The sequence below is a fragment of the Bombina bombina genome, chromosome 7 (genome assembly GCF_027579735.1).
Source record: "Bombina bombina isolate aBomBom1 chromosome 7, aBomBom1.pri, whole genome shotgun sequence".
NCBI classification, from domain to species: Eukaryota; Metazoa; Chordata; class Amphibia; order Anura; family Bombinatoridae; genus Bombina; species Bombina bombina.
The window spans coordinates 630,751,364-630,895,542 of NC_069505.1; the positions used below are offsets into that span (position 1 = coordinate 630,751,364).

Genomic DNA, 144,179 nt, shown 5'->3' on the forward strand with positions numbered 1-144,179 from the left:
TTGTTATTTTAGGAGGTTTTAGCTACTCTGGGCGACTCCGATTCTACTGACGTTATCTATCCTTGTACGTCCAGTAAGTTTTAAGGAATGGAATCATTCCCATATTTAAAAACATGTTCACCATAGCCGACTCAGCTAGGGAGTCTGGGAAAATATTCCCTAGGGTGGAAGAAGTTGTTTCCAGCTTAGCTGAGAGAACTACTATATCCTTAGAGGGTAGTTTGGTTTTCAAAGGTCCTATGGACAAAAGATAAGAAGGGATGTACACCATGGTTTACAATAGCATCCAGCTGTGTACTTTGCTACCGTCACTAGCGTGACGGCTTAATGGTCTGAGGCTTCTAAGTCGGAAACTTCCCTGGATAAAATCCAGGATAGGTTAAAAGCAAAGGGAATAATCTCTTTTGAAATTTAAAAAATTTCAAAAAACAAAAAAGAGAAGTTTTTCTCCCAGAGGCAGGTTCTGTTTTCAAGATTATCTGCAGATCAGACAAGAGGGGGGGTGTTTTTAAACTGTGTAGGAGACTTCTCAGACCTTGGTGTGTGGTTACCAAATTAAGAGGGAACCTTCAGCCCACTTTTTTTTTTGGATCTCAAGAGTCTAAACAAATTTCTTAGTGTACCGTCCTTCTAGATGGAAACTATTCATTCCATTCTTCCCTTGATCCGAGAGGGTCAATTTATGACAACAGTAGATTTAAAGGACACGTACCTGCATGTTCCCATTCACAGGGATCATCACAAGTTCTAAAGGTTTGCCTTTCTAGACAAACATTTTCAGTTTGTGGCTCTTCCTTTTGGTCTTGCCACGGCTCCCAGAAGCTTCACAAAGGTTCTGGGGTATCTGCTTGCTGTGCTTCGTTCAAGAGGCATTGCGGTGGCATTGTATCTGGACGACATTCTAGTTCAGGTGCCATCCTTTCAGCTAGCAAATTCTCACACGAAATTGGTAGTGACTTTCCTTAGGTCACACGGGTGGAAGGTGAATCTAGGAAAGAGCTCTTTAGTTCCTCATACAAGAGTGACCTTTCTAGGGACCATCATAGATTCTGTCTATAAAGATTTTTTTGACAGAAGTCAGGAAATTAAAGATTATCGTTACTTGCCTAGCTCTGTAATCTTCTTCTCGCCCTTCAGTGGCTCAGTGCTTGGAGTTAATAGGTCTGATGGTAGCGGCGATGGACATCGTCCCGTTTGCTCGCTTCATCTAAGAGCTCTGCAGTTGGAAAGGCTCAAACAATGGAACGGAAATTATTTGGACTTGTCCCCTTGATTTCTATTGGCACAGGAGACAAAGGAGTCTCTTCTTGGTAGTTGTCTCTAGATCTTCTCTACCAGGGAAGGTGTTTTCACAGACCTTCCTGGGAGATTGTGACAACAGATACCAGCCTTCTGGGGTGGGGAGCAGTTTGGGGCTCCCTGAGGGCTCAGGGGATATGGTCTCGGACAGAGTCTTTGTTACCCATAAACATTCTGGAACTAAGAGCGATCTACAATGCTCTTCTGGTCTGGCCTCAGCTGGCTTCGGTTCAGTTTATCCGGTTCCAGTCAGACAACATAACGTCAGTTGCCTACATCAATCTTCAAGGAGGAACAAGAAGTTCTTTGGCGCTGGCAGAGGTTTCCAAAATAATTCAGTGGGCGGAGACCCATTCTTGTTGGCTGTCGGCAATTCATATCCCAGGAGTGGACAACTGGGAGGCGGATTTTCTGAGCAGACAGACCTTTCATCTGGGGGAGTGGGAACTTCATCTGGATGTGTTCTACAGTCTGATCCTCAAATGGGGTCAGCCGGAGTTGGATCTCATGGCATCCAGGCAGAATGCCAAACTTCTGAGGTACGGATCGAGATCCAGAGATCCTCAGGTGGCTCTGATAGATGCTCTGGCGGTCCCTTGGTCTTTCAATCTAGCATATCTGTTTCCTCCTTTTGCCCGGATCAAACAGGAAAGGGCTTCAGGGATTCTCATAGCTCCAGCCTGGCCTCGCAGGTTCTGGTATGTAGACCTGGTAGAGATGTCAACTCTACCTCCTTTGAGGCTTCCGTTCCGAAAGGACCTTCTGTTTCAGGGACCCTTCCATCATCCAAATCTAGATTCTCTGAAGCTGACTGCGTGGAGATTGAACGACTAGCCAAGCGAGGTTTTTCTGACTCAGTCGTAGACACTTTGATTCAGGCTCGTGAGCCTGTCACTAGAAAGATTTATTATAGGATTTGACGGAAATTCCTTTATCGGTGCGAATCCAAGGGCTACTCCTGGAGTAGGGTTAGGATTCCTAGAATTTTATCTTTTCTCCAGGAAGGATTGGAGAAAGGCTTATTAACAAGTTCCTTAAAGGGTCAAATGTCAGCATTGTCTATCCTGTTACACAAGCGGCTAGCTGATGTCCCTGATGTTCAGTCTTTTTGTCTGGCCTTAAGCAGAATTAGGCCTGTGTTTAGACCAGTTACTCCTCCATGGAGTATTAATTTAGTTCTCAAGGTTCTTCAAGGGGTTCCGTTTGAACTTATGCATTCCTTACATATCAAGTTGTTATCTTGGAAGGTTTTATTTCTGGTAGCGATTTCTTCTGCTCGCAGAGTGTCTGAGCTTTCAGCGTTACAATGTGAGCCCCCTTACCTTATTTTTCATGCGGGTAAGGTTGTTTTACGTACAAAATTTGGAATTCTCCCCAAGTTTGTTTCTGATCGAAACATTAATCAGGAGATTGTTGTTGTACCTTCCTTGTGTTCTAATCCTTCTTCTAAGAAGGAGAGGCACTCATGCAATTTGGATGTAGTTCGTGCTTTAAAGTTTTATTTACAGGCGACTAAGGACTTTCACCAGTCTTCCTCTTTGCTTGTGGGATTTTCAGGCAAACATAGGGGACAGAAAGCTACGGCTGTTTCTCTTTCTTTTTGGCTGAAGAGTATTGTACGTTTGGCATACGAGTCTGCTAGACAGCAGCCTCCTGAAAGGATTGCGGCTCATTCCACTAGGGCTGTTGCTTCCTCATGGGCATTCAAAAATGAAGCTTTGCAAAGACTGCAACTTGGTCTTCTCTTCACACTTCTACAGGGTTTTACAAATTTGATACCTTTGCCTCGGATGAGGCTGTTTTTGGGAGAAAGGTTCTTCATGCAGTGGTGCCTTCCGTTTAGGTTCCCTGTCTTGTCCCTCCCGTATCCTCTGTGTAGCTTGGGTATTGGATCCCATAAGTAATGAAGATGATCCGTGGACTCATCGTGTCTTTAAGAAGAAAAGAAAATGTATGCTTACCTGATAAATGTATTTCTTCTTAGACACGATGAGTCTACGGCCCGCCCTGTCCTTTTAAGACAGGATGTTATTTATTGTAAACTTCAGTCACCTCTGCACCTTGGCTTTTCCTTTTTCTTCCTAACTTCGGTCGAATGACTGGAGTGGGAGGGAAGGGAGGAGCTATTTAACAGCTCTGCTGTGGTGCTCTTTGCCTCATCCTGCTGACCAGGAAGTGAATATCCCATAAGTAATGAAAATGATCTGTGGACTCATCGTGTCTAAGAAGAAATAAATTTATCAGGTAAGCATAAATTTTCTTTTTTATGTCTGGTTAGCGCACTTGAGTATGCAATCAGGTTTGGTTTCATTGACTTCTTTGGGAGAATACATTGTAATCTTGACCTATGTGTGCTGCTGCTTGCTTGTATCAGTAGAACTATCTACATTTTTTAATAAATATATATTTATACTCCAATCCATGTTACAAAAAAGTGACACTGACACAGTGAGGCGTTACAAACTGAAAAGGAAACACATAGGTACATTGTCAAGTACATAAACCTAAGCACAGAATTGCAAAAAACAACACAAACGACCATATTCATTGACATTGTACTTAAACTCTGTTTATCTCATCTGTCTGGTCCAATCTAAACCTTAATCATGAATTGGATATTTTCAAATGGAGAGAACCAATAAACCTGAAGAAGACAAAAACAAACAAAACGGGAGGGGTCTAGATTGATGAAAGTCTCCAATATGGGGGATAGTAACTTAGCTGGAGGAAGAAGGGGGAGGCACGAAATGGATACAAAATCTGTGACCAAGTCAATAAAGGGAGTGACATGATGACATTTTCTTATTACACCAAAAAAAGCTTTTAGTTTGTTATCCAAATGTATCATGGGTCTTGTTGGTAAAATAGCATATTCTTAATAAATGCTGCTATAGTTGGTGCACTTTTATCTGTCCAGGCTCTCAAGACTATTTGCCTAGCAGTTAGAATAACGGTATTAATCAATTGTTTATTTTGAAGGTGTTCCTGAGTAGTTATTAAATTTTATGTATTTTCTCTTAGTGGGAAGAAATCTATTTAACCAATAGGCGATTTGTGCCCAAAATGTTTAAATCTTGGGACAATAGTAAAAGGCATGTAGTAAATCTGCTCTGGGAAAATGAGATCTAGAGCAAGCAAGATTGCCCTGTATATGCCAGCTGGCCACTTTGCTGGGGGTTATATATGATCTATTAATTAGTCTAGTGTGTGATTCCCTGTATGAAATAGCCGGGGGTAAACATGGCTGCCTGACCAAAACTTCTTTTGAAAAAAAAACATCAAGATTTAACTTCTGAAAGTCCTCACGCCATTTATGAAAAAGATGAAATATTTATCTATGGCGTCATGTGATAGAGTTTATACAGCATCATTATCGAGTGATTCCCTGAGCGAGTAGCGCCATCTACTAATGTGACTTTAGCCACTGCTCATCTGCTCCTCCACTGAAAATGTTTTCCATTGGAACTAGTGGTTGAACGATTTTTCGTTAACAAAAAATTTCAAATGACCCCATGAACGAGAATCTAACATTTTTTTTCCCTAATGAATTGTTTGTCCTATGCATTTTTTTTCTCCTTGCACAAATCTATTTTTTTACGGCTCTGGTGTAATATTTAATTTATATATTTAGTTCCAGTAGATGCAGGAATTAGCACAAATATGAAATGACACAGACGTATGTAAAACCCAAAACACATCTAATTTATTACAGATATTTATTATCATAAAAAAGCACATTCCATTTTTAAATAAAAAAAAAAATGTAGTAAAAATTTACATAGAAATATTAAACGGTTTGATTCGATCATAATGTTACAGAATAGATCTACCGTTTACTAATTTTTGAGAAGCATAGTACAATTTTATAGAACTAAATGTATTTCATGCTTTATAAAACTAAAAGGAATCATTAGAATTTTATAGATAAGAGCTAGAAACTAGAAATGTGCAGCCAAGACAAATTTTTGTTCCAAATATTCAGGGAAATTTGTTTCCCCGAATATTCGGTGGCTGCACAATTTAGTATTTGTTTTGTTTAAAACGAAAACTGAATTTTTGTTAAACATTTTATAGTTGTTTTTGTTAATGTAAATGTTTCAAAGCTACAGTTGAAAAGTTTAATACTTACATTAAAGGGACAGTCAAGTCCAAAATAAACTTTCATGATTCAGATAGGGCATGTAATCTTAAACAACTTTCCAATTTACTTTTATCACCAATTGTGGTAAAAGACATCGCTGCTGTGAAGCGCTTTTGGAAAAAAAGACCTAATCAGAAGATCATGGAGATCAGAACAGGTAAGTGAAACCGACAGCTAAAATCCTTTGATTTTTAAAAGCTGTTGCAACATTTTTTAAGTTTACAGTCCCTTTAATGTGCGCTGGAAAGCATGGGGAGCGGGCTAAGGTATCACCTGTAGCTTTAACGTAAGTCTCACCTGTAGCTACAAGCATGGGGAGCGTGCTAAGGTAAGTATCACCTGTAGCTACAAGCATAGGGAGTGTGCTAAGGTAAGTATCACCTGTAGCTACAAGCTTTGGGAGCGTGCTAAGGTAAGTATCACCAGTAGCTACAAGCATGGGGAGTGTGCTAAGGTAAGTATCACCTGTAGCTACAAGCATGGGGAGCGTGCTAAGGTAAGTATCACCTGTAGCTACAAGCATGGGGAGCGTGCTAAGGTAAGTATCACCTGTAGCTACAAGCATGGGGAGCGTGCTAAGGTAAGTATCACCTGTAGCTACAAGCATGGGGAGCGTGCTAAGGTAAGTATCACCTGTAGTTACAAGCATGGGGAGCGTGCTAAGGTAAGTATCACCTGTAGCCACAAGCATGGGGAGCGCACTAAGGTATCACCTGTAGCTACAAGCATGGGGAGCGTGCTAAGGTAAGTACCACCTGTAGCTACAAGCATGGGGAGCGCGCTAAGGTAAGTATCACCTGTAGCTACAAGCATGGGGAGCGTGCTAAGGTAAGTATCACCTGCAGCTACAAGCATGGGGAGCGCGCTAAGGTAAGTATCACCTGTAGCTACAAGCATGGGGAGCGTGCTAAGGTAAGTATCACCTGTAACTACAAGCATGGGGAGCACGCTAAGGGAACTAATAACCCCTTAAATAAAGTAAACAAATTAATTCGGTATTTTTTAGTTTTCTTTAATTTTCGTTGGTACATTTATTCGGATATTAATTTGGTTTTAACAAAAACAAATACACATCTCTACTAGAAACCTATTATCTCCAGACTGATCAAATACTGGTCTGAAGTACACGAAGAAATGTAAGAAATTTAAAGTGATATTATAATGCCAAAATCACAAGTTCTAATTGATAATTTAATATTTGCATTACTGACCCTAGATTACTATGTAAATAACCCTCTCTGCCTCTCTAGATTGGTTCACGGCCGTGTTATGCTTGAGAGTTGTGATGCTTATGGCTTCTGAGCAGCACTTTACCTATGTGATTAACCCTCACTTCATCTCCTGATTGGCTCATGGCCATGTTCTGCTTGAGAGCTGTGATGTTTATAGCTTCTGAGCAAGACTTAACCTGTGTGATTAACCCTCACTTCCTCTCCTGATTGGCTCATGGCCATGTTCTGGTTGAGAGCTAGCTGTGATGTTTATAGCGTCTGAGCAAGACTTAACCTGTGTGATTAACCCTCACTTCCTCTACTGATTGGTAATGGCCATGTTCTGCTTGAGAACTGTGATGCTTGCAGCTTCTGAGCTGGACTTCATCTATGTGATAAACCCTCACTTCCTCTCCTGATTGGCTCATGGCCATGTTCTGCTTGAGAGCTGTGATGCTTGCAGCTTCTGAACTGGAATTCATCTTTGTGATAAACCCTCACTTCCTCTACTGATTGGTAATGGCCATGTTCTGCTTGAGAGCTGTGATGCTTGCAGCTTCTAAGCTGGACTTCATCTATTTGATAAACCCTCACTTCCTCTACTGATTGGTAATGGCCATGTTCTGCTTGAGAGCTGTGATGCTTGCAGCTTCTGAGATGGACTTCATCTATGTGATAAACCCTCACTTCCTCTACTGATTGGTAATGGCCATGTTCTGCTTGAGAGCTGTGATGCTTGCAGCTTCTGAGCTGGACTTCATCTATTGATAAACCCTCACTTCCTCTCCTGATTGGTAATAGCCATGTTTTGCTTGAGAGCTGTGATGCTTGCAGCTTCTGAGCTGGATTTCATCTATGTGATAAACCAGTCACACTGATTTAATAAATAGTAAGCCTGGATCAGTAATGCACTAGTGATTTAAAGCTTGTATTTTTTATATAATATTCCCCCTTTGAAAACTAGGAAAATATAACAATAATTTAGTTGTAGAAACTATTATCAAAGAAATCAAATGTCAAGGGGAACATGTTTTACTATTCCAATGTTCAAATGTCTTGGGTATGTATTGTCATAAAGAAATTGCATCTGATTGGAGGTTATATGTTATTTGTATATTATCTTCTTAGATTAATATAGTACGGTTTGTCTAATAAGTTAAAATCTTACATTAACCTACTTGTTCATATATTTTATACGCCACTAGACATCTAAATTGGATTCTGGCCATGAGGGTGTATGATGGTATCACACTTAGTCATGAGAAATAAGTTTGAAGAGCATTGTTCTACCTAACTCTACTGCGTAAGAAGCTAAGTATAGTTCATACTCTCACCCTTTGTACACATTGATATGATGATGCCAAGTCAAACATTGATCTTTACACTAGGTTTAAATGTTTGCACACCATGAACAAAATATAGTTTTATATATAGTTGGGGCATGTTTAGGTTTATATTAGTGGTTCCTGACCTGGTTTCATATCCTTCTTTACTTCCCCTTAGAAACCTGTTTAGGGATCTGAAAACCAGTTAAACCTAAACCTTGTATCTTTCAAACAATATGTTGTGACATACTATCTAATCTAAAACCTGTAGCTGAAAATTTTTACCAAGTTAAACAGAGAGATTATTATTTAAATTCTATGAGCTCAGTAGTGATATCTACATCAAGTGTTATTTGACATCATTAAATCATTAAGAATCTGGAAACATATAGAACCTGTGGCTTTTCAGAATTTAGGAAATAGGGAGTTGCTTGATCTGATGTCTCATAACCTGCATGATGGGACAGCGCTCTGGTTTTTAGATTTGATCAATTTAGATTTTATTCAATAATTTTGAAGAGCCGAATGCAATTTTCTTTTACAAGGTACCATGAGGATGTAGAAGACATTCTTCAATAGTTTCTAACCCAGAGAGACTTCTTGACTTCAGGTCACACATATTATACAAGGTCAATACTGAACATATGTTAAAGTCACGTCTCCAGCCACTTCGATCATGTCAATCTGATTAGCAGGTAGACGATGGACATAAGTAAATATTTTTGCCCCATTTACAAAGACAGAAAAGAAGCCCCCCTCGTTTTTGATCTCCATCTGGATGGGGGAAAAAACAAAGCATAATTATTTTTAAGGAGTTGAAGAGACAAATAAAGGAAATCTTTAATAAATAAATATGTCAAACAAAATATTTAATATACATACACATAAAATATATTAATTGGCTTATGGATAATAATTGAGGATGTATAGGTTTTTAGAGATGTCTGGTTTTGTGATTGTGATTTAAATGTGTCTTGGGATTTACTGATAAAATGTTTGGTCCACTGACACACGATAGAACATTGTCCAGAAAATTATAAATACCAGAGCTTTGACATAACGAGAAAGTGAAAATGTAGTTTGACCCAGACATTATGACAGGTTTCTATCTGTAAACAAGTAAAAAAAAAAAGGGTATAAAATAGAATTTTTTTTTAATGCTCAACCACCTCTATAAACTTTTACTATTTATAGATAAAATCTGCAAAGGCCTTAAGCCACTAAGGATGCCACCACTTTCCTGGCTGATATCTGGAAACATTGGCATCAGTTAGGGACAACCTCTGAGAGCAGAAAATAGGCACAACAAAAAAGAAAAAAAAGTTAAGTTTGAAGAGGAGTTAGTGCACCTGAAAAACTCTCATTCTCTTTTTTACCTTGTTGATGCTCATATATATCATACCTTCCTCTATCCCAGTTTAATATAAGTTTATGCCTTTTTCCAAAATATTTACTAGTGCTAACTAAAGTTTTTATTTAGGTTTCGTTCATAGCCAGTTTTGTCTGGAAAGCTACTCTGAAGAGTTAGGGATGGTTTGTAATGAGGGTGAGAATTGATGGCAGTGTCAGTAATAACTAATAAATGTGAATTGTGCAAATTTCATAGGCTGGAATAGTTTTTTTTTTGCAGTACACTAGTTTAGAAAACAAGAAGAGGATATCATATGATAAATGTGTTGATGTTATCAGTGTAGCTATAGCATATTTACTGATATGACTGTTTGGCGTTAAATATATTGACAAGACAACCAAAGCATTACATTACATTGGCAGTTAAATTTCAGACAATGTAAGCATAATATGACTTTCCCGTGATTGGCTTGCTATTTTCATGTTACTAGGCATAATTGGAAATAGATAATGGTATATTCTGCTCTATGCATCTTTGGAGAAAATGTAAAGATGGTTTCTATTGGAAGATGTTCATATGGATTATAAACATTATTAAATTATTTGGAGACTTAATTAGAAGACAAAATTACATTTTTTTCTTCTAAAAATTCTTTAGCTACCTAACAAACAATATCACAATTAATAATCTCTAGTCAGTAAATTGTAAGTCTTCGACTAGAAATTTGTCTGTCTGGATATAGATATAAACATAGCTACCAATTCAAATTATCTTTACCTGAAAAGATTGTCCTTGGGAAAATGGCATGTATGGCACATGTCTTTCTTCTGGTCCCCAAGTACCCCTGTCCTGGGTATTTCTTACTAATGCCCCCTCATTGAATCTTGGATTAATTTGAAGCATGATGCTCCGAGTTCTGCTGTTCAGAAGGTTAACATGGAATCTGAAGATGTGAAAATAATAATTATTAATTTTGTCCACTCCATCTTAGGTGAAAAAGTGACACAAATAGTGGGTTGGTTATCTGCCCTTTCTTCTACAGGGTGGCACAATGGAAAATAGAGACTGACATGGAGGCTGTGGTACCCACAAGAAAGACAGATGTCCCTGGGAACATGTCATCTTCCCAAATAGTAAAACAGACAAAAATAACTTGGGAGTCTGTCCCTCAGGATCACACAGAGACATAAACAAAGGAATATTAGATATGTACAGGTAACTCTTCCCTCAGGGTGATGCAGACATAGGGAGTTGGAAGTATGCCCTAATAGAATAACACAGTGGCATGGACACTGGGAGTCTATACCTTGCCCCAAAGTGTGACACAGTGCTAGACACATAGGAGTATGTCTCTCTCTCACATGGTGACACAGGGACATAGGAGTACGGCTCTATCTCACCGGGTGACACACAGAAGTACGGCTCTGTCTCACAGGGTGACACACAGAAGTACGGCTCTATCTCACCGGGTGACACACAGAAGTACGGCTCTATCTCCCAGGGTGACACACAGAAGTACGGCTCTATCTCCCAGGGTGACACACAGAAGTACGGCTCTATCTCACCGGGTGACACACAGAAGTATGGCTCTGTCTCACATGGTGACACACAGAAGTACGGCTCTATCACAGGGTGACACACAGAAGTACGGCTTTATCACACAGGGTGACACACAGAAGTACAGCTCTATCTCAAAGGCTGACACACAGAAGTACGGCTCTATCTCACCGGGTGACACACAGAAGTATGGCTCTGTCTCACATGGTGACACACAGAAGTACGGCTCTATCACAGGGTGACACACAGAAGTACGGCTCTATCACAGGGTGACACACAGAAGTACAGCTCTATCACAGGGTGACACACAGAAGTATGGCTCTATCTCACAGGGTGATACACAGAAGTACGGCTCTATCTCACAGGGTGACACACAGAAGTACGGCTCTATCTCACAGGGTGACACACAGAAGTACGGCTCTATCTCACAGAATGACACACAGAAGTACAGCTCTATCTCACAGGGTGACACACAGAAGTACGGCTCTAACTCACAGGGTGACACACAGAAGTATGGCTCTATCACAGGGTGACACACAGAAGTACGGCTCTATCTCACAGTCTCACAGGATGACACACAGAAGTACGGCTCTATCTCACAGTCTCAGAGGGTGACACACAGAAGTACGACTCTATCACAGGGTGACACACAGAAGTATGGCTCTATCTCACAGTCTCACAGGGTGACACACAGAAGTACGGCTCTATCACAGGGTGACACACAGAAGTACGGCTCTATCACAGGGTGACACACAGAAGTACGGCTCTATCACAGGGTGACACACAGAAGTACGGCTCTATCTCACAGGGTGACACACAGAAGTACGGCTCTATCTCACAGGGTGACACACAGAAGTACGGCTCTATCTCACAGGGTGACACACAGAAGTACGGCTCTATCACAGGGTGACACACAGAAGTACGGCTCTATCTCACAGGGTGACACACAGAAGTACGGCTCTATCTCACAGGGTGACACACAGAAGTACGGCTCTATCACAGGGTGACACAGAAGTACGGCTCTATCACAGGGTGACACAGAAGTACAGCTCTATCTCACAGGGTGACACACAGAAGTACGGCTCTATCTCACAGGGTGACACACAGAAGTACGGCTCTATCACAGGGTGACACAGAAGTACGGCTCTATCTCACAGGGTGACACACAGAAGTACAGCTCTATCTCACAGGGTGACACACAGAAGTACGGCTCTATCTCACAGGGTGACACACAGAAGTACGGCTCTATCTCACAGGGTGACACACAGAAGTACGGCTCTATCTCACAGGGTGACAAACAGAAGTACGGCTCTATCTCACAGGGTGACACACAGAAGTATGGCTCTATCACACGGTGACACACAGAAGTATGGCTCTATCCCAGGGTGACACACAGAAGTACGGCTCTATCTTACAGGGTGACACACAGAAGTATGGCTCTATCTTACAGGGTGACAAACAGAAGTACAGCTCTATCACAGGGTGACACACAGAAGTACGGCTCTATCTTACAGGGTGACACACAGAAGTACAGCTCTATCACAGGGTGACACACAGAAGTACGGCTCTATCTCACAGGGTGACACACAGAAGTACGGCTCTATCACAGGGTGACACAGAAGTACGGCTCTATCTCACAGGGTGACACAGAAGTACGGCTCTATCTCACAGGGTGACACACAGAAGTACGGCTCTATCTCACAGGGTGACACACAGAAGTACGGCTCTATCTCACAGGGTGACACACAGAAGTACGGCTCTATCTCACAGGGTGACACACAGAAGTACAGCTCTATCTCACAGGGTGACACACAGAAGTACGGCTCTATCTCACAGGGTGACACACAGAAGTACGGCTCTATCTCACAGGGTGACACACAGAAGTACGGCTCTATCACAGGGTGACACACAGAAGTACGGCTCTATCACAGGGTGACACACAGAAGTACGGCTCTATCTCACAGGGTGACACACAGAAGTACGGCTCTATCTCACAGGGTGACACACAGAAGTACGGCTCTATCTCACGGGGTGACACACAGAAGTACGGCTCTATCACAGGGTGACACACAGAAGTACGGCTCTATCACAGGGTGACACACAGAAGTACGGCTCTATCACAGGGTGAAAGAGTGACACACAATAATACATTGTCACAGAGATTCTTCCTCACCAGTAACTAATGCACAAACCATTTGGTTGAGCCCATACGCACCTGACAGCTCCATAAGCCACATTCCCAGTAATTATAATACTTCGGTTCCTAATGGGATTTCCTGGCATAACAGCTTGAAACGGCATCACCTGGTAAATTATATATAAATATTTGTTTTATCCAATATCAGTGCAAGTTTTAGATTTACCAGTTTTGTTTTGTTTTCCATTACCAAAACCAAATTTATACTCTGTATATTGTTTTTTTTGTATGTATCTGAGACAACTTTATCATAATAGAAATACAGTATAATAATGACAGGGATAATAAATATTATTAAAACAGCTAATAAATCTTTATTGACAAATATCTGCAAATATTCACTCTCACTCCAAAAGACTCCTCTCTACACATTAGAGATGAGCTCATATAGACTAAGCTGCACATAAGAGATGAGCTCATATAGACTAAGCTGCACATAAGAGATGAGCTCATATAGACTAAGCTGCACATAAGAGATGAGCTCATATAGACTAAGCTGCACATAAGAGATGAGCTCATATAGACTAAGCTGCACATAAGAGATGAGCTCATATAGACTAAGCTGCACATAAGATGTGATCTCATATAGACTAAGCTGCACATAAGAGATGAGCTCATATAGACTAAGCTGCACATAAGAGGTGAGCACATAGACTAAGCTGCACATATGAGGTGAGCTCATATAGACTAAGCTGCACATAAGAGATTAGCTCATATAGACTAACCTGCATATTAGAGATGAGCTCATACAGACTAAGCTGCACATAAGAGGTGAGCTCATATAGACTAAGCTGCACATATGAGGTGAGCTCATATAGACTAAGCTGCACATAAGAGATTAGCTCATATAGACTAACCTGCATATTAGAGATGAGCTCATATAGACTAACCTGCATATTAGAGATGAGCTCATATAGACTAAGCTGCACATAAGAGATTAGCTCATACAGACTAAGCTGCACATAAGAGGCGAGCTCATACAGACTAAGCTGCACATAAGAGGCGAGCTCATACAGACTAAGCTGCACATAAGATGTGAGCTCATACAGACTAGGCTGCACATAAGAGGTGAGCTCATACAGACTAAGCTGCACATAAGAGGTGAGCTCATATAGACTAAGCTGCACATAAGAGGTGAGCTCATATAGACTAAGCTGCATATAACAGATGAGCTCATACAGCCTAAGCTGCACATAAGAGATGAGCTCATACAGACTAAGCTGCACATAAGAGGTGAGCTCATATAGACTAAGCTGTACTTAAGAGATGAGTTCATATAGACTAAGCTGCACATAAGAGGTGAGCTCATATAGACTAAGCTGTAAATAAGAGGTGAGCTCATATAGACTAAGCTGTACATAAGAGATGAGCTCATACAGACTAAGCTGTACATAAGATGTGATCTCATATAGACTAAGCTGCACATAAGAGATGAGCTCATACAGACTAAGCTGCACATAAGAAATTAGCTCATATAGACTAAGCTGCACATTAGAGATTAGCTCATACAGCCTAAGATGCACATAAGAAATGAGCTCATACAGACTAAGCTGCATATTAGAGATGAGCTCATACAGACTAATCTGCATATTAGAGGTGAGCTCATATAGACTAAGCTGCACATAAGAGATGAGCTCATATAGACTAAGCTGCACATAAGAGATGAGCTCATATAGACTAAGCAGCATATTAGAGATGAGTTCATACAGACTAAGCTGCATATTAGAGATGAGCTCATATAGACTAAGCTGCGTATTAGAGATGAGCTCATATAGACTAAGCTGCACATAAGAAATGAGCTCATACAGACTAAGCTGCACATTAGAGATGAGCTCATACAGACTAAGCTGCACATAAGAGATGAGCTCATACAGACTAAGCTGCACGTTAGAGATGAGCTCATATAGACTAAGCTGCATATTAGAGATGAGCTCATACAGACTAAGCTGCATATTAGAGATGAGCTCATATAGACTAAGCTGTACATAAGAGATGAGCTCATACAGACTAAGCTGTACATAAGAGATGAGCTCATACAGACTAAGCTGTACATAAGAGATGAGCACATATAGACTAAGCTGCATATTAGAGATGAGCTCATATAGACTAAGCTGCATATTAGAGATGAGCTCATACAGACTAATCTGCATATTAGAGATGAGCTCATACAGACTAAGCTGCATATTAGAGATGAGCTCATACAGACTAAGCTGCATATTAGAGATGAGCTCATACAGACTAAGCTGCATATTAGAGATGAGCTCATACAGACTAAGCTGCATATTAGAGATGAGTTCATATAGACTAAGCAGCATATTAGAGATGAGCTCATATAGACTAAGCAGCATATTAGAGATGAGCTCATATAGACTAAGCAGCATATTAGAGATGAGCTCATATAGACTAAGCTGCACATAAGAGGTGAGCTCATATACACTAAGCTGCATATTAGAGATGAGCTCATATAGACTAAGCTGCATATTAGAGATGAGCTCATACTGACTAAGCTGCATATTAGAGATGAGCTCATATAGACTAAGCTGCATATTAGAGATGAGCTCATATAGACTAAGCTGCATATTAGAGATGAGCTCATATAGACTAAGCTGCATATTAGAGATGAGCTCATACAGACTAAGCTGCACATTAGAGATGAGCTCATACAGTCTAAGCTGCATATTAGAGATGAGCTCATACAGACTAAGCAGCATATTAGAGATGAGCTCATACAGACTAATCTGCATATTAGAGATGAGCTCATACAGACTAATCTGCATATTAGAGATGAGCTCATACAGACTAATCTGCATATTAGAGATGAGCTCATACAGACTAAGCTGCACATTAGAGATGAGCTCATACAGACTAAGCTGCACATTAGAGATGAGCTCATACAGACTAAGCTGCATATTAGAGATGAGCTCATATAGACTAAGCAGCATATTAGAGATGAGCTCATACAGACTAATCTGCATATTAGAGATGAGCTCATACAGACTAATCTGCATATTAGAGATGAGCTCATATAGACTAAGCAGCATATTAGAGATGAGCTCATATACACTAAGCAGCATATTAGAGATGAGCTCATACAGACTAAGCAGCATATTAGAGATGAGCTCATACAGACTAAGCTGCAAATAAGAGGTGAGCTCATACAGACTAAACAGCATATTAGAGATGAGCTCATACAGACTAATCTGCATATTAGAGATGAGCTCATACAGACTAAGCTGCATATTAGAGATGAGCTCATATAGACTAAGCTGCATATTAGAGATGAGCTCATATAGACTAAGCTGCATATTAGAGATGAGCTCATACAGACTAAGCTGCACATAAGAGATGAGCTCATATAGACTAATCTGCATATTAGAGATGAGCTCATACAGACTAAGCTGCATATTAGAGATGAGCTCATATAGACTAAGCTGCATATTAGAGATGAGCTCATATAGACTAATCTGCATATTAGAGATGAGCTCATATAGACTAATCTGCATATTAGAGATGAGCTCATATAGACTAAGCTGCATATTAGAGATGAGCTCATATAGACTAATCTGCATATTAGAGATGAGCTCATATAGACTAATCTGCATATTAGAGATGAGCTCATATAGACTAAGCTGCATATTAGAGATGAGCTCATATAGACTAAGCTGCATATTAGAGATGAGCTCATACAGACTAAGCTGCATATTAGAGATGAGCTCATATAGACTAAGCTGCATATTAGAGATGAGCTCATGCAGACTAAGCTGCATATTAGAGATGAGCTCATATAGACTAAGCTGCATATTAGAGATGAGCTCATATAGACTAAGCTGCATATTAGAGATGAGCTCATACAGACTAAACTGCATATTAGAGATGAGCTCATATAGACTAAGCTGCACATAAGAGATGAGCTCATATAGACTAATCTGCACATTAGAGATGAGCTCATACAGACTAATCTGCATACTAGAGATGAGCTCATATAGACTAAGCTTCACATAAGAGATGAGCTCATATAGACTAATCTGCACATTAGAGATGAGCTCATACAGACTAAGCTGCATATTAGAGATGAGCTCATACAGACTAAGCTGCATATTAGAGATGAGCTCATATAGACTAAGCTGCACATAAGAGATTATCTCATACAGACTAAGCTGCATATTAGAGATGAGCTCATACAGACTAAGCTGCATATTAGAGATGAGCTCATACAGACTAAGCTGCATATTAGAGATGAGCTCATACAGACTAAGCTGCACATTAGAGATGAGCTCATACAGACTAAGCTGCATATTAGAGATGAGCTCATACAGACTAAGCTGCATATTAGAGATGAGCTCATATAGACTAAGCTGCATATTAGAGATGAGCTCATACAGACTAAGCTGCACATAAGAGATGAGCTCATACAGACTAAGCTGCACATAAGAGATGAGCTCATACAGACTAAGCTGCACATAAGAGATGAGCTCATACAGACTAAGCTGCACATTAGAGATGAGCTCATACAGACTAAGCTGCATATTAGAGATGAGCTCATATAGACTAAGCTGCATATTAGAGATGAGCTCATACAGACTAAGCTGCACATAAGAGATGAGCTCATACAGACTAAGCTGCATATTAGAGATGAGTTCATACAGACTAAGCTGCACATTAGAGATGAGCTCATACAGACTAAGCTGCATTTTAGAGATGAGCTCATACAGACTAAGCTGCATATTAGAGATGAGTTCATACAGACTAAGCTGCATATTAGAGATGAGCTCATATAGACTAAGCTGCACATAAGAAATGAGCTCATACAGACTAAGCTGCACATTAGAGATGAGCTCATACAGACTAAGCTGCATATTAGAGATGAGCTCATACAGACTAAGCTGCATATTAGAGATGAGCTCATATAGACTAAGCTGCACATAAGAGATTATCTCATACAGACTAAGCTGCATATTAGAGATGAGCTCATACAGACTAAGCTGCATATTAGAGATGAGCTCATACAGACTAAGCTGCATATTAGAGATGAGCTCATACAGACTAAGCTGCACATTAGAGATGAGCTCATACAGACTAAGCTGCATATTAGAGATGAGCTCATACAGACTAAGCTGCATATTAGAGATGAGCTCATATAGACTAAGCTGCATATTAGAGATGAGCTCATACAGACTAAGCTGCACATAAGAGATGAGCTCATACAGACTAAGCTGCACATAAGAGATGAGCTCATACAGACTAAGCTGCACATAAGAGATGAGCTCATACAGACTAAGCTGCACATTAGAGATGAGCTCATACAGACTAAGCTGCATATTAGAGATGAGCTCATATAGACTAAGCTGCATATTAGAGATGAGCTCATACAGACTAAGCTGCACATAAGAGATGAGCTCATACAGACTAAGCTGCATATTAGAGATGAGCTCATACAGACTAAGCTGCACATTAGAGATGAGCTCATACAGACTAAGCTGCATTTTAGAGATGAGCTCATACAGACTAAGCTGCATATTAGAGATGAGCTCATACAGACTAAGCTGCATATTAGAGATGAGCTCATATAGACTAAGCTGCACATAAGAAATGAGCTCATACAGACTAAGCTGCACATTAGAGATGAGCTCATACAGACTAAGCTGCATATTAGAGATGAGCTCATACAGACTAAGCTGCATATTAGAGACAAGCTCATATAAACTAAGCTGCACATTAGAGATGAGCTCATATAGACTAATCTGCATATTAGAGATAAGAAAACATATAGACTAAGCTGCATATTAGAGATGAGCTCATATAAACTAAGCTGCACATAAGAGGTGAGCTCATACAGACTAAGCTGCACATAAAATGTGAGCTCATACAGACTAAGCTGCACATAAAAAATGAGCTCATACAGACTAAGCTGCATATTAGAGATGAGCACATATATACTAAGCTGCACATTAGAGATGAGCTCATATAGACTAAGCTGCATATTAGAGATGAGCTCATATAGACTAAGCTGCATATTAGAGATGAGCACATATAGACTAAGCTGCACATAAGAGGTAAGCTCATACAGACTAAGCTGCACATAAGAGGTGAGCTCATATAGACTAAGCTGCACATTAGAGATGAACTCATATAGACTAAGCTGCACATAAGAGATGAGCTCATATAGACTAAGCTGCACATAAGAGGCAAGCTCATACAGACTAAGCTGCACATAAGATGTGAGCTCATACAGACTAATCTGCATATTAGAGATGAGCTCATATAGACTAAGCTACACATAAGAGGTGAGCTCATATAAACTAAGCTGCACATAAGAGATGAGCTCATACAGACTAAGCTGCACATAAGAGGCGAGCTCATACAGACTAAGCTGCACATTAGAGATGAGCTCATATAGACTAATCTGCATATTAGAGATGAGCTCATATAGACTAAGCAGCATATTAGAGATGAGCACATATAGACTAAGCTGCATATTAGAGATGAGCTCATATAAACTAAGCTGCACATAAGAGGTGAGCTCATACAGACTAAGCTGCACATAAGAAATTAGCTCATACAGACTAAGCTGCATATTAGAGATGAGCACATATATACTAAGCTGCACATTAGAGATGAGCTCATATGGACTAAGCTGCATATGAGAGATGAGCTCATATAGACTAAGCTGCATATTAGAGATGAGCACATATAGACTAAGCTGCACATAAGAGGTAAGCTCATACAGACTAAGCTGCACATAAGAGGTGAGCTCATATAGATTAAGCTGCACATTAGAGATGAGCTCATATAGACTAAGCTGCACATAAGAGATGAGCTCATATAGACTAAGCTGCACATAAGAGGCGAGCTCATACAGACTAAGCTGCACATAAGATGTGAGCTCATACAGACTAATCGGCATATTAGAGATGAGCTCATATAGACTAAGCTACACATAAGAGGTGAGCTCATATAGACTAAGCTGCACATAAGAGATGAGCTCATACAGACTAAGCTGCACATAAGAGGCGAGCTCATACAGACTAAGCTGCACATTAGAGATGAGCTCAAATAGACTAAGCTGCACATAAGAGATGAGCCCATAAAGACTAAGCTGCACATAAGAGGTGAGCACATATAGACTAAGCTGCACATAAGAGATGAGCTCATAGAGACTAAGCTGCACATAAGAGGTGAGCTCATATAGACTAAACTGCACATAAGAGATGAGCTCATATAGACTAAGCTACACATAAGAGGTGAGCTCATATAGACTAAGCTGCACATAAGAGATGAGCTCATATAGACTAAGCTGCACATAAGAGGTGAGCTCATATAGACTAAACTGCACATAAGAGATGAGCTCATATAGACTAAGCTACACATAAGAGGTGAGCTCATATAGACTAAGCTGCACATAAGAGGCAAGCTCATACAGACTAAGCTGCACATAAGATGTGAGCTCATATAGACTAAGCTGCACATTAGAGATTAGCTCAAATATACTAAGATGCACATAAGAGATGAGCCCATAAAGACTAAGCTGCACATAAGAGGTGAGCTCATACAGACTAAGCTGCACATAAAATGTGAGCTCATATAGACTAAGCTGCACATAAGAAATGAGTACATAAAGACTTATCTGCACATAAGAGGTGAGCACATACAGACGAAGCTGCACATAAGAAGTAAGCACATACAGACTAAGCTGCACATAAGAGATGAGCACATACAGACTAAGCTGCATATAAGAGATGAGCACATAAAGACTAAGCTGCACATAAGAGGTGAGCACATAAAGACTAAGCTGCACTTTGGAGATGAGCTCATACAGATTAAGCTGCACGTTAGAGGTGAGCACATAAAGACGAAGCTGCACATTAGAGATGAGCACATTAAGGCTAAGCTGCACATAAGAGGTGAGCACATACAGACTAAGCTGCACATACAGTCTAAGCTGCACATACAGACTAAGCTGCACAGTACACAAGTAATAACAGGTTTGGGGGGTGGCAGATTTAAGCACTAGTTAAGGAGATATTGTAGATATTTGTTAGTGACAGTGTATTGCTGTAAACTTTCTAGTAATGCCCACTGCCCCCTTAAGAGGAGAGCTTGAAAGTAACAGTGAGAAAGAGAATGGAGAAGTGAAAGAGGAGAATGCAGAAGAGAGTTTATAAAATATGAAGTGGATAAAAAACGGTTTAATGTAATCCAATAAAATTAAATCAACAGTGAAACAATTGATAAATAATAATATTTAGCTCCTGCTGATGATTACTCATTAGTATTAAACAGGACTGAATTGATTTATGGGTTTTTTGGACCGTTCATCTGTTTTTATTGGTTTATAATAATGTTTTGATGTCAATAGATATTGCAGCTTTATGGATTCTGAAGGCTTTAGACAGACACTGTGAGAGAGGTCTTCCCTTCTGATAATGCGAGAGCTACGCCCCTGGTTCTGCCTTTGGTTACTTGTAAAGGAAACATTGTTGCTGGCATCCTGACATTGGAGGATCATATTGATCTGAAACAAGTGTGAAGCTTATGGAGTCCAACAGTACAGAGGTTGAAAGACTATGAGGCATTGAAAACTTTGACTGTCTTAAAAGGCCAAAACAGGCAAAAAATGACATGCTCGGATCCATTAAAGCATGTAAGTTTATGACTATTAACCCCTGTTGTGGAGGTTAAACACACAGTAGAAGTGCTGTTTGAGCTTTGTGATGCACTGCTGGTCCCAACTGGATCTCAACGTTCATCCAATCAGCATTGCTTGTCTCACGACTCAGATGTTCAACTAGCACTGCTGATTGGATGAGTGATTGGTTTTGCTTTTGTGGGTAAAATTTGCAACTATTATGTCCCTTTAACATTTGGTTTTGTTAGTCTGATTCAGAATATTGCTTATACATGATAGGGGCTATTGATACAGAAAGATGGAGGACAGAGAATAATGAGAAGGAAGAGAGTGGGTCATGAGAGAATGGAGAAGGGACAGGGGACATACATAGAAGGTAGGCAGGAGTAACATATTGAGAGACGTGTGAGCGCAGGGAATGTGCTAGTAAAAACAATGGAAGTTTATACATACTGGATTGTGTATAGATACTGGTCCACTATTTGTCTGTAAGACAAAAATTATACATGTGAAGAATTAGTCAATATCTTTCAATATTCCTCCAAAACAATATTTTTGAATCACACCAACATTTAATAATGGTAGAAGTTTGTGTTAATAATACAAATACTTAATGTGTACTGATATTAAAAGTAATATTTATTTATTTTCACCAGAGGATTATTAGGGCACAGAGCAGTTTTATTGATGACATCTAAAGCTTTTGTCACCTTCTCAATATTCACATTTATTTTGTCCCCATCCGTATCTTCCTTGTTTCCCTTGACTCTCAACCTCTTCCTCACCATTTCTACCAGTTTAGCTTTCTTCTGCTTTCCCAATAATATATCTTAATTTTACCTTTCTCTATGTGCAACAATGGTCTAGATTCAATCAAACTCCCTCATGAAATTTATATAAAAAAAACTTTCAGCAACATCGCAACTCAACAATCGAAGAATGTATTGACATTTGGACCCTTGTCACAGATTCTAATGGGAGATCAGCTAATGGCTCTGTCTATATTGTAACTGTTGTCTTCTTGATGCGCAGAACAAGTTCCAATCTCAAGGTTAACAGCATCTGAAATGCACCTTCAGAACATTACTAGTACAGTATATTGTCTGGAGATAAATCGCCCACCAAACAGGAAACCATTCCTGCCAGTAACATATATGGCTAAATTACAAGTGTAGCGTTATTTAACACTAATGCTCATGCATTAACTGTACTAGAAGTAAGATTTTGCGTGCGTCATGTAGCGCGCGCATTAAAAGTAAAAAGATTTTGCATGCGCACTTACGTTTAAAAACAGAAGTTGGAATATCACGACTGCGTTAACGGGTTTCCCCTACAGAAGTCAATGGAGAGCAAAACTGGAAAACACCCTAATTGCAAGCTAACCCGATTGCATTTTCTCAAGTGCCATAACCTGACTAGATATATCTAAAGTTTTTTTTTGTAAAAATATCTACATACATATGAGTGTGTATATATATTTATATATATATATATATATATATATATATATATATATATATATATACATATACATACATACATACATATTACATATATATACACACACACACACAACAAAAAGAAGCAGTTACTCACCGGTATTTAAATAAAGGATATTTTTTAATCCCACAAGGTGTGATGTTTCGGAGTATATTACCCCCTTCCTCAGACATTACCTTTATAGGGGGTAATACTCCGAAACATCACACCTTGTGGAATTAAAAGATATCCTTTATTTAAATACCGGTGAGTGACTGCTTCTTTTTGTTGTGACCAATTTGTTGCTACCACCTAAAGTGTGCAACCATAGGGGGCGCTAAAGACAAAACAAAATCTGAGTGTATCAACCGAGGCCTTATGCCTCAACAAGTAAGCCAAAACTGATAGGTACCCTACTTAAAAAATGGGAGCAAAATAAATATTTGAAAAATAACTATAAGTGCAAATTCTTAATAATAATTTGGACTATTATAAGAAGAAGTGTAAAAATATATGATCCAATTAACAATGTCTCAGTCTAAATTCAGTTGGTATAGCAATATAATATATTGGCTGATAATATATAATAACCGTACAGTAGTTAGATATTAATTATACATCATACTATATTGATAAATTTAGCTGAGTCCCAATGTGGAAATCTAATCAAAGAGAGTCCAGTGTAAATGAGGTCCAGTAAGATACTTCTGGTAAAAGTTCATCTGAATAAATCCTCCAATGTGGTAGGCAGCTCCTCTCGTGAAACCAGAAAATGAAACTAATCTGTGAAATAAATCACAAAAAGAGGGCGCCTCCTAGTGCAATTCTGTGCGAAAGGTTGTAAACACAGGTCAAGAAGATAATGTAATACTCACAAAATGAGCAGCACCCATGTGCTAAATGATGCAGGCTGGGGAATTAACAGTGACCCAGCTACACTGATCCTGCAGCAGGATGTTGGGTCCAGGTACTCCAGAGAATAAGCAAAGTTCAGGCTTCCAAAGAGTAGTTAATATGATTTATTTAAAAGTGAGGATATATGCAATATATCCAAACCATAGAAATAACAACAACAAATGTTTAACAGTTGCAACGCGTTTCACAGCCAGACTGGCTGTTTCATCAGGCATCTGTCTTAACAATGGAAGCTCTGGCTTTTTATAACAAAATAAAACAACTCACCCCACCTACAACCCTTGCAACTGTTTTTAAACATTTGTTGTTGTTATTTCTATGGTTTGGATATATTGCATATATCCTCACTTTTAAATAAATCATATTTTACTACTCTTTGGAAGCCTGAGCTTTGCTTATTCTCTGGAGTACCTGGACCCAGTATCCTGCTGCAGGATCAATGTAGCTGGGTCACTGTTAATTCCCCAGCCTGCATCATTTAGCACATGGGTGCTGCTCATTTTGTGGGTATTACATTATATACCTGACCTGTGTTTACAACCTTTCGCACAGAGTTGCACTAGGAGGCGCCCTCTTTTTGTGATTTTTTTCACAGATTACAGTTTCTTTTTGTTGTGTATGCTTTGCCTGCTGCAGCACCCCAGTCAAAGATTCGTGAGTGCCATACTCGGCCTGGAATTATACATATACATATATATATATATACATATACATATACATACACACACTCCGTATATACAGATATATATAGGAATATCTATTTAGAAATACTTGGAACATATTCTGCTATGTGCAGAACATTAAAATGTGAAATATTTACAGTAAACACATAAACATTTTATTATATATGAATATAGCATAAATATGTTTACATGTTTTCATTTACTTGACTGCAAAGGGCTCCAATGCACTATAATCTATATATATATAAACATATGTATTTATGTATTAATATGTGAATATATGTCTGTAAATACATGCATATAAATATACACACGCATACAGTACATATTTAGACTAATATGTATTTATGTATTAATATGTGAATATATGTCTGTAAATACACGCATATAAATATACACACACATACAGTACATATTTAGACTAATATGTATTTATGTATTAATATGTGAATATATGTCTGTAAATACACGCATATAAATATACACACACATACAGTACATATTTAGACTAATATGTATTTATGTATTAATATGTAAATATATGTCTGTAAATACACGCATATAAATATACACACACATACAGTACATATTTAGACTAATATGTATTTATGTATTAATCTGTGAATATATGTCTGTAAATACACGCATATAAATACACACACACATACAGTACATATTTAGACTAATATGTATTTATGTATTAATATGTGAATATATGTCTGTAAATACACGCATATAAATATACACACACATACAGTACATATTTAGACTAATATGTATGTATCTCTATGTTAAAGCCCTTTGCATGGCCTTTTTTTCTTCTAACACCTAGGACCTCATATCATTGAGCCCTTATAACTATTTTATGCAATTTTTAAGAAAATATTTTTTATTAGATAGTATTATTATGAGTTTATCTGTACTTTTGATGTATTTTGTGACACCTTTTTGTCTCTTGTAACAGTTAACCAGAGTTCTGAAGACACACTAGCCTGACTAGCATTAAATTAAATTGCGCTCCAAGCGATCGAGTTAACTTTCAACCTGTAATAGGTGGGCTACTTCCGACACTCACAAAGAGCTGCAATGTACCCCTTTTTTGATCACGCGCAACAGTTAGCACGCCATTCATAATCTATCTCATCTTGTGTTAAAGCCCATGTGAAGTATCTCATCTTGTGCTCAAGTCCTTGTAAAATATCCCATCTTGTGCTTGAGTCCTTGTGAAGTATGTCATCTTGTGCTTGAGTCCTTGTGAAGTATCTCATCTTGTGCTTGAGTCCTTGTGAAGTATCTCATCTTGTGCTTGAGTCCTTGTGAAGTATCCCATCTTGTGCTTGAGTCCTTGTGAAGTATCCCATCTTGTGCTTGAGTCCTTGTGAAGTATCTCATCTTGTGCTTGAGTTCTTGTGAAGTATGTCATCTTGTGCTTGAGTCCTTGTGAAGTATGTCATCTTGTGCTTGAGTCCTTGTGAAGTATGTCATCTTGTGCTTGAGTCCTTGTGAAGTATGTCATCTTGTGCTTGAGTCCTTGTGAAGTATGTCATCTTGTGCTTGAGTCCTTGTGAAGTATGTCATCTTGTGCTTGAGTCCTTGTGAAGTATCTCATCTTGTGCTTGAGTCCTTGTGAAGTATCTCATCTTGTGCTTGAGTCCTTGTGAAGTATCTCATCTTGTGCTTGAGTCCTTGTGAAGTATCTGATCTTGTGCTTGAGTCCTTGTGAAGTATCTCATCTTGTGCTTGAGTCCTTGTGAAGTATCTCATCTTGTGCTTGAGTCCTTGTGAAGTATCTCATCTTGTGCTTGAGTCCTTGTGAAGTATCTCATCTTGTGCTTGAGTCCTTGTGAAGTATCTCATCTTGTGCTTGAGTCCTTGTGAAGTATCTCATCTTGTGCTTGAGTCCTTGTGAAGTATCTCATCTTGTGCTTGAGTCCTTGTGAAGTATCTTATCTTGTGCTTAAGTCCTTGTGAAGTATCTCATCTTGTGGTTGAGTCCTTGTGAAGTATCTCATCTTGTGGTCGAGTTCTTGTGAAGTATCTCATCTTGTGGCCGAGTCCTTGTGAAGTATGTCATCTTGTGCTTTAGTCCTTGTGAAGTATGTCATCTTGTGGATGAGTCCTTGTGAAGTATCTCATCTTGTGGATGAGCCCTTGTGAAGTATATCATCTTGTGGTCAAGTCTTGTGAAGTATCTCAACTTGTGGTTAAGTTCTTGTGAAGTATCTCATTTGTGCTTGAGTCCTTGCAAAGTATCTCATCTTGTGATTAAGTCCTTGCAAAGTATCTCATCTTATGGTCAAGCTCTTGTGAAGTATATCATCTTGTGTTCGAGCCCTTGTACAGTTTCTCTTATCTTGTGTTCGAACCCTTGTATATTATCTCATCTTGTGGTTGAGCCCTTGTGAAGTATATTATCTTGTGGTCAAGCCCTTGTAAAGTATCTTATCTTGTGTTAGAGTACTTGGTAAGTATCTCATTTTGTGGTTAAGCCCTTGTAAAGTATTTAATCTCATGGTTAAGTCCTTGTAAAGTATTTCATCTCATGGTTGAGTCCTTGTAAAGTATCTCATCTTGTATTAGAGTCCTTTGGAAATATCTCATCTTGCATTAGAGCCCTTGTAAAGTATTTTATCTCATGGTTGAGCCCTTTTGAAGTATCTCATCTTGTGTAGTATCTTATCTCATCATATAGAGAATGAAATTTTAAACAACTTTCTATTGAATTCTTTTACCTAATTTGCTTCCTTCCCTTGGTATCCTTTGCTGAAATGCATATCCAGGCAGGCTCAGGAGCAGTAGTGCACTACTGGGAGCTAGTTGCTGATTGACAGCTGCACACACATGCTGCTTGTCATTGGCTCTCTTTGTGTGTTCAGCTAGCTCCTATTAGTGCATTACTGTTCTTTCAACAAAGGATACTAAGAAAATGAAGCAAATTTGATAATAGAAGTAAATCAGAAACTTGTTTAAAATTGAATTTTCTGTCTGAATAATGAAAGAAAATTTTTGTTTTAAGTTGTTATGGTTACACTTGAGTGTCATTGATACTTTTACTCTCTAGAGCCCTCGCCTACTCTAGTAGGACTTTCTACTCTCAGTCTGGGATATATAAACATTTCCAGAACGTTTTTCTTCTTTAGCCCTCAGGGAATAATACAATCAATGAGACGTCTGCTTTCTTTGGTATTATTTTCTCCTTTCTCCAGCTACCATCACACGTTAATCACACTGCCATGCAAAGCTCTTTGGGAATTGATTTGATTTCCCATATTGATTATACAAACAAAATCACAAATGTTCATCTTAATACCTTTTTTCCAGAGGCTTGATGAACCTAAAACAAAGAGGTGGTGATAAGATTAGAGACTAGGAGCTAACCCACATCTCCAGCTCTCTGATCACCAATACATAAACATACAGCTTTGTTACTTCCTCTCTACATAAACAGTCATGTAAAACACTTCATTAGCTTTTTAATGCTGTTTATTAACATCTGTAAATGTTACACTCACCCTTGGGGCTGCACACACCTGCTGCACAACTGTACTTTTAACCTAAAAAAAAAGGTGGTAACGGGTTAGTAGAATACTAGATAGCTTCAGGAAGTGATATCATCAATGCATCTATCTACCAGCCCGCCCATCCCTCTATCTATATATCTTCCTGCCCACCCGCCCGTCTATCTATATATACAGTGGGTATTGAAAAGAATCACCCCCGCTTGAAAATAATCACATTTTGTTGCTTTGCAGCCTGAAATAAAGTCAGACACAGTTTTTGTTTATCCAGTTGTAATTACTCAGTGCAACTTATAACATCCAAGTGAGACATAACACCAACATGTTAGGCAAAAATAAAGACAATTCAAAAACAGAATCACTGAGTTGGAAAAAGGATCACCCCATTGTGTCAGTATTTTGTTGAACCATCTTTTGCTTTAATTACAGCCTTTAGTCTGTTGGGAAATGTCTCTACTAACTGTGCACATCCAGACTGTGCAATATTTGCCCACTCTTCTTTGTAGAACTGCTCCAGGTCCGTGACTTTTGATGGTGACCATTTGTGGACTTCAATCTTCAAGTCCTGCCACAGATATTGAATGGGGTTTAAGTCTGGGCTCTGACTAGGCCATGCAAGGACATTCACCTTTTTTTCCTTCAACCACTGTGTGGTCATTTTTGCTGTGTGCTTTGGGTCATTGTCATGTTCGAAGGTAAACCTTCACATTGACAACTTCCTGGCAGAGGGCCGCAGATTTTCCTCAAGAATTTGATGGTATTTTGCCCCATCCATTATTCCTTCTATCATGACAAGTGCTCCAGTGCGTGCTGCAGAGAAATACCCCATTCCACCTCCATGCTTTACTGTAGGTATAGTGTTATTTGGATGGTGAGCTGTAATGGATTTCCTCCAGACATATCATTTGGTGTTGAGGCCAAATAATTAAATTTTAGTCTCATCTCACCATAACACCTTTTTCCATGTGGCCTCAGAATTTTCTAGGTGTGTTATGGCAAAGCTCAGTCATGACTGCATGTGATCTTTCTTGAGGAGTGTCATTTTTCTTGCAACCCCAACCCTCCCATGCAAGCCACATTTGTGGAAAATCTGTGATATTGTTGTCACATGCACACAATGACTACTCTTTGTCATAAATTCCTGCAACTGCTTCAGAGTTGCTGTGCGCCTCTTGGTAGCCTCTCTGACCAGTTTCCTCCTTGCTCTTTCATCCAGTTTGGAGCAACGTCCTGATCCAGAGAGGGTCTGGGTTGTACCAAATACCTTCCACTTCTTAATAATATACTTCACTGTGCTTTTAGGCATTGATAAAACCTTTGATATTTTCTTGTATCCATCTCTTGACTTTGGCCTGTCCACAACATTATCTTGCAGATCTTTTGACAGTGCCTTGCCACCCATAGTTGATTGTTTGCTTCAGTTGCACTAACAGGGACTGAGATGCTCCAGGAAAACTCTTTTCATGCTGAGATAATCAATATGCCCACAGCTGATCATAGTTGAAGGTAAAATGGCTTTGTGTGTGCCGATGAGAAGGTGATTAGCTACACCTAATTGAGTTTACAAGTAATTTTAGGAGGGGGTAATACTTTTTGCAACTCAGTGATTCTGTTTTTGAATTGTCTTTATTTTTGCCTAACATGTTGGTGTTATATCTTTCACTTGGATGTTAAAAGTTGCACTAAGTAATAACAACTGGATAAATAAAAACTGTGTCTGTCTCTTTCAGGCTGCAAAGCAACAAAATGTGATTATTTTCAAGGGGGTGATTCTTTTCAATACTCACTGTATGCCTGCCCACCCCCTATTTATCTACCTATTTATCTACCTACCTGTCCATCCCTCTATCTATACATCTACCTGCCCATCCATCCCTCTATCTATATATCTGCCTGCCCACCCGCCCCTCTATCTATCTATCTATCTATCTATCTATCTATCTATCTATCCATCTATCTCCCTGTCCCTCTATATATCTGCCTGCCCACCCACCCTTCTATCTCCTATCTATCTAATGTGTGTACTAGTATGATTTTGTCTCTGACTGATAGTACCCTGGGATTTTGCATTTATTATATAATATTTTACCAGCTCACCATTGGTGCTGCATAGGAATATGCAGGAGGTGAAGATACATTGTGTACCTAAAATAGAACAAAGCTTTATGGTTATAATACAGCATTGTGTTATAAATATGAATACATTAAAATAATAGCTATGATACAGTTCACATGTGAGATGCTATGAGTTAGTGCCATCTGCAGTAGTCAGAACGTTAGTAAATTTTAGAGTTTATTATGAAGATCACATCATTAGTATATTGCCTCAAATACCATACATGGGATTAGTAACATACTTCACAGGTAGCAAAGCACGTGTGTTTGTTTGAGAAAGAAGATATTTATAGAAAGGTTTCTACCACCAGTCATGGGGCATACTCACATAATTCGGGGTGATGCTATAGGCTGGAGGAGGCGGTAATGTCTGACCCTGTAATTTTGTTTGTAAAGGAGATTTAGATGAGTTATGAGGTCATCTATTGTATATATATATGACTCTTTACGTAGCTAGAGAAGAGAATGACATCTAGATTTATTATAAGTCTACAACTATCATATCCAACCTTTTCACATGAGTCACAATGCTGAACGTTTTTTGTAGGCTAGAAGGCTGTGATCCAATTATAGTAAAACTTCTAATCAAAACAGAAATATATACTGTGCTTAAAGGGACAGTATACTGTAAAATAGTTTTGCCCTTAATGTGTTTACAATTGCTTTTTTTACCAACTGCAGAGTAAAAAATGTATGAAAATTAGCTTTTTAAGGCTTATTTGTATATATTAAAGCTCTGATTTTGTGTTTTGAAGCCACAGCCTAATAAAATGGGTTGAGCTTGTAGGTATAATCAGATCTCATTACTGTATCACATTGTGCACATATACCTGCTTCTTTATCTTATATCTGTCCATAAAACAATCACCAGTACTTTGAGAGAACAATGGAAAATCAACATTGTATTACCTTATCTCTGCTTTATCACACTGGGAGTGTAATTTCTTCTGCTGGCTGTGTTTACAAAGCTTATCTATAGCTGGTACGCGCGGCCACAAACTTTCAGAATAGGTGGGGATACCACATGCTAAATTAACAATTTCAAATGCCAATATAAGGGTAAAGGAGCTACTTGTAAACAATTTAATACACTCCAGCAGGTAAAGTGGATCATTGGGAACAAATTAAAGGGGAGAACATTTTTGAGTAAACTGTCCCTTTAAGTAAAGATTGTTTATGTAGAAGTACATTTATGACAATATTTGGCCCTGCACAGGTGTCATTCCATGCCTGGGAACATGCAAGGAGGGACATACATAATGGATCTTGAAGGGAAATATTGTCAAAATGGCTGAAGCCTTCTTCCTTGATTCAAACACATGCATTATTTGGTTTTGAAATGTGGTGGATCAGATACAATGAATTCGAAGTACTGATTGTGGACCTTTAGGTTAGACATCCTTGGTCTACATTTAAATTCAAACAACTTTGTGGACGTCTACAATTATAATCCAATCAGTTCTTAACAGTCTGACAAATATCCCACCGAGACTTAAAATGATGCAACCACTTTTTCTTTTCTTTACAGAAATTACAAATAAAAGACTAGATACTGAAGACATTAAGGGCATGATGATCAAAAACTCCCTGGTACGGAGAGCAATAGAGCTAAATCTTTGGAGGCTTTTTTTGGACATTATATTACAATGTAGGTGTCAATCCTTCACCTCTAGAACCTACATAGCTAGATAAACAACAATGATGCTAACATTTGCCTTTCAAAAATGATTTGAGGAGCCTCACAGTTAGACTTGTGCATGTCTGAAAATGTTATTTCGTATCGATTCGGTATTTTTTAATTTTGTTTTGTTGCATTCGGATTGATTTGTTATATAGCAGTCATTCGTTTCAGATGCATTTGGAAGTTCGGAATTTTATTGTTTTCAGATTAATTCGCTATGTTACATTGATTCAGATGGTTTCAACCAACACAAAGGGAATTATATAACTGTTCTATCTCACTATATTCAATTGTAATATATCTCTATTCGTTTTTAAATATGAAATGGCAAAGGAATTGTGATTAGTCCAGAGAGTCAGACTATCGCGCCATGGCCATTCCAATAAAATGAATGAATCCGAACTAATTCGGATATTTTGTTACACATTTATTCAGATTAGTTTCGTTTCGTTACTAGGGTGATTCGGTGAATCGAATACATTTGAATCTCTGACCACCGAAATTTTGTCCAAATTTTGATTCGGAAAGAAACAAATTGCACATGTCTACTCACAGTACTGACAAGACATCTAAGATAATCTTGTCATAGAAGAGAGAATTAGATCATCAAACCATTAGTTTTGTTTCCAGTGAGTTTTCCTTCTTCTAGACTGCTGTTTGCTTACAGCATTTTTTTGGAGAACACATCACTAGAACTTCAACTAAAGAACTCATGCCCAGCCCACATCCCCAGTATTCATATGTAATTGTGTACATACCAATGATTCTGAGAACGTGATAACAGAGAGCCACATCCCCAGTATTCATATGTAATTGTGTACATACCAATGATTCTGAGAACGTGATACAAGAGAGAGCCACATCCCCAGTAACTTGGAGGTTCTGAATATTCTGATAAGGGATACGGTGCCTGTATTCCAGTATATATTGGCCATTGACAGTTACCTAGGATAGGTGGAGAGATGGAAATGAGAAGGTATTGTAGAGGAATAAAAAAAATAGTAATATACAGAATACATGATTTATATATGTACAGTATATAGTTATCAAGTACCGTATACAGAATACATGATTTATATATGTACAGTATATAACAGTAATCATGTGCTGTATACAGAATATATTTATATATGTACAGTATATAACAGTAATCATGTGCTATATACAGAATACATGATTTATATATGTACAGTATATAGTTATCAAGTGTCGTATACAGAATACATGATTTATATATGTACAGTATATAGTTATCAAGTGTCGTATACAGAATACATGATTTATATATGTACAGTATATAACAGTAATCATGTGCTGTATATAGAATATATTTATATATGTACAGTATATAACAGTAATCATGTGCTATATACAGAACACATGATTTATATATGTACAGTATATAACAGTAATCATGTGCTGTATACAGAATACATGATTTATATATGTACAGAATATAACAGTAATCATGTGCTGTATACAGAACACATGATTTATATATGTACAGTATATAACAGTAATCATGTGCTGTATACAAAACACATGATTTATATATGTACAGTATATAACAGTAATCATGTGCTGTATACAAAACACATGATTTATATATGTACAGTATATAACAGTTATCAAGTGCTGTATACAGAATACATGATTTATATATGTACAGTATATAACAGTAATCATATGCTGTATACAGAATACATGATTTATATATGTACAGTATATAACAGTAATCATATGCTGTATACAGAATACATGATTTATATATGTACAGTATATAACAGTAATCATATGCTGTATACAGAATACATGATTTATATATGTACAGTATATAACAGTAATCAAGTGATGTATACAGAACACATCATTTATATATGTACAGTATATAACAGTAATCATATGCTGTATACAGAACACATGATTTATATATGTACAGTATATAATAGTTATCATATGCTGTATACAGAACACATGATATATATATGTACAGTATATAACAGTAATCATATGCTGTATACAGAACACATGATATATATATGTACAGTATATAACAGTAATCATATGCTGTATACAGAACACATGATATATATATGTACAGTATATAATAGTTATCAAGTGCTGTATACAGAATACATGATTTATATATGTACAGTATATAACAGTAATCATATGCCGTATACAGAATACATGATTTATATATGTACAGTATATAACAGTTATCAAGTGCTGTATACAGAATACATGATTCATATATGTACAGTCAGTATATAATAGTTATCAAGTGCTGTATACAGAATACATGATTTATATATGTACAGTATATAACAGTTATCAAGTGCTGTATACAGAACACATGATTTATATATGTACAGTATATAACAGTTATCAAGTGCTGTATACAGAACACATGATTTATATATGTACAGTATATAACAGTAATCATAAGCTGTATACAGAATACATGATTTATATATGTACAGTATATAACAGTAATCAAATGCTGTATACAGAACACATGATTTATATATGTACAGTATATAACAGAAATCATGTGCGGTATACAGAATATATTTATATATGTACAGTATATAACAGTAATCATATGCTGTATACAGAACACATGATTTATATATGTACAGTATATACCAGTAATCATGTGCTGTATACAGAACACATGATTTATACATGTACAGCCAGTATATAATAGTTATCATGTGCTGTATACAGAATATATTATTTATATATGTACAGTATATAACAGTAATCATGTGCTGTATACAGAATATATTATTTTTATATGTACAGTATATAACAGTAATAATGTGCTGTATACAGAACACATGATTTATATATGCACAGTATATAACAGTAATCATGTGCTGTATACAGAACACATGATTTATATATGTACAGTCAGTATATAATAGTTATCATGTGCTGTATACAGAATATATTATTTATATATGTACAGAATATAATAGTTATCATGTGCTGTATACAGAATATATTATTTATATATGTACAGTATATAATAGTTATGTGCTGTATACAGAATATATTATTTATATATGTACAGTATATAACAGTAATCATATGCTGTATTCAGAACACATGATTTATATATGTACAGTATATAATAGTTATCATGTACCGTATACAGAACACATGATTTATATATGTACAGTATATAACAGTAATCATATGCTGTATACAGAACACATGATTTATATATGTACAGTCAGTATATAACAGTAATCAAGTGCTGTATACAGAACACATGATATATATATGTACAGTATATAATAGTAATCAAGTGCTGTATACAGAATACATGATTTATATATGTACAGTATATAACAGTAATCATATGCTGTATACAGCACACATGATTTATATATGTACAGTCAGTATATAATAGTAATCAAGTGCTGTATACAGAATACATGATTTATATATGTACAGTATATAACAGTAATCATATGCTGTATACAGAACACATGATTTATATATGTACAGTATATAACAGTAATCATATGCTGTATACAGAACACATGATTTATATATGTACAGTATATAACAGTAATCATATGCTGTATACAGAACACATGATTTATAGATGTACAGTTTATAACAGTAATCATATGCTGTATACAGAACACATGATTTATATATGTACAGTATATAACAGTAATCATATGCTGTATACAGAATACATGATTTATATATGTACAATATATAACAGTAATCAAGTGCTGTATACAGAACACATGATTTATATATGTACAGTATATAACAGTAATCATATGCTGTATACAGAATACATGATTTATATATGTACATTATATAATAGTAATCAAGTGCTGTATACAGAACACATGATTTATATATGTACAGTATATAACAGTAATCATATGCTGTATACAGAATACATGATTTATATATGTACAGTATATAACAGTAATCATGTGCTGTATACAGAATACATGATTTATATATGTACAGTATATAACAGTAATCATATGCTGTATACAGAACACATGATTTATATATGTACAGTATATAACAGTAATCATATGCTGTATACAGAACACATGATTTATATATGTACAGTATATAACAGTAATCATATGCGGTATACAGAACACATGATATATATATGTACAGTATATAACAGTAATCATATGCTGTATACAGAATACATGATTTATATATGTACAGTATATAACAGTAATCATATGCTGTATACAGAACACATGATTTATATATGTACAGTATATAACAGTAATCATATGCCGTATACAGAACACATGATATATATATGTACAGTATATAACAGTAATCATATGCTGTATACAGAACACATGATTTATATAGGTACAGTATATAACAGTAATCATGTGCTGTATACAGAACACATGATTTATATATGTACAGTAAATAACAGTATATAAAGTGCTGTATACAGAACACATGATATATATAGGTACAGTATATAACAGTAATCAAGTGCCGTATACAGAATACATGATTTATATATGTACAGTATATAACAGTAATCATATGCTATACACAGAACACATGATATATATAGGTACAGTATATAACAGTAATCATAAGCTGTATACAGAACACATGATTTATATATATACAGTATATAACAGTAATCATAAGCCGTATACAGAACACATGATTTATATATGTACAGTATATAACAGTAATCATAAGCCGTATACAGAACACATGATTTATATATGTACAGTATATAATAGTTATCAAGTGCTGTATACAGAACACATGATTTATATATGTACAGTATATAACAGTAATCATATGCTGTATACAGAACACATGATTTATATATGTACAGTATATAATAGTTATCATGTACCGTATACAGAATACATGATTTATATATGTACAGTATTTAACAGTAATCATATGCTGTATACAGAACACATGATATATATAGGTACAGTATATAACAGTAATCATAAGCTGTATACAGAACACATGATTTATATATGTACAGTATATAACAGTAATCATAAGCCGTATACAGAACACATGATTTATATATGTACAGTATATAACAGTAATCATAAGCCGTATACAGAACACATGATTTATATATGTACAGTATATAACAGTAATCATAAGCCGTATACAGAACACATGATTTATATATGTACAATATATAACAGTAATCATATGCTGTATACAGAACACATGATTTATATATGTACAGTATATAATAGTTATCATGTACCGTATACAGAACACATGATTTATATATGTACAGTATATAACAGTAATCATATGCTGTATACAGAACACATGATTTATATATGTACATTATATAACAGTAATCATATGCTGTATACAGAACACATGATTTATATATGTACAGTATATAACAGTAATCATATGCTGTATACAGAATACATGATTTATATATGTACAGTATATAACAGTAATCATATGCTGTATACAGAATACATGATTTATATATGCACAGTATATAATAGTTATCAAGTGCTGTATACAGAACACATGATTTATATATGTACAGTATATAACAGTAATCATATGCTGTATACAGAATACATGATTTATATATGTACAGTATATAACAGTAATCATATGCTGTATACAGAATACATGATTTATATATGTACAGTATATAACAGTAATCATATGCTGTATACAGAACACTTGATTTATATATGTACAGTATATAATAGTTATCATATGCTGTATACAGAACATATGATTTATATATGTACAGTATATAACAGTAATCATATGCTGTATACAGAATACATGATTTATATATGTACAGTATATAACAGTAATCATGTGCTGTATACAGAATACATGATTTATATATGTACAGTATATAACAGTAATCATGCTGTATACAGAACACATGATATATATAGGTACAGTATATAACAGTAATCATATGCTGTATACAGAACACAGTATTTATATATGTACAGTATATAACAGTAATCATATGCTGTATACAGAGCACATGATATATATAGGTACAGTATATAACAGTTATCATATGCTGTATACAGAACACATGATATATATAGGTACAGTATATAACAGTAATCATATGCTGTATACAGAACACATGATATATATATGTACAGTATATAACAGTAATCATATGCCGTATACAGAACACATGATTTATATATGTACAGTATATAACAGTAATCATATGCCGTATACAGAACACATGATTTATATATGTACAGTATATAACAGTAATCATATGCCGTATACAGAACACATGATTTATATATGTACAGTCAGTATATAACAGTAATCATATGCTGTATACAGAACACATGATTTATATATGTACAGTATATAACAGTAATCATATGCTGTATACAGAATACATGATTTATATATGTACAGTATATAACAGTAATCATATGCTGTATACAGAATACATGATATATATATGTACAGTATATAACAGTAATCATGTGCTGTATACAGAACATATTTATATAGGTACAGTATATAACAGTAATCATGTGCCGTATACAGAACATATTTATATAGGTACAGTATATAACAGTAATCATAAGCTGTATACAGAACACATGATATATATAGGTACAGTATATAATAGTTATCATGTACCTTATTCAGAACACATGATATATATATGTACAGTCAGTATATAACAGTAATCATGTGCTGTATACAGTATATATTTATATATGTACAGTATATAACAGTAATCATGTGCTATATACAGTATATATTTATATATGTACAGTATATAACAGTAATCATGTGCTATATACAGTATATATTTATATATGTACAGTATATAACAGTAATCTATCAGATCTAATAGAAAATAAAGTTTACTGTGAGACACAAAGTGTTAAATGGATTCAGGAGGTGTTCGCCAATCCTCATTCTGTTTAACACAATGGCACAAATCACAATAAACTTGCGGATGTTTTTATAAATAAATTAATGTGTTCTTATTTCAGACTCCTGTTTTTAGTTAAAGGGGCAGCGTACTGTGTATTTTTTCCCCTTAAAGGGACACTGAACCCAATTTTTTTCTTTCGTGATTCAGATAGCGCAGCCATTTTAAGCAACTTTCTAATTTACTTCTTTTATCACATTTCTTCATTCTCTTGCTATTTTTACTTAAAAAGCAGGTATGTGATGCATAGGAGCCGGCCCATTTTTGTTTGAGAACCTGGGTTATGCTTGCTTATTGGTGGGTAAATGTTAGCCTCCAATAAGCAAGCACTATCAATGGTGCTGAACCTAAAATGGGCTGGCTGATAAGATTTACATTCCTGCTTTTAAAATAAAGATAGCAAGAAAACAAAGAAAAAATGATAATTAGAGTAAATTAGAAAGTTGCTTAAAATTTCATGCTCTATCTGAACCATGAAAGAAAAAAATGTGGGTTTAGTGTCCCTTTAAGTAAAGAGATATAAAACCAAACATTTGTCTTCCATGATTCAAACAGAAAATACAGTTTTAAACAAATATTCAGTTTTCTTTGTTCCATTTGTATTCTTTGTTGAGAAGCAGGGAAGATAAGCTCAGGAGTGTGCACGAGTCTGCAGCACTATATAGCAGCAGTTAGAGTGTGAGAAAAACAAAGAGGTTCTCTACCTGGAAGGCATGACCAAGCACAGTGATATTTATGTCAAAGAAAGAGTTTCTCTGGAAAGGCATGAGACTCGTCCTTTCTTCTGCACCCCAGGATTTGTACTGCTGAGTATTGCACACGATGACATTACCCTCATTAGGCCGGGGGTTAAAGTGGAAAGCGATGTCATTGTTGTAGCAGATAAAATTTACTGCAAACCTGCAAGAATAAAGAGGATCACTGGCTAACGTTCCAATGGGAAACTGCTCCAAGTCCATCTACTATTAGACATAAGTGTGTCACCCTGACGTGTCACTCTCTCTATGACAGACTCTCTGCAGGGAAACAGCAGGGATAATCTATAAGATACATACGCCTAGATTTAGAGTTTTGCGGCCAAAGGGGTGCGTTAGCTACGCATGCTTTTTTCTGGCCGCACCTTTTAAATACCGCTGGTATTTAGAGTTCACAGAAGGGCTGCGTTAGGCTCCAAAAAAGGAGCGTATAGCATATTTACCGCAACTGCAACTCTCGATACCAGCGGTGCTTACGGACGCGGCCAGCTTAAAAAAGCAAAAAAGCAGCGTTCAGCTCCTAACGCAGCCCCATTGTTTCCTATGGGGAAACTCTTCCTAAGTCTGCACCTAACACCCTAACATGAACCCCGAGTCTAAACACCCCTAACCTTACACTTATTAACCCCTATTCTGCCGCCCCCGCTATCGCTGACCCCTGCATTTTATTATTAACCCCTAATCTGCCGCTCCGGACACCGCCGCAACCTACATTATACCTATGTACCCCTAATCTGCTGCCCCTAACACCGCCGACCCCTATATTATATTTATTAACCCCTAATCTGCCCCCCACAACGTCGCCGCCAGCTACCTACAATAATTAACCCCTAATCTTCCGACCGCATCTCACCGCTACTATAATAAAGTTATTAACCCCTAATCCGCCTCACTCCCGCCTCAATAACTCTATAATAAATAGTATTAACCCCTAATCTGCCCTCCCTAACATCGCCGTCACCTAACTTCAATTATTAACCCCTATTCTGCCGACCAGAGCTCGCCGCTACTATAATAAATGTATTAACCCCTAAAGCTAAGTCTAACCCTAATACTAACACCCCCCTAGGTTAAATATAATTTACATCTAACGAAATAAATTAACTCTTATTAAATACATTATTCCTATTTAAAGCTAAATACTTACATGTAAAATAAATCCTAATATAGCTACAATATAAATTATAATTATATTAAAGCTATTTTAGGATTAATATTTATTTTACAGGCAACTTTGTATTTATTTTAACTAGGTACAATAGCTATTAAATAGTTAAGAACTATTTAATAGCTAAAATAGTTAAAATAATTACAAAATTACCTGTAAAATAAATCCTAACCTAAGATATAATTAAACCTAACACTACCCTATCAATAAAATAATTAAATAAACTACCTACAATTATCTACAATTAAACCTAACACTACACTATCAATAAATAAATTAAATACAATTCCTACAAATAACTACAATGAAATAAACTAACTAAAGTACAAAAAATAAAAAAGAACTAAGTTACAAAAAATAAAAAAATATTTACAAACATTAGAAAAATATTACAACAATTTTAAACTAATTACACCTACTCTAAGCCCCCTAATAAAATAACAAAGCCCCCCAAAATAAAAAAAATGCCCTACCCTATTCTAAAATTAAAAAAGTTCAAAGCTCTTTTACCTTACCAGCCCTGAAAAGGGCCATTTGCGGGGCATGCCCCAAAGAATTCAGCTCTTTTGCCTGGAAAAAAACATACAATACCCCCCCCCCCCAAAATTACAACCCACTACCCACATACCCCTAATCTAACCCAAACCCCCCTTAAATAAACCTAACACTAAGCCCCTGAAGATCTTCCTACCTTATCTTCACCACGCCGGGTTCACCGATCGATCCAGAAGAGCTCCTCCGATGTCTTGATCCAAGCCCAAGCGGGGGGCTGAAGATGTCCATGATCCGACTGAAGTCTTCATCCAAGCGGGAGCTGAAGAGGTCCATGATCCGGCTGAAGTCTTCTATCAAGTGGCATCTTCAATCTTCTTTCTTCCGGATCCATGTTCATCCCGCCGACGCGGAACATCCATCTTCACCGACAACTTCCCGACGAATGACGGTTCCTTTAAGGGACGTCATCCAAGATGGCGTCCCTCGAATTCCGATTGGCTGATAGGATTCTATCAGCCAATCGGAATTAAGGTAGGAAAAATCTGATTGGCTGATGGAATCAGCCAATCAGAATCAAGTTCAATCCGATTGGCTGATCCGATCAGCCAATCAGATTGAGCTTGCTTTCTATTGGCTGATCAGAACAGCCAATAGAATGCGAGCTCAATCTGATTGGCTGATCGGATCAGCCAATCGGATTGAACTTGATTCTGATTGGCTGATTCCATCAGCCAATCAGAATTTTCTTACCTTAATTCCGATTGGCTGATTGGCTGATAGGATCAGCCAATCGGATTGAACTTGATTCTGATTGGCTGATTCCATCAGCCAATCAGAATTTTCCTACCTTAATTCCAATTGGCTGATAAAATCCTATCAGCCAATTGGAATTCGAGGGACGCCATCTTGGATGACGTCCCTTAAAAGAACCGTCATTCGTCGGGAAGTCGTCGGTGAAGATGGATGTTCCGCGTCGGTGGGATGAACATGGATCCGGAAGAAAGAAGATTGAAGATGCCACTTGATAGAAGACTTCAGCCGGATCATGGACCTCTTCAGCTCCCGCTTGGATGAAGACTTCAGTCGGATCATGGACATCTTCAGCCCCCCGCTTGGGCTTGGATCAAGACATCGGAGGAGCTCTTCTGGATCGATCGGTGAACCCGGCGTGGTGAAGATAAGGTAGGAAGATCTTCAGGGGCTTAGTGTTAGGTTTATTTAAGGGGGGTTTGGGTTAGATTAGGGATATGTGGGTGGTGGGTTGTAATGTTGGGGGGGGGTATTGTATGGTTTTTTTTACAGGCAAAAGAGCTGAATTCTTTGGGGCATGCCCCGCAAAGGGCCCTTTTTCAGGGCTGGTAAGGTAAAAGAGCTTTGAACTTTTTTAATTTTAAAATAGGGTAGGGCATTTTTTTTATTTTGGGGGGCTTTGTTATTTTATTAGGGGGCTTAGAGTAGGTGTAATTAGTTTAAAATTGTTGTAATATTTTTCTAATGTTTGTAAATATTTTTTTATTTTTTGTAACTTAGTTCTTTTTTATTTTTTGTACTTTAGTTAGTTTATTTCATTGTATTTATTTGTAGGTATTGTATTTAATTAATTTATTGATAGTGTAGTGTTAGGTTTAATTGTAGATAATTGTAGGTATTTTATTTAATTAATTTATTGATAGTGTAGTGTTAGGTTTAATTGTAGATAATTGTAGGTATTGTATATAATTAATTTATTGATAGTGTAGTGTTAGGTTTAATTGTAACTTAGGTTAGGATTTATTTTACAGGTAATTTTGTAATTATTTTAACTAGGTAGCTATTAAATAGTTATTAACTATTTAATAGCTATTGTACCTGGTTAAAATAAATACAAAGTTGCCTGTAAAATAAATATAAATCCTAAAATAGCTACAATATAATTATAATTTATATTGTAGCTATATTAGGGTTTATTTTACAGGTAAGTATTTAGATTTAAATAGGAATAATTTATTTAATAAGAGTTAATTTATTTCGTTAGATTTAAATTATATTTAACTTAGGGGGGTGTTAGGGTTAGAGTTAGACTTAGCTTTAGGGGTTAATACATTTATTATAGTAGCGGTGAGGTGCGGTCGGCAGATTAGGGGTTAATTATTGTAGGTAGGTGGAGGCGACGTTGTGGGGGGCAGATTAGGGGTTAATAAATATAATATAGGGGTCGGCGGTGTTAGGGGCAGCAGATTAGGGGTACATAGGTATAATGTAGGTTGCGGCGGTGTACGGAGCGGCAGATTAGGGGTTAATAATAATATGCAGGTGTCAGCGATAGCAGGGGTGGCAGATTAGGGGTTAATACATATAACATAGTGGTCGGCGATGTTAGGGGCAGCAGATTAGGGGTACCTAGGGATAACGTAGCTGGCGGCGGTGTACGGAGCGGCAGATTAGGGGTTAAAAAAATGTAATAGAGTGGCGGCAATGTGGGGGGACCTCGGTTTAGGGGTACATAGGTAGTTTATGGGTGTTAGTGTACTTTAGAGCACAGTAGTTAAGAGCTTTATAAACCGGCGTTAGCCCAGAAAGCTCTTAACTACTGACTTTTTTCTGCGGCTGGAGTTTTGTCGTTAGATTTCTAACGCTCACTTCAGCCACGACTCTAAATACCGGCATTAGAAAGATCCCATTGAAAAGAAAGGATACGCAAATGGCGTAGGGGGATCTGCGGTATGGAAAAGTCGCGGCTGCAAAGTGAGCGTTAGACCCTTTCCTTACTGACTCCAAATACCAGCGGGTGGTAAAAACCAGCGTTAGGAGCCTCTAAAGCTGGTTTTGACGGCTACCGCCCAACTCTAAATCTAGGCCATATTTATGTGTCACATGTGGGATAAGGAACAGACACCCTATGTCAGTGTGCAGGGGAGGAAGACATTCCTGTGTGTGTCTATATGTGTCACTGTCACCTGTGGGATAAGGAACAGACACCCTATGTCAGTGTGCAGGGGAGGAAGACATTCCCGTGTGTGTCTATATGTGTCACTGTCACCTGTGTGATAAGGAACATACACCCTATGTCAGTGTGCAAGGGAGGAACACATTCCCGTGTGAGTCTATATGTGTCACTGTCACCTGTGTGATAAGGAACAGACACCCTATGTCAGTGTGCAGGAGAGGAAGACATTCCTGTGTGTGTCTATATGTGTCACTGTCACCTGTGTGATAAGGAACAGGCACCCTATGTCAGTGTGCAGGGCAGGAAGACATTCCTGTGTGTGTCTATATGTGTCACTGTCACCTGTGGGATAAGGAACAGACACCCTATGTCAGTGTGCAGGGGAGGAAGACATTCATGTATGTGTCTATATTTGTCACTGTCACCTGTGTGATAAGGAACAGACACCCTATGTCAGAGTGCAGGGGAGGAAGACATTCCTGTGTGTGTCTTTATGTGTCACTGTCACCTGTGGGATAAGGAACAGACACCCTATGTCAGTGTGCAGGGGAGGAAGACATTCCTGTGTGTGTCTATATGTGTCACTGTCACCTGTGGGATAAGGAAAACACCATATGTCAGTGTGCAGGGGGGGAAGACATTCCTGTGTGTGTCTATATGTGTCACTGTCACCTGTGGGATAAGGAACAGACACCCTATGTCAGTGTGCAGGGGAGGAAGACATTCCTGTATGTGTCTATATTTGTCACTGTCACCTGTGTGATAAGGAACAGACACCCTATGTCAGAGTGCAGGGGAGGAAGACATTCCTGTGTGTGTCTTTATGTGTCACTGTCACCTGTGTGATAAGGAACATACACCCTATGTCAGTGTGCCGGGGAGGAAGACATTCCTGTGTGTGTCTATATGTGTCACTGTCACCTGTGTGATAAGGAACAGACACCCTATGTCAGTGTGCAGGGGAGGAAGACATACCTGTGTGTGTCTATATGTGTCACTGTCACCTGTGTGATAAGGAACAGACACTCTATGTCAGTGTGCAGGGGAGGAAGACATTCCTGTGTGTGTCTATATGTGTCACTGTCACCTGTGGGATAAGGAACAGACACCCTATGTCAGTGTGCAGGGGAGGAAGACATTCCTGTGTGTGTCTATATGTGTCACTGTCACCTGTGGGATAAGGAACAGACACCCTATGTCAGTGTGCAGGGAAGTAAGACATTCCTGTGTGTGTCTATATGTGTCACTGTCACCTGTGTGATAAGGAACAGACACCCTATGTCAGTGTGCAGGGGAGGAATACATTCCTGTGTGTGTCTATATGTGTCACTTTCACCTGTGTGATAAGGAACAGACACCCTATGTCAGTGTGCAAGGGAGGAACACTTTCCTGTGTGTATCTATATGTGTCCCTGTCCCCTGTGGGATAAGGAACAGACACCTTATGTCAGTGTGCAAGGGAGGAACACTTTCCTGTGTGTGTCTATATGTGTCACTGTCCCCTGTGGGATAAGGAACAGACTCCCTATGTCAGTGTGCAGTGTAGGAAGACATTCCTGTGTGTGTCTATTTGTGTCACTGTAACCTGTGGGATAAGGAACAGACACCCTATGTCAGTGTGCAAGGGAGTTACACTTTCCTGTGTGTGTCTATATGTGTCACTGTCCCCTGTGGGATAAGGAACAGACACCCTATGTCAGTGTGCAGGGGAGGAAGACATTCCTGTGTGTGTCTATTTGTGTCACTGTCACCTGTGGGATAAGGAACAGACTCCCCATGTCAGTGTGCAGGGGAGGAAGACATTCCTGTGTGTGTCTTTTTGTGTCACTGTAACCTGTGGGATAAGGAACAGACACCCTATGTCAGAGTGCAGGGGAGGAAGACATTCCTGTGTGTGTCTATTTGTGTCACTGTCACCTGTGTGATAAGGAACAGACACTAAATGTCAGTGTGCAGAGGAGGAGGACATTCCTTTGTGTGTCTATATGTGTCACTGTCACCTGTGTGATAAGGAACAGATACCATATGTCAGTGTGCAGGGGAGGAGGTAATTCCTGTGTGTGTCTATATGTGTCACTGTCACCTGTGTGATAAGGAACAGACACCCTATGTTAGTGTGCAGGGGAGGAATACATTCCTGTGTGTGTCTATATGTGTCACTGTCACCTGTGTGATAAGGAACAGACACCCTATGTCAGTGTGCAGGGAAGTAAGACATTCCTGTGTGTGTCTATATGTGTCACGGTCACCTGTGTGATAAGGAACAGACACCCTATGTCAGTGTGCAAGGGAGGAAGACATTCCTGTGTGTGTCTATATGTGTCACTGTCACCTGTGGGATAAGGAACAGACACCCTATGTCAGTGTGCAGGGAAGTAAGACATTCCTGTGTGTGTCTATATGTGTCACTGTCACCTGTGGGATAAGGAACAGACACCCTATGTCAGTGTGCAGGGAAGTAAGACATTCCTGTGTGTGTCTATATGTGTCACTGTCACCTGTGTGATAAGGAACAGACACCCTATGTCAGTGTGCAGGGGAGGAAGACATTCCTGTGTGTGTCTATATGTGTCACTGTCACCTGTGTGATAAGGAACAGACACCCTATGTCAGTGTGCAGGGGAGGAAGACATACCTGTGTGTGTCTATATGTGTCACTGTCACCTGTGTGATAAGGAACAGACACCCTATGTCAGTGTGCAGGGGAGGAAGACATTCCTGTGTGTGTCTATATGTGTCACTGTCACCTGTGTGATAAGGAACAGACATCCTATGTCAGTGTGCATGGGAGGAAGACATTCCTGTGTGTGTCTATATGTGTCAATGTCACCTGTGTGATAAGGAACAGACACCATATGTCAGTGTGCAGGGGAGGAAGACATTCCTGTCCGCCTCTATATGTGTCACTGTCACCTGTGTGATAAGGAACAGACACCCTATGTCAGTGTGCAGGGGGGGAAGACATTCCTGTGTGTGTCTTTATGTGTCACTGTCACCTGTGTGATAAAGAACAGACACCCTATGTCAGTGTGCAGGGGAGGAACACATTCCTGTGTGTGTCTATATGTGTCACTGTCACCTGTGTGATAAGGAACAGACACCCTATGTCAGTGTGTAGGGGAAGAAGACATTCCTGTGTGTGTCTATATGTGTCACTGTTACCTGTGTGATAAGGAACAGACACCCTATGTCAGTGTGCAGGGGAGGAAGACATTCCTGTGTGTTTCTATATGTGTCACTGTCACCTGTGTGATAAGGAACAGACACCCTATGTCAGTGTGCAGGGGAGGAAGACATTCCTGTGTGTGTCTATATGTGTCACTGGCATCTGCGTGATAAGGAACAGACACCCTATGTCAGTGTGCAGGGGAGGAAGACATTCCTGTGTGTGTCTATGTGTCACTGTCACCTGTGTGATAAGGAACAGACACCCTATGTCAGTGTGCAGGGGAGGAAGTCATTCCTGTGTCTGTCTATATGTGTCACTGTCACCTGTGTGATAAGGAACAGACACCCTATGTCAGTGTGCAGGGGAGGAAGACATTCCTGTGTCTGTCTATATGTGTCACTGTCACCTGTGTGATAAGGAACAGACACCCTATGTCAGTGTGCAGGGGAGGAAGACATTCCTGTCCGCCTCTATATGTGTCACTGTCACCTGTGTGATAAGGAACAGACACCCTATGTTAGTGTGCAGGGGAGGAATACATTCCTGTGTGTGTCTATATGTGTCACTGTCACCTGTGTGATAAGGAACAGACACCCTATGTCAGTGTGCAGGGAAGTAAGACATTCCTGTGTGTGTCTATATGTGTCACGGTCACCTGTGTGATAAGGAACAGACACCCTATGTCAGTGTGCAAGGGAGGAAGACATTCCTGTGTGTGTCTATATGTGTCACTGTCACCTGTGTGATAAGGAACAGACACCCTATGTCAGTGCGCAGGGGAGGAAGACATTCCTGTGTGTGTCTATATGTGTCACTGTCACCTGTATGATAAGGAACAGACACCCTATGTCAGTGTGCATGGGAGGAAGACATTCCTGTGTGATTCTATATGTGTCAATGTCACCTGTGTGATAAAGAACAGACACCCTATGTCAGTGTGCAGGGGAGGAAGACATTCCTGTCCGCCTCTATATGTGTCACTGTCACCTGTGTGATAAGGAACAGACACCCTATGTCAGTGTGCAGGGGGGGAAGACATTCCTGTGTGTGTCTATATGTGTCACTGTCACCTGTGTGATAAAGAACAGACACCCTATGTCAGTGTGCAGGGGAGGAAGACATTCCTGTGTGTGTGTATATGTGTCACTGTCACCTGTGTGATAAGGAACAGACACCCTATGTCAGTGTGTAGGGGAGGAAGACATTCCTGTGCGTGTCTATATGTGTCACTGTTACCTGTGTGATAAGGAACAGACACCCTATGTCAGTGTGCAGGGGAGGAAGACATTCCTGTGTGTGTCTATATGTGTCACTGTCACCTGTGGGATAAGGAGCAGACACCCTATGTCAGTGTGCAGGGGAGGAAGACATTCCTGTGTGTGTCTATATGTGTCACTGTCACCTGTGTGATAAGGAACAGAAACCCTATGTCAGTGTGCAGGGGAGGAAGACATTCCTGTGTGTGTCTATATGTGTCACTGTGACCTGTGTGATAAGGAACAGACACCCTATGTCAGTGTGCAGGGGAGGAAGACATTCCTGTGTGTGTCTATATGTGTCACTGTGACCTGTGTGATAAGGAACAGACACCCTATGTCAGTGTGCAGGGGAGGAAGACATTCCTGTGTGTGTCTATATGTGTCACTGTCACCTGTGTGATAAGGAACAGACACCCTATGTCAGTGTGCAGGGGAGGAAGACATTTCTGTGTGTGTCTATATGTGTCACTGTCACCTGTGTGATAAGGAACAGACACCCTATGTCAGTGTGCAAGGGAGGAAGACATTTCTCTGTGTGTCTATATGTGTCACTGTCACCTCTGTGATAAGGAACAGACACCCTATGTCAGTGTGCAGGGAAGAAGACATTCCTGTGTGTGTCTATTTGTGTCACTGTCACCTGTGTGATAAAGAACAGACACCCTATGTCAGTTTGCAGGGGGGAGGGGGAACATTCATGTGTATGTCTATATGTGTCACTGTCACCTGTGTGATAAGGAACAGACACCCTATGTCAGTGTGCAGGGGAGGAAGACATTCCTGTGTGTGTCTATATGTGTCACTGTCACCTGTGTGATAAAGAACAGACACCCTATGTCAGTGTGCAGGGGAGGAAGACATTCATTTGTGTGTCTATATGTGTCACTGTCACCTGTGTGATAAGGAACAGACACCCTATGTCAGTGTGCAGGGGAGGAAGTCATTCCTGTGTCTGTCTATATGTGTCACTGTCACCTGTGTGATAAGGAACAGACACCCTATGTCAGTGTGCAGGGGAGGAAGACATTCCTGTGTCTGTCTATATGTGTAACTGTCACCTGTGTGATAAGGAACAGACACCCTATGTCAGTGTGCAGGGGAGGAAGACATTCCTGTCCGCCTCTATATGTGTCACTGTCACCTGTGTGATAAGGAACAGACACCCTATGTCAGTGTGCAGGGGAGGAAGACATTCCTGTGTGTGTCTATATGTGTCACTGTCACCTGTGTGATAAGGAAGAGACACCCTATGTCAGTGTGCAGGGGAGGAAGGCATTCCTGTGTGTGTCTATATGTGTCACTGTCACCTGTGTGATAAGGAACAGACACCCTATGTCAGTGTGCAGGGGAGGAAGACATTCCTGTGTGTGTCTATATGTGTCACTGTCACCTGTGTGATAAGGAACAGACACCCTATGTCAGTGTGCAGGGGAGGAAGACATTCCTGTGTGTGTCTATATGTGTCACTGTCACCTGTGTGATAAGGAACAGAAACCATATGTCAGTGTGCAGGGGAGGAAGACATTCCTGTGTGTGTCTATATGTGTCACTGTCACCTGTGTGATAAGGAACAGACACCCTATGTCAGTGTGCAGGGGGGGGAAGACATTCCTGTGTGTGTCTATATGTGTCACTGTCACCTGTGTGATGAGGAACAGACACCCTATGTCAGTGTGCAGGGGGGGAAGACATTCCTGTGTGTGTCTATATGTGTCACTGTCACCTGTGTGATGAGGAACAGACAACTTATGTCAGTGTGCAGGGGGGGGGAGACATTCCTGTGTGTGCCTATATGTGCCACTGTCACCTGTGTGATAAGGAACAAACACCCTATGTCAGTGTGAAGGGGAGGAAGACATTCCTGTGTGTGTCTATATGTGTCACTGTGACCTGTGTGATAAGGAACAGACACCCTATGTCAGTGTGCAGGGGAGGAAGACATTCCTGTGTGTGTCTATATGTGTCACTGTCACCTGTGTGATAAGGAACAGACACCCTATGTCAGTGTGCAGGGGAGGAAGACATTTCTGTGTTTTTCTATATGTGTCACTGTCACCTGTGTGATAAGGAACAGACACCCTATGTCAGTGTGCAAGGGAGGAAGACATTCCTCTGTGTGTCTATATGTGTCACTGTCACCTCTGTGATAAGGAACAGACACCCTATGTCAGTGTGCAGGGAAGAAGACATTCCTGTGTGTGTCTATTTGTGTCACTGTCACCTGTGTGATAAAGAACAGACACCCTATGTCAGTTTGCAGGGGGGGGGGACATTCATGTGTATGTCTATATGTGTCACTGTCACCTGTGTGATAAGGAACAGACACCCTATGTCAGTGTGCAGGGGAGGAAGACATTCCTGTGTGTGTCTATATGTGTCACTGTCACCTGCGTGATAAAGAACAGACACCCTATGTCAGTGTGCAGGGGAGGAAGACATTCCTTTGTGTGTCTATATGTGTCACTGTCACTTGTGTGATAAGGAACAGACACCCTATGTCAGTGTGCAGGGGAGGAAGACATTCCTGTGTGTGTCTATATGTGTCACTGTCACCTGTGTGATAAGGAACAGACACCCTATGTCAGTGTGCAGGGGGGGGGGGGGAGACATTCATGTGTATGTCTTTATGTGTCACTGTCACCTGTGTGATAAGGAACAGACACCCTATGTCAGTGTGCAGGGGAGGAAGACATTCCTGTGTGTGTCTATATGTGTCACTGTCACCTGTGTGATAAGGAACAGACACCCTATGTCAGTGTGCAGGGGAGGAAGACATTCCTGTGTGTGTCTATATGTGTCACTGTCACCTGTGTGATAAGGAACAGACACCCCTATATCAGTGTGCCGGGGAGGAAGACATTCCTGTGTGTGTCTATTTGTGTCACTGTCACCTGTGGGATAAGGAAAAGACTCCCCATGTCAGTGTGCAGGGGAGGAAGACATTCCTGTGTATGTCTTTATGTGTCACTGTCACCTGTGTGATAAAGAACAGACACCCTATGTCAGTGTGCAGGGGAGGAAGACATTCCTGTGTGTGTCTATATGTGTCACTGTGACCTGTGTGATAAGGAACAGACACCCTATGTCAGTGTGCAGGGGAGGAAGACATTCCTGTGTGTGTCTATATGTGTCACTGTCACCTGTGTGATAAGGAACAGACACCATATGTCAGTGTGCAGGGGAGGAAGACATTCCTGTGTGTGTCTATATGTGTCACTGTCACCTGTGTGATAAGGAACAGACATCCTATGTCAGTGTGCAGGGGGGGGGAGACATTCCTGTGTGTGTCTATATGTGTAACTGTCACCTGTGTGATAAGGAACAGACACCCTATGTCAGTGTGCAGGGGGGGGGGGGGAGACATTCATGTGTATGTCTTTATGTGTCACTGTCACCTGTGTGATAAGGAACAGACACCCTATGTCAGTGTGCAGGGGAGGAAGACATTCCTGTGTGTGTCTATATGTGTCACTGTCACCTGTGTGATAAAGAACAGACACCCTATGTCAGTGTGCAGGGGAGGAAGACATTCCTGTGTGTGTCTATATGTGTCACTGTCACCTGTGTGATAAAGAACAGACACCCTATGTCGGTGTGCAGGGGAGGAAGACATTCCTTTGTGTGTCTATATGTGTCACTGTCACCTGTGGGATAAGGAAAACACCATATGTCAGTGTGCCGGGGGGGAAGACATTCCTGTGTGTGTCTATATGTGTCACTGTCACCTGTGGGATAAGGAACAGACACCCTATGTCAGTGTGCAGGGGAGGAAGACATTCCTGTGTGTGTCTATATTTGTCACTGTCACCTGTGTGATAAGGAACAGACACCCTATGTCAGAGTGCAGGGGAGGAAGACATTCCTGTGTGTTTTATTTTATGTGTCACTGTCACCTGTGGGATAAGGAACATACACCCTATGTCAGTGTGCCGGGGAGGAAGACATTCCTGTGTGTGTCTATATGTGTCACTGTCACCTGTGTGATAAGGAACAGACACCCTATGTCAGTGTGCAGGGGAGGAAGACATACCTGTGTGTGTCTATATGTGTCACTGTCACCTGTGTGATAAGGAACAGACACCCTATGTCAGTGTGCAGGGGAGGAAGACATTCCTGTGTGTGTCTATATGTGTCACTGTCACCTGTGGGATAAGGAACAGACACCCTATGTCAGTGTGCAGGGGAGGAAGACATTCCTGTGTGTGTCTATATGTGTCACTGTCACCTGTGGGATAAGGAACAGACACCCTATGTCAGTGTGCAGGGGAGGAAGACATTTCTGTGTTTTTCTATATGTGTCACTGTCACCTGTGTGATATGGAACAGACACCCTATGTCAGTGTGCAAGGGAGGAAGACATTCCTCTGTGTGTCTATATGTGTCACTGTCACCTCTGTGATAAGGAACAGACACCATATGTCAGTGTGCAGGGGAGGAGGACATTCCTGTGTGTGTTTATAGGTGTCACTGTCACCTGTGTGATAAGGAACAGACACCCTATGTTAGTGTGCAGGAGAGGAAGACATTCCTGTGTGTGTCTATATGTGTCACTGTCACCTGTGTGATAAGGAACAGACACCCTATGTCAGTGTGCAAGGGAGGAAGACATTCCTCTGTGTGTCTATATGTGTCACTGTCACCTCTGTGATAAGGAACAGACACCATATGTCAGTGTGCAGGGGAGGAGGACATTCCTGTGTGTGTTTATATGTGTCACTGTCACCTGTGTGATAAGGAACAGACACCCTATGTTAGTGTGCAGGAGAGGAAGACATTCCTGTGTGTGTCTATATGTGTAACTGTCACCTGTGTGATAAGGAACAGACACCCTATGTCAGTGTGCAGGGGAGGAAGACATTCCTGTCCGCCTCTATATGTGTCACTGTCACCTGTGTGATAAGGAACAGACACCCTATGTCAGTGTGCAGGGGAGGAAGACATTCCTGTGTGTGTCTATAAGTGTCACTGTCACCTGTGTGATAAGGAACAGACACCCTATGTCAGTGTGCAGGGGAGGAAGACATTCCTGTGTGTGTCTATATGTGTCACTGTCACCTGTGTGATAAGGAACAGACACCCTATGTCAGTGTGCAGGGGAGGAAGACATTCCTGTGTGTGTCTATATGTGTCACTGTCACCTGTGTGATAAGGAACAGACACCCTATGTCAGTGTGCAGGGGAGGAAGGCATTCCTGTGTGTGTCTATATGTGTCACTGTCACCTGTGTGATAAGGAACAGACACCCTATGTCAGTGTGCAGGGGAGGAAGACATTCCTGTGTGTGTCTATAAGTGTCACTGTCACCTGTGTGATAAGGAACAGACACCATATGTCAGTGTGCAGGGGAGGAAGACATTCCTGTGTGTGTCTATATGTGTCACTGTCACCTGTGTGATAAGGAACAGACACCCTATGTCAGTGTGCAGGGGGGGGAAGACATTCCTGTGTGTGTCTATATGTGTCACTGTCACCTGTGTGATGAGGAACAGACACCCTATGTCAGTGTGCAGGGGGGGGAAGACATTCCTGTGTGTGTCTATATGTGTCACTGTCACCTGTGTGATGAGGAACAGACAGCTTATGTCAGTGTGCAGGGGGGGGGGGAGACATTCCTGTGCGTGCCTATATGTGCCACTGTCACCTGTGTGATAAGGAACATACATCCTATGTCAGTGTGCAGGGGAGGAAGACATTTCTGTGTGTGTCTATATGTGTCACTGTCACATGTTTGATAAAGAACAAACACCCTATGTCAGTGTGCAGGGGAGGAAGACATTCCTGTGTGTGTCTATATGTGTCACTGTGACCTGTGTGATAAGGAACAGACACCCTATGTCAGTGTGCAGGGGAGGAAGACATTCCTGTGTGTGTCTATATGTGTCACTGTCACCTGTGTGATAAGGAACAGACACCCTATGTCAGTGTGCAGGGGAGGAAGACATTTCTGTGTTTTTCTATATGTGTCACTGTCACCTGTGTGATAAGGAACAGACACCCTATGTCAGTGTGCAAGGGAGGAAGACATTTCTCTGTGTGTCTATATGTGTCACTGTCACCTCTGTGATAAGGAACAGACACCCTATGTCAGTGTGCAGGGAAGAAGACATTCCTGTGTGTGTCTATTTGTGTCACTGTCACCTGTGTGATAAAGAACAGACACCCTATGTCAGTTTGCAGGGGGGGGGGGGGAACATTCATGTGTATGTCTATATGTGTCACTGTCACCTGTGTGATAAGGAACAGACACCCTATGTCAGTGTGCAGGGGAGGAAGACATTCCTGTGTGTGTCTATATGTGTCACTGTCACCTGTGTGATAAAGAACAGACACCCTATGTCAGTGTGCAGGGGAGGAAGACATTCCTTTGTGTGTCTATATGTGTCACTGTCACCTGTGTGATAAGGAACAGACACCCTATGTCAGTGTGCAGGGGAGGAAGTCATTCCTGTGTCTGTCTATATGTGTCACTGTCACCTGTGTGATAAGGAACAGACACCCTATGTCAGTGTGCAGGGGAGGAAGACATTCCTGTGTCTGTCTATATGTGTAACTGTCACCTGTGTGATAAGGAACAGACACCCTATGTCAGTGTGCAGGGGAGGAAGACATTCCTGTCCGCCTCTATATGTGTCACTGTCACCTGTGTGATAAGGAACAGACACCCTATGTCAGTGTGCAGGGGAGGAAGACATTCCTGTGTGTGTCTATATGTGTCACTGTCACCTGTGTGATAAGGAACAGACACCCTATGTCAGTGTGCAGGGGAGGAAGGCATTCCTGTGTGTGTCTATATGTGTCACTGTCACCTGTGTGATAAGGAACAGACACCCTATGTCAGTGTGCAGGGGAGGAAGACATTCCTGTGTGTGTCTATAAGTGTCACTGTCACCTGTGTGATAAGGAACAGACACCCTATGTCAGTGTGCAGGGGAGGAAGACATTCCTGTGTGTGTCTATATGTGTCACTGTCACCTGTGTGATAAGGAACAGAAACCCTATGTCAGTGTGCAGGGGAGGAAGACATTCCTGTGTGTGTCTATATGTGTCACTGTCACCTGTGTGATAAGGAACAGACACCCTATGTCAGTGTGCAGGGGGGGGAAGACATTCCTGTGTGTGTCTATATGTGTCACTGTCACCTGTGTGATGAGGAACAGACAACTTATGTCAGTGTGCAGGGGGGGGGAGACATTCCTGTGTGTGCCTATATGTGCCACTGTCACCTGTGTGATAAGGAACATACATCCTATGTCAGTGTGCAGGGGAGGAAGACATTTCTGTGTGTGTCTATATGTGTCACTGTCACATGTTTGATAAAGAACAAACACCCTATGTCAGTGTGAAGGGGAGGAAGACATTCATGTGTGTGTCTATATGTGTCACTGTGACCTGTGTGATAAGGAACAGACACCCTATGTCAGTGTGCAGGGGAGGAAGACATTCCTGTGTGTGTCTATATGTGTCACTGTCACCTGTGTGATAAGGAACAGACACCCTATGTCAGTGTGCAGGGGAGGAAGACATTTCTGTGTTTTTCTATATGTGTCACTGTCACCTGTGTGATAAGGAACAGACACCCTATGTCAGTGTGTGTGACAGACCCTTCAGTCAGGACTGAAAGTGTTAACTTTATTTTCTAACCACAAGTGGCTGGCTCCAGCTACAATCTAATTAATGCTTAGCATTCTATTGTTTGATCACCCCCAGAGAGAAACGCCTAAGTGATAAGGAGAGTCAAGAGTGTCCTGTGGTTGAAGTGTTTAAGTAATATAATCCTATTGTATCATGTCAAGGGCGCTTCTCCCTTTTATCTAATGTACAACATTCTTTCAACCCCCATCTGAGGGGGGGTCAAAAACCTGTATAAATCTGTGTGCTGCCTTCAAATAAAGTTGTCATTCTGTTTTAAACCTGAAACTGGCTGGGTTGTGAATTGCTGATTGTCTATGCAGGACATTGTTCATCTGGGGTTAATCCTTGGTACACAGTTGGTACCGTAACATTGGTGGCAAGCGACGGGAGAATCCTTATCGCCCAGAAGAGCAACTACACAAGCCAGTAACCTCAGGAAGAGGGGGATTATTACAATACTGACTAAGATGGAAAGAGTACCAGGGACAGAAGGAACCAATGGGCCCAGCATATCAGACAGAACCCCTGAAGAAGCAAGCTTTGATCGGGCGGTTAAAATAAGACTGGCATATTATGGCCCCAACCCATCTGCCGAAATTATCGACCGGGTCATAGCAGCTGTGGAGGTCAACCTACTTCGCCAAAGCGGCGCTGCAGCAGCCCAAGTCACAGCAACCCCAGTGAAAAAGGGAAAAGTAAATTTTGCAGCTTTTAAAAACTTCCTGGAAACAGAAGGAGAGATTGATGGGTACCTTGCGGATTTTGAGAGGCAATGTGCACTACACAAGGTACCCGCAGAGGACTGGGTCACGATATTATCCGGAAAATTATCCGGCCGGGCCAGTGAGGCTTTTCGGGCCATTCCAGATGAGGAAGTCGGGGATTATAATACTGTAAAAGAGGCTCTGCTCTCCAGGTATGCGGTTACACCGGAGGCATACCGGAGGCGGTTCAGAGACACTGTTAAATTGGCTGGTGATTCCTACCTTGAGTGGGCATGTAAGGTGCACCGCACAGCAGCTCACTGGATAGCGGGGTGCCAAGCCGTATCTGGGGAAGAGGTGCTGCAGCTATTCCTGTTGGAACATTGCTTCGACAAGTTACCCGCAGGAGTTCGAGAGTGGGTTCGGGACCGTAAACCCTCCACCCTGCATGAAGCGGCTCGCTTGGCAGATGAGTATACGGATGCCCGCAAACTGGACACTGCTACCACTAAGCCCCCTGCTAGAGTGGAGTACAGACCCCCAGTCACCCCAGCAGCTGCCAGTTACCAACCCCCGGCGCACCGCTATACCACACGGCCTCTGGCCACGAACTACCCTCAGAGAGCCCGGTTCAATTCGCGGGGCTACTCACAACCTATTCGGTGCTTTGGATGTAAGCAACTAGGGCACAAAAGACCAGAGTGTCCCCTAAATGCAGCGAACCAAGCACAGTCCTGGAGAAGACCCGCCGGCGGAATCCCACGTAACCCTCAGCCTGCGGCCCGCTACGTAGGGGCGCAAGAATGCTGGGGCATCCTACATGAGGCAGACCTTGTGCAAGCTGCCCACCGGAATAACCGGCAACTGGTTAAAGTGAATGGGAAGGAGGTCAGTGGTCTACGGGATACTGGTGCTACCATGACCTTGCTTCGAAAGAACTTGGTGTCTGAGAAACAGCACACAGGAGACACTGTGGCTGTGAGGGTATCAGGGGGCACTGTGTTCCGCCTGCCTGTTGCCAGGGTGCATTTGGATTGGGGAGGGGGCGCTAGACCTGTGAATGTGGGGGTCATGAAGGATTTACCAGCTGATGTTCTCCTTGGAAATACCTTGGTCCCCCTTGTTTCTGCCTATGCTCCCATGGGTCCCCGCTGATGTTAACCCTGTGACTACCCGTGCTCAGATCCGTGCAGCAGAGACTGACCCCCCTGCTGCTAAGCCCCCAGGACGCTGAGCTCAGTAAATCTCTATCCGCTATTGATACGTGGAAGTCCCGTTACAATGCGCTGATGAAGGAGAAGAGTCACGTAGAGGATAAAATGGTCACTTTAAATAATCATGTAACAGTGCTAGCGGGAGAGAAGAGGAGTGCAGAGGAAAAAGCACGTTTAGAACAGGAATCTCTGCTAGACAAGCTGCACCGACAGACTGCAGAAAACACCAGCTTGAGAGTGGAACATGAAACATTAAGGACAAACTTAGTGACACTGGAGGAGAAGCTGACGCTGGCTCATAGGGAGGTGCAGCAACTCAAGGGCACCCTATGTCAGTATGAAGGGATTGTGGATACCTATAAAGAGCAGGTACAAAAACCACGTAAAGAAGCCGATGATATTTTGAAGGACTGTTTAGCCCTAGTCGGGGCACTGAAGAGGTTGAACCCTTATTTATACAGACAGGGATTCTCTCTCATAACGGGAATACAGATGGATTGTCCCAGCAAACTGACATGCCTACCACCCCTTAGTCCGGTCATCCCCAGGTTGACCCGCAAAAGGGTCAAGCCGGGTCTGCCGGAGTGTTCCACAAGGGGGGAGCTATGTGACAGACCCTTCAGTCAGGACTGAAAGTGTTAACTTTATTTTCTAACCACAAGTGGCTGGCTCCAGCTACAATCTAATTAATGCTTAGCATTCTATTGTTTGATCACCCCCAGAGAGAAACGCCTAAGTGATAAGGAGAGTCAAGAGTGTCCTGTGTTTGAAGTGTTTAAGTAATATAATCCTATTGTATCATGTCAAGGGCGCTTCTCCCTTTTATCTAATGTACAACATTCTTTCAACCCCCATCTGAGGGGGGGTCAAAAACCTGTATAAATCTGTGTGCTGCCTTCAAATAAAGTTGTCATTCTGTTTTAAACCTGTAACTGGCTGGGTTGTGAATTGCTGATTGTCTATGCAGGACATTGTTCATCTGGGGTTAACCCTTGGTACACAGTTGGTACCGTAACAGTGTGCAAGGGAGGAAGACATTCCTCTGTGTGTCTATATGTGTCACTGTCACCTCTGTGATAAGGAACAGACACCCTATGTCAGTGTGCAGGGAAGAAGACATTCCTGTGTGTGTCTATTTGTGTCACTGTCACCTGTGTGATAAAGAACAGACACCCTATGTCAGTTTGCAGGGGGGGGGGGGAACATTCATGTGTATGTCTATATGTGTCACTGTCACCTGTGTGATAAGGAACAGACACCCTATGTCAGTGTGCAGGGGAGGAAGACATTCCTGTGTGTGTCTATATGTGTCACTGTCACCTGTGTGATAAAGAACAGACACCCTATGTCAGTGTGCAGGGGGGGAAGACATTCCTTTGTGTGTCTATATGTGTCACTGTCACTTGTGTGATAAGGAACAGACACCCTATGTCAGTGTGCAGGGGAGGAAGACATTCCTGTGTGTGTCTATATGTGTCACTGTCACCTGTGTGATAAGGAACAGACACCCTATGTCAGTGTGCAGGGGGGGGGGAGACATTCATGTGTTTGTCTTTATGTGTCACTGTCACCTGTGTGATAAGGAACAGACACCCTATGTCAGTGTGCAGGGGAGGAAGACATTCCTGTGTGTGTCTATATGTGTCACTGTCACCTGTGTGATAAGGAACAGACACCCTATGTCAGTGTGCAGGGGAGGAAGACATTCCTGTGTGTGTCTATATGTGTCACTGTGACCTGTGTGATAAGGAACAGACACCCTATGTCAGTGTGCAGGGGAGGAAGACATTCCTGTGTGTGTCTATATGTGTCACTGTCACCTGTGTGATAAGGAACAGACATCCTATGTCAGTGTGCAGGGGGGGGGAAGACATTCCTGTGTGTGTCTATATGTGTAACTGTCACCTGTGTGATAAGGAACAGACACCCTATGTCAGTGTGCAGGGGGGGGGGGGGAGACATTCATGTGTATGTCTTTATGTGTCACTGTCACCTGTGTGATAAGGAACAGACACCCTATGTCAGTGTGCAGGGGAGTAAGACATTCCTGTGTGTGTCTATATGTGTCACTGTCACCTGTGTGATAAAGAACAGACACCCTATGTCAGTGTGCAGGGGAGGAAGACATTCCTTTGTGTGTCTATATGTGTCACTGTCACCTGTGGGATAAGGAAAACACCATATGTCAGTGTGCAGGGGGGGAAGACATTCCTGTGTGTGTCTATATGTGTCACTGTCACCTGTGGGATAAGGAACAGACACCCTATGTCAGTGTGCAGGGGAGGAAGACATTCCTGTATGTGTCTATATTTGTCACTGTCACCTGTGTGATAAGGAACAGACACCCTATGTCAGAGTGCAGGGGAGGAAGACATTCCTGTGTGTTTTATTTTATGTGTCACTGTCACCTGTGGGATAAGGAACATACACCCTATGTCAGTGTGCCGGGGAGGAAGACATTCCTGTGTGTGTCTATATGTGTCACTGTCACCTGTGTGATAAGGAACAGACACCCTATGTCAGTGTGCAGGGGAGGAAGACATACCTGTGTGTGTCTATATGTGTCACTGTCACCTGTGTGATAAGGAACAGACACCCTATGTCAGTGTGCAGGGGAGGAAGACATTCCTGTGTGTGTCTATATGTGTCACTGTCACCTGTGGGATAAGGAACAGACACCCTATGTCAGTGTGCAGGGGAGGAATACATTCCTGTGTGTGTCTATATGTGTCACTGTCACCTGTGGGATAAGGAACAGACACCCTATGTCAGTGTGCAGGGGAGGAAGACATTTCTGTGTTTTTCTATATGTGTCACTGTCACCTGTGTGATAAGGAACAGACACCCTATGTCAGTGTGCAAGGGAGGAAGACATTCCTCTGTGTGTCTATATGTGTCACTGTCACCTCTGTGATAAGGAACAGACACCATATGTCAGTGTGCAGGGGAGGAGGACATTCCTGTGTGTGTTTATATGTGTCACTGTCACCTGTGTGATAAGGAACAGACACCCTATGTTAGTGTGCAGGAGAGGAAGACATTCCTGTGTGTGTCTATTTGTGTCACTGTCACCTGTGTGATAAAGAACAGACACCCTATGTCAGTTTGCAGGTGGGGGGGAACATTCATGTGTATGTCTATATGTGTCACTGTCACCTGTGTGATAAGGAACAGACACCCTATGTCAGTGTGCAGGGGAGGAAGACATTCCTGTGTGTGTCTATATGTGTCACTGTCACCTGTGTGATAAAGAACAGACACCCTATGTCAGTGTGCAGGGGAGGAAGACATTCCTTTGTGTGTCTATATGTGTCACTGTCACCTGTGTGATAAGGAACAGACACCCTATGTCAGTGTGCAGGGGAGGAAGTCATTCCTGTGTCTGTCTATATGTGTCACTGTCACCTGTGTGATAAGGAACAGACACCCTATGTCAGTGTGCAGGGGAGGAAGACATTCCTGTGTGTGTCTATATGTGTCACTGTCACCTGTGTGATAAGGAACAGACACCCTATGTCAGTGTGCAGGGGGGGGAAGACATTCCTGTGTGTGTCTATATGTGTCACTGTCACCTGTGTGATGAGGAACAGACAACTTATGTCAGTGTGCAGGGGGGGGAGACATTCCTGTGTGTGCCTATATGTGCCACTGTCACCTGTGTGATAAGGAACATACATCCTATGTCAGTGTGCAGGGGAGGAAGACATTTCTGTGTGTGTCTATATGTGTCACTGTCACATGTTTGATAAAGAACAAACACCCTATGTCAGTGTGAAGGGGAGGAAGACATTCATGTGTGTGTCTATATGTGTCACTGTGACCTGTGTGATAAGGAACAGACACCCTATGTCAGTGTGCAGGGGAGGAAGACATTCCTGTGTTTTTCTATATGTGTCACTGTCACCTGTGTTATAAGGAACAGACACCCTATGTCAGTGTGCAAGGGAGGAAGACATTCCTCTGTGTGTCTATATGTGTCACTGTCACCTCTGTGATAAGGAACAGACACCCTATGTCAGTGTGCAGGGAAGAAGACATTCCTGTGTGTGTCTATTTGTGTCACTGTCACCTGTGTGATAAAGAACAGACACCCTATGTCAGTTTGCAGGGGGGGGGGGAACATTCATGTGTATGTCTATATGTGTCACTGTCACCTGTGTGATAAGGAACAGACACCCTATGTCAGTGTGCAGGGGAGGAAGACATTCCTGTGTGTGTCTATATGTGTCACTGTCACCTGTGTGATAAAGAACAGACACCCTATGTCAGTGTGCAGGGGGGGAAGACATTCCTTTGTGTGTCTATATGTGTCACTGTCACTTGTGTGATAAGGAACAGACACCCTATGTCAGTGTGCAGGGGAGGAAGACATTCCTGTGTGTGTCTATATGTGTCACTGTCACCTGTGTGATAAGGAACAGACACCCTATGTCAGTGTGCAGGGGGGGGGGAGACATTCATGTGTATGTCTTTATGTGTCACTGTCACCTGTGTGATAAGGAACAGACACCCTATGTCAGTGTGCAGGGGAGGAAGACATTCCTGTGTGTGTCTATATGTGTCACTGTCACCTGTGTGATAAGGAACAGACACCCTATGTCAGTGTGCAGGGGAGGAAGACATTCCTGTGTGTGTCTATATGTGTCACTGTCACCTGTGTGATAAGGAACAGACACCATATGTCAGTGTGCAGGGGAGGAAGACATTCCTGTGTGTGTCTATATGTGTCACTGTCACCTGTGTGATAAGGAACAGACATCCTATGTCAGTGTGCAGGGGGGGGGAAGACATTCCTGTGTGTGTCTATATGTGTAACTGTCACCTGTGTGATAAGGAACAGACACCCTATGTCAGTGTGCAGGGGGGGGGGAGACATTCATGTGTATGTCTTTATGTGTCACTGTCACCTGTGTGATAAGGAACAGACACCCTATGTCAGTGTGCAGGGGAGGAAGACATTCCTGTGTGTGTCTATATGTGTCACTGTCACCTGTGTGATAAAGAACAGACACCCTATGTCAGTGTGCAGGGGAGTAAGACATTCCTGTGTGTGTCTATATGTGTCACTGTCACCTGTGTGATAAAGAACAGACACCCTATGTCAGTGTGCAGGGGAGGAAGACATTCCTTTGTGTGTCTATATGTGTCACTGTCACCTGTGGGATAAGGAAAACACCATATGTCAGTGTGCAGGGGGGGAAGACATTCCTGTGTGTGTCTATATGTGTCACTGTCACCTGTGGGATAAGGAACAGACACCCTATGTCAGTGTGCAGGGGAGGAAGACATTCCTGTATGTGTCTATATTTGTCACTGTCACCTGTGTGATAAGGAACAGACACCCTATGTCAGAGTGCAGGGGAGGAAGACATTCCTGTGTGTTTTATTTTATGTGTCACTGTCACCTGTGGGATAAGGAACATACACCCTATGTCAGTGTGCCGGGGAGGAAGACATTCCTGTGTGTGTCTATATGTGTCACTGTCACCTGTGTGATAAGGAACAGACACCCTATGTCAGTGTGCAGGGGAGGAAGACATTCCTGTGTGTGTCTATATGTGTCACTGTCACCTGTGTGATAAGGAACAGACACCCTATGTCAGTGTGCAGGGGAGGAAGACATTCCTGTGTGTGTCTATATGTGTCACTGTCACCTGTGGGATAAGGAACAGACACCCTATGTCAGTGTGCAGGGGAGGAATACATTCCTGTGTGTGTCTATATGTGTCACTGTCACCTGTGGGATAAGGAACAGACACCCTATGTCAGTGTGCAGGGGAGGAAGACATTTCTGTGTTTTTCTATATGTGTCACTGTCACCTGTGTGATAAGGAACAGACACCCTATGTCAGTGTGCAAGGGAGGAAGACATTCCTCTGTGTGTCTATATGTGTCACTGTCACCTCTGTGATAAGGAACAGACACCATATGTCAGTGTGCAGGGGAGGAGGACATTCCTGTGTGTGTTTATATGTGTCACTGTCACCTGTGTGATAAGGAACAGACACCCTATGTTAGTGTGCAGGAGAGGAAGACATTCCTGTGTGTGTCTATTTGTGTCACTGTCACCTGTGTGATAAAGAACAGACACCCTATGTCAGTTTGCAGGTGGGGGGGAACATTCATGTGTATGTCTATATGTGTCACTGTCACCTGTGTGATAAGGAACAGACACCCTATGTCAGTGTGCAGGGGAGGAAGACATTCCTGTGTGTGTCTATATGTGTCACTGTCACCTGTGTGATAAAGAACAGACACCCTATGTCAGTGTGCAGGGGAGGAAGACATTCCTTTGTGTGTCTATATGTGTCACTGTCACCTGTGTGATAAGGAACAGACACCCTATGTCAGTGTGCAGGGGAGGAAGTCATTCCTGTGTCTGTCTATATGTGTCACTGTCACCTGTGTGATAAGGAACAGACACCCTATGTCAGTGTGCAGGGGAGGAAGACATTCCTGTGTCTGTCTATATGTGTAACTGTCACCTGTGTGATAAGGAACAGACACCCTATGTCAGTGTGCAGGGGAGGAAGACATTCCTGTCCGCCTCTATATGTGTCACTGTCACCTGTGTGATAAGGAACAGACACCCTATGTCAGTGTGCAGGGGAGGAAGACATTCCTGTGTGTGTCTATATGTGTCACTGTCACCTGTGTGATAAGGAACAGACACCCTATGTCAGTGTGCAGGGGAGGAAGGCATTCCTGTGTGTGTCTATATGTGTCACTGTCACCTGTGTGATAAGGAACAGACACCCTATGTCAGTGTGCAGGGGAGGAAGACATTCCTGTGTGTGTCTATAAGTGTCACTGTCACCTGTGTGATAAGGAACAGACACCCTATGTCAGTGTGCAGGGGAGGAAGACATTCCTGTGTGTGTCTATATGTGTCACTGTCACCTGTGTGATAAGGAACAGAAACCCTATGTCAGTGTGCAGGGGAGGAAGACATTCCTGTGTGTGTCTATATGTGTCACTGTCACCTGTGTGATAAGGAACAGACACCCTATGTCAGTGTGCAGGGGGGGGAAGACATTCCTGTGTGTGTCTATATGTTTCACTGTCACCTGTGTGATGAGGAACAGACACCCTATGTCAGTGTGCAGGGGGGGAAGACATTCCTGTGTGTGTCTATATGTGTCACTGTCACCTGTGTGATGAGGAACAGACAACTTATGTCAGTGTGCAGGGGGGGGGGGGAGACATTCCTGTGTGTGCCTATATGTGCCACTGTCACCTGTGTGATAAGGAACATACATCCTATGTCAGTGTGCAGGGGAGGAAGACATTTCTGTGTGTGTCTATATGTGTCACTGTCACATGTTTGATAAAGAACAAACACCCTATGTCAGTGTGCAGAGGAGGAAGACATTCCTGTGTGTGTCTATATGTGTCACTGTGACCTGTGTGATAAGGAACAGACACCCTATGTCAGTGTGCAGGGGAGGAAGACATTCCTGTGTGTGTCTATATGTGTCACTGTCACCTGTGTGATAAGGAACAGACACCCTATGTCAGTGTGCAGGGGAGGAAGACATTTCTGTGTTTTTCTATATGTGTCACTGTCACCTGTGTGATAAGGAACAGACACCTTATGTCAGTGTGCAAGGGAGGAAGACATTCCTCTGTGTGTCTATATGTGTCACTGTCACCTCTGTGATAAGGAACAGACACCCTATGTCAGTGTGCAGGGAAGAAGACATTCCTGTGTGTGTCTATTTGTGTCACTGTCACCTGTGTGATAAAGAACAGACACCCTATGTCAGTTTGCAGGGGGGGGGGAACATTCATGTGTATGTCTATATGTGTCACTGTCACCTGTGTGATAAGGAACAGACACCCTATGTCAGTGTGCAGGGGAGGAAGACATTCCTGTGTGTGTCTATATGTGTCACTGTCACCTGTGTGATAAAGAACAGACACCCTATGTCAGTGTGCAGGGGAGGAAGACATTCCTTTGTGTGTCTATATGTGTCACTGTCACTTGTGTGATAAGGAACAGACACCCTATGTCAGTGTGCAGGGGAGGAAGACATTCCTGTGTGTGTCTATATGTGTCACTGTCACCTGTGTGATAAGGAACAGACACCCTATGTCAGTGTGCAGGGGGGGGGGGGAGACATTCATGTGTATGTCTTTATGTGTCACTGTCACCTGTGTGATAAGGAACAGACACCCTATGTCAGTGTGCAGGGGAGGAAGACATTCCTGTGTGTGTCTATATGTGTCACTGTCACCTGTGTGATAAGGAACAGACACCCTATGTCAGTGTGCAGGGGAGGAAGACATTCCTGTGTGTGTCTATATGTGTCACTGTCACCTGTGGGATAAGGAACAGACACCCTATGTCAGTGTGCAGGGAAGTAAGACATTCCTGTGTGTGTCTATATGTGTCACTGTCACCTGTGTGATAAGGAACAGACACCCTATGTCAGTGTGCAGGGGAGGAAGACATTCCTGTGTGTGTCTATATGTGTCACTTTCACCTGTGTGATAAGGAACAGACACCCTATGTCAGTGTGCAAGGGAGGAACACTTTCCTGTGTGTATCTATATGTGTCACTGTCACCTGTGTGATAAGGAACAGACACCCTATGTCAGTGTGCAGGGGAGGAAGACATTCCTGTGTGTGTCTATATGTGTCACTGTCACATGTGTGATAAGGAACAGACACCCTATGTCAGTGTGCAGGGGAGGAAGACATTCCTGTGTGTGTCTATATGTGTCACTGTCACCTGTGTGTTAAGGAACAGACACCCTATGTCAGTGTGCAGGGGAGGAAGACATTCCTGTGTGTGTCTATATGTGTCACTGTCACCTGTGTGATAAGGAACAGACACCATATGTCAGTGTGCCGGGGAGGAAGACATTCCTGTCCGCCTCTATATGTGTCTCTGAGTCACTTTGTAGGAGGAGGGACAGACTTCCAGGTCCCTGTGTCACTTTGTAGGAGGAGGGACAGATTTCCAGGTCCCTGTGTTTGTGTCACTGTGTCACCCTGAAAAGGGGACAGGCTGTCATTGTTTCACCGAGGTGAAGTTAAGATCTCACAGGTCCGTTTAAATTACTCACGTTTTCGCATTATTCTTCAACTGCCCTTGGACTGTCACTTTTTTGCCATCACTAATTCCCCCAAGTATTGCGCTCTGGAAGGGAACGCTCTACAAGAAAACAACAGAAACTTATTGGTTAATGGCTCAGAATACAATAAATTAACAATAATATGACAAGTGAGACAACCTCCCAGTAACAGCCTTCTGGGTACTATTATCCAGTAACAAACTGTATCTGTCTCACTCTGGGAGTGGAACTGGGGTCTGCAGGATGCTGGGCTGATGTCAATAAGCTACCAGAGAACTTGTGTTAATAGCAGTTTGTTGCACATTAGTCTTTGTTTTACCTTTACCTCTGGAACCACCTACCTGCATCTGTTACACAATTATCCTTAGACTATTTAAATCCAGCTGTTTCCTGTATTTCCAGCCTATAGGGCAGACAGCCTCAAACTTGGCCCTCCAGAGGTTTTGGAACTACATTTCCCATGATGCTCAGCCAGCTAATATGCTGGCTGAGCATCATGGGAAATGTAGTTCCAAAACCTCTGGAGAATGTCTGCTATAGGACCAGTTTCCCAGCTGCAACTTGTCTCTTTCTGGAACCTGTTGTTGGCTACTTGATCTGATTATGACGTTGCCTGACCTTACTGTACCTTGTTTGCCTTCCTGACCTCATGTACATTGGACCCTCAACCACTGTTTACTACCATGATCTATTCTAGCATCTTGACAATCCCACCACGTGGCACTACATGGCCGCCATGAGTAGTGGAGGGGAAAGCTAGCTGATGGGTTGTCACCTTATCAGAACTTGGCCGTTCTGTCTCTGACGGGATTGAAGGTTACTCACCTGTGTCTCTTTCAAGTCTTCCAACAATGGCTCCTCAATCTGGTGAACCTCCCAGGGTTCAAGTGAATGTAGATCCTTTATTGTCAGGTTGACAATGGAGCAAATTTTCATATTCCAGCTTTAACAAATTATTAAAAAAACTTTAAAACTGCTCTACGGATATTCCGAAGTTATCATGAAATAAGTAAATATAGGTTGTGTTATTTTATCTGGCTTTTGATAAGCTCAGTATATCTGCTGAAACGCGTTGAGCAGTTTTACATTTTTGTAATAAATTACTGAAGCTGGAATAAGCCCATTTGGTTCATTGTCTATTCAACAATAAAGGATCTTTATTCTCTCTCTGTGGGTATTTTACAATTACAACGGGGTCGGTGTTTTGCTGTACTATGGTTATTGCGGCCCCTTTATCTTTCAGGTTCATTGTTGACCGTGGAGATTGGCAGACTCGAAGGAGACAGAGGAGTGCAACCTTCAGCCCAGAGAGACAGCGCCGCCCTGTCCTTATCATCATAACATTACACTTGTTTGTTTCACATGAAAATAATAAAAAGTTACATCTACACCATTATAAAATGATGCCGTTGTTACAATAAAATGCGGCTCCTAACCTAGATTATCTCCTATTGATCTCGTTGTATGAGGACTTTGACCTTTATTTTAAGCATGAAGAGCCGGCTGACTTTCATCCTGCAATCTGTGAACTATTTCCTTGTTTTCCAGATGCTGTTTATTGACTGTGGCTCTTTCAGTCTCTCTGAGCTCAGTTGGACAAATAGATCTTTGCACATAGTCAGGTTCTGCAACATTTCTGGTGACCTATAGCAAATGTTATGTGCATACTAAAGTATCCTGCAATGCTCTGTTTTACTTTGTATTACTTTAATTGTCTGTATGTAATTATTATTATTATCATTTATTTGTATTGCGCCGCCAAATTTCGTAGCGCTGGAATGAACTTTACCGCAGTGTCAGACACGTCATAATCTGTTTTGTGGCAATGTTCAACAACACATATGCAACATTACATTTCCTTTATTAGTTTCATTTAAGGTTAACAGAATATTCTGTCCTACCAGTAACACACATGCAGAACGCTTACCCGTCCTACGAGTAACACACCTGCAGAGCACTTACCACTGTCCTACCAGTAACACACATGCAGAGCACTTACCAGTAACACAAATGCAGAATACTTACCCCTGTCCTACCAGTAACATACATGCAGAGCACTTACCAGTAACATGCATGCAGAGCACTTACTCCTGTCCTACCAGTAACATACATGCAGAGCACTTACCCCTGTCCTACCAGTAACACACATGCAGAGCACTTACCCCTACCCTACCAGTAACACACATACAGAACACTTACTCCTGTTCTACCAGTAACATACATGCAGAGCATTTACCTCTGTCCTACCAGTAACACACCTGTAGAGCACTAACCTCTGTCCTACCAGTGACACCTGCAGAGCACTTACCCTGTCCTACCAGTAACACACATGCAGAGCACTTACCCTGTCCTACCAGTAACACACATGCAGATCACTTACCCCCGTCCTACCAGTGACATACATGCAGAGCACTTACCACTGTCCTACCAGTAACACGCCTGTAAAGCACTAACCTTTGTCCTACCAGTAACACACAGGCAGAACACTAACCTTTCTCCTACCAGTAACACACATGCAGAACACTAACCTTTGTCCTACCAGTAACACACATGCAGAACACTAACCTTTGTCCTACCAGTAACACACATGCAGAACACTTACCCTGATCCTACCAGTAACACACATGCAGAGTACTTACCACTGTCCTACCAGTAACACACATGCAGAGTACTTACCACTGTCCTACCAGTAACACACATGCAGAGTACTTACCACTGTCCTACCAGTAACACACATGCAGAACACTAACCTTTGTCCTACCAGTAACACACATGCAGAGCACTTACCCTGTCCTACCAGTAACACACATGCAGAGCACTTACCACTGTCCTACCAGTAACACACATGCAGAACACTAACCTTTGTCCTACCAGTAACACACATGCAGAACACTAACCTTTGTCCTACCAGTAACACACATGCAGAGCACTTACCCCTGTCCTACCAGTAACACACATGCAGAGCACTTACCACTGTCCTACCAGTAACACACATGCAGAGCACTTACCACTGTCCTACCAGTAACACACATGCAGAACACTAACCTTTGTCCTACCAGTAACACACATGCAGAGCACTTACCCCTGTCCTATTAGTAAGAAACCTGTAGGGCTATTAACCCCATCAAGGACCCCTGAGGGATAGATTGTGGGAACACCTTTGTAACATTAAGAATGGTTTTGAGTGCCACTTACTGTCTAAGCATTTAAAAGAAGTACATAATGGGAAATCAAAAGGTCTACAATTTTGGGGGCTTAAGAAGGTAAATAAAGACAAAAGAGAAGGGGACTATGGTAAAAAAAAATACTTTATTATGAAGCAGAGCAAATCTATCACTTGGTTCCCTAATCCCTTAAGGGGTCTCAATGCTGAACTCAATCTGAACTAATGTCATTAATGCCCATTGAGATCATATTTATTTTATTTCTGTTTTTGTTTTAAAAAATATTCTTTTTTGATTTATATATATCTATATATTTTATAATTAGTTTAATTATATTTATTAACTATATTTATATATATATAATATTTGTTTATTGTCCTTATGTTCTATTTACCTATTTATTTGTCTGAGTTAAACAGATGTGTATATTAGAATATTATGAGATCAGTACACGAAGGACGCTTTCACTTTAATGACAAAGGGAGATAATCCAGTGAACATGAAGACTATAAAAAGGACAGAGGAGGTTAAATAGAAGCATCTTGATAAAGGCCGGGATCGACTGAAACGCGTAGATGCGACTACCTGATAAGTTTGAATTTGAGTCTATGGAAACAGAGCTCTCTATACGTTTAATAGACTGCTGACCATTTTTTAAATTGCCCACTAAGAATATAGCACACAAGCGGAGAGTACATATTGGATAATAAGATACCTGTGTTTGGTGCTTGCGGATGACAGAGCAGACACCCCGGGTGATAGAATACAGGAGCGGTATACCCGCCAAACTAGCGCCGGATTGCAAGGTGATCGGCTACAGCGTTTCTTCAGAACAAGTTGGGGAGAGCGACGGGTTATACCAGCACCCGTGAGTCATATGCTATATAGTAGCGAAAGTGCGTAGTCATCATTTGCACACTGTATGTCATTCTCTATTTGCACATAACCTACCCACTGACTTTTTTTACATTCACTGGATATCTTTTTAACTGGAGCTTTATTTGATTTTTTATTGAATTTAGATTTTTATTACACTTAGATATTTTATAACCACCGGTGGTCACTTTGTGGCAACAGGCATACCTTGTTTTATTGCGCCCCACTTTATTGCGCTTCGCAGATATTGCTCTTTTTACCAATTGAAGGTTTGTGGCAACTCTGTGTAGAGCAAGTCTATCGTACAATTTTTCCAACATTTATACACATAAACACATAAATACACATACACACACATGTATATACATATATACACATATAAATACACATGTACATACAGTACATATATACACATGTACATACATATATACACACACATGTACATACATATATACACACACATGTACATACATATATACACACACACACACACACACGTACATACGTATAAACACACATGTACATACATATATACACACACACATGTACATACATATATACACACATGTACATACATATATACACACATGTACATACATATATACACACATGTACATACATATATACACACACATGTACATACATATATACACACACATGTACGTGCTACATACATATAAACACACATGTACAAACATATATACACACATGTACATACATATATACACACATGTACATACATATATACACACATGTACATACATATACACACACATGTACGTGCTACATACATATAAACACACATGTACAAACATATATACACACATGTACATACATACATGTACATACATATATACACACATGTACATACATATATACACACACATGTACATACATATATACATATAAACACACATGTACAAACATATATACACACATGTACATACATATATACACACATGTACATACATATATACACACATGTACATACATATACACACACATGTACGTGCTACATACATATAAACACACATGTACAAACATACATGTACATACATATATACACACATGTACATACATATATACACACACATGTACATACATATATACATATAAACACACATGTACAAACATATATACACACATGTACATACATATATACACACACATGTACGTGCTACATACATATAAACACACATGTACAAACATACATACACATGTATATACATTTATACATATATCTATACTATAATTGCGTTTGTAATGTGTGTCGCCGTCGGCAGTTGCGCACGCATCCTCAATGGAATGTTGGCAGCGTGAGGACAAAAAAAATCCGAAAATGGCAGGGTGGGGAAAGAATCCACCATTTTCGGAATCCACCGGGATGCAGCGAAGGTAAACGGAGCATTATAAAAACAACAACAACTAACCGCCCACATCAAGTATTAAAAAAACAAAAAACTAACCGGCCGCATCAAGTATTAAAAAAAAAAAAAAAAACGCCCGTATCAAGTATTAAAGAAAAACAAAAACGCCCGTATCAAGTATTAAACAAACAAAAAAATACCGCCCGCACAAAATATAACAGAAAAAAAAAATCATACACAAAGTATTAAAGGGACACTGAACCCAAATTTTTTCTTTTGTAATTCAGAAAGAGCAGCAATTTTAAGCAACTTTCTAATTTACTCCTATTTTCAATTTTTCTTCGTTCTCTTGCCATCATTATTTGAAAAAGAAGGCATCTAAGCTTTTTTTTGGTTTCCGTACTATGGACAGCACTTTTTTTATTGGTGGATGAATTTATCCACCAATCAGCAAGGACAACCCAGGTTGTTCACCAAAAATGGGCCGGCATCTAAACTTACATTCTTGCATTTCAAATAAAGATACCAAGAGAATGAAGAAAATTTGATAATAGGAGTAAATTAGAAGGTTGCTTAAAATTTCATGCTCAATCTGAATCACAAAAGAAAAATTTTGGTTACAGTGTCCCTTTAACTCCTAAACAGCAAAATCCCCACATTGCTATATACCTAATTTCCCTATTAACCCCTAAACCACAAAACCCCTACATCACAATAAACCTATTTTCCCTATTAACCCTTAAACTGCAAAACCCTCACATCGCAATAAACCTAATTAACCCTTTAAACCGCAAAAACCCACAACGCAAATAACTATTTAAATAACTACCCCTAACCTAACACCCCATTAAATAAACCTTAATTACAAAAACTAATAAATTCTAAATTTACAAAAATTTAAAAAAAAAATAAAGTTTACAAAAAATAAAAAAAGTTAACATTACAGAAAATAAAAAATCAAATTACCAAATTTAACAAAATTAAACCTAATCCCTATGAAAATAAAAAAGACCCCCCAAAATAAAAACACCCCCTACTCTAAGAATAAACTACCAGTAGCCCTTAAAGGGCTTTTTGCAGGGCATTGCCCCAAGATAATCAGCTCTTTTACATTAAAAATACACAAAGTCCCCCCTAACAGTAAACCCCCCACCCACCAAACCCCCTAAAATAAAAAACCTTGCACTAAAAAACCTAAACTACCCATTGCCCTGAACAGGGCATTTGTTTGGGCATAGCCCTTAAAAGGGCATTTAGCTCTTTTACTGCCCATTTCTAATCTAAATAAAAAACCCCAAAAAACCTTTAAAAAAACAAATGCCCTTTTACTCACGGTTCCTGAAGTCCGGCGGAGAAGTCTTCTCCCAAGCGCAACCTCTTCTTCTTCCAGGAACATCCTGCACGGAGCAGAGCTAAAGACTGAAGGCCGCGGAGTTGAAGACCGTCGACCGCGGAGCCATGGAACGTGGAGGATCCTTTTCATACGATTAAAGATGGCGTCCCTTGAATTCCTATTGGCTGATTTGATTCTTCCAATTCAAATTAGCCAATAGGATATAGCTACTCAAATCCTATTGGCTGATTTGAATAGCCAATAGAATTTCAGTAACTCTCATCCTATTGGCTGATTTGAATTGGAAGAATCAAATCAGCCAATAGGAAGTCAAGGGATGCCATCTTTAAGCGTGTACCTTGAATTCACTATTCAGTGTATGGCGGAGATCGTATGAAGAGGATCCTCCACGCTCCATGGCTCCGCGGTCGCCGGTCTTCAGTTCCAGGGTCGCTGGTCTTCAGCTCCACGGTCTTCAGTCTTCAGCTCCGCTCCGCACAGGATGTTCTTGGAAGAAGAAGAGGTTGCGCTTGGAAGAAGACTTCATCACCTGGAACAGGACCTTCTCCGCCGGACTTCAGGAACCGCGAGTAGCAACCTGGGGGTTAGACTTAGGTTTTTTTTAAAAATTTTTTGGGGGGGGGTTGTTTTATTTAGATTAGGAATGGGCAGTAAAAGAGCTAAATGCACTTCTAAGGGCAATGCCCAAACAAATGCCCTTTTTAGGGCAATGGGTAGTTTAGGTTTTTTAGTGTTACGTTCTTTTATTTTGGGGGGTGGGGGTTTAATGTTAGGGGGGACTTTGTATATTTTTTGTAAAAGAGCTGATTATCTTGGGGCAATGCCCTGCAAAAAGCCCTTTTATGGGCTACTGGTAGTTTATTCTTAGAGTAGGGGGGGGTTATTTATTTATTTATTATTTTCGTAGGGATTTGGTTTAATTTTGTTAAATTTGGCAATTAGATTTTTTATTTTCTGTAATGTTAGCCTTTTTTATTTTTTGTAAACTTATTTTTTTTTTTGTAACTTAAGAATGTATTAGTTTAGGTAATTTGGGTTTATTTAATGGGAGTAGTCCATTAAAATTAAGTATTGCTACACCTGTAGCTTAAATATTTATATAAGAGTTACAAAATACGTTGTTTCTACATCTGTAGTTTTAAAAATAATTAGACTGCCCTCTGGGCAGGCTTATCGACTAGTAAACACATAAATACACATGAATACACACGAATACACACGAATACACACGAATACACACCTATATATACACACCAGCAAAAAGATTACAACTCGCTGAAGGCTCAGATAATAGTTAGCATTTTGTAGCAATTAATAAATATTTTTTAATTAAGGTATGCGTATTGTTTTTACAGACATAATGCTATTGCACACTTATTAGACTACAGTATAGTGTAAATATAACTTTTATATGCACTGGGAAACAAAAACATTTGCGTGACTCGCTTTATTGCTATATTCGCTTTATTGCCGTGGTCTGGAACCGAACCCGCAATATCTCTGAGGTACACCTGTATATATTTCCGTTATTATCAATATATGGAATAATTTGTACTGTGATTTTAAGATCTGTTTGATACTTAGCTTTGTAGTGAAGGTAACTGTTTTTTAATTGAGTTATTAACCCCTTATTTGCTTGAGGAGCAGCAAATCATTTAACCTCTGCTCTCCCAGACACCTAGAAATAATTAAACCCTGTCATTTAGACAGAACAAGGCACGTCATTTAACCCCATACTTACTGGGTTGTAGATGGGAGCGTAGCTGGTCATGTTGTGTCTGTTAGCAGCTGCAGCTGAGACTGAGTTGTTAGTTTCGTTTCTCCTGAAGTAGGAAGGGAATAAAGGGCGGAGTTATTGTACAATAATATAACTGTAACAGGGAACCAGCACTGTGATCTGATCTAACAAGGGGAGTTTAACTAATGTTACTAGTGCTAATTGTCATAAGATTCATGCACGTGCACACACACACATAGACATACACATATAAGTAAGTATACACACATCAGAACGCGCATACACACAGACATACACATGTAAGTATATACACATCAGCACGTGCATACACACAGACATACACATGTAAGTATATACACAGCAGCATGTGGACACACACAGACAGACATGCATGTGTGCACACATCAGCACGTGCACACACAAACACATCAGCACGTCGTACACACACATCAGGACATGCACACACACACAGACATATAAGCACATTCACACAATATATGCTATGTCAATACAGCACAAAACCAAAATAAATATACAGCATATCACAATATACAGCATATCACAGGCATTTATTTTACAAATGATTGGCCATTTGATTATGGGCTTCATTTAGTGCTGTTACTACCTGGATGTGCAATCGTTTTTTAATGATCAGCTCAGACTTACTACAATAAGCTATTTTTGAGTCAAACAAAAAAACCATCATACTAAATGACCTAGCTTATGCTTAAGTGGATACAACTGTTATGTACCGAGTTTAACCTTGTGTGTGCCATCACTATTTAAATATCTTTTGAGCAATCTTATATTCCAAGTAATTAAGGGTTTTCTTGATAGTGGGGGTCTGCTAAGATGCAAACATACTAGCTTACCTTATTAATGTACTATTTGTTGCTAGAATCCAATGAATGTATGTTCCACTGGGGACAATTTAATTGCAACATTAGTCACCTTGTTCTATTATAAGCTAGAGGCTAAGTTCCGGTCTATCTAGGATTACACTTATGGTGAATAGGACTATACTAGCATTTATATTAACCCACTATATACCTTAATTTAACATAATTAGGATATAATCATATCTTACGCTATTGATATTTTCCTTGTTCCATCACGAGCACATTCCTATACTAATTTGTTAGTAATTCTAATTGACACGTAGCATATCTTTGTGGGCTTGCATAACATATAATTGCATTTTATTGTTAAGTAGTCTTTTAGTGTATTAGTCAAATCTCTGTTTGCACCATCACAGAGTTTGATCATATGGTCACTCCTACTTCAGCAATCCATCTGCCTGCCCCTCTGATATTAATACATTACCCCATGAGTAGGAGTTACTATCCATACTCATTTAACCTATTACTTTAGGTGATATTTAGTTGAGCACACTAGCTATTATCGCTAGCGACTCCCTTTCTAACAATATCTATCTACCTTACACTACTGTGATATTTTTGATGCTATATTGATAGCATCTATCAATTTTTGACACGCTGTACTGCCCCCTATTCGTAGTTTTAATCTGTATGTTGTTTATGTGTGGTAGTAATTTTAATTAATTATTATATTTTATCCATTTTCACTACTATCTAACCCATTTTTGTCATTTATTTACGTTTGACATTTGTTCTCTGTGACACGTTATACTTGTATTAGGAATTTAGGGTTGCCACCTGTCCCTTAAAATACAGAACACTTATAGTTAGAAATACTGCAGGGTGTGCAGGGAGGAATATGAATAGTGCTGTCCAGAAACACAGTACATGTTCCTCCCTGCACACCCTGCAGCATCTGTAACTCATAAGTGTCCAGGAAAACATGGCTGAGGTGGCAACCCTAATTAGGATTAACCCACCTCTTAGGACTCTGGAGTGCTATCTGTGTATACGTGTTTGTGGAGGGTTTCTTACTCTCCACAAATTCTGTTAATACATATATGATTACGTTTATAATGTATATGAGCATTTCAAAATAAAAACGTAGAAACTCGGGTGTGCACTATTGTCTTTATAATTTACAAGCAGGCACAGCATGAAAGGGAGCAGGTCTGCTGAAGAGCTTTTAGAGCAGGAGTGTCCTTGAAAGTGTCCTTTGTTGAAGAGCAGTAATGCCCTACTACTAAAATCCAATCTTCATCAGCCACCAAACAGCAGCTCTCTCCCAGTGCCTTACTGCTCTTCAACAAAGGATGTACAGTTACTTTGCATTATTATTAATTGCTATCATTTTAATTTTATTTTTTTTCTAAGTGTAATAGGATCTAGAGCAGCACCAAATTACAGTGTAGACAGTGCACAAGCTTTTATGTGCACTGCTTCACCAAAGAAGCACGGTCCCGATGTGCTGGTGATGCGTGACATCACACCACTTCCGGTTTCACCACTTCCGGTTTCACCACTTCCCTTTTCGCATGCGCATTGAAAGGAAAAGGCATATACGTATATGCATTTTCCATTTCTGAACCACATCCTCGTGACCATGGAGGACAGGGAAAGCAGCAAAAAGTTTAAAACAATCGTTTATGGAGCCTGCTTGCAGTTAATTAAAAAGACAGTGGAGGGACCAGCATGGGACTGAAACAAGCTAAGGGTTAATGCTGAAAGGAGTGAGATAGGAGAAGAGGCAGTGTGGGGTTAGTTACAACAATGTTGCTAGTGTAGGGAGGAGCTCCCCTTCTTACCTTAAAAGTGTGCAACACAGATCACTGGCCCTCTTCTTCCTGGATCCTGAGCAGAGACGTTTTGCAGTACTTGCTGATTCAAAGCTTCTTCATGCAGCGTCCTAGAAGAACCAGACTCCCTCCTCAAAGATTCCATGCACTGACTTTTGCAAGACCTGGAAAGGAAAAGCAGATAAGCGACGTGGATAATGGGGAGGATTCAGATGATTTTGTTCCTGAAACACAACCTGATAGCTTAGTTGTTACAGCTCCTAGTCATTTACACACATCAGTTACTACAGTTGCTGAAGTGCATGACTTTAGCTGCACCGGATCGGCCTATGCCACTGAGGCACTGGTCAGGGCCCCTAGCATAGAGGCCTTAGGTGCAGAGAGTGATGGGGCAGGGGTAGAGCAGGGAGAACAGGTGTTGGCACAAAGGGTGGAATCGCCTGAGCTGTTTACTGACAGGCCAGGCGTGTCAACCCCATTACTTAAAAAACGGCCTAATACGGGTAGAGGTGCTGCAGTGAGTCATTCCCCTTCCCCACGTATATTTAGGGAACCGACCGCCTCTAACGATGTTTGCCCCCATGTTGGCCCCCATGTTCAGTCCACCTCTACAGCTGCTAATGTTAATTCTCAGCAAGGCCTAGTAGTAGGCCCCAATATGGCGGCGGTGGGTGTGGGCTCCAGCATGGTGGCTGTTCAACATACCCCTATGACACACAATATGGCGGCTGTTGGTGGAAACACCAATATGGCGGCGGTTGCGGGGGGGCCTTCTTGGGCTCTGCCGGGTAACTTACCTGACTCTTCTGTCTCCTCCCTCTTTGCGGCGCTTCCCCCGTCGGCTGCGTCGGCGATGGCGTCCTTACTCGCGTCCCTTGCGTCGGCTATGTCTCCTCCTGTAGCTCCCATCCATGCGGCTGCTCCATCGGCGAATCCGGAAGTGGGCGCGATAAGCCCCGCCCCTTCCGGTGACGTCATTTCCGCCCATACACGGCCAGACACACGCGGAGATGGCGGCAATCGACCGGGTCCTCTCATTTACACCGGAGGTGAGTACCATGAGAGGACACCGGTAGGGGAACGATTGCCAGTCTCCATGAGGGGCAGTACAAGGAGGAAAAATGTGCAGAGAAGGGTTAATTTTGCTGCTGCGTCACGTGGGAGCGGGGCCATAAGAGGTTTCTCAGGGCAAAGGCGTGGTGCCGGAACTAACATAGTGAGGGGAATGAGAGGATCCAGCCGCTCCAATATGAGAAACAGAGGTTTGGTTAGGGATAGCCGTGTGACACATACCCAGTTATATAAGGGTACAGACCAAGTTTATCCCCGCGACAGGGGCGAGGCCCACAGCAGCGATGCTGCGCTTCAAGGCTTAACTGACAATGCGATGAGGGGAAACACTATTAACCCAGTGCATGCCACAGGTGTGCGTGATTTGCATGCAAGTGGTAGGGCAGTTCAAGTGGGAGTAAATGCGCAGGTTGAGAATGAAAGATCTGCTGCTACAGTTAACACTTTCATTGCCAGTGTGAATGCTCATGATAATATGAATGCCTTTACGAATGCTCATGATAATGTGAATGCCTTAACTAGCAATGATGCGCTTCAAGGGTTAACTAACAATGCTATGAGGGGAAACACTATTAACCCAGTGCATGCCACAGGTGTGCGTGATTTCCATGCAAGTGGTAGGGCAGTTCAAGCGGAAGTAAATGCGCAGGTTGTAAATGAAAGATCTTCTGCCCCAGTTAACACTTTCATTGCCAGTGTGAATGCTCATGACAATGTGAATGTCTTAGCTAGTGTGCCTAGGGCTAATGTGACGACTGGGCTGAGTGGGAACAGGCCTAATTTGTGTGGTGTTCAAGGGGGCACTGTATTGGGTAATGAGTCTCTGGGGATTGAAACTGTTAATCCTTCCAATGCTGGTGTTCGTTGTGCTCGCCAAATTTTGTCTATTTTGCAGGGTACAGCTCAAACGGAGCCTGTTTTGCCTTCAACATCTGGCACAGCTAGTATTTCCCAAGCAGCTAATTCAGCGGGTCCACAGCATGATCTCGCACCACCTGCACCTGCTCAGCAGCCAGCAGTTCCCGACACAAGGAGAGAAGCCCAGCCGGTTGCGACAGCTCAAGCAGCGGCATCCTCTGCAGAGGGTAAGACCGGGGCCTTTATACATGACCGACCTGACATAGATGACTTATCACTTACTGAGTCAGGATCTGACAGTGACACTTCATTGGGGCTGCACACTAAGGGCCAAAAACGTATGTTCTCAAAGGTAAAAAAGATGTGGCAGGAATTTCAAGGGGGTACTTTTAGGAAATCAGGTCAGCAGCAGCAGCAGCAACTAGCTTTGACAGAGCATCCCCATGACACATCAGCACAGTTCATTGAGCGCCCTTTACCTACCCCTAGTTCAGAGCGCAAAGTCGCGTTACACGGTGACTCTTTGCCCTCTTATACCCCTTCTTTGCATGGACATTTAAAACCTAAGACGGTTAAAAAAATCCAGCAAGGGAGATACGTTAATGTTTTTGAGCTTTCAGCAGAAGCTTATAGACAAAAAGAGAAGAGTATGGATGGCACTGGTCCTAAACGGTTCAAGCGCCCGGAAACTTTTGATGAATGGCTCATTTGTTTCAGGGTATACTCTTCCTGCTATTTAGAAAAGTACCCCAGCCAGTGTCATGCTATCTTGAAATACACTGATAACATACACTGGATTCAGAGGAGGTATGGAGATTCTGCATGGAGGGACTATGACTCTGAGTTTAGGCAAAAGATGGCAGGGAATCCGGTGCTTACATTTGACACCACCGATACCCACCTTTGGCAACGCCTAGGCTCTCATCCTCCCTCCTCCTCAACCACGGGGGTCGTGAACCAGTCCTTTCGTTCACCGAAAGGTAAGCGAAAGGGTGGTGCCTGTTGGGCGTACCAGGATGGGAAGTGTGATAAAGGTAGCTCCTGCAACTTTCGCCACACATGTAAGTTCTGCGGGGGTTCTCACCCCGGCAGCGAATGTTCCAAAAGAAAAGATTTCCAAGCTAATAGGGCCACCAACAGATTCACGACTGTTTCAAAGGGCCCCAACCCCGGTGAGGGTTCACGCCCTTGAGCCCTGGCTGCGAATGTACCCAGACCGCCACGCCGCCATATTGTTACGTGACGGTTTTTTGTACGGGTTTCATATCCCTTTAATGCGAAGCCCACAAGGGGCTCCTTGTGCTAGAAACTTAAAATCAGCTTATCAGTTTCCGCACGTTGTTAGATCGAAATTGAATAAAGAAATTCAGTTGGGAAGGATAATAGGCCCATTTCCTTCCACCCCCCTTCAAGGTTTGGTGATTTCCCCTCTAGGGGTTGTGCCAAAGAAGGAGGCAGGTAAATTTCGGCTAATTCAACATCTATCTCACCCCAGGGGCACTTCTGTCAATGACGCCATTGACCCAGATATGAGCTCAGTGAAGTATCAATCGTTTGACAGCGCCCTACAGCTGGTTCGGTCGGCAGGGAGAGGGGCCCTACTGGCAAAACTTGATATTGAGGCCGCCTTCCGTTTGCTGCCGCTGAACCCAGCAGCCTTCCCTCTCATGGGAATTAAATTTGAGGGTGGCTACTATGTAGACCGTTGCCTTCCGATGGGCTGTGCCCTTTCCTGCGCCCTTTTTGAGACATTTAGTACGTTTCTACATTGGGCAGTCAGCCAGCGGGTGGGTGGAAATTTCATAGCTCATTACCTAGATGACTTTCTCCTGGTAGGTAGAAAGGATTTGCGGGATTGCCAGTTGCTGATGCAGTCCATGAGAGATCTCATGTCACAATTTGGGGTTCCTCTCGCGGAAGACAAGTCTGAGGGTCCATGCACTTGCCTCACATTCCTAGGTATCCAAATTGACACTGAAAAGCAGCTGTGTAGGTTACCTCCTGAAAAGGTTCAAGCCATGTTACTTACGGTGCAATCGACTTTAACCAGTCGTGATGTTTCACTTCGCCAACTCCAATCCTTGCTGGGCCTCCTTAATTTTGCAGGCAGAGTAATCCCTATGGGGAGGGTTTTTAACAGAAGGTTGGAAAGTAAGTTAAAAGGGTCTCCCGCACCGTCGAAAAGAATTAGAGTCACTGAAGGCATGAAAGCTGATTTGCAAGTCTGGGAAGACTTCTTAAGGAATTTTAATGGCATCTGTCTTTGGCGCTCTTCCCCTACTTCTAGCCAATCGTTGCATTTGTTTACAGACGCAGCGGGGTCTAAAGGATATGGGGCCTATTTTCAGGGGCAATGGTCCGCAGGCCCCTGGCCTTCAGACTGGAATGCAAAGGGTCTGACGCGAAACCTTACATTGTTAGAACTGTTCCCGATAGTGCTAGCAGTTGAATTATGGGGAACATGCTTTGAAAATCAAGCGGTCATTTTCTGGACGGACAACCTTAGTGTTGTCCACGCAGTCAATAACCTATCAGCAACTTCGGCTGCGGTAGTCTGTTTGCTCAGACGCTTGGTGTTGCGTTGTTTAGAGCTTAATATTCAATTTCAAGCTCAGCATGTCCCCGGTGTTAATAATGTGCTTGCGGATGCTCTATCGAGATTCGATTGGGCGACTTTTAGACGTCTTGCTCCTAATGCTGCTCCAGAAGGTTTACCCTGTCCCGGTTTTCTTTGGCAGCTTCTAAGTCATGGATATCCCTGCTCCCTTTAGTACGGGCTTCACTAGCCCCGTCTACTTGGCGCTCTTACACGAGCTTGTGGGACGAATGGGAAACAGTCTGCCATCATCAAGATTTGGAAGCTGTGGAGGCATCTCAAGCTACATTGTGTGTTGGCTGGTGAGTCTCAGGCAGGCTGGGGTTCGGCATGGAGGTATTCACTCGCGGCTTGCAGCATTGTCATTTTTCTTTCGCACCATGGGCATGCCTGACCCAACTAGCGCTTTCTTTGTGCGGCAGGTAGTTAAAGGGTGGGGAAGATCGCAGCCCCAGCATAAAGACCCTAGGGAGCCCATTACCCTCGCTCGGCTTGAGCGGCTGGTGGAGGCGTTAGGGCAGGTTTGCGCTACGCCATACGAGTTTTCCCTGTTTCGTGCAGCCTTTGTCCTGGCTTATTCTGCAGCCCTTAGGGTTGGTGAATTAGTATCCCCCTCTAAGACACAACTTGACAGGGGCCTGTTGGCCGAACATTTACGGTTTGCAACAGATTCCCTGTTGCTATATCTACCACGGTCAAAGACAGATCAGCAGGAAAAAGGGGTGTGGATTTCTATGCCCAAAACATCGGGATCGTGCTGCCCGGTATTAGCTCTTTCACACTTTTGGGAAGTGAGACCAGGCAACCCGGGGTCCCTGTTAATACATGCTGATGGTTGTGCGTTGTCCATTTACCAGTTTCGCAAAGTTTTAGCAAAGGCAGTGGCAGCTGCCGGTTTAGACGGAACCAGGATTGCCTCCCATTCTTTCCGTATAGGGGCTGCGACTAACGCTGCGATGTCAGGTTCCTCAGCAGATGCTATTCAACATGTGGGTAGATGGCGGTCCAACAGATATCGCGGTTATGTTCGGCCAGTTGTTTAATGTTTCCCTTCAATTTCTGTGTTGTTTACACTGTTTGTCGTTGCAGGAACCGCACAGGGAGCCAGGAGAGTGTGGATTGTTGGGCACTCGTATGTCCATTGGGCATGCATCCGCTGTTTATCCCTCCCCGGGGGTCAGTCACTGGGTTTCCCTGCAAATAAAGCATCGATTAGATGGTTAGGGGAGAGGGGCATGTGTTGGCCTAGGTTAGCCCCCCTTATTTCCGAGGCCCTAGTTCGCTGGGGTAAGCCCCACATATTGATTATTCACCTGGGCGGTAACGATGTGGGCGCCATTCCAGTGTTGGAATTGACAAAGATCATGCAGGCCGGGATTGCATGGATTAAGATCAGAATCCCGAACGTTGTAATCGGGTGGTCTAATATTATTCCCAGACTGGAATGGAGGCACATGGTCAGTCATAGCGCAGCCTATCGAGTTAGGAAAAAGATCAATGCCTCGATTGGTAGGACCGTCACGGGAGTGGGAGGTTTCGTGGTTAAACACGACTCCATCACGTCCGACAAGCAGCATTTCTATAGAAGGGATAGGGTTCACCTGCAGAATGTAGCCCTAGATATCTTTATTGAGGATATTAAAAATTCTATAGGAACCCGCCTGTAAGCAGATTGGGGTTGTTAGGTGGCGGCAAGGTTAGCATTATGTTATGCTATCTTGTGGCGGGAGGTAGCGGCCCTGTTGCGTAGGGAATGGCGAAAAGGGGTGAGCGATGACCAGTCTAAAAGTGGGAGGGGCGGATGTCCCCAAGTGCACGTGGGGTGCCCCTCCTTCCCCTTGCGGGTGGGTCACAAGAGCTCGACACCCCTCAGTAGCGTTTCCTTGAGCAGAGAGCCTCTCTGCTGCAGATTCCGTTTTGGGCCGCTTACCTCTTGCAGTGCTGGGTTATGTTTTAGGATAAGCGCTTGCCGCCATCTTGCCTGTTGTGCAGTTTTTTCTGATGCGTTCAGTTTAATAAATATTTTGCCCTGTGACGGTCAAATAGTTTACCCATAACCAGTTTCTGTGTCGTTATTTATTAGGTTAAGTTAAATAAAGTGTTAAGTTATATTTGTGTTAAGTTATGTAAGCCTCTCTGCTGGTAACAACTGATAGGCATTTAATCCCTTAAGGTACAGCTAAACATAATTAGAATTGATTTGTAATGGTGCCCTGTATTGTTGACTGGTCCTTTAACAACTTCTATTCTGCATTGTTTGTTTAGGTCTTGTTTGATGGCATTTGTTAATTAGGAGCATGTGACTGTTATTACCTATAAATTTAATTCCCTAAGCTTGTTTGATCATTGCTGCATGTGGTAGTTCATAAGTGTAGGGAGTTATAACAAGGAGTTAGTACATAAGTGTAGAGAGTTATAACAAGGAGTTAGTTCATAAGTGTAGAGAGTTATAACAAGGAGTTAGTACATAAGTGTAGAGAGTTATAACAAGGAGTTAGTTCATAAGTGTAGGGAGTTATAACAAGGAGTTAGTACATAAGTGTAGGGAGTTATAACAAGTGTGTTAGTTCATAAGTGTAGGGAGTTATAACAAGGAGTTAGTACATAAGTGTAGGGAGTTATAACAAGTGTGTTAGTTCATAAGTGTAGGGAGTTATAACAAGTGTGTTAGTTCATAAGTGTAGGGAGTTATAACAAGTGTGTTAGTTCATAAGTGTAGGGAGTTATAACAAGGAGTTAGTACATAAGTGTAGAGAGTTATAACAAGGAGTTAGTTCATAAGTGTAGAGAGTTATAACAAGGAGTTAGTACATAAGTGTAGAGAGTTATAACAAGGAGTTAGTACATAAGTGTAGGGAGTTATAACAAGGAGTTAGTACATAAGTGTAGGGAGTTATAACAAGGAGTTAGTACATAAGTGTAGGGAGTTATAACAAGTGTGTTAGTTCATAAGTGTAGGGAGTTATAACAAGGAGTTAGTACATAAGTGTAGGGAGTTATAACAAGTGTGTTAGTTCATAAGTGTAGGGAGTTATAACAAGGAGTTAGTACATAAGTGTAGGGAGTTATAACAAGGAGTTAGTACATAAGTGTAGGGAGTTATAACAAGTGTGTTAGTTCATAAGTGTAGGGAGTTATAACAAGTGTGTTAGTTCATAAGTGTAGGGAGTTATAACAAGTGTGTTAGTTCATAAGTGTAGGGAGTTATAACAAGTGTGTTAGTTCATAAGTGTAGGGAGTTATAACAAGGAGTTAGTACATAAGTGTAGGGAGTTATAACAAGGAGTTAGTACATAAGTATAGGGAGTTATAACAAGTGTGTTAGTTCATAAGTGTAGGGAGTTATAACAAGTGTGTTAGTTCATAAGTGTAGGGAGTTATAACAAGTGTGTTAGTTCATAAGTGTAGGGAGTTATAACAAGGAGTTAGTACATAAGTGTAGGGAGTTATAACAAGGAGTTAGTACATAAGTGTAGGGAGTTATAACAAGTGTGTTAGTTCATAAGTGTAGGGAGTTATAACAAGGAGTTAGTACATAAGTGTAGAGAGTTATAACAAGGAGTTAGTTCATAAGTGTAGAGAGTTATAACAAGGAGTTAGTACATAAGTGTAGAGAGTTATAACAAGGAGTTAGTACATAAGTGTAGGGAGTTATAACAAGGAGTTAGTACATAAGTGTAGGGAGTTATAACAAGGAGTTAGTACATAAGTGTAGGGAGTTATAACAAGTGTGTTAGTTCATAAGTGTAGGGAGTTATAACAAGGAGTTAGTACATAAGTGTAGGGAGTTATAACAAGTGTGTTAGTTCATAAGTGTAGGGAGTTATAACAAGTGTCTTAGTTCATAAGTGTAGGGAGTTATAACAAGGAGTTAGTACATAAGTGTAGGGAGTTATAACAAGGAGTTAGTACATAAGTGTAGGGAGTTATAACAAGTGTGTTAGTTCATAAGTGTAGGGAGTTATAACAAGTGTGTTAGTTCATAAGTGTAGGGAGTTATAACAAGTGTGTTAGTTCATAAGTGTAGGGAGTTATAACAAGTGTGTTAGTTCATAAGTGTAGGGAGTTATAACAAGGAGTTAGTACATAAGTGTAGGGAGTTATAACAAGGAGTTAGTACATAAGTGTAGGGAGTTATAACAAGGAGTTAGTACATAAGTGTAGGGAGTTATAACAAGTGTGTTAGTACATAAGTGTAGGGAGTTATAACAAGTGTGTTAGTTCATAAGTGTAGGGAGTTATAACAAGTGTGTTAGTTCATAAGTGTAGGGAGTTATAACAAGTGTGTTAGTTCATAAGTGTAGGGAGTTATAACAAGTGTGTTAGTTCATAAGTGTAGGGAGTTATAACAAGTGTGTTAGTTCATAAGTGTAGGGAGTTATAACAAGTGTGTTAGTTCATAAGTGTAGGGAGTTATAACAAGTGTGTTAGTTCATAAGTGTAGGGAGTTATAACAAGTGTGTTAGTTCATAAGTGTAGGGAGTTATAACAAGTGTGTTAGTTCATAAGTGTAGGGAGTTATAACAAGTGTGTTAGTTCATAAGTGTAGGGAGTTATAACAAGTGTGATAGTTCATAAGTGTAGGGAGTTATATCAAGTGTGTTAGTTCATAAGTGTAGAGAGTTATAACAAGGAGTTAGTACATAAGTGTAGGGAGTTATAACAAGGAGTTAGTACATAAGTGTAGGGAGTTATAACAAGTGTGTTAGTTCATAAGTGTAGGGAGTTATAACAAGGAGTTAGTACATAAGTGTAGGGAGTTATAACAAGTGTGTTAGTTCATAAGTGTAGGGAGTTATAACAAGTGTCTTAGTTCATAAGTGTAGGGAGTTATAACAAGGAGTTAGTACATAAGTGTAGGGAGTTATAACAAGGAGTTAGTACATAAGTGTAGGGAGTTATAACAAGTGTGTTAGTTCATAAGTGTAGGGAGTTATAACAAGTGTGTTAGTTCATAACTGTAGGGAGTTATAACAAGTGTGTTAGTTCATAAGTGTAGGGAGTTATAACAAGTGTGTTAGTTCATAAGTGTAGGGAGTTATAACAAGGAGTTAGTACATAAGTCTAGGGAGTTATAACAAGGAGTTAGTACATAAGTATAGGGAGTTATAACAAGTGTGTTAGTTCATAAGTGTAGGGAGTTATAACAAGTGTGTTAGTTCATAAGTGTAGGGAGTTATAACAAGTGTGTTAGTTCATAAGTGTAGGGAGTTATAACAAGGAGTTAGTACATAAGTGTAGGGAGTTATAACAAGGAGTTAGTACATAAGTGTAGGGAGTTATAACAAGGAGTTAGTACATAAGTGTAGGGAGTTATAACAAGTGTGTTAGTTCATAAGTGTAGGGAGTTATAACAAGTGTGTTAGTTCATAAGTGTAGGGAGTTATAACAAGTGTGTTAGTTCATAAGTGTAGGGAGTTATAACAAGTGTGTTAGTTCATAAGTGTAGGGAGTTATAACAAGTGTGTTAGTTCATAAGTGTAGGGAGTTATAACAAGTGTGTTAGTTCATAAGTGTAGGGAGTTATAACAAGTGTGTTAGTTCATAAGTGTAGGGAGTTATAACAAGTGTGTTAGTTCATAAGTGTAGGGAGTTATAACAAGTGTGTTAGTTCATAAGTGTAGGGAGTTATAACAAGTGTGATAGTTCATAAGTGTAGGGAGTTATATCAAGTGTGTTAGTTCATAAGTGTAGAGAGTTATAACAAGGAGTTAGTACATAAGTGTAGGGAGTTATAACAAGGAGTTAGTACATAAGTGTAGGGAGTTATAACAAGTGTGTTAGTTCAGAAGTGTAGGGAGTTATAACAAGTGTGTTAGTTCATAAGTGTAGGGAGTTATAACAAGTGTGTTAGTTCAGAAGTGTAGGGAGTTATAACAAGTGTGTTAGTTCAGAAGTGTAGGGAGTTATAACAAGTGTGTTTATAAGTGTAGGGAGTTATAACAAGGAGTTAGTTCATAAGTGTAGGGAGTTATAACAAGTGTGTTAGTTCATAAGTGTAGGGAGTTAACAAGTGTGTTAGTTCATAAGTGTAGGGCGTTATAACAAGTGTGTTAGTTCATAACTGTAGGGAGTTATAACAAGTGTGTTAGTTCATAAGTGTAGGGAGTTATAACAAGTGTGTTAGTTCATAAGTGTAGGGAGTTATAACAAGTGTGTTAGTTCATAAGTGTAGGGAGTTATAACAAGTGTGTTAGTTCATAAGTGTAGGGAGTTATAACAAGGAGTTAGTTCATAAGTGTAGGGAGTTATAACAAGGAGTTAGTACATAAGTGTAGGGAGTTATAACAAGGAGTTAGTACATAAGTGTAGGGAGTTATAACAAGGAGTTAGTACATAAGTGTAGGGAGTTATAACAAGTGTGTTAGTACATAAGTGTAGGGAGTTATAACAAGAAGTTAGTACATAGGTGTAGGGAGTTATAACAAGTGTGTTAGTACATAAGTGTAGGGAGTTATAACAAGTGTGTTAGTTCATAAGTGTAGGGAGTTATAACAAGTGTGTTAGTTCATAAGTGTAGGGTGTTATAACAAGTGTGTTAGTTCATAAGTGTAGGGAGTTATAACAAGTGTGTTAGTTCATAAGTGTAGGGCGTTATAACAAGTGTGTTAGTTCATAAGTGTAGGGGGTTATAACAAGGAGTTAGTACATAAGTGTAGGGAGTTATAACAAGGAGTGTGTTAGTTCATAAGTGTAGGGAGTTAGAACAAGTGTGTTAGTTCATAAGTGTAGGGAGTTATAACAAGTGTGTTAGTTCATAAGTGTAGGGAGTTATAACAAGGAGTTAGTTCATAAGTGTAGGGAGTTATAACAAGGAGTTAGTTCATAAGTGTAGGGAGTTATAACAAGGAGTTAGTACATAAGTGTAGGGAGTTATAACAAGGAGTTAGTACATAAGTGTAGGGAGTTATAACAAGGAGTTAGTACATAAGTGTAGGGAGTTATAACAAGTGTGTTAGTACATAAGTGTAGGGAGTTATAACAAGGAGTTAGTACATAGGTGTAGGGAGTTATAACAAGTGTGTTAGTACATAAGTGTAGGGAGTTATAACAAGTGTGTTAGTTCATAAGTGTAGGGAGTTATAACAAGTGTGTTAGTTCATAAGTGTAGGGTGTTATAACAAGTGTGTTAGTTCATAAGTGTAGGGAGTTATAACAAGTGTGTTAGTTCATAAGTGTAGGGCGTTATAACAAGTGTGTTAGTTCATACGTGTAGGGAGTTATAACAAGTGTGTTAGTTCATAAGTGTAGGGAGTTATAACAAGTGTGTTAGTTCATAAGTGTAGGGAGTTATAACAAGGAGTTAGTACATAAGTGTAGGGAGTTATAACAAGTGTGTTAGTTCATAAGTGTAGGGAGTTATAACAAGTGTGTTAGTTCATAAGTGTAGGGAGTTATAACAAGTGTGTTAGTTCATAAGTGTAGGGAGTTATAACAAGGAGTTAGTTCATAAGTGTAGAGACTTATAACAAGGAGTTAGTTCATAAGTGTAGAGAGTTATAACAAGGAGTTAGTACATAAGTGTAGAGAGTTATAACAAGGAGTTAGTACATAAGTGTAGGGAGTTATAACAAGTGTGTTAGTTCATAAGTGTAGGGAGTTATAACAAGAAGTTAGTACATAAGTGTAGGGAGTTATAACAAGTGTGTTAGTTCATAAGTGTAGGGAGTTATAACAAGGAGTTAGTACATAAGTGTAGGGAGTTATAACAAGGAGTTAGTACATAAGTGTAGGGAGTTATAACAAGTGTGTTAGTTCATAAGTGTAGGGAGTTATAACAAGTGTGTTAGTTCATAAGTGTAGGGAGTTATAACAAGTGTGTTAGTACATAAGTGTAGGGAGTTATAACAAGGAGTTAGTACATAAGTGTAGAGAGTTATAACAAGGAGTTAGTACATAAGTGTAGAGAGTTATAACAAGGAGTTAGTTCATAAGTGTAGGGAGTTATAACAAGGAGTTAGTACATAAGTGTAGGGAGTTATAACAAGTGTGTTAGTTCATAAGTGTAGGGAGTTATAACAAGGAGTTAGTACATAAGTGTAGGGAGTTATAACAAGTGTGTTAGTTCATAAGTGTAGGGAGTTATAACAAGTGTGTTAGTTCATAAGTGTAGGGAGTTATAACAAGTGTGTTAGTTCATAAGTGTAGGGAGTTATAACAAGGAGTTAGTACATAAGTGTAGAGAGTTATAACAAGGAGTTAGTTCATAAGTGTAGAGAGTTATAACAAGGAGTTAGTACATAAGTGTAGAGAGTTATAACAAGGAGTTAGTACATAAGTGTAGGGAGTTATAACAAGGAGTTAGTACATAAGTGTAGGGAGTTATAACAAGGAGTTAGTACATAAGTGTAGGGAGTTATAACAAGTGTGTTAGTTCATAAGTGTAGGGAGTTATAACAAGAAGTTAGTACATAAGTGTAGGGAGTTATAACAAGTGTGTTAGTTCATAAGTGTAGGGAGTTATAACAAGGAGTTAGTACATAAGTGTAGGGAGTTATAACAAGGAGTTAGTACATAAGTGTAGGGAGTTATAACAAGTGTGTTAGTTCATAAGTGTAGGGAGTTATAACAAGTGTGTTAGTTCATAAGTGTAGGGAGTTATAACAAGTGTGTTAGTTCATAAGTGTAGGGAGTTATAACAAGTGTGTTAGTTCATAAGTGTAGGGAGTTATAACAAGGAGTTAGTACATAAGTGTAGGGAGTTATAACAAGGAGTTAGTACATAAGTGTAGGGAGTTATAACAAGTGTGTTAGTTCATAAGTGTAGGGAGTTATAACAAGTGTGTTAGTTCATAAGTGTAGGGAGTTATAACAAGGAGTTAGTACATAAGTGTAGAGAGTTATAACAAGGAGTTAGTTCATAAGTGTAGAGAGTTATAACAAGGAGTTAGTACATAAGTGTAGAGAGTTATAACAAGGAGTTAGTACATAAGTGTAGGGAGTTATAACAAGGAGTTAGTACATAAGTGTAGGGAGTTATAACAAGGAGTTAGTACATAAGTGTAGGGAGTTATAACAAGTGTGTTAGTTCATAAGTGTAGGGAGTTATAACAAGGAGTTAGTACATAAGTGTAGGGAGTTATAACAAGTGTCTTAGTTCATAAGTGTAGGGAGTTATAACAAGGAGTTAGTACATAAGTGTAGGGAGTTATAACAAGGAGTTAGTACATAAGTGTAGGGAGTTATAACAAGTGTGTTAGTTCATAAGTGTAGGGAGTTATAACAAGTGTGTTAGTTCATAACTGTAGGGAGTTATAACAAGTGTGTTAGTTCATAAGTGTAGGGAGTTATAACAAGTGTGTTAGTTCATAAGTGTAGGGAGTTATAACAAGGAGTTAGTACATAAGTGTAGGGAGTTATAACAAGGAGTTAGTACATAAGTATAGGGAGTTATAACAAGTGTGTTAGTTCATAAGTGTAGGGAGTTATAACAAGTGTGTTAGTTCATAAGTGTAGGGAGTTATAACAAGTGTGTTAGTTCATAAGTGTAGGGAGTTATAACAAGGAGTTAGTACATAAGTGTAGGGAGTTATAACAAGGAGTTAGTACATAAGTGTAGGGAGTTATAACAAGGAGTTAGTACATAAGTGTAGGGAGTTATAACAAGTGTGTTAGTTCATAAGTGTAGGGAGTTATAACAAGTGTGTTAGTTCATAAGTGTAGGGAGTTATAACAAGTGTGTTAGTTCATAAGTGTAGGGAGTTATAACAAGTGTGTTAGTTCATAAGTGTAGGGAGTTATAACAAGTGTGTTAGTTCATAAGTGTAGGGAGTTATAACAAGTGTGTTAGTTCATAAGTGTAGGGAGTTATAACAAGTGTGTTAGTTCATAAGTGTAGGGAGTTATAACAAGTGTGTTAGTTCATAAGTGTAGGGAGTTATAACAAGTGTGTTAGTTCATAAGTGTAGGGAGTTATAACAAGTGTGTTAGTTCATAAGTGTAGGGAGTTATAACAAGGAGTGTGTTAGTTCATAAGTGTAGGGAGTTATAACAAGGAGTGTGTTAGTTCATAAGTGTAGGGAGTTATAACAAGGAGTGTGTTAGTTCATAAGTGTAGGGAGGTATAACAAGGAGTGTGTTAGTTCATAAGTGTAGGGAGGTATAACAAGGAGTGTGTTAGTTCATAAGTGTAGGGAGTTATAACAAGGAGTGTGTTAGTTCATAAGTGTAGGGAGTAATAACAAGGAGTGTGTTAGTTCATAAGTGTAGGGAGTTATAACAAGGAGTGTGTTAGTTCATAAGTGTAGGGAGTTATAACAAGGAGTGTGTTAGTTCATAAGTGTAGGGAGTTATAACAAGGAGTGTGTTAGTTCATAAGTGTAGGGAGTTATAACAAGGAGTGTGTTAGTTCATAAGTGTAGGGAGGTATAACAAGGAGTGTGTTAGTTCATAAGTGTAGGGAGTTATAACAAGGAGTGTGTTAGTTCATAAGTGTAGGGAGGTATAACAAGGAGTGTGTTAGTTCATAAGTGTAGGGAGTTATAACAAGTGTGTTAGTTCATAACTGTAGGGAGTTATAACAAGTGTGTTAGTTCATAAGTGTAGGGAGTTATAACAAGTGTGTTAGTTCATAAGTGTAGGGAGTTATAACAAGGAGTTAGTACATAAGTGTAGGGAGTTATAACAAGGAGTTAGTACATAAGTGTAGGGAGTTATAACAAGTGTGTTAGTTCATAAGTGTAGGGAGTTATAACAAGTGTGTTAGTTCATAAGTGTAGGGAGTTATAACAAGGAGTTAGTACATAAGTGTAGGGAGTTATAACAATGAGTTAGTACATAAGTGTAGGGAGTTATAACAAGTGTGTTAGTTCATAAGTGTAGGGAGTTATAACAAGTGTGTTAGTTCATAAGTGTAGGGAGTTATAACAAGGAGTTAGTACATAAGTGTAGGGAGTTATAACAAGGAGTTAGTACATAAGTGTAGGGAGTTATAACAAGGAGTTAGTACATAAGTGTAGGGAGTTATAACAAGTGTGTTAGTTCATAAGTGTAGGGAGTTATAACAAGGTGTGTTAGTTCATAAGTGTAGGGAGTTATAACAAGTGTGTTAGTTCATAAGTGTAGGGAGTTATAACAAGTGTGTTAGTTCATAAGTGTAGGGAGTTATAACAAGTGTGTTAGTTCATAAGTGTAGGGAGTTATAACAAGTGTGTTAGTTCATAAGTGTAGGGAGTTATAACAAGTGTGTTAGTTCATAAGTGTAGGGAGTTATAACAAGTGTGTTAGTTCATAAGTGTAGGGAGTTATAACAAGTGTGATAGTTCATAAGTGTAGGGAGTTATATCAAGTGTGTTAGTTCATAAGTGTAGAGAGTTATAACAAGGAGTTAGTACATAAGTGTAGGGAGTTATAACAAGGAGTTAGTACATAAGTGTAGGGAGTTATAACAAGTGTGTTAGTTCAGAAGTGTAGGGAGTTATAACAAGTGTGTTAGTTCATAAGTGTAGGGAGTTATAACAAGTGTGTTAGTTCAGAAGTGTAGGGAGTTATAACAAGTGTGTTAGTTCAGAAGTGTAGGGAGTTATAACAAGTGTGTTTATAAGTGTAGGGAGTTATAACAAGGAGTTAGTTCATAAGTGTAGGGAGTTATAACAAGTGTGTTAGTTCATAAGTGTAGGGAGTTAACAAGTGTGTTAGTTCATAAGTGTAGGGCGTTATAACAAGTGTGTTAGTTCATAACTGTAGGGAGTTATAACAAGTGTGTTAGTTCATAAGTGTAGGGAGTTATAACAAGTGTGTTAGTTCATAAGTGTAGGGAGTTATAACAAGTGTGTTAGTTCATAAGTGTAGGGAGTTATAACAAGTGTGTTAGTTCATAAGTGTAGGGAGTTATAACAAGGAGTTAGTACATAAGTGTAGGGAGTTATAACAAGGAGTTAGTACATAAGTGTAGGGAGTTATAACAAGGAGTTAGTACATAAGTGTAGGGAGTTATAACAAGTGTGTTAGTTCATAAGTGTAGGGAGTTATAACAAGTGTGTTAGTTCATAAGTGTAGGGAGTTATAACAAGGAGTGTGTTAGTTCATAAGTGTAGGGAGTTATAACAAGGAGTGTGTTAGTTCATAAGTGTAGGGAGTTATAACAAGGAGTGTGTTAGTTCATAAGTGTAGGGAGTTATAACAAGGAGTGTGTTAGTTCATAAGTGTAGGGAGTTATAACAAGGAGTGTGTTAGTTCATAAGTGTAGGGAGTTATAACAAGGAGTGTGTTAGTTCATAAGTGTAGGGAGGTATAACAAGGAGTGTGTTAGTTCATAAGTGTAGGGAGGTATAACAAGGAGTGTGTTAGTTCATAAGTGTAGGGAGTTATAACAAGGAGTGTGTTAGTTCATAAGTGTAGGGAGTTATAACAAGGAGTGTGTTAGTTCATAAGTGTAGGGAGTTATAACAAGGAGTGTGTTAGTTCATAAGTGTAGGGAGTTATAACAAGGAGTGTGTTAGTTCATAAGTGTAGGGAGTTATAACAAGGAGTGTGTTAGTTCATAAGTGTAGGGAGTTATAACAAGGAGTGTGTTAGTTCATAAGTGTAGGGAGTTATAACAAGGAGTTAGTTCATAAGTGTAGGGAGTTATAACAAGTGTGTTAGTTCATAAGTGTAGGGAGTTATAACAAGTGTGTTAGTTCATAAGTGTAGGGAGTTATAACAAGTGTGTTAGTTCATAAGTGTAGGGAGTTATAACAAGTGTGTTAGTTCATAAGTGTAGGGAGTTATAACAAGTGTGTTAGTTCATAAGTGTAGGGAGTTATAACAAGTGTGTTAGTTCATAAGTGTAGGGAGTTATAACAAGTGTGTTAGTTCATAAGTGTAGGGAGTTATAACAAGTGTGTTAGTTCATAAGTGTAGGGAGTTATAACAAGTGTGATAGTTCATAAGTGTAGGGAGTTATATCAAGTGTGTTAGTTCATAAGTGTAGAGAGTTATAACAAGGAGTTAGTACATAAGTGTAGGGAGTTATAACAAGGAGTTAGTACATAAGTGTAGGGAGTTATAACAAGTGTGTTAGTTCAGAAGTGTAGGGAGTTATAACAAGTGTGTTAGTTCATAAGTGTAGGGAGTTATAACAAGTGTGTTAGTTCAGAAGTGTAGGGAGTTATAACAAGTGTGTTAGTTCAGAAGTGTAGGGAGTTATAACAAGTGTGTTTATAAGTGTAGGGAGTTATAACAAGGAGTTAGTTCATAAGTGTAGGGAGTTATAACAAGTGTGTTAGTTCATAAGTGTAGGGAGTTAACAAGTGTGTTAGTTCATAAGTGTAGGGCGTTATAACAAGTGTGTTAGTTCATAACTGTAGGGAGTTATAACAAGTGTGTTAGTTCATAAGTGTAGGGAGTTATAACAAGTGTGTTAGTTCATAAGTGTAGGGAGTTATAACAAGTGTGTTAGTTCATAAGTGTAGGGAGTTATAACAAATGTGTTAGTTCATAAGTGTAGGGAGTTATAACAAGGAGTTAGTTCATAAGTGTAGGGAGTTATAACAAGGAGTTAGTACATAAGTGTAGGGAGTTATAACAAGGAGTTAGTACATAAGTGTAGGGAGTTATAACAAGGAGTTAGTACATAAGTGTAGGGAGTTATAACAAGTGTGTTAGTACATAAGTGTAGGGAGTTATAACAAGGAGTTAGTACATAGGCGTAGGGAGTTATAACAAGTGTGTTAGTACATAAGTGTAGGGAGTTATAACAAGTGTGTTAGTTCATAAGTGTAGGGAGTTATAACAAGTGTGTTAGTTCATAAGTGTAGGGTGTTATAACAAGTGTGTTAGTTCATAAGTGTAGGGCGTTATAACAAGTGTGTTAGTTCATAAGTGTAGGGGGTTATAACAAGGAGTTAGTACATAAGTGTAGGGAGTTATAACAAGGAGTGTGTTAGTTCATAAGTGTAGGGAGTTAGAACAAGTGTGTTAGTTCATAAGTGTAGGGAGTTATAACAAGTGTGTTAGTTCATAAGTGTAGGGAGTTATAACAAGGAGTTAGTTCATAAGTGTAGGGAGTTATAACAAGGAGTTAGTTCATAAGTGTAGGGAGTTATAACAAGGAGTTAGTACATAAGTGTAGGGAGTTATAACAAGGAGTTAGTACATAAGTGTAGGGAGTTATAACAAGGAGTTAGTACATAAGTGTAGGGAGTTATAACAAGTGTGTTAGTACATAAGTGTAGGGAGTTATAACAAGGAGTTAGTACATAGGTGTAGGGAGTTATAACAAGTGTGTTAGTACATAAGTGTAGGGAGTTATAACAAGTGTGTTAGTTCATAAGTGTAGGGAGTTATAACAAGTGTGTTAGTTCATAAGTGTAGGGTGTTATAACAAGTGTGTTAGTTCATAAGTGTAGGGAGTTATAACAAGTGTGTTAGTTCATAAGTGTAGGGCGTTATAACAAGTGTGTTAGTTCATACGTGTAGGGAGTTATAACAAGTGTGTTAGTTCATAAGTGTAGGGAGTTATAACAAGTGTGTTAGTTCATAAGTATAGGGAGTTATAACAAGTGTGTTAGTTCATAAGTGTAGGGAGTTATAACAAGTGTGTTTGTTCATAAGTGTAGGGAGTTATAACAAGGAGTTAGTTCATAAGTGTAGGGAGTTATAACAAGTGTGTGTTAGTTCATAAGTGTAGGGGGTTATAACAAGGAGTTAGTACATAAGTGTAGGGAGTTATAACAAGTGTGTTTGTTCATAAGTGTAGGGAGTTATAACAAGGAGTTAGTTCATAAGTGTAGGGAGTTATAACAAGTGTGTTAGTTCATAAGTGTAGGGAGTTATAACAAGTGTGTTAGTTCATAAGTGTAGGGAGTTATAACAAGTGTGTTAGTTCATAAGTGTAGGGAGTTATAACAAGTGTGTTAGTTCATAAGTGTAGGGAGTTATAACAAGGAGTTAGTACATAAGTGTAGAGAGTTATAACAAGGAGTTAGTTCATAAGTGTAGAGAGTTATAACAAGGAGTTAGTACATAAGTGTAGAGAGTTATAACAAGTGTGTTAGTTCATAAGTGTAGGGAGTTATAACAAGTGTGTTAGTACATAAGTGTAGGGAGTTATAACAAGGAGTTAGTACATAGGCGTAGGGAGTTATAACAAGTGTGTTAGTACAAAAGTGTAGGGAGTTATAACAAGTGTGTTAGTTCATAAGTGTAGGGAGTTATAACAAGTGTGTTAGTTCATAAGTGTAGGGTGTTATAACAAGTGTGTTAGTTCATAAGTGTAGGGCGTTATAACAAGTGTGTTAGTTCATAAGTGTAGGGGGTTATAACAAGGAGTTAGTACATAAGTGTAGGGAGTTATAACAAGGAGTGTGTTAGTTCATAAGTGTAGGGAGTTAGAACAAGTGTGTTAGTTCATAAGTGTAGGGAGTTATAACAAGTGTGTTAGTTCATAAGTGTAGGGAGTTATAACAAGGAGTTAGTTCATAAGTGTAGGGAGTTATAACAAGGAGTTAGTTCATAAGTGTAGGGAGTTATAACAAGGAGTTAGTACATAAGTGTAGGGAGTTATAACAAGGAGTTAGTACATAAGTGTAGGGAGTTATAACAAGGAGTTAGTACATAAGTGTAGGGAGTTATAACAAGTGTGTTAGTACATAAGTGTAGGGAGTTATAACAAGGAGTTAGTACATAGGTGTAGGGAGTTATAACAAGTGTGTTAGTACATAAGTGTAGGGAGTTATAACAAGTGTGTTAGTTCATAAGTGTAGGGAGTTATAACAAGTGTGTTAGTTCATAAGTGTAGGGTGTTATAACAAGTGTGTTAGTTCATAAGTGTAGGGAGTTATAACAAGTGTGTTAGTTCATAAGTGTAGGGCGTTATAACAAGTGTGTTAGTTCATACGTGTAGGGAGTTATAACAAGTGTGTTAGTTCATAAGTGTAGGGAGTTATAACAAGTGTGTTAGTTCATAAGTATAGGGAGTTATAACAAGTGTGTTAGTTCATAAGTGTAGGGAGTTATAACAAGTGTGTTTGTTCATAAGTGTAGGGAGTTATAACAAGGAGTTAGTTCATAAGTGTAGGGAGTTATAACAAGTGTGTGTTAGTTCATAAGTGTAGGGGGTTATAACAAGGAGTTAGTACATAAGTGTAGGGAGTTATAACAAGTGTGTTTGTTCATAAGTGTAGGGAGTTATAACAAGGAGTTAGTTCATAAGTGTAGGGAGTTATAACAAGTGTGTTAGTTCATAAGTGTAGGGAGTTATAACAAGTGTGTTAGTTCATAAGTGTAGGGAGTTATAACAAGTGTGTTAGTTCATAAGTGTAGGGAGTTATAACAAGTGTGTTAGTTCATAAGTGTAGGGAGTTATAACAAGGAGTTAGTACATAAGTGTAGAGAGTTATAACAAGGAGTTAGTTCATAAGTGTAGAGAGTTATAACAAGGAGTTAGTACATAAGTGTAGAGAGTTATAACAAGGAGTTAGTACATAAGTGTAGGGAGTTATAACAAGGAGTTAGTACATAAGTGTAGGGAGTTATAACAAGGAGTTAGTACATAAGTGTAGGGAGTTATAACAAGTGTGTTAGTTCATAAGTGTAGGGAGTTATAACAAGAAGTTAGTACATAAGTGTAGGGAGTTATAACAAGTGTGTTAGTTCATAAGTGTAGGGAGTTATAACAAGTGTGTTAGTTCATAAGTGTAGGGAGTTATAACAAGGAGTTAGTACATAAGTGTAGGGAGTTATAACAAGGAGTTAGTACATAAGTGTAGGGAGTTATAACAAGTGTGTTAGTTCATAAGTGTAGGGAGTTATAACAAGTGTGTTAGTTCATAAGTGTAGGGAGTTATAACAAGTGTGTTAGTTCATAAGTGTAGGGAGTTATAACAAGTGTGTTAGTTCATAAGTGTAGGGAGTTATAACAAGGAGTTAGTACATAAGTGTAGGGAGTTATAACAAGGAGTTAGTACATAAGTATAGGGAGTTATAACAAGTGTGTTAGTTCATAAGTGTAGGGAGTTATAACAAGTGTGTTAGTTCATAAGTGTAGGGAGTTATAACAAGTGTGTTAGTTCATAAGTGTAGGGAGTTATAACAAGGAGTTAGTACATAAGTGTAGGGAGTTATAACAAGGAGTTAGTACATAAGTGTAGGGAGTTATAACAAGTGTGTTAGTTCATAAGTGTAGGGAGTTATAACAAGGAGTTAGTACATAAGTGTAGAGAGTTATAACAAGGAGTTAGTTCATAAGTGTAGAGAGTTATAACAAGGAGTTAGTACATAAGTGTAGAGAGTTATAACAAGGAGTTAGTACATAAGTGTAGGGAGTTATAACAAGTGTGTTAGTTCATAAGTGTAGGGAGTTATAACAAGGAGTTAGTACATAAGTGTAGGGAGTTATAACAAGTGTGTTAGTTCATAAGTGTAGGGAGTTATAACAAGTGTGTTAGTTCATAAGTGTAGGGAGTTATAACAAGGAGTTAGTACATAAGTGTAGGGAGTTATAACAAGTGTGTTAGTTCATAAGTGTAGGGAGTTATAACAAGTGTGTTAGTTCATAAGTGTAGGGAGTTATAACAAGGAGTTAGTACATAAGTGTAGGGAGTTATAACAAGGAGTTAGTACATAAGTGTAGGGAGTTATAACAAGGAGTTAGTACATAAGTGTAGGGAGTTATAACAAGTGTGTTAGTTCATAAGTGTAGGGAGTTATAACAAGTGTGTTAGTTCATAAGTGTAGGGAGTTATAACAAGTGTGTTAGTTCATAAGTGTAGGGAGTTATAACAAGTGTGTTAGTTCATAAGTGTAGGGAGTTATAACAAGTGTGTTAGTTCATAAGTGTAGGGAGTTATAACAAGTGTGTTAGTTCATAAGAGTAGGGAGTTATAACAAGTGTGTTAGTTCATAAGTGTAGGGAGTTATAACAAGTGTGATAGTTCATAAGTGTAGGGAGTTATATCAAGTGTGTTAGTTCATAAGTGTAGAGAGTTATAACAAGGAGTTAGTACATAAGTGTAGGGAGTTATAACAAGGAGTTAGTACATAAGTGTAGGGAGTTATAACAAGTGTGTTAGTTCAGAAGTGTAGGGAGTTATAACAAGTGTGTTAGTTCATAAGTGTAGGGAGTTATAACAAGTGTGTTAGTTCAGAAGTGTAGGGAGTTATAACAAGTGTGTTAGTTCAGAAGTGTAGGGAGTTATAACAAGTGTGTTTATAAGTGTAGGGAGTTATAACAAGGAGTTAGTTCATAAGTGTAGGGAGTTATAACAAGTGTGTTAGTTCATAAGTGTAGGGAGTTAACAAGTGTGTTAGTTCATAAGTGTAGGGCGTTATAACAAGTGTGTTAGTTCATAACTGTAGGGAGTTATAACAAGTGTGTTAGTTCATAAGTGTAGGGAGTTATAACAAGTGTGTTAGTTCATAAGTGTAGGGAGTTATAACAAGTGTGTTAGTTCATAAGTGTAGGGAGTTATAACAAATGTGTTAGTTCATAAGTGTAGGGAGTTATAACAAGGAGTTAGTTCATAAGTGTAGGGAGTTATAACAAGGAGTTAGTACATAAGTGTAGGGAGTTATAACAAGGAGTTAGTACATAAGTGTAGGGAGTTATAACAAGGAGTTAGTACATAAGTGTAGGGAGTTATAACAAGTGTGTTAGTACATAAGTGTAGGGAGTTATAACAAGGAGTTAGTACATAGGTGTAGGGAGTTATAACAAGTGTGTTAGTACATAAGTGTAGGGAGTTATAACAAGTGTGTTAGTTCATAAGTGTAGGGAGTTATAACAAGTGTGTTAGTTCATAAGTGTAGGGTGTTATAACAAGTGTGTTAGTTCATAAGTGTAGGGAGTTATAACAAGTGTGTTAGTTCATAAGTGTAGGGCGTTATAACAAGTGTGTTAGTTCATAAGTGTAGGGGGTTATAACAAGGAGTTAGTACATAAGTGTAGGGAGTTATAACAAGGAGTGTGTTAGTTCATAAGTGTAGGGAGTTAGAACAAGTGTGTTAGTTCATAAGTGTAGGGAGTTATAACAAGTGTGTTAGTTCATAAGTGTAGGGAGTTATAACAAGGAGTTAGTTCATAAGTGTAGGGAGTTATAACAAGGAGTTAGTTCATAAGTGTAGGGAGTTATAACAAGGAGTTAGTACATAAGTGTAGGGAGTTATAACAAGGAGTTAGTACATAAGTGTAGGGAGTTATAACAAGGAGTTAGTACATAAGTGTAGGGAGTTATAACAAGTGTGTTAGTACATAAGTGTAGGGAGTTATAACAAGGAGTTAGTACATAGGTGTAGGGAGTTATAACAAGTGTGTTAGTACATAAGTGTAGGGAGTTATAACAAGTGTGTTAGTTCATAAGTGCAGGGAGTTATAACAAGTGTGTTAGTTCATAAGTGTAGGGTGTTATAACAAGTGTGTTAGTTCATAAGTGTAGGGAGTTATAACAAGTGTGTTAGTTCATAAGTGTAGGGCGTTATAACAAGTGTGTTAGTTCATACGTGTAGGGAGTTATAACAAGTGTGTTAGTTCATAAGTGTAGGGAGTTATAACAAGTGTGTTAGTTCATAAGTATAGGGAGTTATAACAAGTGTGTTAGTTCATAAGTGTAGGGAGTTATAACAAGTGTGTTAGTTCATAAGTGTAGGGAGTTATAACAAGGAGTTAGTTCATAAGTGTAGGGAGTTATAACAAGTGTGTGTTAGTTCATAAGTGTAGGGGGTTATAACAAGGAGTTAGTACATAAGTGTAGGGAGTTATAACAAGTGTGTTTGTTCATAAGTGTAGGGAGTTATAACAAGGAGTTAGTTCATAAGTGTAGGGAGTTATAACAAGTGTGTTAGTTCATAAGTGTAGGGAGTTATAACAAGTGTGTTTGTTCATAAGTGTAGGGAGTTATAACAAGGAGTTAGTACATAAGTGTAGGGAGTTATAACAAGTGTGTTAGTTCATAAGTGTAGGGAGTTATAACAAGTGTGTTAGTTCATAAGTGTAGGGAGTTATAACAAGTGTGTTAGTTCATAAGTGTAGGGAGTTATAACAAGGAGTGTGTTAGTTCATAAGTGTAGGGAGTTATAACAAGTGTGTTTGTTCATAAGTGTAGGGAGTTATAACAAGGAGTTAGTTCATAAGTGTAGGGAGTTATAACAAGGAGTTAGTACATAAGTGTAGGGAGTTATAACAAGTGTGTTAGTTCATAAGTGTAGGGAGTTATAACAAGTGTGTTAGTTCATAAGTGTAGGGAGTTATAACAAGTGTGTTAGTTCATAAGTGTAGGGAGTTATAACAAGGAGTGTGTTAGTTCATAAGTGTAGGGAGTTATAACAAATGTGTTAGTTCATAAGTGTAGGGAGTTATAACAAGGAGTTAGTTCATAAGTGTAGGGAGTTATAACAAGGAGTCAGTACATAAGTGTAGGGAGTTATAACAAGGAGTTAGTACATAAGTGTAGGGAGTTATAACAAGGAGTTAGTACATAAGTGTAGGGAGTTATAACAAGGAGTTAGTACATAAGTGTAGGGAGTTATAACAAGTGTGTTAGTACATAAGTGTAGGGAGTTATAACAAGGAGTTAGTACATAGGTGTAGGGAGTTATAACAAGTGTGTTAGTACATAAGTGTAGGGAGTTATAACAAGTGTGTTAGTTCATAAGTGTAGGGAGTTATAACAAGTGTGTTAGTTCATAAGTGTAGGGCGTTATAACAAGTGTGTTAGTTCATAAGTGTAGGGAGTTATAACAAGTGTGTTAGTTCATAAGTGTAGGGCGTTATAACAAGTGTGTTAGTTCATACGTGTAGGGAGTTATAACAAGTGTGTTAGTTCATAAGTGTAGGGAGTTATAACAAGTGTGTTAGTTCATTAGTGTAGGGAGTTATAACAAGTGTGTTAGTTCATAAGTGTAGGGAGTTATAACAAGTGTGTTAGTTCATAAGTGTAGGGAGTTATAACAAGGAGTTAGTTCATAAGTGTAGGGAGTTATAACAAGTGTGTTAGTTCATAAGTGTAGGGAGTTATAACAAGTGTGTTAGTTCATAAGTGTAGGGGGTTATAACAAGGAGTTAGTACATAAGTGTAGGGAGTTATAACAAGGAGTGTGTTAGTTCATAAGTGTAGGGAGTTATAACAAGGAGTTAGTACATAAGTGTAGGGAGTTATAACAAGGAGTTAGTACATAAGTGTAGGGAGTTATAACAAGGAGTTAGTGCATAAGTGTAGGGAGTTATAACAAGTGTGTTAGTACATAAGTGTAGGGAGTTATAACAAGGAGTTAGCACATAGGTGTAGGGAGTTATAACAAGTGTGTTAGTACATAAGTGTAGGGAGTTATAACAAGTGTGTTAGTTCATAAGTGTAGGGAGTTATAACAAGTGTGTTAGTTTATAAGTGTAGGGAGTTATAACAAGTGTGTTAGTTCATAAGTGTAGGGAGTTATAACAAGTGTGTTAGTTCATAAGTGTAGGGAGTTATAACAAGTGTGTTAGTTTATAAGTGTAGGGAGTTATAACAAGTGTGTTAGTTCATAAGTGTAGGGAGTTATAACAAGTGTGTTAGTTCATAAGTGTAGGGAGTTATAACAAGGAGTTAGTACATAAGTGGAGGGAGTTATAACAAGTGTGTTAGTTCATAAGTGTAGGGAGTTATAACAAGTGTGTTAGTTCATAAGTGTAGGGAGTTATAACAAGTGTGTTAGTTCATAAGTGTAGGGAGTTATAACAAGTGTGTTAGTTCATAAGTGTAGGGAGTTATAACAAGTGTGTTAGTTCATAAGTGTAGGGAGTTATAACAAGTGTGTTAGTTCATAAGTGTAGGGAGTTATAACAAGGGTTTTAGTTTATAAGTGTAGGGAGTTATAACAAGTGTGTTAGTTCATAAGTGTAGGGAGTTATAACAAGGAGTTAATTCATAAGGACTGAATAGCCTACTCCGGGATACCAGTGAAATAACACAAACTTACTCCAAACTTTAATTCCCGAAATAATGGACACAGCAACAGAGCTGATAGGAAGACCAACAGGTCACATTTATTTAAATCACTAGTGTGCATGGTCACACTAGCAGGTTACTCAGTAACCAACAGCATATGCAAATATGCCTGGCGTGCATGAGTCCCTAACAATAACTCCTACATTGGGAGGAAGAGGCCCAAATTTGTTTCAGGATATAACGGAGTCCTCCAGATGACTCTGCCCCATCAGATGTTAGCCAAGGGGGGTTAAGATGATTTTCTGGCCTGCCTACCTGCGAGGAGAAGGCACCTTAGGCTTGGACCTAGTGACATCGCCTTTCCTCTACCAATCACTCCACCCCAAGGCTTCAGAATTAGGCCGCTACATCTCGCCACCATATCAACAAGAGACTCTTGCCGCCACCACTCATGCAACTTAAAGTTGGGTGGCTAACGCCTCTTTAAAATTACCCAGAAATAGGTCTAAACCCACCTCTGATAAATGCACATCATCGGGGCGGTACAAAACTTTTGGTTGGCGGACCACAAACCCCTGTGACCCGCAGACAGTCTTTTCCACCTCTCTTTTGACTTTCTTCCTGATCCTATACCCAGCACCCGCTGAACCTAAGTGCCTCCAATGCAGTCTGGCCACCATATTGGACCATCCCACACGGACCCCCATGCACCACGTTCGCAGCCATGCTATGTCTGCTTGAATGATCCTGATGAGATCCAAAACTGGGGTCTCACCAACATTATTCCCTCCAAGATGCAGCACCACCATCTGGGGCCTACCCCAACAAATATGCGCATCCTGCAGCAGTGTCGGGAGCTCACGCCAGCGCATCCCCCTCTGACCCAACCACCTGACGGATGCCTTAGCCGTAGGGAAACCTAATTGCTGCCCCCCAGGTGAAGCAGCAGCCCGAATGGCCGCCCAGTGGACATAAGAATGTCCCACAATCCAAATTCGCATTTACAGAGCAAAACCAAATACTGCTGGCTATTGCGACAATGGCCTAACATACAACTTTTACCTGTTTGAACGCCATCTTCCTAAGCGCCTAATGCCTGCTGCAGACTGCCCTTCCACCGCTGCCGACGTGGCTGCACCAATCCTAAAGGAATGCGTCCCTATACTGCTTGGATTAATGCCTACCTTGCCAGCCACAACCTTTAGCACCTTCTTGAACTGGTAGACCAACAGCGAGGAACCATCCGCATGGACTAAGAATTGACTCCCACCTACTGAATGTATCCCTAAGAACTCAGACAGCACTCGGACTGGACAGGCTACACCACCGCCTTTCCAAGCCAAAGTTACCCAAGTGCTCTTACCCTCCTGGTCCGTTTTAGACCGGGGGACAAAAAGTAGAACTGCCGACTCATACACTCTAACGTGCTGAAGCAGAACACCTCTCCCTGACACCTTAGCTGCTGGTGCTCCCAGTTCGCTCACGCACAACGCACCTGCCAACGCCAGAACAAAAGCTGCCCGGAATAACGAGCACTCGTACGGGGATGAACAAACCTCTTGCAACCCAAGCAAAAGCCTCTCTAGTCGCTCACTCGTTATCGGCTCCCTGACATCGGGCACTTTGATCTCCATGCACCCCCGCTTCACTAAGAACGACCCTGCTAGGTCAGGGACAGCTGCCAGCTTATAAAAATACGAAAGGGCTGCCAATCCTGCCTGCACGGCCCCTTTACGCATTCCCTGCGCCCTAAGCACCATCAACCATTCCAGCAACATTACCTGCGAGCCATCCCTCACAGAAACCTGTCGACACACGCAGAAGTCCTCAGCAGCATCTGGAACTAACTTCCTAAACTGATCCTATTTGAAACGCGACAAGGCATCCGCTACTACATTATCCACCCCCGACATGTTCAGATGCACGAAATTAATATTGCCGCAGAGGCACTGCAACACCGGGAAACGCAGATACCGCACCACTACAGGAGAAGCAGCCGACAAGTTGTTGACAGCATGCACCATGCTGAGGTTATCAGACCAAAATGTGACTACCCTATCGTTTAAATGGTCAGCCCAAAGTTCTACTGCCACTACAATGGGAAATAGCTCAAGGAGGGTCAAGTTTCTAGTCAGTACCCGCTCGCGCCACTCAACCGGCCACGGCCCTGCGCACCACTCGCCATTGAAGAAGGCACCGAAGCGAAATGCTCCCGCCGCTTCAGTAAACAGCTGTAGCTCTTGACTAGTCACTTTCTGCCTAGGCCAATTCCGCACCCTAATGAAATCCATCAGGAACCTATCCCAGACCTGTAAATCTTCAATTATATCCCTGGAAACCTGTACTCTGCCTGCCCTAGCTGGTCCCAAACAACCCTCCATCCATCTGTTGAATACCCTGCCCATAGGTATAACCCTGCAGGCAAAATTCAACATTCCAAGCAATGATTACAGCTCTTTCTTCTGCAACCATTCTCCTGCAGCAGCCACCCTAACCGCTTCCAGGAGTTTATGGATCTTCTCACTCGGCAGATGGCACAACTCAGCCTCTGTGTCAATTTCTATCCCGAGGTATGTCAGGCGCGTGCAAGGCCCCTGCGTCTTGTCCTCAGCTGGCGGAACCCCAAATTTAGCCATCATAGGGCGCATGGTTCCCATTAGCCTGTCGCAACCTCCTGATCCTGGTGTGCCCACCAAGTGGAAATCATCCAGATAATGTGCCACTGCGTGATCCCCCGCTACCGAAACCACCACCCAGTGCAAAAATGAGCTGAACATCCCAAATAATGCACATGACAGGGAACACCCCATGGGTAAGCACCTATCTACATAATACTCCCCCTGCAATTTGCACCCCATTAACCTAAAGGAAGCTGGATGCAATGGCAACAATCGAAAAGCTGACTCAATGTCAAGCTTTGCCAATTTGGCACCCCTCCCAGCCCGCAGCACCACAGTCAGTGCCTGGTCAAAGGACTGGTAATGCACTGAGGCCAACTCGGGGTCAATGGCATCATTGACCGACACGCCTACTGGATAGGACAAGTGCTGAATCAAGCAAAACTTCCCCGGCTCTTTCTTGGGGACTACCCCCAGCGAGGACACAACCAAATCTGTTATCAACAACTCCGCAAAGGGGCCTAACATTCTCCCTAGCCGCACCTCCTTCATCAACTTTTCCCGCACCACTTCAGGGAACTGCTTCACTGATTTCAAATTGTGGTGAGTCACTGACCCGCTCATGTAGCACGTGACGGGAATCTGGAAACCCTCCCGCAACCCTGCCAGCAGCGCGCTTGCTGCCTGGCGATCCGGATTCAAGTGTAGCCAAAGCTCAAGGGCGACCTTAGCCCCAGCTGCTCCCTTAGGCTGACCTCTGGCTGCCCCAAGGTCTTTCCTTTTGGACTCACAACCGGGGAGAGCTTCCCCGCAGAATTTGCAAATGTGGCGAAAGGAGCACGCTGTGCCCCTATCGCACTGGCGATCCTGGATCTTCCAGCACTCACGGCCCCGGCGTCTGACCTTAGAAAAAGACCTCTGTGCACCCGCAGGAGATCCAGGGGGGGGGGAAAAGCGATTGTTTGGCCCCCAATTTGTCCCACAAGTGCATGTCGGTCATACCGAAGTTCAGAAGAGGGTTCCCTACCATCTTCCTTCGGTACTCAGCATCATACCTCTCATCCTTGTACCTCTGACAGATCCAGTCAATAGTATCCATATACTTAATGACTGCCTGCATCTGAACAGGATGTTTCTCCAAATAGAAAGTGCCCAGGACCCTGAAACAGTGGTGCCATTCAAGGTATGTGTCTGGGTGCTTAAACTTCTTTGGACCCGTCCCATCCTTACTCCTCTCTTTCTGTCTCTGTGCCTCAACAGACAGTTCAAATACATTCACGTATTTGCCTGCCTGTATTTTTTGCACAATTTTCATCTTCAAGTGCCCATAAAGGCAGTGCACCTGGCACAGGGAAGTATCCCTAAGAAGCGCTGCCTTGCACCCTACGCTCTCCTGAATGGGCCCTGCCTGCACCGCTAAAGCACTAGGAGGGTCTGCCTGCCTGACCACCACTTTCTGCCCTAACGCCTGCGCCCCCTGACCTGACACTATCTTGTTGAGCAGCTTGAACATTCTACGCTTAACTTTGCCCTTGAGCGCCAAAGACTGGTCACTATCTGACCCTGAGTTTGATGATGAGTCTGAACCCCCAACCAGACATCCTGCTACTTCTTTGTTCGCCTGACTCAGTGAAAGGGACCACGCCATCGTAGAATCCTCCACACGACCACCTGCTGCCACTGGAGCCTGCAAGACAATGGAAAGGTCGGGAGTACCAGGGTCTCTGAGCACTGCCCCACTAGCACTCACACCCCCAGCAACATGCACACCCCCAGCTGATGCCAGCTGCCTCCCTAACGTATTCCATGCATTCAGCAATGGTTGCAGCCACTGCAGCAGAGCTGCTGGAATGACCTGCAGCCCCCCTGCTTGCACAGGTTGCCCCCAAGCTGCCGCATGTATGCCCCCAACAGGCCCTGCCACCACATGCTGATTGGTCATAGAGCTATGCCCACCATGCATCCGCATCACTGTAGGCCAAGCAACCGCTGCCATGCTGCCCCTAGACCCTTCACCAGCCATACTGCCACCTTGAGCCTGCTGCCCCTGCTGTTGTGCCACATTGCCACATCTACTGCCCGCTACCGGAACAGACCCAGAGCCTCTGACACCTCTCTTGGAATCGTTTGTTGAAAAGAATATCTAGATAGGCTCAGAATCAGCAATGCACATATATTTTTCTTGTCATTGGCTCATGAGATGTGGTCAGCTAGCTCCCAGTAGTGCATTGCTGCTCTTAAGCCTATCTAGATATGCTTTTCAACAAAATGATAGTGGCAAGCCTTGCTTCCTCCAAATAAGACATGTGGTGGGTGAAGTTTTGTCTGTTGAAAAGTAATTGGGGAAAAATCGTAATTTAAAGGGATATTAAACCTTAAAATACTTTTTTTTTTGTCAATCAGACAGAGCAGACAATATTAAAAAGGTTCCAATTTACTTCTGTTATCAAATTTATTTTGTTCCCATGATATTCTGTTTTGTAGGGATACCTAGGTAGCATCTGATGCAGTACAGGAAATACTGCTGCCATCTAGTGCTCTTGCACATGAATAACATTCTTGTATACATGCTGCCATCTAGTGCTCTTGCACATGAATAACATTCTTGTATACATGCTGCCATCTAGTGCTCTTGCACATGAATAACATTCTTGTATACATGCTGCCATCTAGTGCTCTTGCACATGAATAACATTATTGTATACATGCTGCCATCTAGTGCTCTAGCAAATGGATAACATTCTTGTATACAGGATGCCATCTAGTGCTCTTGCACATGAATAACATTCTTGTATACATGCTGCCATCTAGTGCTCTTGCACATGAATAACATTCTTGTATACATGCTGCCATCTATTGCTCTTGCAAATGAATAACATTCTTGTATACATGCTGACATCTAGTGCTCTTGCAAATGGATAACATTATTGTATACATGCTGCCATCTAGTGCTCTTGCACATGAATAACATTCTTGTATACATGCTGCCATCTAGTGCTCTTGCACATGAATAACATTATTGTATACATGATGCCATCTATTGCTCTTGCAAATGAATAACATTCTTGTATACATGCTGCCATCTAGTGCTCTTGCACACAAATAACATTCTTGTATATATGCTGCCATCTAGTGCTCTTGCACATGAATAACATTCTTGTATACATGCTGCCATCTAGTGCTCTTGCACACAAATAACATTCTTGTATACATGCTGCCATCTAGTGCTCTTGCACATGAATAACATTCTTGTATACATGCTGCCATCTAGTGCTCTTGCACATGAATAACATTCTTGTATACATGCTGCCATCTAGTGCTCTTGCAAATTAATAACTTTCTTGTATACATGCTGTCATCTAGTGTTCTTGCACATGAATAACATTCTTGTATACATGCTGCCATCTAGTGCTCTTGCACATGAATAACATTCTTGTATACATGCTGCCATCTAGTGCTCTTGCAAATTAATAACTTTCTTGTATACATGCTGTCATCTAGTGCTCTTGCACATGAATAACATTCTTGTATACATGCTGCCATCTAGTGCTCTTGCACATGAATAACATTCTTGTATACATGCTGCCATCTAGTGCTCTTGCACATGAATAACATTCTTGTATACATTCTGCCATCTAGTGCACTTGCACATGAATAACATTCTTGTATACATGCTGCCATCTAGTGCTCTTGCGCATGAATAACATTCTTGTATACATGCTGCCATCTAGTGCTCTTGCACATGAATAACATTCTTGTATACATGCTGCCATCTAGTGCTCTTGCACATGAATATCATTCTTGTATACATGCTGCCATCTATTGCTCTTGCACATGAATAACATTCTTGTATACATGCTGCCATCTAGTGCTCTTGCAAATGAATAACATTCTTGTATACATGCTGCCATCTAGTGCTCTTGCGCATGAATAACATTCTTGTATACATGCTGCCATCTAGTGCTCTTGCACATGAATAACATTCTTGTATACATGCTGTCATCTAGTGCTCTTGCAAATGAATAACATTCTTGTATACATGCTGTCATCTAGTGCTCTTGCACATGAATAACATTCTTGTATACATGCTGCCATCTAGCGCTCTTACAAATAAATAACATTCTTGTATGCATGCTGCCATCTAGTGCTCTTGCACATGAATAACATTCTTGTATACATGCTGCCATCTAGTGCTCTTGCACATGAATAACATTCTTGTATACATGCTGCCATCTAGTGCTCTTGCACATGAATAACATTCTTGTATACATGCTGCCATCTAGTGCTCTTGCAAATTAATAACTTTCTTGTATACATGATGCCAGATATTTACATCCTCCGGAACTTACATCCCTGCTTTACAGCAAAAGATACTAAGAGAACAAATACAATTTGATAATAGAAGTAGATCAGAAAGTTGTTTAAAAATGTATCTAATTCATGATATGATATTTTGTGTTTCATGAATCTAACATCTATAATTGTGTTTTATATAAGGGCCCAGTACATCTAAACTTACCAGAAATGCTTTGTAAGTAAAATATCTGCTTTTCTCTTGCATAGTTTCTAGATCTCTTAAATAGTTAACAAGTGCATAATAAAAAGACAATGATTTAACACCTACTCTGGAATGAAAATAAGCAGCAGATTTTTTTTCTGACAAATGTATTTTTTCTCCCATTTCCTTTTCCCCTGTATCATGTGACAGACATCAGCCAATCACAGACAAGTATATGTATAACCTGTGAGCTTGTGCACATGCTCAGTAGGATCTTGTTCCCCAGAAAGCGTGTATATAACAAGACTGTATTCAATTTCATAATGGAAGTAAATTAGAAAGAAATTTTTATTTTGACGGGTGTCCCTTTAAAGCTTATTATTAATATTTGATTCTAGTTTTCTTTGTACGGTTATTTAAATTACCTGTTTTATTGTTTGACCTGCTGTATTGCTTGACCTGTTTTATTGTTTGACCTGCTTTATTGTTTGACCTGCTTTATTGTTTGACCTGCTTTATTGTTTGACCTGCTTTATTGCTTGACCTGCTTTATTGTTTGACCTGCTTTATTGTTTGACCTGCTTTATTGCTTGACCTGTTTTATTGCGTGACATGTTTTATTGCTTGACCTGCTTTATTGCTTGACCTGTTTTATTGTTTGACCTGTTTTATTGTTTGACCTGTTTTATTGTTTGACCTGCTTTATTGCTTGACCTGTTTTATTGCTTGACCTGTTTTATTGTTTGACCTGCTTTATTGTTTGACCTACTTTATTGCTTGACCTGCTTTATTGCTTGACCTGCTTTATTGCTTGACCTGTTTTATTGTTTGACCTGTTTTATTGCTTGACCTGCTTTATTGTTTGACCTGCTTTATTGCTTGACCTTTTTTATTGTTTGACCTTTTTTATTGTTTGACCTGTTTTATTGCTTGACTTGCTTTATTGCTTGACCTTTTTTATTGCTTGACCTGTTTTATTGTTTGACCTGTTTTATTGCTTGACCTGCTTTATTGTTTGACCTGCTTTATTGCTTGACCTTTTTTATTGTTTGACCTGTTTTATTGTTTGACCTGCTTTATTGCTTGAGCTGCTTTATTGCTTGAGCTGTTTTATTGCTTGACCTGTTTTATTGTTTGAGCTGTTTTATTGCTTGACCTTTTTTATTGTTTGACCTGCTTTATTGCTTGACCTGTTTTATTGCTTGACCTGCTTTATTGTTTGACCTGCTTTATTGCTTGACCTGCTTTATTGCTTGACCTGCTTTATTGTTTGACCTGTTTTGTTGTTTGACATGTTTTGTTGTTTGACCTGTTTTATTGCTTGACCTGTTTTATTGTTTGACATGTTTTATTGCTTGACCTGCTTTATTGTTTGACCTGTTTTATTGTTTGACATGTTTTGTTGCTTGACCTGTTTTATTGTTTGACTTGTTTTATTGCTTGACCTGCTTTATTGCTTGACCTGTTTTATTGCGTGACCTGTTTTATTGCGTGACATGTTTTGTTGCTTGACCTGTTTTATTGTTGGACTTGTTTTATTGCTTGACCTGTTTTATTGCGTGACATGTTTTGTTGCTTGACCTGTTTTATTGTTGGACTTGTTTTATTGCTTGACCTGCTTTATTGCTTGACCTGTTTTATTGCGTGACATGTTTTGTTGCTTGACCTGTTTTATTGCGTGACATGTTTTGTTGCTTGACCTGTTTTATTGCGTGACATGTTTTGTTGCTTGACCTGTTTTATTGTTTGACCTGCTTTATTGCTTGACCTGTTTTATTGCGTGACATGTTTTATTGCTTGACCTGCTTTATTGCTTGACCTGTTTTATTGAGTGACATGTTTTGTTGCTTGACCTGTTTTATTGCTTGACCTGTTTTATTGCTTGACCTGTTTTATTGCTTGACCTGTTTTATTGCTTGACCTGCTTTATTGCTTGACCTGCTTTATTGCATGACCTGCTTTATTGTTTGACCTGTTTTATTGTTTGACCTGTTTTATTGTTTGACCTGCTTTATTGTTTGACCTGTTTTAATGTTTGACCTGCTTTATTGTTTGACCTGCTTTTTTGTTTGACCTGTTTTATTGCTTGACCTGTTTTATTGTTTGACCTTTTTTATTGTTTGACCTGTTTTATTGTTTGACCTGTTTTAATGTTTGACCTGCTTTATTGTTTGACCTGCTTTATTGTTTGACCTGTTTTATTGCTTGACCTGCTTTATTGTTTGACCTGCTTTATTGTTTGACCTGCTTTATTGCTTGACCTGCTTTATTGCTTGACCTGTTTTATTGTTTGACCTGTTTTATTGATTGACCTGTTTTATTGCTTGACCTGTTTTATTGTTTGACCTGCTTTATTGCTTGACATGTTTTATTGTTTGACCTGCTTTATTGCTTGACCTGTTTTATTGCTTGACCTGCTTTATTGCTTGACCTGTTTTATTGCTTGACCTGCTTTATTGCTTGACCTGTTTTATTGCTTGACCTGTTTTATTGCTTGACCTGCTTTATTGCTTGACCTGCTTTATTGCTTGATCTGTTTTATTGCTTGACCTGCTTTATTGTTTGACCTGTTTTATTGCTTGACCTGTTTTATTGTTTGACCTGTTTTATTGTTTGACCTGCTTTATTGTTTGACCTGTTTTATTGCTTGACCTGCTTTATTGTTTGACCTGTTTTTATTGTTTGACCTGTTTTATTGCTTGACCTGTTTTATTGTTTGACCTGTTTTATTGTTTGACCTGTTTTATTGCTTGATCTGCTTTAATTAGTTTGTTTTCTGATGTTTGATCAGGTGTTTTGTAATTACAGTGGATCGAGTTCTACACATGAGGAAGTGAATGTTCACATGACAGATGCAGCTATATTAGTGAGTCGCCAGCAAGTCACTAGTGTGACAAGGGACACGTGTGCATTTTATGTATCCATGAGATATTCCTCAGGGATGTTAATTTTATACCGTTGTGTACCCTACTCGAACCCAGTGCTGTGACATTTGCATTTCTTTACCAGTAAATACAATAATTACAATAAATGAACATTAAGATGATTACATTTCATTTGTGCATTTAAAGTGTGAGGTTGAGATAGAAGAAATAATTGTATTTTTAACGTGAGAACATAACATACAGAACACAAAGCGTGCAAAAGATTTAAACACATCTCATGCAGTGGTCCTAAGCTTAACACGGCAGGTGATTGGTCCGGTACATTAATTCTGCTTCTGATTGGCTCAGCCTCTGTGTTCAGGACCGGATCCGCAGTTTACTGCCGCTCTAGAGAGGAGTTTAACTATGCAGAGTTTGACGCACAAGTAATACTTCAATAATAAAATCCTGCACCACATTTAAGCAAAAGGCTTTTATCCCTTACAAAAAATAAAATCCATATGACCTGTCATGATATGATATGATATGATATGAGACAGCAGGCATGAAATAATGCTGTTGAATTGTCCCCATTAAAGATATAGTGTAATGCTCGTGGGATACTCCTCTATCAGACTGAACTCAGCCAATAGTCTTGTTATCCTGGCGTCGAGCTGGAATAATAGGGAATATCCCAGAGCAGAGAAGGTTTGCAAGGTGAGATAAGTGGCAACTTACCACAGGCAGGACAGTCCTTGGCGGCACCAGACAGGGAACCAGAGAAAGGTAGTTCAGGGGTAAACCACTAGGATAGTCAGGCAGGGATTGGCAACAGTAAGGCAGTCCAGAGGTAAACCACTTGGATGGTCCAGCAGGCAGGGTTTGGCGACAGTAAATCAATCCAGCAGTTTAAGGGTTAAACAGGCAGAGTGGTCAGACAGGCAAGGTTTAGCAACAATATAACAGTCCAGCAGTTAAGGGTTAAAGAGGCAGAGTGGTCAGACGAGCACGGTTCAGCAGTAGTATATCAATCCAGCAGTTTAAGGGTTAAACAGGCAGAGTGGTAAGACAGCCAAGGTTCAGCAACAATATAACAGTCCAGCATACAAATAAGCACAACCCAAGAGAACAGTAAGTAACACCTATACTTGGGCAGTGATAGGCAGGAGTGAAGTTACTTACATAGGTGCAGGATTCGCGCCACAGGAGATCTTTGAAGAAGGGTGGTATTCAATTGAGCAACCACACAGGAAGGGGGTATGATATGTTTCAATAGGAGCTTCAGAGGAATCACTTGAGTGAGGAAACTGACGGGAAATGACATCTGCCTTCTTGTTTTTGGTCCCAGTAAGATAAGAGACCACAAAGTTAAAGCGGGAAAAGAACAGGGCCCACCTGGCCTGTCGAGGATTGAGTCGATGAGCAGTCTCTAGGTAAGTCAGATTCTTGTGGTCGATGAGAATCTGAATGGGATAAGCGGTGCCTTCCAAACAATGACGCCATTCCATCAAGGCCATCTTGGGGTTAGAACTGCTCCAGCCCCTATCTCGGAGGCATCAACCTCTAATGTGAACTGTAGGTCAGGATCAGGATGGCGAAGCACAGGAGCAGAACAAAAGGCTTTTTACAGACGAGATAAAGGATTTATGGCTTCAGGAGGCTAATGTTTACAGTCTTTGTTCTGTTTTGTCAGTTCAGTGAGTGGAGCGACTGTTTGGGAAAAGTTCTTTATGAACTTGCGGTAATAATTGGAGAACCCCAAGAATCTCTGCAATTCCTTCAATGAAGTAGGTTGGAGCCACTCTAAAACTGCAATGAGTTTAGCAGGATCCATGGCAAAACCTTCTTTCGAGATCACATAGCCAAGGAACTGGATCTGGACTTGGTCAAACTCACCTTTTTCTAGTTTGGCTCATAAAGAATTGTCCCTGAGATGTTGAAGTACCTGTCTCACATGTTTAGGATGCTCTTCCTGAGTGGAAGAGAAGATAAGGATGTCATCAAGGTAGATGATGACAGTGCAATTGAGGAGGTCACGGAAGACATAGTTGACAAATGCCTGGAAGACTGCAGGGGCGTTACATAACCCAAAGGGTATTACAAGGTATTCATAATGCCCTGATATTGTGTTGAAGGCGGTCTTCCATTCATGGCCTGGAAAGATACGAATCAGATTGTATGCCCCACGTAAGTCCAGCTTGGTGAAGAAGCAAGCATCCTGGAGTGAGTCATACAGTTCGGTGATCAAAAGAATGGGAAAGCGATTCTTGATAGTTATGATGTTCAAGGCCCTGTAGTCGATGCAGGGTCTGAGCCCACCATCCTTCTTACTAACAAAAAAGAAGCCTGCCCAAGCAGGAGAGGAGGAAGGGCGAATGAAACCTTTAGCTAGGTTCTCTTGGATGTACTCCTCCGTGGATTTGGTTTCATCTTTGGAAGACCTTTAGGAAGTGGGGCTCCTGGAAAGAGGTCGATCTTGCAGTCATAAGGACGGTGGGGTGGCAGCATGTCGGCTGCTTTTTTCTCAAACACATCTGCAAAGTCTGTATATACTGCAGGAAGGTTTGGAGGAGTCTGTATACTGGCTATGGGGATGCGGGGCAGAGGAGTGATTTTAGCAAGGCAGGAGTGGAAACAGGAGGTATCCCAGGAGGCCAGTTGTCCTTCAGCCCAGTCGAACTGTGGATTGTGTATACAAAGCCAAGGAAGACCAAGAATGACAGGCTGTGCTGGGGAATGAATGACCTCGAACTGCAGCTGTTCAGTTTGAAGGACTCCCACAGTCAGGGGTGCTGACTCAAAATGGATCAAACCTGAACCAAGGGGGGTGCCATCCAGAGTAGTTATTTTGAGACAATGTCTTTTCTGCAGGAGAGGCAAGCCAGCTTGGATCATAAAACGGTGATTCAGAAAGTTTCCAGCTGCCCCTGAATCAATGAAGGCTTGAGTGTGGACTGTATTCTAAAGGAAGGTAAGGGTTAGAGGTACCAGAATCCAAGTAGAATGAGGGGATTTAGTAGTGATCATGCTTAGAGGTACCCCAGTGTTATCCCCTAAGCATTGGCTTTTCCCGGCCGAATGTCTCAGTCCTTTAGTTGGTGGGTGTTAGACCCACAATAAAAGCATAGTCTCAATCTCCTTCTTCTCTGTCTTTCAGATTCTGAAGGTTTGAAGGAGGAGAGATCCATGGGTTCCTCCACTGGGGTAACTGGAGTTATTGAAGGGGTAGAAGACACGCATAGGAGGACGGGAGGGAAGGAGCCTCCTGGTTCTGTCTCTTTCGGCTTGTCTCTCCTGGAAGTGAGAGTCCAGACTGATACAAAGCAATATAAAGTCATCCAAAGAAGAAGGAACGTCACAAAACGTGAGTTAACCTTTGATGCGTTCATGCAGACCCCTCCTAAAGGCTGCCTTGAGAGCACTGCCATCCAAAGTGGTTTCAAGTGCCAAGGTGCAAAACTCGATGGCAAATTGTGCCACAGTTCTATTGCCCTGGTGGAGATCCAGGAGAGAGAATTCTGCAGCAGAGGTACGGCCAGAAATCCCAAAGACAGAAGATAATGCAGAAATGAAATCATCAGCATCATGCAGGAGTGGAGCGTTCTGTTCCAAAAGGGGAGAGACCCAGGCTAGGGCCTTTTCTTTCTGTAAGGAAATGATAAAGGCGATCCTTGACTGGTGAGACTGAAAGATGTGAGGATCATTACGTAAGATCAGCCTGCATTGGTTAAGAAAACCCCTGCAATCAGTAGTACCTTCATATTTATCAGGCAAGGGTATCCGGGGTATACTTCCAGAAGCAGAGGAAGAAGCAGTAGTACTAGGAGTAGAGACTGGCAGTACAACAACAGGAGCGGTATTGCTCGCTGCAACTAGTAAGGAGAATTGAGGGGTAATAGCCTCTAGCTTGGAATCCATATTCTGCAACTGTGTAGTAGGGGTTCCCAACATCTGTCCCTGTAGTTAAACTGCTTCACCTCCATGGCCCAAGTATAATGTAATGCTCGTAGGATACTCCTCTATCAGATCGAACTCGGACAGTACTCTTGTTATCCCGGCGTCAAGCCGGAATGATAGGGAATATCCCAGAGCAGAGAAGGTTTGCAAGGTGAGATAAGTGGCACTTACCACAGGGAGGATAGTCCTTGGCGGCAACAGACAGGGAACCAGAGAAAGGTAGTTTAGGGGTAAACCACTAGGATAGTCAGGCAGGCAGGGATCGGCAACAGTAAGGCAGTCCAGAGGTAAACCACTTGGATGGTCCGACAGGCAGGGTTTGGCAACAGTAAATCAATACAGCAGTTTAAGGGTTAAACAGGCAGAGTGGTCAGACAGGCAAGGTTTAGCAACAATATAACAGTCCAGCAGTTAAGAATTAAAGAGACAGAGTGGTCAGACAAGCAAGGTTCAGCAGCAGTATATCAATCCAGCAGTTGAAGGGTTAAACAGGCAGAGTGGGCAGACAAGCAAAGTTCAGCAGCAGTATATCAATCCAGCAGTTTACGGGTTAAACAGGCAGACTGGTCATACAGGCAACAGTATAACAGTCCAGCATACAAATAATCACAACCCAGGAGAACAGTAAGTAACACCTATACTTGGGCAGTGATAGGCAGGAGTGAAGTTACTTACATAGGTGCAGGATTCGCGCCACAGGAGATCCAGACCGGCCTCTGCAGGAGAAAGCGTGCAGCAATGACGTCATTGCCGCATGCAGAGAGTTGCCGACTCCCCCCTAGGCAACGAGCAGGCAGCAGGCGCCGCGTCCCTAGCAACAGCTAGAGCGGCATGGCGCAACATATAGGGGCTGTTTTCATGCAAATAGTGTGATAAATGGTTTTCTGAATGTAGTTGAATCAGTTGGAATTCGCCATGATAAGCCATAGAACTTTATATCTCTTAATGATTGAAATGGGACGGTCTATCTGTGAGTTTATTTCCTTGTATTACACAGATTTAGGTGTTTTCCATTGTTTCAGTATAAGGAAAGTGGAATACCTAATTAGGGATGTAACAGCTTAAGGGGTAATTTTTTGGAAGGAAGGAAAGCAGGTATAGGGTTAAAAGAGGGGAGTGTTCCCTGCAGAGCAGGGAGGGGGGAACTTGAGAGGGTGGAGATTCAGAGCTAATAATTAGAGCTGCAGAACTGAAAGTAAACCACTAACCTGTTTTTGTCTTGCAGGTTACACCATGGAGAGGTCCAAGCGGTCTGCGAAGGTCCCGCGAAGATTGGTGGAAGAAGAGGATGTCCCTGCAAAGAAGAAGAAGAGTGTGGTTACTGATAGTGGTGAAATGTCACTGCCTTTGTCTGTAATTCCTGTTGTTTCTGAACTTGCTGGTTCTGTGCCTGTGTCTGTTGTCTCTTCTTTTCCTACTCCCTTTAGCCCTGTATATTCTATCTCTCTACCGGTTTCTTCCTCTGCTGTTTTTACAGCTCCTACCCTTTTCCCTAACGTTTCCGTGTCTTCTGCTTCCCCTCTTGCTTCCTCTCATGTTCCGGTTTCTTTTCCTTCCTCCGTTATTTTCTCTGTCCCTAGTGTGGCCACGCTTTCCCTAGCTAGCACTTCTCTTGCTGGGGGGTTGGTGGGGCAGCCGGTTCCTCACCGGAACCCGGCTGTAGCTCACCAATCTTTTGCCGATGCCTTAATGTACTCCCCGGAGATGCGTTTTTCCCCGGGGAGCAGGAGCGCATCGCCATCCCCCCCCTTTGTCTCCGGGCAGAGGGGGATGGTGGGTAGGCCTCAGGCGCCATGTTTTCCAGAGCCTCGTGGGGATTCTTCAGCAGTGGATCCTCAGTTGCGCGCGCCCGCTCTAGCTCCACCCACCGCACGTCCGGTCGCCATCTTGGGACCCCCTGCACAGTCAAGTTTGATTGCGGCGATGGAGGGAGCTGGAGCGGTCGCGGGTGGTTCGGTGCCCTTGGGACATCAGGTCCCTGCGGGCGGCTTGTTGCAGGTAGGTGGAGCCGCAGGGGGGAACGGGAGGGCCGGGGGGCCAGTCACTCGCAGGGCAAAGGGAAACAAGAAGGGGATGAATGAGAATAATAATAAAGGCAGAAATAAGCCTAATAGGAAATCTGATAGGATTCAGGCGGCAAATAAAGGGCCATTAGGGCCAGTTTGTACACCGGTACATGGGAAATCTGTTAGAAAAGTGGGGCATATGGATTTAATGGCAAGTTTAAGGAAAAGGCTCATATCAAGGCATCTGTCAGGGGGGCAGTCTGCAGGATCTGGGGGGTTAGGAGGTGCGACTGGGGGGGCTCCCTGGGCAGCTTGTTTCTCCCTGTGTTGCTCCCACTTTTCATTTTGTACCACAGGTTGCTGTTGCTGTTCGTGAAGCACAGGAGATTGGAGTTGCTGGTGGCAGTGCGGCGCAAGGCGGACAGAGAGCTGGGGTAGTCTCATCAGCAGGAGAGAAGGTGGTTGAAGGTTCCTCTGGTTCCACGCAGGCCCGGACGGTTGCGACATCAGGAAATGGTGAGCCTGCTATTGCACAACACACAGGGGGGGACGATTCATCTAGCTCAGGGGACTCAGACAGTTCCACGGGGCTAAGGGATGAGGGGCATCGCAAGTTGTTTAGAAAAATAAGGAAGTTGGTTGACAAAAAAACTAAAACTGTGGGGGTGCGCGGCGCAGCAACTGGCGATAAGGAGATAGCTGATACTGGGGCGGTTGCAGCCCCTGGGGGAGGTAAGAAAGGGAAGAAAGGCGGCGTAGCGAGTACAGCTGACACTTATCCTTGCATAGTTCATTCGCTGCATTCGCATTTAAAGCCTAGGATTGCGAAAAAAATCAGGGAAGGGCGCTACGTTAAAATCTTTGAGCTGTCTAGGGCTGCGTATCAGGTTAGGGAGATGGCGGAAGATGGTACGGGGGATAAGAAGATACATAGGCCAGAAACATACCAGGAATGGATGAGGTGTTTTAGGGTATTGGCTTCTTGTTACATAGAAGCCAATCCAGATCAGGCTGTTAACATCCTTAAGTATATGGAGGTCATTGACGACATCCATGAAAGGGGAAAAGGTACCGCGTGGCGACAGTACGATGCGCAATTTAGAAGAATGTTGGAGGCAAACTCGGTTTTAACTTTTGGGATGAAGGAGATGGACCTATGGTCCAATCTGGATCTCTTAGATAATACGGGGTCTGGGCCGGTGAAATCATTTAGCCCTGGTCAGCAAAACCGTCCCTTTCGAAAGAGAGGGGGCAGGGAATGCTGGCGTTTCCAGGAGAAACTATGCGACAGGGGTACTCAATGTCTTTTTAGGCATGTGTGTATTTATTGCAGTGGTACCCATCCAGGCAATGATTGCAGTAGGAAGAGAGACAGTTATACGGGAAAACAACAATTTGGTCAGGGTTCCGCTGGGAAGAATGTTCAGGCAGAGGAACCTCGGGGTATGCCTTCGGGCACTTAGGTGGTTGCGAAAAAAGTAGCAGCAGGAGTTTTACAGGCGAGCTTGAGTTATAGTTGGGAAGTTCTGTTGGGCAGTTGTTGTTGGTGCCCAAGTGGGAATCAGTAACGTTTGGACTTGGTCTGGTTTGTCGAGTTCAATAGTGTTGGTAGGGAAGTTGTAGTTGATGAGGTTGATATGCCAGTGGCTATCAATTCTTTGAGTTGCCATTTGGCAAAGTTGCAGGGTTGAGGATCAGTACAAGGTATTGGTGAGGTGTTCGCCGGGTGCTTATCGGGCGCTACGTTAATTCTCTGCCCGGGGGGAATGTTTTTTGCTAGTCGGTTTTTTGGCTTGGGGTCGTTGTTAGGCGCGTTTGCGGTTTTTGTTGGGGTGATAGCTAAGGGGTTCGGATTGAGATAGATATTGCTTAAGGGCGTTTTTTTTAAGGGGGGCTAAGTTTGGGTACGGGCAGCAAACGTGGAGGTTTAGGGTAACGGGTGTCCCACATATTTCTGACAGGTGGCGTGTTCTGGGGTGCCTCGTTAAGGCTTCTGAAGGGCTCACTGGCTCCTAGGACGTGGCAGGCGTACGGCGTGGCTTGGCGTGAGTGGGGTAAATTTTTACAGTCTGTTGGTACCACATGGAGGACACCTTCGGTACAGTTCTTTATTATGTGGTTGGGCTCCTTAGATCGGGCAGGTTTATCTCCTGGCGCTATAGGTGGAAAAGCAGCGGCTGTAGCATTTTTCTCTAAATTGTATGGGGTGGAGGATGTTTCTAGAGAATTTTTGGCTAGGGCTGCGTTGAAAGGGGTACGCAGGTTAGGGGTTAAGAGAAGAGATGAGAGGGAGCCTATCACTAGGGCGAGGCTAGCGCAGCTGATACAACAGCTTGAGGTGGTATGTGACTCTAGTTTTGAGGTACTATTGTTTTCATTAGCATTTTCGCTTGCGTACTTTGCTGCTCTCAGGATTAGTGAATTAGTGGCGCGATCCAAAACTAATACGGGTTTGGGTTTATTGGATGTACATGTTAGGTTAGTGGACCAGCCGGTCCTAGTCTTTGTGGCTAGATCAAAAACGGATCAGGTAGGAAAGGGTAGATGGCTCAATTTGCTATCGCAGGTGGAGCCATCAATATGCCCAGTTTTGCTTTGTAAGAAATTTAGGCAAATTAGGCCGAGAGTAGGGGGGCTGTTTTTGGTACATGAGGACGGGTCTTTTTTATCCCAGTTTCAGTTTAGAGCAGTATTACGGAAGGTAGTTTGTAGTTTGGGGTGGGATCCAGCGGTGGTGGCTCCTCATTCTTTTCGCATTGGGTCTGCCACTGATGCAGCCATGGGGGGTTGTTCTGAGAGGGAGATCAAGGTCCTGGGCCGTTGGTCTTCCGGGCAGTATAAGAAATACATTAGGCCCCTGAAGCAGTAGTAGGTTAAAGTGCAGTAGGTTTGTGGTTCTATGGTTAGTGATGTGTTTTTTGGTGTTTCTTTGAGGAAGCCAGGACCTTATTGTTGGTTGATGTTTTTTCAGGTCAGGACACGGGATGCCGAAGGATTTGGATAGTTGGACATTCTTATGTTCATTGGGCGGCCATACGGGCAGCATCCCGGGCGGGAGGTCAGCAGTTGGGACTGCCGACTAACAAAGTGTCGATTAGGTGGCTGGGTAGGAGGGGCATGCTGTGGTCCCAATTGCCCGAGCAGATTGGCGAAGCCAGAAGGAGATGGGGGAGACCTCATGTGATTCTACTTCATTTAGGTGGAAATGATGTAGGAACTATGCCGATGGGAGATCTTGCTGATATTATGGTTTCTGATGTTAGATGGCTGAGAACACAGTTTAAGGGTGTGACCATTATATGGTCAAACATTATATCCAGGAACATATGGAGGCATATGGCTACTAGGAAGGCCGGTTTTCGTGTAAAGAGAAAACTAAATAGGGATGTTTGCAAAGAGGTTTTGGCTTCAGGTGGGAAGGTAGTGTTACATGACAATATTCGTATTGATTATGCAGGTTTGTTTAGGAAGGATCAGGTGCATTTATCTGATGCAGGTAATGATTTGTTCCTGGAAAATATTCGGCAGGTCCTGGCTTCCAGTTATGTTTAGTGGGGCAAGAGTACCTTGTCCTCTTTGGGGTGGCGGAAAGGGGTGTGGCATAACAATATAATTGTCCGGTAACATCATAGAAGGAAGGTACAGTGGGCGTGTAGGACCCTAGTCGTCGAGGGGCTAGGGATAGGTCGGCTCGCTGGTCGATCTTCCTTGGGCGGAGAAGTAGGCGGAATGAGGGCGTCCTCATTTCCAGGGCGGCCACACCCCTTAGAGGGTTAATTAGGACAAGATCTTCTTGCCAGCTTGGTGGTTAATCAGGTTTAGGGTTATTTATTTATTTAATAAAGCAACCCCTCCCCCTGTTGGGGAGGTGGTTTTTTCTCCCAACTCTGAGTGTTGTGTCGTTATTATATAGATAAGATGGTATTTGGGAGGGTTGGTGTCAGGTTGACTGAATGAAACTAAAAAATTTAACCCCTTAGGAAAGTGGAATACCTAATTAGGGATGTAACAGCTTAAGGGGTAATTTTTTGGAAGGAAGGAAAGCAGGTATAGGGTTAAAAGAGGGGAGTGTTCCCTGCAGAGCAGGGAGGGGGGAACTTGAGAGGGTGGAGATTCAGAGCTAATAATTAGAGCTGCAGAACTTAAAGTAAACCACTAACCTGTTTTTTGTCTTCCCTCCCAGCCCTCCCTGTTTGGCGGTTGTTCGTTGTCTGATTTTTTTACAGGTCCAGTAGCAGATGGAGGAGTTTCAGTTCGTGACAGCTGGCTTAGTTTCCTTTGGCAGGGGGCTACATAGTCATGTGGACCTTTGTAAGTCCTAAGGCGTTAATTCATAGTATGGGGTCTCCCTTCGGGACTAACAGTCTTTTGGCTGGGGGACCGTTGACTATCCAGTATTGGAAACTCCGTTAACCCTGAAACTGATAGGTGGGGGTTTGCATGGCGGCATGCTTTCCCAAGGGCGGCGGAAAGGGGTGTGGCATAACAATATAATTGGCCGGTAACATCATAGAAGGAAGGTACAGTGGGCGTGTAGGACCCTAGTCGCCGAGGGGCTAGGGATAGGTCGGCTCGCTGGTCGATCTTCCTTGGGCGGAGAAGTAGGCGGAATGAGGGCGTCCTCATTTCCAGGGCGGCCACACCCCTTAGAGGGTTAATTAGGATAAGATCTTCTTGCCAGCTTGGTGGTTAATCAGGTTTAGGGTTATTTATTTATTTAATAAAGCAACCCCTCCCCCTGTTGGGGAGGTGGTTTTTTCTCCCAACTCTGAGTGTTGTGTCGTTATTATATAGATAAGATGGTATTTGGGAGGGTTGGTGTCAGGTTGGCTGAATGAAACTAAAAAATTTAACCCCTTAAATACATAACATCAAAAAGTAAACTCGTTCCCACGCTGTAGTACATAGTGCTCACAATGTAATATATCATGAGCACGGTGTATTATAGTTACCACAATTTAACTATTTGTGTGCATGCAACAATCATTATGGCGTGCGCATGATATAATAGTTCCCAAACGTGCAGTTATATCATGGCCGCAGTTTCCTTCCAATCATCCTACGTATGTGCCATGTGAGCCGCCGTGTGACCCCTCCAGCAGTTTCCTCCTCATACTTAAGCATCATGTCACGTAGACAGCATCTCTAGTTGTCCCCTTGGGGTCACCCCACACAGCCTCCCATGGCCCGGATCAAAGGTCAACTAATAAGTAGTATATTAAGCAACTTAGAAAGCTGATCTGATGCCAAAAATCAATTTTTGTCTACGTGTCACATGACCTTCACGCTTGTATTCTGCATGTAATAGACACTATAAAGAAGAGTATGCACAGATTCTGATATAAAATTCAGTATAAAACCTTTTAAAAACTTACTTAGAAGCTCCCAGTTTAGCACTGATAATGAGGGTAGGCTGGGGCACCCACTGAAAGGGGCTGAGAAAACAAGAGCAGACACTCCCATTACACAACCAAGAGTCTTTATACACCAGTATACATCTACAACTTTGGGGCTTGGTTAGGAGTCTGAAAATCAGCACAATGATATTTAAAAATAAGCAAAACTATACATTGTTATAAAAACACTCCCCGATGGGCTATATCAATTCATCATCTACAAAACTTTTAGGCAAAGAAAAATCTAGTGTACAATGTCCCTTTATTCATTACATTGTGCGCACATATGAATTATTGCGTGCGCACAATGTAACAACAGCATGAGAACGTTTCTATTTCTTTTTAGTGTGACCTGCGGGGCTCTGTACAATAATGCTGGATTCTAGAAATATTTACTTATATAAAAAATAAGTAATAGAAAAACGTACGTCACAAAGACATTGTTTACATTGTAATCTGAAAGGCAAAGTACGCTACTGTGTATTCTTATCAGTTAAGTCATAAAAAGATAATGACTCAAGGACAAACCAACTGTCCCACAGCTCTGGAGACGTCATTTATACACCCTGTAAGGGGAAAACGAAACAAAGGCGCAAGAAGAAACGAAAGAAGGCGAGAGAATTTACACAGTGTTGTATCAGAGGCGTCCAAATAAATGGTGTCCGACGGGGGATTGGAAAATAAAATGCACTTTATTATTTGCCTGTCGTAGACTATAAAATGAATTAACTGTAATCTGTATAACACACTAGACCAGTGATTTTCAACCTTTTTTTTGCCGTGGCACACTTTTTTACATTAAAAAATCCTGCGGCACACCACCATCCCAAAATTTTACAAAATCACACATTGTAGCCTAATACAGCATATATATATATATATATATATATATATATATATATATATATACACATACAGTACACACACACTGTACTGTGCTGTCATGCCATGACTCCTACAAACTATACATGACATATTGACATATATATTAATTGTATAATTTTGTAATTGTATAATTAATTGTATAATTAATTTCATTAATATAAAAAAATCCTGTGGCACACCACCATCCTTCCAAGTGTGAACACGGGTCGGGGAGGCGAGCTGCCGCTGCGCAGTTACCCTCAGTCATCATCTTACTCAAAATAAAAAACAGCCCAGAATAAAAAACAAGCAAAATTTAAAAAATAATATGTCACACTGTTTTCAGTCTGCCGCGGCACACCTGAGGATCTCTCATGGCACACTAGTGTGCCACGGCACACTGGTTGAAAAACACTGCACTAGACAGGTCTTTGGATTTGTGTTCTCTGTTTACTGTTGTCGGCTCCTGTTTCCCTTTCTCCTGGTCAGTAGGGGGCAGTGTATTTCACTGGGGCTCAGCATGCATGTGTACCATACCATATTATAAACCTACACCCACAAGGCAAGCAGGGGAGGAATGGCAACTTTTGGCCAGGGGAAGTACATGTCCAGTGGTCCAGGTATATCAACCCACCCCTTTTAAAATGCTATCTTTGACATCACAAAATAAATGTGGACCCTTTTATGGAATGAATGTAGGGCAGCCTACAGCTATAGTAACCAGGTCTGTAGACAGACAGAAAGATAGACAGATACACATGTAAAAACAACCACTGAGAACCCCATCACTAAGCACACACCCAGGAGCCAACACTGAGCACCCAATCTCTAAGCACACCCCCAGGAGCCTCCACTGAGCACACCATCATTAAGCACATCTCCAGGAGCCACCGCTGAGCACCCCATCACAAAGAACACCCCCAGGAGCCACCACTGAGCTGCTAATCACTAAGCACACCCCAGGAGCCACCACTGAATACTGCATCACTAAGCACACCTCAGGAGCCACCACTGAGCACCCCATCACCAAGCACCCCTCCCAGAAGCCACCACTGAGCACCCCGTCACTAAGCACACCCCCAGGAGCCACCAATGAGGACCCAATCACTAAGTAAACCCCCAGAAGCCACCACTGAGCATCCCATCACTAAGCACACCCCCAGGAGCCACCACTGAGCACCTCATCACTAAGCACACCCCCATAAGCCAACACTGATCACCACATCTCTAAGCACACCCCCTGGAGCCACCACTGAGCACTCCATCAATAAGCACACCCCCAGGAACCAAAGCTGAGCACCCCATCAGTAAGCACACCTCCAGGAGCCACCACTGAGAACATCATCACTAAGAACACTCTCAAACAACACCACTGAGCACCCAATCACTAAGCACACCCCCAGGAGCCAACACTGAGAACATCATCACTAAGAACACTCTCAGGCAACACCACTGAGCACCCAATCACTAAGCACACCGCCAGGAGCCACCACTGAGAACATCATCACTAAGAACACTCTCAGGCAACACCACTGAGCACCCAATCACTAAGCACACCGCCAGGAGCCAACACTGAGCCCCCCATCAATAAGCACACCCCCAGGAGCCACTACTGAGCACCCTATCACTAAGCACACCGCCAGGAGCCAACACTGAGCCCCCCATCAATAAGCACACCCCCAGGAGCCACTACTGAGCACCCTATCACTAAGCACACCTCCAGGAGCCACCACTGAGCACCACATCACTAAGCACACCCCCAGGAGACACCACTGAGCACCCCATCACTAAGCATACCCCAAGAGTCACCACTGAACACCCTATCATTAATTACACCTCCAGGAAACACCATTGAGCACCCCATTACTAATCACGCCCCCAGGAGCCAACACTGAGCACCCCATCAATAAGCACACCCCCAGGAGCAACTACTGAGCACCCTATCACCAAGCACACCCCCAGGAAACACCACTGAGCTCCCCATCACTAAGCACACCCCCAGGAACCACCACTGAGCACCTACTAAAGAACTTCCACTGAGCATCTAAAGAACTTCCACTAAGCATGACCCAAGAATAACCACTGAACCCTCAGAAAGAGCCGCCACAAAAACAAATACTGATCACACCCCAAGAACTACCACTAACCTCACCCCGTGCTACAAAAAACACAAGGCAGTTAAACACAGGTCATGGGAAGTAGATAGCAGAGGGCAAAGCGACTGTCTGTAACAGCTTCATGCACTGCTGGAGAATCTTTTTGCACATTGTTTTATAAATGGTGGTCTATTAGCACATAACTGTTCCAGGACCACCCCCTCTAGACGCCTATGTATTGTACTGGAAGAGTTAACTAACACAATATATATCAGCTGGTGTCATTATAAGATATTCATAATATAAGATATTCATAATAGTATTATGAATATACCATTCACTCTTTCCCTCTCTCTCTCTTTCATTCTCTCTCTTCTCCCTCCCTCACTCTCTCTCTCTTTATCCCCTCTATCTCTGTCTCTCACTCTCTCTCTCTTTTTTCCTCTCTCTCTTCCTCTCTCTCTTTGTCTCTCTTTATCTACATCTCTTTCTTTCTCTCTATTTCTCTCTCTCTTCTTCTTTCTCTCTCTCTTTCTCTCTCCTCTCTCTCTCTCTTTCTCTCTCTCTCTCCCCCTCTCGCTCTCTCTTTCTGTCTCTCTCTTCTCCCTCCCTCACTCTCTCTCTCTTTCTCCTCTCTATCTCAGTCTCTCTCTCTCTCTTTCATTTTCTCTCTCTATCTCTCACTCTCTCTCTCTTCCTCTCTCTCTTCCTGTCTCTCTTTCTTTATCTACATCTCTTTCTTTCTCTCTATTTCTCTCTTTCTTCTTCTTCTCTCTCTCTCTCTCTCTCTCTCTCTCTCTCTCTCTCTCTCTATTTCTCTCTCTCTCTCTCCCCCTCTCTCTCTCTTTCTGTCTCTCTCTTATCCCTCCCTCGCTCTCTCTCTCTTTATCCATTCTATCTCTGTCTCTCTCTCTCTCTCTCTTTCATTTTCTCTCACTCTCTATCTCTCACTCTCTACCTCTCTTTTTTCCTCTCTCTTTGTCTCTCTTTCTTTATCTACACCTCTTTCTTTCTCTCTATTTCTCTCTCTCTTCTCTCTTTCTCTCTCTCTTTCTCTCTCCTCTCTATTTCTCTCTCTCTCTTTCACTCTCTCTTTCTCTACCTATCTTTTTTTCTTTCTCTCTCTCTCTCTATTTTTCTCTCTTTCTCTACCTCTATCCCTCTTTCTTTCTCTGTCTCTCGCTCTCTCTCTCTTTATCCCCTCTATCTCTGTCTCTCTCTCTCTCTTTTATTCTCTCACTCACACTCTTTTATCCTATCTCCATCCCTCTCTATCTTTGTCTCTCTTTCTTTCTCTACATCTCTTTCTTTCTCTCTATTTCTCGCTCTCTTCTTCTCTCTCTTTCACTCTCTCCTCTCAATCTCTGCTCTCTCTCTCTCTCTCTCTCTCTCTCTATTTCTCTCTCTCTTCTCTCTCTTTCACTCTCTCTTTCTTTCTTTCTTTCTTTCTTTCTTTCTCTCTCTCTCTATTTTTCTCTCTTTCTCTACCTATAATTCTCTTTCTTTCTCTGTCTCTCTTTCTCTCTTTCATTCTCTCTCTCACGCTCTCTCTCTCTTTTTTCCTCTCACTCTTCATCTCTCTCTTTATCTCTCTCTCTATTTTTCTCTCTTTCTCTAGAGGATTGTGTACTTGCTGTGGCTCAGGATACAGAGTCTGTAGAAGATTGTGTACTTGCTGTGGCTCAGGATACAGAGTCTGTAGAGGATTGTGTACTTGTTGTGGCTCAGGATACAGAGTCATTACAGGAGTGTGTACTTGCTGTGGCTCAGGATACAGTGTTTGTAGATGATTGTGTACTTGTTGTGGCTCAGGATACAGAGTCTGTAGAGGATTGTGTACTTGCTGTGGCTCAGTATAGAGAGTCTGTAGAAGATTGTGTACTTGCTGTGACTCAGAATACAGAGTCTGTAGAGGAGTGTGTACTTGCTGTGGCTCAGGATACAGAGTCTGTAGAGGATTGTGTACTTACTGTGGCTCAGGATACAGAGTCTGTAGAGGATTGTGCACTTGTTGTTGCTCACGATAAAGAGTCTGTACAGGAGTGCATACTTGATGTGGCTCAGGATAAGAGTCTGTAGAGGAATGTGTGCTTGCTGTGGCTCAGGATACAGAGTCTGTAGAGGATTGTGTACTTGCTGTGGCTCAGGATACAGAGTCTGTAGAGTATTGTGTACTTTCTGTGGCTCAGGATACAGAGTCTGTAGAGGATTGTGTACTTGCTGTGGCTCAGGATAAAGAGTCTGTACAGAAGTGCATACTTGCTGTGGCTCAGGATACAGAGTCGTTACAGGAGTGTGTACTTGCTGTGGCTCAGGATACAGAGTCTGTAGAGGATTGTGTACCTGCTGTGGCTCAGGATACAGAGTCTGTAGATGATTGTGTACTTGCTGTGGCTCAGGATACAGAGTCTGTAGAGTATTGTGTACTTGCTGTGGCTCAGGAAACAGAGTCTGTAGAGGATTGTGTCCTTGCTGTGGATCCGGATACAGAGTCTGTAGAGGATTGTGTACTTGCTGTGGCTCAGGATAAAGAGTCTGTACAGGAGTGTGTACTTGCTGTGGCTCAGGATACAGTGTCTATAGATGATTGTGTACTTGCTGCGGCTCAGGATACAGAGTCTGTAGAGTACTGTGTACTTGCTGTGGCTCAGGATACAGAGTCTGTAGAGGATTGTGTCCTTGCTGTGGATCCGGATACAGAGTCTGTAGAGGATTGTGTACTTGCTGTGGCTCAGGATAAAGAGTATGTACAGGAGTGCATACTTGCTGTGGCTCAGGATACAGAGTCTGTAGAGCAGTGTGTATTTGCTGTGGCTCAGGATAAAGAGTCTGTACAGGAGTGTGTACTTGATGTGGCTCAGGATACAGGGTCTGTAGAGGAGTGTGTACTTGCTGTGGCTCAGGATACATAGTTTGTAGAGTAGTGTGTACTTGCTGTGGCTCAGGATACAGAGTCTGTAGAGGAGTGTGTACTTGCTGTCTCTCAGGATAAACAGTCTGTACTGGAGTGTGTACTTGCTGTGGCTCAGGATACACAGTCTGTAGAGGAGTGTGTACTTGCTGTGGCTCAGGATACAGAGTCTGTATAGAAGTGTGTACTTGCTGTGGTTCAGGATAAAGAGTCTGTAGACGATTGTGTACTTGCTGTGGCTCAGGATACCATGTCTGTAGACGATTGTGTACTTGCTGTAGCTTAGGATACAGAGTCTGTAGAGTATTGTGTACTTGCAGTTGCTCAGGATACAGAGTCTGTAGAGGATTGTGTACTTGCTGTGGCTCAGGATACAGAGTCTGTAGAGGATTGTGAACTTGCTGTGGCTCAGGATACAGAGTCTGTAGAGGATTTTGTACTTGCTGTGGCTCAGGATACAGAGTCTGTAGAGGATTGTGTACTTGCTGTGGCTCAGGAAACACAGTCTGTAGAGGATTGTGCACTTGCTGTTGCTCAGGATAAAGAGTCTGTAGAGGATTGTGTACTTGCTGTGGCTCAGGATAAAGAGTCTGTACAGAAGTGTGTACTTGCTGTGGCTCAGGATACACAGTCTGTAGAGGATTGTGCACTTGCTGTTGCTCAGGATAAAGAGTCTGTAGAGGATTGTGTACTTGCTGTTGCTCAGGATACAGAGTCTGTAGAGGATTGTGTACTTGCTGTGGCTCAGGATAAAGAGTCTGTACAGAAGTGCATACTTGCTGTGGCTCAGGATACAGAGTCGTTACAGGAGTGTGTACTTGCTGTGGCTCAGGATACAGAGTCTGTAGAGGATTGTGTACTTGCTGTGGCTCAGGATACAGAGTCTGTAGATGATTGTGTACTTGTTGTGGCTCAGGATACAGAGTCTGTAGAGTATTGTGTACTTGCTGTGGCTCAGGAAACAGAGTATGTAGAGGATTGTGTCCTTGCTGTGGATCCGGATACAGAGTCTGTAGAGGATTGTGTACTTGCTCTGGCTCAGGATAAAGAGTATGTACAGGAGTGCATACTTGCTGTGGCTCAGGATACAGAGTCTGTAGAGCAGTGTGTATTTGCTGTGGCTCAGGATAAAGAGTCTCTACAGGAGTGTGTACTTGCTGTGGCTCAGGATACAGGGTCTGTAGAGGAGTGTGTACTTGCTGTGGCTCAGGATACATAGTTTATAGAGTAGTGTGTACTTGCTGTGGCTCAGGATACAGAGTCTGTAGAGGAGTGTGTACTTGCTGTCTCTCAGGATAAAGAGTCTGTACTGGAGTGTGTACTTGCTGTGGCTCAGGATACACAGTCTGTAGAGGAGTGTGTACTTGCTGTGGCTCAGGATACAGAGTCTGTATAGAAGTGTGTACTTGCTGTGGTTCAGGATAAAGAGTCTTTAGAGGATTGTGTACTTGCTGTGGCTCAGGATACAGAGTCTGTAGAGGATTGTGTACTTGCTGTGGCTCAGGATACCGTGTCTGTAGACGATTGTGTACTTGCTGTAGCTCAGGATACAGAGTCTGTAGAGTATTGTGTACTTGCAGTTGCTCAGGATACAGAGTCTGTAGAGGATTGTGTACTTGCTGTGGCTCAGGATACAGAGTCTGTAGAGGATTGTGTACTTGCTGTGGCTCAGGATACAGAGTCTGTAGAGGATTGTGTACTTGCTGTGGCTCAGGATACAGAGTCTGTAGAGGATTGTGTACTTGCTGTCTCTCAGGATAAAGAGTCTGTACTGGAGTGTGTTCTTGCTGTGGCTCAGGATACACAGTCTGTAGAGGAGTGTGTACTTGCTGTGGCTCAGGATACAGAGTCTGTATAGAAGTGTGTACTTGCTGTGGTTCAGGATACAGAGTCTTTAGAGGATTGTGTACTTGCTGTGGCTCAGGATACAGAGTCTGTAGAGGATTGTGTACTTGCTGTGGCTCAGGATACCGTGTCTGTAGACGATTGTGTACTTGCTGTAGCTCAGGATACAGAGTCTGTAGAGTATTGTGTACTTGCAGTTGCTCAGGATACAGAGTCTGTAGAGGATTGTGTACTTGCTGTGGCTCAGGATACAGAGTCTGTAGAGGATTGTGAACTTGCTGTGGCTCAGGATACAGAGTCTGTAGAGGATTTTGTACTTGCTGTGGCTCAGGATACAGAGTCTGTAGAGGATTGTGTACTTGCTGTGGCTCAGGATACAGAGTCTGTAGAGGAGTGTGTACTTGCTGTGGCTCAGGATACAGAGTCTGTAGAGGATTGTGAACTTGCTGTGGCTCAGGATACAGAGTCTGTAGAGGATTGTGTACTTGCTGTGGCTCAGGATACATAGTCTGTAGATGATTGTGTACTTGCTGTGGCTCAGGATAAAGAGTATGTACAGGAGTGCATACTTGCTGTGGCTCAGGATACAGAGTCTGTAGAGCAGTGTGTATTTGCAGTTGCTCAGGATAAAGAGTCTGTACAGGAGTGTGTACTTGCTGTGGCTCAGGATACAGAGTCTGTAGAGGAGTGTGTACTTGCTGTCTCTCAGGATAAATAGTCTGTACTGGAGTGTGTACTTGCTGTGGCTCAGGATACACAGTCTGTAGAGGAGTGTGTACTTGCTGTGGCTCAGGATACAGAGTCTGTATAGAAGTGTGTACTTGCTGTGGTTCAGGATACAGAGTCTTTAGATGATTGTGTACTTGCTGTGGCTCAGGATACAGAGTCTGTAGAGGATTGTGTACTTAATGTGGCTCAGGATACCGTGTCTGAAGACGATTGTGTACTTGCTTTAGTTCAGGATACAGAGTCTGTAGAGTATTGTGTACTTGCAGTTGCTCAGGATACAGAGTCTGTAGAGGATTGTGTACTTGCTGTGGCTCAGGATACAGAGTCTGTAGAGGATTGTGAACTTGCTGTGGCTCAGGATAAAGAGTCTCTACAGGAGTGTGTACTTGCTGTGGCTCAGGATACAGGGTCTGTAGAGGAGTGTGTACTTGCTGTGGCTCAGGATACATAGTTTATAGAGTAGTGTGTACTTGCTGTGGCTCAGGATACAGAGTCTGTAGAGGAGTGTGTACTTGCTGTCTCTCAGGATAAAGAGTCTGTACTGGAGTGTGTACTTGCTGTGGCTCAGGATACACAGTCTGTAGAGGAGTGTGTACTTGCTGTGGCTCAGGATACAGAGTCTGTATAGAAGTGTGTACTTGCTGTGGTTCAGGATAAAGAGTCTTTAGAGGATTGTGTACTTGCTGTGGCTCAGGATACAGAGTCTATAGAGGATTGTGTACTTGCGGTGGCTCAGGATACCGTGTCTGTAGACGATTGTGTACTTGCTGTAGCTCAGGATACAGAGTCTGTAGAGTATTGTGTACTTGCAGTTGCTCAGGATACAGAGTCTGTAGAGGATTGTGTACTTGCTGTGGCTCAGGATACAGAGTCTGTAGAGGATTGTGTACTTGCTGTGGCTCAGGATACAGAGTCTGTAGAGGATTGTGTACTTGCTGTGGCTCAGGATACAGAGTCTGTAGAGGATTGTGTACTTGCTGTCTCTCAGGATAAAGAGTCTGTACTGGAGTGTGTTCTTGCTGTGGCTCAGGATACACAGTCTGTAGAGGAGTGTGTACTTGCTGTGGCTCAGGATACAGTGTCTGTATAGAAGTGTGTACTTGCTGTGGTTCAGGATACAGAGTCTTTAGAGGATTGTGTACTTGCTGTGGCTCAGGATACAGAGTCTGTAGAGGATTGTGTACTTGCTGTGGCTCAGGATACAGAGTCTGTAGAGGATTGTGTACTTGCTGTGGCTCAGGATACCGTGTCTGTAGACGATTGTGTACTTGCTGTAGCTCAGGATACAGAGTCTGTAGAGTATTGTGTACTTGCAGTTGCTCAGGATACAGAGTCTGTAGAGGATTGTGTACTTGCTGTGGCTCAGGATACAGAGTCTGTAGAGGATTGTGAACTTGCTGTGGCTCAGGATACAGAGTCTGTAGAGGATTTTGTACTTGCTGTGGCTCAGGATACAGAGTCTGTAGAGGATTGTGTACTTGCTGTGGCTCAGGATACATAGTCTGTAGAGGATTTTGTACTTGCTGTGGCTCAGGATACAGAGTCTCTAGAGGATTGTGAACTTGCTGTGGCTCAGGATACAGAGTCTGTAGAGGATTGTGTACTTGCTGTGGCTCAGGATACATAGTCTGTAGATGATTGTGTACTTGCTGTGGCTCAGGATAAAGAGTATGTACAGGAGTGCATACTTGCTGTGGCTCAGGATAAAGAGTATGTACAGGAGTGCATACTTGCTGTGGCTCAGGATACAGAGTCTGTAGAGCAGTGTGTATTTGCAGTTGCTCAGGATAAAGAGTCTGTACAGGAGTGTGTACTTGCTGTGGCTCAGGATACACAGTCTGTAGAGGAGTGTGTACTTGCTGTGGCTCAGGATACAGAGTCTGTATAGAAGTGTGTACTTGCTGTGGTTCAGGATACAGAGTCTTTAGAGGATTGTGTACTTGCTGTGGCTCAGGATACAAAGTCTGTAGAGGATTGTGTACTTGCTGTGGCTCAGGATACAGTGTCTGAAGACGATTGTGTACTTGCTGTAGTTCAGGATACAGAGTCTGTAGAGTATTGTGTACTTGCAGTTGCTCAGGATACAGAGTCTGTAGAGGATTGTGTACTTGCTGTGGCTCAGGATACAGAGTCTGTAGAGGATTGTGAACTTGCTGTGGCTCAGGATACAGAGTCTGTAGAGGATTTTGTACTTGCTGTGGCTCAGGATACAGAGTCTGTAGAGGATTGTGTACTTGCTGTGGCTCAGGATACATAGTCTGTAGAGGATTTTGTACTTGCTGTGGCTCAGGATACAGAGTCTCTAGAGGATTGTGAACTTGCTGTGGCTCAGGATACAGAGTCTGTAGAGGATTGTGTACTTGCTGTGGCTCAGGATACATAGTCTGTAGATGATTGTGTACTTGCTGTGGCTCAGGATAAAGAGTATGTACAGGAGTGCATACTTGCTGTGGCTCAGGATACAGAGTCTGTAGAGCAGTGTGTATTTGCAGTTGCTCAGGATAAAGAGTCTGTACAGGAGTGTGTACTTGCTGTGGCTCAGGATACAGAGTCTGTAGAGGAGTGTGTACTTGCTGTCTCTCAGGATAAATAGTCTGTACTGGAGTGTGTACTTGCTGTGGCTCAGGATACACAGTCTGTAGAGGAGTGTGTACTTGCTGTGGCTCAGGATACAGAGTCTGTATAGAAGTGTGTACTTGCTGTGGTTCAGGATACAGAGTCTTTAGAGGATTGTGTACTTGCTGTGGCTCAGGATACAGAGTCTGTAGAGGATTGTGTACTTAATGTGGCTCAGGATACCGTGTCTGAAGACGATTGTGTACTTGCTTTAGTTCAGGATACAGAGTCTGTAGAGTATTGTGTACTTGCAGTTGCTCAGGATACAGAGTCTGTAGAGGATTGTGTACTTGCTGTGGCTCAGGATACAGAGTCTGTAGAGGATTGTGAACTTGCTGTGGCTCAGGATAAAGAGTCTCTACAGGAGTGTGTACTTGCTGTGGCTCAGGATACAGGGTCTGTAGAGGAGTGTGTACTTGCTGTGGCTCAGGATACATAGTTTATAGAGTAGTGTGTACTTGCTGTGGCTCAGGATACAGAGTCTGTAGAGGAGTGTGTACTTGCTGTCTCTCAGGATAAAGAGTCTGTACTGGAGTGTGTACTTGCTGTGGCTCAGGATACACAGTCTGTAGAGGAGTGTGTACTTGCTGTGGCTCAGGATACAGAGTCTGTATAGAAGTGTGTACTTGCTGTGGTTCAGGATAAAGAGTCTTTAGAGGATTGTGTACTTGCTGTGGCTCAGGATACAGAGTCTATAGAGGATTGTGTACTTGCGGTGGCTCAGGATACCGTGTCTGTAGACGATTGTGTACTTGCTGTAGCTCAGGATACAGAGTCTGTAGAGTATTGTGTACTTGCAGTTGCTCAGGATACAGAGTCTGTAGAGGATTGTGTACTTGCTGTGGCTCAGGATACAGAGTCTGTAGAGGATTGTGTACTTGCTGTGGCTCAGGATACAGAGTCTGTAGAGGATTGTGTACTTGCTGTGGCTCAGGATACAGAGTCTGTAGAGGATTGTGTACTTGCTGTCTCTCAGGATAAAGAGTCTGTACTGGAGTGTGTTCTTGCTGTGGCTCAGGATACACAGTCTGTAGAGGAGTGTGTACTTGCTGTGGCTCAGGATACAGTGTCTGTATAGAAGTGTGTACTTGCTGTGGTTCAGGATACAGAGTCTTTAGAGGATTGTGTACTTGCTGTGGCTCAGGATACAGAGTCTGTAGAGGATTGTGTACTTGCTGTGGCTCAGGATACAGAGTCTGTAGAGGATTGTGTACTTGCTGTGGCTCAGGATACCGTGTCTGTAGACGATTGTGTACTTGCTGTAGCTCAGGATACAGAGTCTGTAGAGTATTGTGTACTTGCTGTTGCTCAGGATACAGAGTCTGTAGAGGATTGTGTACTTGCTGTGGCTCAGGATACAGAGTCTGTAGAGGATTGTGAACTTGCTGTGGCTCAGGATACAGAGTCTGTAGAGGATTTTGTACTTGCTGTGGCTCAGGATACAGAGTCTGTAGAGGATTGTGTACTTGCTGTGGCTCAGGATACATAGTCTGTAGAGGATTTTGTACTTGCTGTGGCTCAGGATACAGAGTCTCTAGAGGATTGTGAACTTGCTGTGGCTCAGGATACAGAGTCTGTAGAGGATTGTGTACTTGCTGTGGCTCAGGATACATAGTCTGTAGATGATTGTGTACTTGCTGTGGCTCAGGATAAAGAGTATGTACAGGAGTGCATACTTGCTGTGGCTCAGGATAAAGAGTATGTACAGGAGTGCATACTTGCTGTGGCTCAGGATACAGAGTCTGTAGAGCAGTGTGTATTTGCAGTTGCTCAGGATAAAGAGTCTGTACAGGAGTGTGTACTTGCTGTGGCTCAGGATACACAGTCTGTAGAGGAGTGTGTACTTGCTGTGGCTCAGGATACAGAGTCTGTATAGAAGTGTGTACTTGCTGTGGTTCAGGATACAGAGTCTTTAGAGGATTGTGTACTTGCTGTGGCTCAGGATACAAAGTCTGTAGAGGATTGTGTACTTGCTGTGGCTCAGGATACAGTGTCTGAAGACGATTGTGTACTTGCTGTAGTTCAGGATACAGAGTCTGTAGAGTATTGTGTACTTGCAGTTGCTCAGGATACAGAGTCTGTAGAGGATTGTGTACTTGCTGTGGCTCAGGATACAGAGTCTGTAGAGGATTGTGAACTTGCTGTGGCTCAGGATACAGAGTCTGTAAAGGATTTTGTACTTGCTGTGGCTCAGGATACAGAGTCTGTAGAGGATTGTGTACTTGCTGTGGCTCAGGATACACAGTCTGTAGAGGATTGTGCACTTGCTGTTGCTCAGGATAAAGAGTCTGTACATAAGTGCATACTTGCTGTGGCTCAGGATACAGAGTCTGTAGAGGATTGTGTACTTGCTGTGGCTCAGGATACAGAGTCTGTAGATGATTGTGTACTTGCTGTGGCTCAGGATACAGAGTCTGTAGAGTTTTGTGTACTTGCTGTGGCTCAGGAAAAGAGTCTGTAGAGGATTGTGTACTTGCTGTGGCTCAGGATAAAGAGTCTGTACAGGAGTGCATACTTGCTGTGGCTCAGGATAAGAGTCTGTAGAGGAATGTGTACTTGCTGTGGCTCAGGATACAGAGTCTGTAGAGGATTGTGTACTTGCTGTGGCTCAGGATAAGAGTCTGTAGAGTATTGTGTACTTGCTCTGGCTCAGGATAAGAGTCTGTAGAGGATTGTGTACTTACTCTGGCTCAGGATACAGAGTCTGTAGAGGATTGTGTACTTGCTGTGGCTCAGGATAAAGAGTCTGTACAGGAGTGCATACTTGCTGTGGCTCAGGATAAGAGTCTGTAGAGGAATGTGTACTTGCTGTGGCTCAGGATACAGAGTCTGTAGAGGATTGTGTACTTGCTGTGGCTCAGGATACAGAGTCTGTAGAGGATTGTGTACTTGCTGTGGCTCAGGATACAGAGTCTGTAGAGGATTGTGTACTTGCTGTGGCTCAGGTTAAAGAGTCTATACAGAAGTGCATACTTGCTGTGGCTCAGGATACAGAGTTGTTACAGGAGTGTGTACTTGCTGTGGCTTAGGATACAGAGTCTGTAGAGGATTGTGTACTTGCTGTGGCTCAGGATACCGTGTCTGAAGACGATTGTGTACTTGCTGTAGTTCAGGATACAGAGTCTGTAGAGTATTGTGTACTTGCAGTTGCTCAGGATACAGAGTCTGTAGAGGATTGTGTACTTGCTGTGGCTCAGGATACAGAGTCTGTAGAGGATTGTGAACTTGCTGTGGCTCAGGATACAGAGTCTGTAAAGGATTTTGTACTTGCTGTGGCTCAGGATACAGAGTCTGTAGAGGAGTGTGTACTTGCTGTCTCTCAGGATAAATAGTCTGTACTGGAGTGTGTACTTGCTGTGGCTCAGGATACACAGTTTGTAGAGGAGTGTGTACTTGCTGTGGCTCAGGATACAGAGTCTGTATAGAAGTGTATACTTGCTGTGGTTCAGGATACAGAGTCTTTAGAGGATTGTGTACTTGCTGTGGCTCAGGATACAGAGTCTGTAGAGGATTGTGTACTTGCTGTGGCTCAGGATACCGTGTCTGAAGACGATTGTGTACTTGCTGTAGTTCAGGATACAGAGTCTGTAGAGTATTGTGTACTTGCAGTTGCTCAGGATACAGAGTCTGTAGAGGATTGTGTACTTGCTGTGGCTCAGGATACAGAGTCTGTAGAGGATTGTGAACTTGCTGTGGCTCAGGACACAGAGTCTGTAAAGGATTTTGTACTTGCTGTGGCTCAGGATACAGAGTCTGTAGAGGATTGTGTACTTGCTGTGGCTCAGGATACACAGTCTGTAGAGGATTGTGCACTTGCTGTTGCTCAGGATAAAGAGTCTGTACATAAGTGCATACTTGCTGTGGCTCAGGATACAGAGTCTGTAGAGGATTGTGTACTTGCTGTGGCTCAGGATACAGAGTCTGTAGATGATTGTGTACTTGCTGTGGCTCAGGATACAGAGTCTGTAGAGTTTTGTGTACTTGCTGTGGCTCAGGAAAAGAGTCTGTAGAGGATTGTGTACTTGCTGTGGCTCAGGATAAAGAGTCTGTACAGGAGTGCATACTTGCTGTGGCTCAGGATAAGAGTCTGTAGAGGAATGTGTACTTGCTGTGGCTCAGGATACAGAGTCTGTAGAGGATTGTGTACTTGCTGTGGCTCAGGATAAGAGTCTGTAGAGTATTGTGTACTTGCTCTGGCTCAGGATAAGAGTCTGTAGAGGATTGTGTACTTACTCTGGCTCAGGATACAGAGTCTGTAGAGGATTGTGTACTTGCTGTGGCTCAGGATAAAGAGTCTGTACAGGAGTGCATACTTGCTGTGGCTCAGGATAAGAGTCTGTAGAGGAATGTGTACTTGCTGTTGCTCAGGATACAGAGTCTGTAGAGGATTGTGTACTTGTTGTGGCTCAGGATACAGAGTCTGTAGAGGATTGTGTACTTGCTGTGGCTCAGGATACAGAGTCTGTAGAGGATTGTGTACTTGCTGTGGCTCAGGTTAAAGAGTCTATACAGAAGTGCATACTTGCTGTGGCTCAGGATACAGAGTTGTTACAGGAGTGTGTACTTGCTGTGGCTTAGGATACAGAGTCTGTAGAGGATTTTGTACTTGCTGTGGCTCAGGATACAGAGTGTGTAGATGATTGTGTACTTGCTGTGGCTCAGGATACAGTGTCTATCGATGATTGTGTACTTGCTACGGCTCAGGATACAGAGTCTGTAGAGTACTGTGTACTTGCTGTGGCTCAGGATACAGAGTCTGTAGAGGATTGTGTCCTTGCTGTGGATCCGGATACAGAGTCTGTAGAGGATTGTGTACTTGCTGTTGCTCAGGATAAAGACTATGTACAGGAGTGCATACTTGCTGTGGCTCAGGATACAGAGTCTGTAGAGGATTGTGTCCTTGCTGTGGATCCGGATACAGAGTCTGTAGAGGATTGTGTACTTGCTGTTGCTCAGGATAAAGAGTCTGTACAGGAGTGCATACTTGCTGTGGCTCAGGATAAGAGTCTGTAGAGTATTGTGTACTTGCTCTGGCTCAGGATAAGAGTCTGTAGAGGATTGTGTACTTACTCTGGCTCAGGATACAGAGTCTGTAGAGGATTGTGTACTTGCTGTGGCTCAGGATAAAGAGTCTGTACAGGAGTGCATACTTGCTGTGGCTCAGGATAAGAGTCTGTAGAGGAATGTGTACTTGCTGTGGCTCAGGATACAGAGTCTGTAGAGGATTGTGTACTTGCTGTGGCTCAGGATACAGAGTCTGTAGAGGATTGTGTACTTGCTGTGGCTCAGGATACAGAGTCTGTAGAGGATTGTGTACTTGCTGTGGCTCAGGTTAAAGAGTCTATACAGAAGTGCATACTTGCTGTGGCTCAGGATACAGAGTTGTTACAGGAGTGTGTACTTGCTGTGGCTTAGGATACAGAGTCTGTAGAGGATTTTGTACTTGCTGTGGCTCAGGATACAGAGTCTGTAGATGATTGTGTACTTGCTGTGGCTCAGGATACAGTGTCTATCGATGATTGTGTACTTGCTACGGCTCAGGATACAGAGTCTGTAGAGTACTGTGTACTTGCTGTGGCTCAGGATACAGAGTCTGTAGAGGATTGTGTCCTTGCTGTGGATCCGGATACAGAGTCTGTAGAGGATTGTGTACTTGCTGTGGCTCAGGATACAGAGTCTGTAGAGCAGTGTGTATTTGCTGTGGCTCAGGATAAAGAGTCTGTAGAGGAGTGTGTACTTGCTGTGGCTCAGGATACAGAGTTTGTAAAGTAGTGTGTACTTGCTGTGGCTCAGTATACAGAGTCTGTAGAGGAGTGTGTACTTGCTGTCTCTCAGGATAAAGAGTCTGTACTGGAGTGTGTTCTTGCTGTGGCTCAGGATACACAGTCTGTAGAGGAGTGTGTACTTGCTGTGGCTCAGGATAAAGAGTCTTTAGAGGATTGTGTACTTGCTGTGGCTCAGGATACACAGTCTGTAGAGGATTGTGTACTTGCTGTGGTTCAGGATAAAGAGTCTTTAGAGTATTGTGTACTTGCTGTGGCTCAGGATACAGAGTCTGTAGAGGATTGTATACTTGCTGTGGCTCAGGATACAGTGTCTGTAGACGATTGTGTACTTGCTGTAGCTCAGGATACAGAGTCTGTAGAGTATTGTGTACTTGCAGTTGCTCAGGATACAGAGTCTGTAGAGGATTGTGTACTTGCTGTGGCTCAGGATACAAAGTATGTAGAGGATTTTGTACTTGCTGTGGCTCAGGATACAGAGTCTGTAGAGGATTGTGTACTTGCTGTGGCTCAGGATACAGAGTCTGTAGAGGAGTGTGTGCTTGCTGTGGCTCAGGATACAGAGTCTGTAGAGGATTGTGTACTTGCTGTGGCTCAGGATAAAGAGTCTGTACAGGAGTGTGTACTTGCTGTGGCTCAGGATACAGTGTCTGTAGATGATTGTGTACTTGTTGTGGCTCAGGATACAGAGTCTGTAAGGGATTGTGTACTTGCTGTGGCTCAGGATACAGAATCTGTAGAGGATTGTGTACTTGTTGTGGCTCAGGATACAGAGTCTGTAAAGGATTGTGTACTTGCTGTGGCTCAGGATACAGAGTCTGTATAGGAGTGTGTACTTGCTGTGGCTCAGGATACAGAGTCTGTAGAGGATTGTGTACTTGATGTGGCTCAGGATACAGAGTCTGTAGAGGATTGTGTACTTGCTGTGGCTCAGGATAAAGAGTCTCTACAGGAGTGTGTACTTGCTGTGGCTTAGGATACAGAG

General features: G+C 41.5%; 1 protein-coding gene across 3 annotated transcripts; it reads right to left on the reverse strand.

Moving 5' to 3' along the window:
* Positions 1-4,998: 4,998 nt before the first annotated feature.
* Positions 4,999-76,032, reverse strand: LOC128635662 (galectin-9). 3 transcript variants are annotated; one of them, XM_053688763.1, is made up of 12 exons: positions 75,974-76,032; positions 67,463-67,551; positions 39,773-39,968; positions 32,924-33,043; positions 30,746-30,793; positions 30,400-30,447; positions 28,315-28,338; positions 28,095-28,118; positions 22,161-22,193; positions 13,100-13,188; positions 10,105-10,270; positions 4,999-8,750 (listed from the first exon to the last, which is right to left on the reverse strand). In XM_053688763.1, the coding sequence occupies exons 1-12, from the start codon at positions 76,001-76,003 to the stop codon at positions 8,607-8,609; spliced, it is 1,011 nt and encodes a 336-aa protein (XP_053544738.1). In that variant the 5' UTR covers positions 76,004-76,032; the 3' UTR covers positions 4,999-8,606. The 3 variants fall into 3 exon arrangements, with proteins under 3 accessions (XP_053544738.1, XP_053544737.1, XP_053544739.1); XM_053688762.1 differs by having other exon boundaries at positions 28,297-28,338; XM_053688764.1 differs by lacking the exon at positions 28,095-28,118 and having other exon boundaries at positions 28,297-28,338.
* Positions 76,033-144,179: the final 68,147 nt, after the last annotated feature.

What these genes read in the sequence shown, in the direction of transcription:
- LOC128635662 (XM_053688762.1), bottom strand. Translation starts at nt 76,003, where the DNA reads ATGACCAGCTACGCTCCCATCTACAACCCA. An exon ending in TTGAAGAATAATGCGAAAAC is followed by an intron (nt 39,969 to 67,462) that starts GTGAGTAATTTA and finishes TTATTCTTGCAG; the next exon opens with GTTTGCAGTAAATTTTATCT. An exon ending in AGGTGTGTGCAGCCCCAAGG is followed by an intron (nt 28,119 to 28,296) that starts GTGAGTGTAACA and finishes TCTTTGTTTTAG; the next exon opens with GTTCATCAAGCCTCTGGAAA.